The 106,630-nt window shown below is 37.4% G+C and overlaps 3 protein-coding genes across 8 annotated transcripts; 1 reads left to right on the top strand and 2 right to left on the bottom strand.

The window, feature by feature from the left end:
- Positions 1 to 1,532: 1,532 nt before the first annotated feature.
- On the bottom strand, positions 1,533 to 88,684 carry ralgps1 (Ral GEF with PH domain and SH3 binding motif 1). 5 transcript variants are annotated; one of them, XR_011979833.1, is made up of 22 exons: positions 88,343 to 88,684; positions 81,598 to 81,690; positions 78,615 to 78,741; positions 74,208 to 74,312; positions 72,455 to 72,505; positions 66,760 to 66,843; positions 64,130 to 64,219; positions 60,926 to 61,018; positions 56,917 to 57,043; positions 16,340 to 16,477; positions 15,917 to 16,010; positions 13,926 to 13,993; positions 9,909 to 10,035; positions 9,286 to 9,440; positions 6,712 to 6,760; positions 6,118 to 6,198; positions 5,746 to 5,851; positions 5,405 to 5,497; positions 4,298 to 4,403; positions 3,988 to 4,079; positions 3,798 to 3,900; positions 1,533 to 3,693 (listed from the first exon to the last, which is right to left on the bottom strand). XR_011979833.1 is itself a non-coding variant. In XM_072682083.1 (21 exons), the coding sequence occupies exons 3-21, from the start codon at positions 78,669 to 78,671 to the stop codon at positions 3,871 to 3,873; spliced, it is 1,746 nt and encodes a 581-aa protein (XP_072538184.1). In that variant the 5' UTR covers positions 78,672 to 78,741; positions 81,598 to 81,690; positions 88,343 to 88,684; the 3' UTR covers positions 1,534 to 3,870. The 5 variants fall into 5 exon arrangements, 4 of the variants coding, with proteins under 4 accessions (XP_072538184.1, XP_072538185.1, XP_072538186.1 ...); XM_072682083.1 differs by having other exon boundaries at positions 1,534 to 3,900; XM_072682084.1 differs by having other exon boundaries at positions 1,534 to 3,900; positions 88,350 to 88,684.
- Positions 38,181 to 54,761, top strand: angptl2b (angiopoietin-like 2b). Of its 2 annotated transcripts, XM_072682082.1 has the most exons (6): positions 38,181 to 38,871; positions 47,670 to 48,559; positions 51,882 to 52,075; positions 52,210 to 52,480; positions 53,222 to 53,426; positions 54,583 to 54,761. In XM_072682082.1, the coding sequence occupies exons 2-5, from the start codon at positions 47,704 to 47,706 to the stop codon at positions 53,419 to 53,421; spliced, it is 1,521 nt and encodes a 506-aa protein (XP_072538183.1). In that variant the 5' UTR covers positions 38,181 to 38,871; positions 47,670 to 47,703; the 3' UTR covers positions 53,422 to 53,426; positions 54,583 to 54,761. The 2 variants fall into 2 exon arrangements, with proteins under 2 accessions (XP_072538183.1, XP_072538182.1); XM_072682081.1 differs by having other exon boundaries at positions 53,222 to 54,761.
- Positions 88,685 to 89,312: 628 nt separating the features above from the next.
- On the bottom strand, positions 89,313 to 105,512 carry zbtb34 (zinc finger and BTB domain containing 34). Its single transcript, XM_072682080.1, has 2 exons — positions 105,414 to 105,512; positions 89,313 to 97,550 (listed from the first exon to the last, which is right to left on the bottom strand). The coding sequence occupies exon 2, from the start codon at positions 97,514 to 97,516 to the stop codon at positions 95,993 to 95,995; it is 1,524 nt and encodes a 507-aa protein (XP_072538181.1). The 5' UTR covers positions 97,517 to 97,550; positions 105,414 to 105,512; the 3' UTR covers positions 89,313 to 95,992.
- Between the last annotated feature and the right edge of the window lie 1,118 nt (positions 105,513 to 106,630).

The following is a 106,630-nucleotide window of genomic DNA, read 5'->3' as shown; positions in this document are numbered from 1 at the left end:
TGGAAAAGGGGCTTTAGTTTAGTTTCTCTACCAAGTTATCTTAGAGTGCATATGTGGAAATTCACATGGAGCCGTCTAATCCATGGTAGTCTTGTGTGGAATGATGCTTTACTATTGTGCTTGGTGTTGGTGATGTCATTGGGCAGTACATTTTATCCCAAACTGCAACAGGCTGCACAGTGCTAAAAGTTAGGCAACACAATTTACTTTCCTACGCAAGTGAATCAGTGGAACTAATAGCATTTCCTGGGTATAGGCAAACTAGTTAGGTTGCCCAGGGCCATGGATTGGCTGTGTCTGCTGTGGCCCATAGATGTGGAAGACGATAAAGCATTGCATTTTCACAAATGAAAAAAGAAAACAAAACAAAATGACAAAAGCAGGAATTGTGAGAGATTTTTTTGCTCCAGGAGCTGGTGTTTGAAAATGTTGGGCATGGCATTATTCCTCAAGTTGTGTAGATTTATTTCACATAATAATAAGTGCTGTTATTACAGGACCGCCAGAGCAGGTGATATACACTATATGTCCAATTTTTTGTGGACACCCCTAAAGATAATTTGGCACTGTGGAGCAGTGGAACTGTGTGTTCTGGAATGATGGAGCTCCATCCAATATTTTTGGGATGAGTTGGAGGGTTGGGGGTGAGGTAGGGTGGTCGGTCATCCAACATCCTGGCCTCACTAATGCTCTTGTTGCTGAATGCAATCAAATTCTCACAGCAAGTCTCCAAAATCCAGAATGCCTCCCTGGATAGTAGAGAGAGTTACCTCGAAAAAAGCAGGATAAACTGCATTGTAATACTCTTGATTTCGAAGAAATAATGAATGAGTAGGTGTCCCAATACTTTTGTCTATATAGTGTAAGTAGATCATTGCTAGCATCCAAGTTTCCAGTCTAACAAATGCTACGTTGAATCCAGCAGTAAACAACAAAACTGAACAGCAAGTGTTTCCAGCGTGTAGTGAATGAGATCTGCACTGCTTGCATTTGCAGTGGGATTTTATATTGTGATCTGCTTGAGAATATGCCAAAAGGCAATTCTGTATTTTTCCTCTGGTCTATTGATTATACGATAATGTATTGTTTATGCCACTGCACCGCCACAAAGCATCTGAACAAGCTGCTAATAATATCTCGGAAAGTAGAAGTTTCAGTTTTTAGATTTTTGCATTTTCACCCTTTGCTTAGAATCAACCAGCTTGACTTTTCAGCCTTTTAGGCTTCAGAGTGAAGTCTGCTTAAATGGCCGTATCATTTAAATTTACAAGACTTAAATTTTCAGATATAAAATGGGACATTATAAATGTACCATATAATGAAACCTTAAGTGTTCAAACACAAGCATACACATATGTACATACATAATAACATGCAATATTTAGTATACAGTGGTATGCAAAAATTTAAGCACCCTGGACCAAATTATTACTGTAAGCAAACTATAAGCAAGTAAAAGATGTCTTTCCAAAAAGCATGAAGTTCAAAGATGACATTTCCTTAATATTTTAAGCAGATATTTTTATCTTTTACAGATTCAAAGCAATTGCACAGCATCATTCCACACTAGACAACCAGGGACAAGGTGGGGCCATTTGAATTCCCACAGATGCACTCTAAGATAACTTGAGAAACTAAACTTGAAAAGAACCTCCTCTTTTTGGCATGTATTGAAGCTTCTAAATGCTTTTTGTAGCCAGTTAGGAGTCAATGTATTTTTTGCACATTTATCCTTGCAGTTCTGTGAGATTCCTGGGTCAAGTTTGCATGACCTTCTTACCAATGTCTGCGAACAAGTCATGTCTCTAACATGGCTCTAATAATGATCTGAGACATCAGGGGTGCATGTTTGCATGCCACCGTATTTAAAGATATGAAATCAAAAACACAAGGCTGATGCAGAAGAAGTTAGTATTTACAACAAAAATATTTACATCGTCCACATACGAAGAAGAACAAGAAGTGGAAGAAGAAGAAAAAGAGGAGCCAATTAGTGATGGTGCAAATATATGATATTAAATAGGCTGTAAAGAAAGGATATCTGCTGTTACAGTATTTGCAAACATTAAGGAAAACATCCTTTCATCCATCACTGGCCACATTTATGATGACGACAACATAAAAACAAAAATAAACAACATAACCCACACAGATAATAGGAGGTAGCAAACACTTACGGTTGCTTCTTTAGCACATCAGTGCAGGGGTGTAATACAGACACTCATAATGGAAAAGAGGGTTTACCTGCTAAATTGATTTAGAGTACAAAATCAAATTACAAAAGCTCGCATAGTGAAACTGGCACTACTTAATAGACTGCTGTTGAGCGGTGTAGAGATGTGCAGCACACAACGACAAAAGTTCTCTATTTAGCTTTGAAATGAGTGTATATTCTAGATAACAGAAAAGCCATGCCTCAATACAGTGTCGAATTTGATACTGATAGTCATAAGCACGTATCAAAATATGCTAATGTACACGGACATGACTTAATGAGATCATCCAGATCTTTAGAACTGGACAATTTTGTGTCACAGAAAGTGATTACATTTTGCAACTGTTCTCTGAATGATAAATTTAAAGCAGATCAATTAAGCAATTAAGTCTCTTTTTTTTCCCTCTTTTTTTTTTATTCCATACTGTATTTTGCAAATGCATTGAAATAAGAGGGGGTGATTTGAGAATGGTATTATTTGTTTCACCACATTGACTGTGTTATTACAACATAGTGAAAATAAAACACTTTGCAATATACAGTAATTTACACAAGAATGTCATTTTCACCCAAATAGTTCACAGATTGCACTACCACCAACAGAGAGAATATGATAAATTAAAGGCATTCAAAATAAAATCGCTTATTATTGAAGCTGTATCATTTTCTGTGTTTTAGGCTGTTCATAAATAATCAGGGCTTGCCAGTTAAATGCATGGTTCATATGAAAACATGGTTTAACACGGTCCTTTAGTAGGATTTCACTGTTGCAGAATGCTTTCTAATGCTTTCTACACTTTCTAAGTGCTTTTTTTTAATTCACAAGAACTCGCATGGAGTCAAATAATAATCTTTAGCATCTTTAGTAAATAATAATAAGCATAACATTGAGAATAATACAAATATTTCTAATTTTGGCACTTGTTCACATGAAACCATAGAAATAAGACACCACAGAATTTTGACACCTTTCACATAGAGCAGTATGCTTGTATAATATTTAACAACATTGATATTATTCAGAAGGCAGCCCCACTATATTGTGGCCTAATAGTTCACAGATTCACTGCAAATGGCATCAGTACACTCCTTTGTGGGAGACAAGAAGCTATTTAAAATAAAAGAATGTCAATCCCTTTTGTGAAATCTGGACAGGTATGAACTGAAAGTGTCTAAATCTACTTTAAATAAAACGTGTATTTTTTGAGACAGCTTCATAGTATGAGTATAGAGTACAGTCTGAAGTTGTCTGATTTCAGAATCCAGCACAGTTGTTCCCCCCAAATTACTTTCTCACATATGTCCCATGGCCAGACTCCTGTGGCAGAAACAAGGAAAGGATTTCCTTTTCCTTTCCATGAGCTGCAGTGCACTTGATGTTGGAGTAATGAATGTCCTTGTTATACATCACCTGTTCTTCTTCGGCACGTTTTCAGAAAGACTCCCCCAAATTGCACAGAACCCTCACTTGATTAACACTAAGCAAAAATCAAAATCAATCAATAAATACTGGATCCTGATCAACAGGATTGTTTGTGTAGTCACAATGTAACACTACAGAGCAATGTTTTAAACTTCATACACTGTTCATTTGTTCTTTTTCTCTTCCTCTTCCTGGGACTGGTCCCTTTTGTGTGTCCTTCTGTAGCTGACGGCTATTCAAAAGACATTAAGTTGGCTGGTATCTGTAAAACAGAAAAAAGGTTATGGAGATTTATGTTTCTAAATCATTTTAACATATACATGTAGTGTTATTAGCATGCTTTGCTCACTTGTGGTCTTATACACCTGCAGGCCTCAGCCAAATGCTTGTGCCAGATGATTGCAGAGAAGCGAGATCCAGTCTGAAACTTGTAAACATTACCTGCACCCATGAACAAACAAGGCATATATTTGTTAATTTGTGGTAGCAGGTAGCCCGCATGCAATTAGAAAGAAAAAACACACAAACTAGCTCAATCTCCTGGGCGTTTGGGATACAACCTTAACACATAAGTGAATTTCATAAACCATTGAAGTAAAATATAAGTGAGATGCATTACATGTGTAGGTCACCTTATATGCATACATCAACCTGATTACCTTTATCAGGGTCATTGAGTTGGAAAATGTTTGGATGCTCGGGATCATCCGGCAGCACCACTATCCAGCCTGTTAATGAGATCTTCTTACATGGCCTGGATTTGTACTAGAAGACATGAGGATTAAGATATGTATGTAGGTGTCAAGATCATATATATTATGCTTATGCAAAAGTTTAAGCACACTAAAATATGTTGTTGATTTTCTAAGTAAATAGTAAATTAGTAAATACATTCTTTACCGAAACAAAATGGTATTCTCACGCAATATTTAAAGCATCATATCATTTATTTGCTAAATTTGACATTCTTTGTATAAATACAAATACACCATAAGAAAGTGATTAGACAAACTATCAATTATAAACATAAGGATTATTTTTAATACTTGGCTATAATTGACTGGCTGAAGTCTGGAACCCATGGGCATTACTAAATACTATGTAGACGTTGAAAAAAAAAGAATTCTGCTATCCACTTTAGTTGTCATCTGTGGTCTTCCAGGCTTTTTGGTGTTGCTGAGCTTGCCAATGTATTGCTTCTTTTAAAAACGAACCAGATTGTTGAGTGGAACACTCCTAAAGTTTCTACTATCCATCTGATTTTTCTGATATCGGTTTGTTTAGCTTTATGCATAATGATGGCTTAATTGGTCAATTACTTTTGAGCTTGTGAAAATGGAGACAATGCAAAATGGCTGTAATTTCTAAACGATTAAAATAATATTTTTGTTAAAACCCTTGAATTAAAGCTGAAAGTCTCTTTAACTGCAATCTTGATGGCCTCCTGTCAAATATATTGTGTATATCGCGAAAAGAGGCAAAAATAATAAAATTTTTGCCATTATATAAATAAATATATGGGGACTTGGCTAATATGATTATGGGAAGTGAACCATGCATAACAATTTTCAAAGAGGTGTGAACACTGTTAGATGTTTACAATAATTTAAATGAATTTAAATGAATATTGAATGAGAACAGTACAAAAAGTAACTTTTTGTACTGTTTTTTTAGTAACTGTAACATTTCACATAAATGCAATGTCAAACAGCAGCAATACACAAATGAACATGCAATTTGGTGAAAGTACAGGTATGGATACCCACATGTCTTCTTTCATTTGCTCTTAAAGCTTTGGAGCCAAAGTAGATAAGAGTGGAACCAGAAAGCACAATCCAGTATCGTTTCCATGATGAGAGCTGGGGTAAAAAGAGAATAATGATAAACAACCTGGAGCACAAATCTTGCTGAGATCTAGGACAAAATCTGATCTATGGCATGTTGTTTCACTACTTAATCCACATTCAATGCCTCCGATTCCTGCTGCAATGAGGTGTGGTTTGTGTATATTAAAGTTCAGCCCCATTTGAATGACTAAACTTTACAGTGATGATATTTTATTTATCCCTGTTGTTTTGTGAATAAATAAATATCAGACCACACTCACTGTAGGTTTCTTGCCTTCTTTCATCACAGTCTTTCTGCGTAAGGGTCCTTCAATAGTGATGCTGCTTAGTGAGCTGCATTCATAACTGGACATCGCCCCTGAGGCACTAGACCAAGGAAACAAACTAAAAAGGTTTTTGCACTACAAAACACAATTGTTATATGTTTGTTCTAAGCTTAGAACATTTTTCAAAATTCAGGGCAGGAGAAACTTAAATGGTACTACTTTAATTTTAAAGGTTTTATTACACTACAAATTAAATAATAATAATAATAATTATGAACCACATTAACCTAGCAAAGTACATGTTGGATTATGTGACTGTGTGGATTAATGCATCTTTAGTATCAGGATTATAGTGCAAGTGCATACCTGTAAACATAGCTTCTGCTTCTGGGAGAGTTATGTACAGGAACCCTCCAGTTTGGGCCCAGTGTAGCATACATACGGCCCCTGAAATTGATTACAAGTCTTCATGTATTTCTCAGTGACAATTACATATTATTTAGCTTATTTTACAGTAGCGTAAAGGTGTCAGTCAACATGGTTTTTCATGTTCACTTGACAAAAAAATGCACATGTACAGCCACCCATGACTGGAGGCTCAAAGCACCATTTGTATTTACAGCAGTGGGGTGAAAATGGATTACAATTATCAGCACTCTGGGAAGCCCAGTAGAAAAAAATATATTTTTTTGGCAAAATGCTGCTTTGTCATGTTGACTTTCCTCTGTTTTTAAACTTTAAATAGTAGTCTTAAACATATTTATTTCAGTCACCACTTAATGAATGTAACTAACAATTTTTTGTCCTTATCTTGGGTTAAGAAAATAATATTGTTGATAAACAACAAAAGTGTGAAGAAATTGTATGAAATGAAAAATGATATTTTAAGTGAGACATTTTGAATGACTAAACATTACATTATAAATAAATCTGAAAAACGCAAAGCGAAGCACTTTTCACCTCTCAACAGTTGTTGACAACTCGTCACTAAAGGAGCTTTCTCGACTGCCTACAAAAGACAAAGAGTAAAACATGATGTCAAAAATGTCAGGTGATGGAAACTGCATGACATGACATACACCAAACTTATACACTAAAAACCTGTTTAGGTAAACAGGTTAAAAAAGAAAAAAAATGTGCAAACCAAAACACATTTTCTTTTCCTTTTCCAATTCTGCTATTTTTTTACATTCTGTATATAATTGTAAACAATTGTTCAGCTGAATTATTGAATGAATTAATGGCTCAAAATGCTACTTTACATACTATTATATGAAATGGTTATGAATGCTACTGTAACATTGTTCTACAAAACTAAAAACAAAAAGGTTTTGGCCTATAACGTGTTATTTTACATAAATACATTTGTTGGTGCAAAGGTATGTACTGGGGGGCGGGGAGTGGGGGGGAGTGTAAGGCAAGTGTAAGACAAAACAGTTTTTTCTTTTTCAAATTATGCCGAAATTTTGAAAAGTCCTTTAGATTTCCTTTAAAGGTCATTCCACACCATGTCAGTTTTTTTTAAAGGAATAACATTCACACAGCTATACAAAATGCCAATGTTTTTTGACGTTTTATAGTTTGCACATTTTTTATGGCGGCATGATTTAAAATATACTAAAGATCTGACCAGACCAGTCCTTGGGCATTTGCTGTTAAATGAAAATCTAAGACACTTTAAGCTTATGAAATATGTATATTTTAAATTAAACATCCACTCCTGTATACACATATGTTGTAAACAGTGGCATAGATTCCCATTTTGGCTAATAATTGTGCAAAAAGATTTTTTTTTTAAATATGCCTATTACATTGTGCAATCATGTGAGAGGATATTATTTAGAATAATTGCTTTGAGTATTGCTGCCCTCTAGTGGCAGTTAAATAACAACATCCTTTACATCAAGCCTGAAGTGATATTCTCTTAAGGGCCTTAGAAACAGCCATTTAAATCAGGAACCCAGAACAATGGGTAAGGAAACTCAAAAACAAAAAGCTAAATATATCAAAGCAAAAAATAAAGTCAGGTCCATAAGTATTTGGCACAATTTTTGTAGTTTAGCCTCTGTATGCTACTGCAATGGATTTGCAATCAAGATGTGACTGAGGAGTAAACTTTCAGCTTTCAACATTGCGATAACTGTGTACTTTATTACAGACATTTTCCTTTACATGCAATGTCTATAAAAAGTATTCACTCCCTTGGATGTTTTCCCCTTTTATTGCTTTTAGAAATGGAATCATGGTCAATATAAATTAATTATCAATCAAGTTTTTTTCACACAAGAATTTACAAAAAAAACAAGTCTTTAATGTTAAAGTGAAAACAGATTTCTACAAAGTAACGTCAAAAAATGTAAAATAAGTGATTGCATAAATATAAAGTGAATTACCTAATTAAACAGAAGTCCAGTATAATCAGTATTCCTAGTTTAAAATACACCACAAATACAAAAGGAACACTCCATGCAAATCTGAGAAAAGGGGAAACAAAGCAAGGAATACCGATTAACCAGTGACTGGAGTTAATATTTTTTACAGGCACTGTATTCCCTTCATTTTCATAGGCTCAAAAGTAATAAATGATAAGCAGTTTCACTGTACACTGTACACTGTACAGTGACAAATACGTGCACCTTTCACCTTTTCACCTTTCATTGCTTGGTGTGGTCTGAATGGTGGCTGTTCATGATAATTTTCAATGTGTGGTCCAATGAAGTGTTGATACAAGTGAAGGTTGCGATCATAAGGCTGAAAATACAAATCATCGCTAAAGTCTACAACCAAAACTACTTAATGGATGTTAATACAGAAGGTTTACAATGCAAACCACTGGTAACACCCAAGGACAGAAAATCCAGATTTAACTAATAGGAAACATTTTTTTAAAAAGCATATCCAGCTCTGGAACAAGATTATTTGGACAGATGAAACCAAGTGATGGGAGGAGCAGAGTATGTAGAAGGAAAGAAAGGGCTTGTGATGTGAAGCATGCCACATCATCTGTCGAACACAGCTGCAGTAAGGGTCTGGCAAAGCATCCCAATTGAGGAGACTCAGCATTTGGTCCATGGATTTCAGACTTCAGGCAGTCTCTGACAGCAAAGGATTTGCATCCAAATATTAAAAGTAATGCTTATATTTACAGTTTTGAGTCTGCACAAATGGAGGGACTATGTAAAAACAGCTTGAAAGTCTGTCACAGGTTGACTGAGTAATTTCAAATCCAATTTGATTGGATATATATACAAATATATATATATATATATATATATATATATATATATATATATATATATATATATATATATATATATATATTATATTCTGGCTCTCACAAAACCAAGTATTTGGACAGTGACAATTTCTGTAATTTTGTCTCTGTATACATACAGAGACAAAATTACAGAAATTGTCACTGTCCAAATACTTGGTTTTGTGAGAGCCAGAATATAATATATATATTTGTTTGTGTGGGCATATCTAAACCATGCGTCAAATAATGTGTGTGTGTAAAGGAATAAACTAGAGCACCTAATGAGACGCCATTGGTGAAGACAGAGTCATGAGTGTGGTTCCTCACAGGGCTGTGGGACTCTAAGAAGCTGTCGTCCAGAAGGTGACGTGCCTTCTCCTTCGCAGAGAAAGTGGCACTCTTACTTTCTACCACACCAAACTGGCACATCATACTGGGTGAGGCAGGGAAGAGAATGAAGCACAAATATGAAGACAAGCAATAGTGCAATAGCAAGTGTGCGATAGTAATTAAAATCAATATGTGTTAGATGTGTGAGAGTGTGTTATAACTAAAATATGATAGAAAATATTTTACATTAATAAAGCGAACCCATTCCTATTATTTACTGTTTCTATAACGACACATCTGTGCTAGGTACAAAATGTGGCATTACTGTAGGATATTACATTACCCAAGAGGCTAGACTAGTTCATACGCTTAATTTAGGAAATTTACCATTACCATGGTACCATATTACCATGGTAATGGTTAGACCTAGACCTAGTACCAGTATACTCAGTGATCTAATGTTTTCTCCCTAAATTAGCCATTGTGAAAAATTACGATAGAAGTACAGAACTCAATTGGAAAAACATGAGTTTAAGGTTTTTAGCTCATAATAAATATATACAATACTAACTTATTGCCCAGACTGTGGCTCTTCCTGTGCCGGGCTGGAGGTGGGGTTGGCAGATGGGCAACAACTGATGTATCGGGACATGTTGGCCTCCGATTATACCTTGCTGAAACTGACTCTTCTGAAGGACCTGACGCGCGCACACGCACACGCACATGCACACACACACACACACACACACACACACACATGAATATAAACATACATGCACAAATATTTGTTTTTTTCTTTTGGAAGTGTCAATCTGCTTACCCTATTTTCAGAAAATCCAGGTTTTAAAACGCAGAACGATTTAAAACAGAGCTACTGTTCATCTCCCTCCTTCCAAACAGGTTTTCTTCCCTCTTATCATGTGGCTATTGGCCTTATTCTTGGAGCCACTCCTCATTTACTTGTTTAAAACAAACAACACTATAATGCACACTTGCTTCCATTAATGTCATATGTGTCCAATTTAGTTCCAACTCTTTAACAGATGACAATTAAGAGATCTTCAAATACGTACTGCTGCAAATAATCTAGCACACAAGTCACAGAAGGTAGGAAAGCCCTACAATCTAGCCTTAGAATTTACAATCCAGCAAACAAAGACTAACACAAGAAAAATAAACATGGAGCATCAATGTCTGACAAAGCCTACATGTTCCCTGCAGTCGTGTCTGGGGCCTTTTTCCATTGCACAGTAAAACCAGGGACGTATTTGCGGCACAGCAGCCATTACGCATTTGCTGATAATTATCCAGAATTTCCGAACCCCCCCCTGTCTTTAATAGGTGGGATGTCAGAGCCCATGGGGGATGCAGTGTGCCCCGTACTAAATGGAAACAGATATTTCTGTCCAATTAGCACATGGAAGCTTGCGCCACTTCTGACCATAACCACCAACAACTCTATCATTACAGCGTCTTCAAAGACCCCGGGCACATGGGCCAGGAAAAAAAGATGCTACTGACTTTTATGCTAATCTGTGACTTGAATAAAGTGGGGAAATACTCATGTATCTGTTGAACAGAGGCATTTAACAACTTTGGTATGATTAAGAATGTAAGCGCTTAACAGTTGTGTTCAATCAATGACGTCTTGCACTCAAAACTTTAACATTAGCTAGATTGTTAGCTTACTTTCTAGCAGTAAATAAAATATGAATTATTTAAGACTTTGTGCCAGAATGAGACAAGAACGTTGTGGTATAACTAAAATAGCTTATCTCCTAATTTGCAGTCAGTTTAGTAACACGATAGATAACACAATCCAAATGTCAAGCCTATATAAAAGGAAACGAGCAGTGAGGCACCAGCACTAGTATTAGCTTAGCTGACTATAGCTAATTTAAAACAATATTAATTTGAAGTAACTTCAAACTAATCACCTAAAGTACCTTTAATTACATGACAAGCCATGTCAGTTACACCAAAAACATTATTTCAGAAATAATTAACATTTTATTCACTGCTAGAAAGTAAGCTAGTAATCTAGCTAATGTTAAAAAGGTTACAAGCACACTCAATAACATGGCGGTGAACACACCATATAATAAACCATGTAATTATTGGTGAAGTGAGAGAAACTGCCCCTAAAGATCTCTTTTCTGAATCTTAAGAGAGGTTTGAGGAATTGAGAGTAAAAATAGCTTAAGAGCACATATGAGTGTCAACTGTGGAGAGTGATGTTGTGGAAGACTTAAATGAAAATTGCGTGTGCTAGCATGTATGCATGAGGTTAAAAATGACACAGTTGAGCAGATTTTTAAGTTTTGTATGAAAGTGCTGGAACATGCAAAACATGGCAAAAAGGAACTGCTTCTCCGTCTTAAAAACCGGATCATTTTAAATTTATTTTATGAAGACAACACCTTACCAACTGTTAAGCATGGGGGTGGATTTATCATGCTTTGGGGTTGTCATGCTGCCAGTGAAATTGGAAACGCTGCACGGGTGGAGGGAAGAATGGATTGCAAAAAATAACCACAGACTACCTGAGGAGACACAAATGTTTGGAATGGCCCTCACAGTTCCCCAACAATAGAAACTTTTTACATCATAGAAAATGTGTGGCTTTATCTTAAATATGCTGTGCAAGCAAGATGACCAAAGAATATCTCAGAACTAGAGACCTTGTGCAAAAAAGATGACTGGCTACAAAACGTATACACTATGTTATTTCTGCCAAAAGGTGTTGTTGGTGTCTCCGTTTTGTATGCATTATTCTTAGCCACCTGTATTTTGTGGTCCTATAAACACAGGGCCTGTCACATTGACACCTAGTGTTGTCTCACATGTGCATAATAATAGAATATATTAGAGTACTACGTTGTACCTTGCTGTTAATATCCAAGTGTTTAATGAAGATTTCTAAGCACCAAATGCCATACCATGGCAAGACAACAAGTGAATATCTTTAATGACTCTGAAAGACATCATGAAATGTTTAATCCAAGGCTGCCCAAAAAGGAGTCCATGGGTATGTTAAACTTGGCTAGAAATTTCCTCCAGCCTCCTACACTTTTTTAAATAACAAAGACACAACAAAGTTATGAAAACATTATACAATTTACTGTAATAACCACTACAGATTTTGGCTATGTTAATGTTTATATTTTTGGGCCAATTATTTGCATGACACTATACTGGTTAATTGTGTACTTATTATTACGTAATTACAGTCATGTTCATAAGTATTTGGACAGGACTGAAGTATAACAGCTCATTCATTTTCACATGGGAATTTACCAGTGGCTCTTTATCTCCTATAATACCAACATTGGAATGATAATAAAGCATTTTTAAACACATTTTTCCACAGTTTTCCATTTATTAGTGATTAATAAACTGGCTGCTGATATAATGCACATGGTAAGTAACAACCTAGATCAACCTCTATTCACCATTTGAGTCAAGTTGTCACCCTCTCCAAATTTCTAATGATATACAACCAAAAACTATTTTTAGAAAATAAATGAACACATCATAAATTTAGAAACCAAATCAATGATTTTATTACACTGCTTAAATGTTGATTAAGTGTTTCTTACTTCAGAGACTATTTTTAGGTGCTGCATAAATGTTGAAAAAGGCAATGGCAATAGTGTGCTCTTGTCTTCAACAAACTGACATTTTTATTTTATTTAATTATCTCTACAGCCAGTTCATTATCTTCAAAAGTACTAAAACCACTAAATGTTATAAAGTGCCATTTTCAAGTGTAATAACATTTTACAAAACATAATTTGTCTCTTCCTATTGAGAAAATTACAGGCCCTGTTAGTTTAGAGACTGGAAAAATGGCCTTCACACATATCATAGCTGATTAAGCTTGACAACCATAAATTAAACATGTACAGCAACAATGTTTCCTGATTGCATGTAACCAGTGATGTCACTGTGAAGCTCAAGAAAAACACAGAAATCCTGAAAAACCCAAGGTATGAGCCCAGCTTCCTTAAACACCATCATCCAAGCAGACCACCCCATAAGTATTGCCATATAGTGTAACCACAGCTGTTATTACCATAAAGCCCTCAACATGACTTAAATTCAATCATTTGAACAAAACAGAGGAAGTATGGTTAATTACTTTACCTCTCCAGGGATTTATATAACAGTTATAATTGTAGATTTAAAATAAAATGCGGCTTAGTCTTTCACATCTGGCACAAATTTAGCAAGTTGTCCCCCAGAGACCAGGGCCACACAGTCTTTTTATAAATTAATTCATCCTGGATCTCTGTAAAGTTACTCTGTGTAAAGGCAAACTGTAAAAGCGCTATGCATATAAATTTAAATTCAATGTAAATTTGTATCAATAATTTGATGCACACTGGAGGTCACGAGTCTTCCATTATCCTTTCACTAAATATCTGCAAAAGACTTCAACCCATAATCACATTGTAAGTCCCAGAGAAGACACTCCGTGCAGGTAGGGTAGAACTACTTATGTGATTGGTGCTCAACACATCATTCAGAAGGGGAATATAAACCGGCTATGGAGTGTTAAGCTAATGCCTTTAGACAAAAACTGTACCTCCAAGGTCTTCTTTGGAAGACACCAGGCGAGGTGAGCTGTTCCCTGGTTCAATCCTTAAAGACAGCCTGAGAGAAAGTGAGTAAACACAGAATAATACAGAAAACAGAGTTTAACAAATACAATGTAAGAAAACAGGACTTAAAAACATGACCTTTGTAAAGTAAATCTTTTGCCTATGAGCTAAAAACCCAAAAGGAAGGCAACACTTGGCACAGGTGTATTGTGTTGTGACTCACTGAAATGAGATAGCTTTATTTCAGCTTTACTAAAAATAATTGTGAGTATAATAAAAGACAGCTGGAAGTAAAGTGCTGCTTAGCCTTTTAACCACAGGGGAGGCTAGACGATGATGTCATTCTCTCAACCCACACCAACTTCATACACACCAGCCTCTCTGTTCTTCCTCTTTGAGAATTCTGCTTTCTCTGCAACACGCTAATACAGTCCACCCCTAGACTACCTTGAAGTCTTGTTCAGAAATCCCACAAAGAAGAGGCTTTTGTTAACAATGGATAAAACTTTTTTTGGGTGCTTGTAAATACAACAGGAGGAAGTTAAGTCAGATAAAGGCTACAGATAGGTATTTGGAGAGTGACACCATTTTTTGTCATTTTGGCTCTGTACACCATCTGTGTGGATTTGAATGAAAGAAGCAAGATGTGATTCAAGCTTTAACTTAAGTGGTAAATTACAGTAACTTATTTTTACCATGTTAGACAAACTATCAATTATGAATATAGGAATTAGGTTTAATACTTGGATGCAAATCATTTGCAGTCAGTGACTGCCTGATGCCATGAACATAATCAAATGCAGAGTGTCCTCCATTCAGAACCTGTACCAGGTCTTTACTGCACAATCAGATTGTAATTCCTAATATTAATTGAATATTTTTTTTAAATAGTATGATTTTATCACAGACACGGGATATTCCTTAATACAAGCTTTGTGTGACTTATTGGCTCCTTCAACATTTTTTTTTTAACAAACTGTACAGTTCAGAGACTGCAAGGATATCCATCTCGGTTTCACATGCAATACTGCACCAGCAACCTAACCACATTGCTGTTTACAAAAGAAATTCAGGTCCCCCCTTCCTTCACCAAACCAACAGCTTAAATTCATTTGCAATTCTCTCTGTTGGCTTGATGAACCTGGAAACACAAGGTAGTATGTGAGTCTATAATAATCTCACTTTCTTTGGGAGAAAAAAAAACAAGACAAATAAATAAAATATAAGGACATCTAATATATACATGCAAAAACATTTTTTGACAAAAAAAAAATGGACAAGTAACATAACGGAAAGCTATTTCTTCGTTTTTTAAGTGTCTAGGGCATTGCTAAAACAGTCTGTAACTACTGCAACTAAAGACCAGTTCAGACAGACAGGACCACACAGTGTGGCTGGAAGGAGCACTGAATGTTGGACTGGAAACAGGAAGTGGGGAGACCCTCTACTGCAGATTACATCATCCTATGAAAACACAATGTAATGTTTGTGTTTTTTTCAATGGTGACAAACTATTTTTATAATATCATACCTGGGTTAATTGATCCAAGAAAAAGGTCACTTAAACAATGACACAGTAAAGGATAAGCAGATCAATAGAGAAAAAGAATGAATTGAAAATTACCCATTTATTGCTAAACGAGGCTTTAATGTAAAAGAGAAAACTCCAAGGAAATGCCTCTGTGACCACAAAATGAGCAGTTTGGGGAAACTGTACCAAGTGGCCAAACCAAATAAACCTAAAACCCACATACACCACATGGTTTAGTAATATTGCTGGTTAAAAAGTAAATAGCTCTTTAATCAAGGATCATGCTGATGACTAATGGTTCCATACAGAGTATTCACATTCAGTTACAGTTTTGTTGTTTTACTTTTATAAGTGCAGTTCTTTTTTTTATTGGTCAACTTTGTAAAATGTACAGTTCCTAATAATTAAATCATTACCAACATTCTGTACCACAGTCATACTTACGTGTAATTGTCATCCTCCACAAACTTCTGCAGTTCTTCAATATAGCGCACTGACATCAGGTACTTCTGCACATGTGGTAATGTCAGGAGGTGATCTGTGGTTGGAGTGTGGGAAAGCACAACATAAATTTGGTGTTTATGTGCTGATTGCCATGGTAAAATGTTTACATTTAGTGGTAGATAAAAGGGTAAATTAATAAATACATCCATTATGTCAATTATTAATATAATACATATAATGTATCATGTAATGTAAAAGACAAATCAAAGGCAACAACTGTAAAACTCAATGGCTCCCTCTCGTGGACACAGTATACTATTTCTTATACAAATAATATACTGGCAAAATGAAAAAAGGTGTAGAAGAACTTTACTCAGTCATAATGTACTGTTACTGGCAGTATATGGTATGTATGACACTGACCATAATTGCAGGACACCTGAAGATCAGAAATGATACGGAGAAGATTGTTCATTTGATTGGTCCTCTGCTCGGTCTCTATAATGCTGTCAGTGGCCGGGTAGGCAGAGTCAATGTAGGTCATATCAAACAGGTAAATTCCTGAAAGACAGTTAAAAAAATAAAAAACAAATGTGACTGCTGAATTTATTAATTTTACTGTCAGTTTATTATGCATTTTGACTGTCACAACAAACTTTGGTATACTTTATAGAAGACGTCCTTAGGTTTACTGTACAAAGATATAGGACATTTTAAAGCATTATAAAAGAAAGAGGGAAGAAAAATCGAGCTATAAGGTTTCAATGACAGCAATGATATGAAGTAGGTATAGTAGTAGGTATATACATATATATTCATTTATATATATTAATCTAAGGACAGAATATTTTTTCCCTCATCAGGTAATTTACTCAAAAGTCAAATAGTCAGTAATACCAATAGCCAATTGGTATGAACACAGCTGCAAAAACACTGTAAACAACATCTGAACTCATTTAAGGTCAAATCTCTGTTCCTAACTTTCCTTCACCCACCTTAAACATCTCTAATGACTGGTTATGGGACAACTCCCACCATGATTCTCATGCTAACTACTAATTGAAAGGCGACAGTACAAGGAAAAGGAAGTCCAGCATGCAGGGTGAGGTGGGAGTATGTAGTTGCAGAAACAGACATGTCCCTAAAGGTGTGTAGTTTTGGAAAGCAGAAGTGAGGAACAAAGGAGTTTTAGGATGTGTCCATCTGCTTTCTCAAAGGGCATTCATAAGTAAAGCTGAGGAGGTTTTCTAATTAGAAAACAAAACAGCACTGCCAACAATAACACCAACACAAGTATGTATAATTTTCCATACAGTAAATACAGCACAGAAATACAATTTTAAAGAAAATGAGTCAAATGAAAACTATTAAATGGGTAAAATCTTACAACCATTCAGTACATACAATTCTGTGAAACATTAGGATACCCCAAGGAACCTTTGTCATATTGAGATATTTAATCTTGGACATTTGATCTTCATTTGAGCAACATTGAGAGATGGAGGTAACATAACTAAACAAACAAAACTGGAAAGTTTATATAATGTAATGAAATGTAATTAATAAAATTGCAATTTCTCAAAAGGAAGACACCCTCACCACATTTAATATTTATTGTATTTAAAGTGCATAAAATTAGAATCAGGTGTGCCACATTAGCTGCAAATGATTAGAAATACTACAATACAAAGGACACAGACCAGAATATATTTGTATATTATCACTTTATGCCTCATAGTTGACTGAAACCTCTAAAACCTCGAAAGCTCTGCCATCCCACTCACCTATATTTGTTTAACTAAGCACAACTGATTTTGAGATGATCAACAATTGGAAAAAAAATAGTTCATAGATGGAACTCCTGTCAATTGGAAAAACAAACAAGTCCTGACTACAAGTCATTGCCAAGTAAACCTTGTGCCTCTGGATAAACATGCCAGTGGAAATACTTGAGCTGAGGAAGTATCAAGAACATGTTCAAAATGATGTTTTTTTTACTCTGTAACCAAACTAATGTCTGGCCAAATGTTGGAGAATCACTCAGACCAAGTATGTGTGCAAGGGAACATGAATAGAGCTATAAATTAATGAATGACACTCAATCTGCCCTTCAGACTTACAAAAAGATAAATGTGTGTCACAGTTGTTGGGTTCAGAGGTCGGTGGGTGTCTGTATGGTAGAGCCTAGCAGTTTCTAGTGAGCAGTAGCATGTGCATCAGTAGGTTTTTACACCGTTCAATTAACCCTTTTTTTAGTGAGAAAAATTGAAAGATGAATGTAAATGTAAGTAAAAGCCAATGGTTGTGTCCTCAGAAAGACTGAACAAAAGCTAGAACAACGGTGCAAGAGGTCAGTGGCCCAAGCTTGCAATTATGGAAAAAGTGAAAGTGTAGAGAACAACACAAGACAGAATAAGTCTAAACCAGTTTTACTCATTAGAAAAGTATTTCAGTTCAATTTGATTTACTAAAGTGGCTAACCAGCAAATGAGTCACAAAGTATTAGGGCTAAAACCATTGCAAAAGCACAGGAAAGGCTAAGAGACATTATATGAAATTAAATGGTTTGGCACTCCAAAAAGAAATTCCAAATAATTACACGTGATCTACACAGATCTATTCTAGGATGTTGGGACTTTACAGCACTCTGATATGTTGTAAATTAATAGACCTTACTGAAAATGAATGTATCTTTAAGAAAAAAAGGCAAACAGAGAGTATTTTTTTGGCTTAAAATAAAGACCGTTATGAATGTTATTTGCTTACACGAATTTAGCAAAGAGTTTAAAATGAATGCATAACCATAAAGATAATAAACTCAAAAAAATTAAATTGCAAAAATAAAGGTTATAGGAGATACATTATGGGTAATCGCTGATATCCAATATATTTAATTTACTTCATGAACTCACAAGCACTCATCTCCTGGATGAGACTGATCCCTGCATAGACTCTTACAAAAAACAATTACTACAGAAATTACTAACCATACAGAGTTGAAAATGTTTTGGACAACCCTACACACACGCAGTTAAGTCGTAGCTTACCTTCAATACTCTCTGCAAAATGAACAAACTGTATTGTCCACATCTTTCCAGCCACTTGCTGGGGCTATGTACTTTTTCTCATTTTTCCATGAAATTTCAGCACACAGCATTTCACAAGTTAGCACAGCTATACATATTTTTGATATACAGGGCACCATAGTCTGCTGAACGGAGTGCCTGAACTCTGCCTAAGGAACTAATGTTGCAACGTGCCAGTCAGGCCAACTTTGAAAAGAACAAGATTTCCAAAAAGTGTATGCCTGGCTTTAGTTATTTCTGTATTTATTTCTGTTATTTGTTTTGCAATCCTGCACTGACCAGAGGGCTCCCCTCTATCTTCGCTCCTTTCAAGGTCTGGTCTGAGGGAGTTTTCCTTGCCCCTGTTGCCATTGGCTTGCTCATTTGGGGCACAGACACAGATCTCTGGAAAGCTACTTTGTGACAATGCCTGTTGTTAAAAGTGCTATATCAATACATTTACATTTGAATACTTCTCTACCAATGTTGAGGCACATAACAAAAATATTTTGACCAATTTAGAACTAAAGCAAAACTTAATTGCTCAAGTGTACAATAAATGTACACTTATGAAATATCAGTCTGAAAGTCCGATCTAAGCATCTACCCCATGGTCATTTTTGGTAACTATTGGTCAATACCAATATGACTCTGAACATCATACATCAGATATATGAATATACAGTTGTGGTCAGACATTTAATGGACATAAATGTCATGGCAAAAGCAGACTTCCAATGATTTCTTTGAACTGTTCTTCTCAACATTAATGTTTGGCCTAATAATGCCATGACTTCCATGTCCATTGTGGTTGTATGTAAACTTGACTGCAATGGGTACCTTCATTAAGTTGATGCTATTCTTGTTTCAAACTGTACTAAGAAAAGAGCTGAGGTGGTGATCACCTGAGACAACTCTGAGGAGGGCTGGTAATATATCTTCACAGTCATATCAAATCTCCATTTTTCACAGTTTTTGTGTATTTGTTAATGACATTACCTCACATGAGTGTAACGGTCAAGTTTCCAAAGAAAAAAAATAGGTCAGCTCTCACTTTACTATGATAGGGGTTAGGGTTAAGACCATGGTAAGAATTATGGGTTTGGGTTGAGGTGATACTTAAGGTAAAGGGAAATAATTTTTTTTTTTATATAGATATTTAGTTATTATTTACTATGTTAAAACTAAGTTAATCTTCAAAATATCTGAAGTGTAATATCCACACAAAGTAATCCCATAGTCATGTTGCTTTTTTACCCACCATATTGATGGTAATTTATTTAAAAACACACATACTGGTATGTTCTGTACATTTTGTTTATATAGCACAGCTAATGACTGAATGGATAAAGACCTGAAGAGAAGTAAAAAAACAAAATGGCCTGAACTCAGCCATCAGCTCAAATAAATAAATAAATCATTACTGATCTGACGTTTAAGGAAAAACAGTTTGGAGCTTAAATCAAATTCATTTATGATTGACTCTGCTATTGTGATGCTAAACTACAGTTAAAAACTTTAAAACTAAGCACTTTAAAAAGGCTGAAACAAAACTGAATGAAAAAAAAAATATTTCAAGCACTACAGTACTTTGCCATAATAAATCTTAGAAAGAACAGTGATTGATATTCATCAGCTATGATATATTAATATCAATCAAGGAAATCTGATCACTTGTTACAGAGGACATAGAGAGATGTATAGCATTTGGCCTATAAATACCAAAAACAATCTGGATGGAGTCAGAGCTTGGAAAAGGGGTTCTGAAGCCAAATTTAGAAACTGTATTTTAGAAGGGGATTCTTCACACCTACCCACTCCCCACAACAAATACACCCTCCAATAAACTGAGACCTCTCGAAATTTGAGTCAACAAATTCTTATTTGGTAGCAATAGATTTAGTGTTTCCTGTTCTGAAGCATCTGGGAACTGTAATAGTTCATTTAAAACATTGAGAACCAAAACTTAAATTTGCTTTTAAACAACAACAACAACAAAAAATTAAGTTTGATAAGAGCAAAATAATACACTTTTAACTCAGCAATGGTGTGAATAGCAGTTTTAGCAGTTGAACAGTGCAGAAATCCTAGATCACCAGCAGTACAACTGGGTTAAGAGTGGGGAAAATGCTCTTTAAATCTTTGTAATGGCATGCAGTTATTTTAAATTGATCCCTAACTCAGCAAGGAACAAAGTTGTTTCTTCCAAGTGTTTTTATTCATTGCAGCACACAAGCTTGGGATGCCATTGTCTGCTCTAGAATGGGAAGAATATTTAGAGCATGCAGTAGTGCACAGCAGCACTTAGCTACTATTCGCTTCAAATGAATTTTACTGCCCCATCCATACATTCTTCTGTATCTATGATTACAAGAGACAAAATGTTGACAATATCACATTCAATTATAAACTGTAGTTCAAAACCTTTTTTAATTAATTGGACTGACTGACATTCACCAATTCATTTAGCATGCATGTGGCTAATGTAGACGGAAAAGAAAACATGAAAGATATTAAATGTATTTCATAAGCTAGCGGACAACCATTTAGCAGGTGCTTTGAAAAAAAAGCAAAAATTAAATGTGGGTTATTTGTTTGATAAGTGACTGAATTATGTTGGATAATTTCTAAATAGAGGAATGATTTATATTTTTTATATATATTTTTTCAACATTCTAAACCTTTACCAACTTTGCAACAGTACTATAAAAGAATACATTTTATAGAGAATACACAGATAATCATGCAAACTTGTATCAGGTATTGAGAATGGACATATCTTGAGTTGTTCCTCTAAGCAAGTGCCTGGGCTGCTTTGTGACTGGGCTGCTTTGTGACTGTTTATAACCACAGAATTAAATCAAGTAGTTAGGAGATGTCAATTTTATTGTGTACTTATACTCCATAGTCTACAATCTGTGGTCATATGTTTTGATGGAATTTTATCTCTCACCACATTGTATATGGGGGTCTTGAAGGTTTGACCTAGGAAGAGGCTGAAGAGCATTCCAGCAGTGGGAGTTCTGTATATGCCTTTTCAGTGGGGCATTTCTACCCTGCAGGGAACACCTGGGACAACTCTGAGGAGGGCTGGTAATATATCTTCGCAGTCATATCAAATCTCCATTTTTCACAGTTTTTGTGTATTTGTTAATGACATTACCTCACATGAGTGTAATGGTCAAGTTTCCAAAGAAAAAAAATAGGTCAGCTCTCACTTTACTATGATAGGGGTTAGGGTTAAGACCATGGTAAGAATTATGGGTTTGGGTTGAGGTGATACTTAAGGTAAAGGGAAATTAAAATTATTTTTTTTATATTTAGTTATTATTTATTATGTTAAAGTAAGTTAATCTTCAAAATATCTGAAGTGTGATATCCACACAAAGTAATCCCATAGTCATGTTGCTTTTTTACCCACCATATTGATGGTAATTTATTTAAAAACACACACACAAACACTGGTATGTTCTGTATATTTTGTTTATATAGCACAGCTAATGACTGAATGGATAAAGACCTGAAGAGAAGTAAAAAAACAAAATGGCCTGAACTCAGCCATCAGCTCAACCCCAGTATGTCCATGTTACGGAACTTCATGACTCAACCAAGTGGGAATAACTCTGAGAAGCCAAATCACATTAAAAAACAAACAAACAAAAACACAAGCTAAACTGACTGAAGTGACTCTATTGTACACAATACGATTTTATGCTTTATGTTTGGAGATACTTATCCAAGCATAAAAACTAATTTAAAAATTCAACATTTTCTCCTATTCATGATTTTATATTTAGAGAAAAGTGTACAGGCCTTTCTATTAGCAATCTAAAGAAGTGCATGACTTCTGCCCTGGACAGAGTGCTTGAATGTACTTATTTCTGGAAAACAGTATTGCATAATAAGGTAAGAACAAATAAGTGTCTGACTGTCCAGTGCTCAAGGAGGTTTAAGGACATGAACAGAAAGACTGGAATAAGCTTCTCTCTCTCTCTCTCTCTCTCTCTCTCTCTCTCTCTCTCTCTCATGCAGTCCATGGAAGTTATGACAGACAGGCTTATGTAACTGCCCTTCTTGCTCCTTCATGTGGTATAGTGAGCAAGAGAAATGTTGCAGTGATTCCAAATGGAAGCAACAAACTAATTTAATGCATTATAGCGCTTCAACAAGACAAAGCGGTTGTAATAATTCCCCTTGCCTTATTATTGGTTATGGCACTGATACACATAATATTAAAACATAGCAGATTCTGGAATGTTGCTGGCCCAGACGGGAATAGCTTCGTAATGTGTGTGCTTAAATACTGCACAGTAATGCTTTTGACTATAATTGCAGTTAATATCCTCATTAGGGGTTTTATAAGTGTATAATGATGGAAAATACTGCTGGTTTGTTCATTGGCTAGTGCACAGATCTATATAACTGTGGTCCACCTATTTCTGCATTTAAATCAACAGGAGGACTGTTGTTTAAGATAGAAGCATGTCATCTGCGTAAAATGCAAGTTAATGAGAAGCCTTGCTACGTCTGGAGGCTTAAAGAGATGTTCTCAGCTTTCATCAGGTTTTAAAGGTTGCATTTCAAGTTGTCAAAGATAAAACGTGACATTTAGGAGTAGATCATCACTCAGACGGTAATAAATGACTGCATGAGTACTGCTTCATTCACAGCATCATTCAGGGGAGTGTGGTTTCCTCCCTAACACATTAGCAAGGCTGTTAGCTCACATGCTTTGACATTACACAAGTCTAAATCAGACGACCACTACAATGAATTACGGTCATGGGACGTACCACAACCACAGTAACTTACAGCTTTGGGACAGCTTTGTGTGAAGTAAAATACAAATATGTTTATAGTTACCTTATCAGTACCTGGGTGGATGACCATTTTAACCCTTTAGATTGCACAGGCTACCTAAGGTTACCCAAGGGCTCCTGAGTAGTGCAAGTGCTGGCCTTATAGTAGTGATCCCCAGCAATGCCACAGCCATCTGTGTAAATGGCCTTACTCTATGTGGGTGAGTAGGTCAACCCTCCCTTTTCATCGCTCTCACGGTCACCTAGAAAGATGCTAGTAGGTGAAGTAGGTAAAATAGTAAAACTGGCAGTTTGAATTCTCCTTCAAGCACAATATACTGCCCCATGATATTATGTTTGCAGCAGTTTGATGAGGAGATTTCTCTTTTGTTTTTGGCTCACGCTACCTTACAGAAAAAACAAGCATATAGAAACAATGTTGCTGAATGCAGAAATGCTAGGAAAAAAATTGTTCTCACCCCATTCAAATCTTTGTCACATAGAAGGCGTTATTACTCATTACATCATTGGGAGTGCTTGCTTTGCTCTTTAGGCTCCAGAGTGGAGATGAACATGGTAAAATGTGGGTTTTAAGTAACAGGCAAATATTTTCCCAAGCTTAAGCAAATAGGATAAGAGAGATCAAAGTAATTTAACAGTTTAAACAGTATAAACAAGTGCGTAGTGTAGTCTGCTAATCCTTCTATCTTTGCTCTCTTTTCTTTTTTTAAGCAGAGGCTGACTTTATATTACAGTGCACAACCCCATCAGACATGATCCAATCACAATTATATTAAACTGTATAATTACAAACTGTTAAATTACTTTGATCTCTCTTATCCTATTTGCTTAAGCTTGGGAAAATATTTGCCTGTTACTTACTTACTACTCACTTAATGAGATCGATTTACCCTATATATGCATAAAAGGCTTAGACCTCACAAGATAAGCCATCATTGGAGTTGTAACTAAAGAAACTTCACAATGCAAGATGTGTGTGTTACAGCACATTTTTGCCTTGCAATTCAAGGCAAGTTGCCACCCTAGGCGATTAGTTTCAAGTTGCTTATGTCAGGAACCATACTAGAAGCTGGTATAGAATGTTTCAAGCACACAGACAAAAAGAACAAGAAGAACTGATTACAGATGAAGAGCTAGGAAACTGCCAACACAGACTGTCTCTGTATACTGTGTACTAGCTTTACTGTGAACTTTAACTTTGGTACCTGTCTGTATAAAAAATGCAGACCGAAATCACAGATGTGATGTATTAGTCTATTAATCATAGATCTGCACTAATAAATCTGAAGGGCAATTTAGTGGCACCATGTCACTCATTCCTAAATCTCTAATCCTAGTACTTTGATACACTGTGTCACTTATCCTGCCAAAAATGAAAAGCTTTCTGAAACTAGCTTCCCTGAAGAAATTCCACTGCCTATTCCCAAGGACGGATCAATGATGACAACTGATTCACAACTCTCATAAAAAAGTAGCAGGCCAGGGTCATAAAGGGAGTAGTTTACACCATGTGGACCCAGAGAATCAGAGCAAAAAGAGTAAAAAAACAGCAACTTTTGAACACAGCCCAGAGGTGCAGTACCTACAGCATTAAGTTTAACATGGAAATAAAACCAAGAAGCAGAGGTGACAAGGTCAAAATGGCTTCCTTTTCCAATCCTTTCTACAGATCTGCTTTCCTCATTCCCAAAAGCAGCCTTTCAACTTACTTTGATTAACTACTGTTTGTGTAGCAAATATAATCATAACTGATTTGTCAGCTTGCAATTTAGAAAGTACTGATGGGAAACGTATGGAACAAAGTGAAAACACAGCAAGCAAAATCAAGGCTATGGGAGATATTTTACTTTAAAAAGGAAAACAAATAAGGACTGTTTTAGCCATTAACGCTTCTGCAATAGCAGAATGAACAGTTTTCTCTTTTCTGAAAGCATATCAGCCATGAATAAATGAAAATAACAAAAAAAGCAAATTTTTTTAAAGTTCATTTCCAACAATTTTTTTTATGGCTCATTTTATAGAAGGTAAAAGGTGCCGGAACCTTTACTGATGCAGTCAAACTAATACAAGCCAATCCATGGGATATTGGAGCATGAAAAATTCAAAAAAGAAATACATAAAAAATCCACATAATTTAAATATTTTAATACTGATTTTTTTTTTGTTTACTGAAGTTTTCCCTAGAAACTATTAGGGAAGCTTTTATTTTAGAGTGCAGCTTTGATCAAACAAAGGTCAAATCAGATTAAAAGAAGCATATGAACTAAGCAGAAAGTCAAGATCTGAAAAGACCTAAGGCTTTCACAGTGTGGATTGATGTTGAGTGCTTCTGTAGTCTCCCTCCAACCACATGGGCTACGCTGGGCCAGCACAAACAAGGAGTCTCTTTCAAGTGCAATGAGCACATACTGTGCACCTCCTCCTCAGGGAGGTGGTCTTGTTCCTATCGCCTCCTTTTCCTTCATGCCTTCAATGTCACTGTCTTAACTTAAATAATGGGTAGCTACACACATACTACTACACAACAACAATGTCCTACCAAAACACACTCAAGCTCTTCTGGTCAGGGATCATCACAGCCTTGACAACAGTATGCAATGAGAATAGATGCATTAATCAGACAAAACTACTCAAACAGCAGCACTGTACACAGTGCATGTTAATGTTAAAGCAGCAAAAAAAGCAAGGCCAAGCACTGTGGCAAATAACTGAGCGATTCACTTAGGTTGTAAGGGTGTGTTTGTAGCAGAATGTCTTGGCCCTGTCCCTTTCCCATGCACCGCTCCTGCAGACAGGATATGACTTCATACTGGACTGATCTTTGACCTGGCTTTAAACTCTGTTAAAAGCTACAGCTTTCACTGATATTTTCAAGCTGCAGCTCTCAATAACAAAAGGACAGATGAGAATAAATTCAACAGTCACAACATGTTGGATCAACTTACAGCCCACTGTATACTTTAGTCCAGTCAAATCTAGCAGACTGTCAGATGGCATTTGGAAAAAAAAACATTTCAGACAAAGAGAAATGTAACTTGTGAGGTCCGATGGTGCATTGAAATGTGTGTTGTCTTACAGGAGTGCATGTGTGTCCTGCTGTGACTTTGATTTGCTCATTCTATAGGGCAGTAGAAAAAAAAATATTTCAGGAAAAAACAAATAAGTCATCTTCTCCACAGGAGAATGACATACACCATGCTGGTGCTCGGTGCACACATGGTGCTCACATTTCACACGTGTCAGTTCTTCTTCTCCTGAGAGGTGTTCTTACTGGTAGAAGCTTTGTTTTGCAGAACAGACAGACAGCTTTAAAACCTCCTGTCATGATCTGAAAGCAGACATCTGCTGTTCAAGCAACACTTTACATAAGTGAAGCTTTTATGAAAGCTGGTAGCATTTGAAATCAGCTTTTAAAAATGTTAATGCAGGTTGTGTGTTATTAAGGGCTTATGCAATGTACGTAGTGTAACCTATTCTTCCTTACATGATCTTCAAATAACATAGTAGTAAGAGGTCTATGGTAAGTAGGCTGATTGATGATCAACTAGGAATGGTATAGATGGGTTAAGACTGAACCAGAACAGAGTAGAATTCAGTTTTACTGCCATGATTACTTCCAACAGCAAATTCATTAGAGTAATTCCCTCATCTTGACTAAGCAACTGTCTGTCATGGAAACAGTGCGTGTAGATAAAATCATGTACAGCGTGAGATTAGAGTGCTCTTAGCGTCATGTGCGGGAGTCTCATATGGACATAGGCTGTGTAAAAAAAGAAAATCTTTGCTGGTTGAAATACGAACAGGAATTCTCGTAACGCTCAATATGGTGTTTGTTTAGTCCCGCCTTTTACCAAAAGTAGCAGCAATACAAAATAATTTCAAACTTAAACCTAAAGCTGTCTCACATTTGTCTTCCTTTTGTATTTTTTGCTTAACCTGAACAATCATGGTAAACAGATTATGGGAAAACTTTTATATTTCTTTTGCTCCTGCTTTGCACATCCTTAGTTCTTTTATCCTTGGTTATTCTTCTTCATCAACTTCATTTTTAGTTAGCAAATACAGGTGTGATGTAGTACCATGTTTGAATGCTTGCTTACAGTTGATCTCTTATAAATACGCTTGGTATTCCTGCATATACATATACAAACCTTGAGAGTTGCTTTTCCCAAAAGTCTTCAGCACTTTGTTTAGGGAAGGAAAACTGTTGGTCTGATAGTCTTCCAGTACCATAAACAAACTTGAGTGGCATGTTATGCATGATGTTCAGGGTAATATCGCCCCAGCGGTGCTTCTCACACTGATCCCAGCAGCATCCTCCAGCCCTGCACATTAAAGTTAGCAGACCTGAACCCAAACACAGTCTAACAGAGCAAACCCTGTTCTTTGCAGCTATGCAGCAGGAGACAAAGAATAATGCTGCTCAAAGTAAATGTCAGTCCCTGTTATGATTTACTCATGGCTTTGAGACTGCTCCTTTACATGTTGCTTTCGGTGAGACTTTAAAATTCAGGAGTGCAAAAGGGGAGTAAAAGAACATATGAAATGAACAAAACAGTCTGCAGTAAGCAGAACAGCACTGCATGCATTCTAATTTTGTATTAATTGATATCCTATACCATGTACAGGGTTCAAAGTAAAGGAGAACTAGTCTCATATGCCCATCACTCAGTGGTGAATGACATAACAGAAAAATGAAATGGACAAGGGGGCTTAGGCAGAGTGGAAAACGAGTATGAATGGTTCCAACCTCAAAATTTGACAGCGATCAAGGGAATGTATTTAATGGTAAAAGGAAAATCTAATTTCTTGAGAATGTCACGCACAGCTGACATGCTCATTTTTCCTCTTAAACACTGAAGCAGAATCGATTCAGTTGTCACTGGCAGTTGAAAGGCAGTCATTTTTTTGGGAAAAGGAAAGTATGTGAAGTACTCTGGCAGTGCATCCTGTCCAATATTTGCTGGCAGATCAAATCTGGCAGAAAGAATAAATCAAAGGTCTAGTTGCAAAATTGTTAATCTAAAGCTCTTTGTATTAAGTACTAGAACTGTATTAAGTACTAGAACTAACCCTAACTCAGCCAAATAAAGTACTCAGAGCTGATGTCTAGAAAGAGCAATCAAACTCTCTTTTAATTTTCTCTAAAACTGCGTTGACTGTTCCTATGTAGTAAACTTTTGTAGTTCAGCTAAAAGAAAAAACAAATGCTTATGGAAACTTTTGACCAAGCACTTAGCTCTCAAAAATACCTGTTTCCATTGGAGACTGTCTGCTTGAGAGTTAAATAATAAAAAAAAAAATTAACAAAGGACAGGGAATAGCTAATTTACATGTAATTAGATACTTTACACTGGTTGGTTTCAGGATCAAAGGTTTTCAAAAAAAAAATTTTTTTTTAATTATTTTGTGAAGTGGAATCTGCAGTGTAGTAAAACAACAACTGTAAAAGGCAACGGACATGTGGCTGGAAAAAGTACCACAAGGCACAGCAGGAAAACAGAACTTGACTAGATGTAAAACAAACCTCCAAAACATACATTCTTAAATCCAACCCTATTGGTGACTAACTGTTAAATCATAAAGGAACTGAATAAGCATGGATTTGTGTTACTCTGCCAAACTTAATAAAGCCAGGTTCTTCATTTATAACTTAAACTCTAAAGATATACAGAGAAATAACAGAACAACGTAAATCCCTGCTTCTTATACAACCCATACCAATGATTGGAAAACTGCATTGGTGCCAAGTTTTCTACATTTTCCTAATGAAGGAAAAGGAGCTATAAAGTATCTTTAAAAATACCAGATGACAGAGCTCATTCTTTCAGTGGATGTCATCGTGAATTCGTTAAATCTGTGACCAATGCAATTTTGGAAACCACAGTTCTCTTTGGAGAAAAACAACAATCAAACATTTTGCACAACTCATTCAAAAACACTGATTAATCCTCAATTCTCTGAAGCTTTTCCGAATCTTCTTAAACCTAAAAAAGTATGAAGATGAAGAATCCACAGCTGCTTCCTTTTTATACAAATATGAACACACGTGTACACGAACCCCTTCACACCCTGACTTCCCATGCCACATGCAGAAACAATCCCACCCCTTTATATTGCCCAGAACTGCAGGCCTGCAGGTGCGCAGTCAATAGACATTTCCCATTATTCAACAGGAGCAATCACACGCTCCAAACCATCCCCATGAGAGCATGGAAAATGATTTCAGCTGCAGTGGTAGGGAACAGACGAACGTGCATCAACGTGTTGAGGAAAAAGAGAGACTGTTTCTATAGTTATTCACAGGTGAGCCCAACAGATCAATCTTATATATCTCTTAGTCCTTATCGTCTTAGTCCACCCACAAAGACACTTATATGCAATACGGTTATTTTTTGTTAAGCAGCAGCTTGATACTGGAGCTGTGAGCATTTTGAGCATTATTTCTTTTTTCATACATTGCAAGCCATACGCAATATGAAATAAATAGATGAACTATGTGCATGGGCTTTATTTTCTTCATATTGTACAGCCTGCTGGTGCCTCAGGTGTAAAGTGGGGGTGATAACTAGGAAAGCAGAGCTGCTGTTATGCCCTTTTATATTGATTAATCAATTATTATGAAACAAGGGAAGGTTTGTGTGGGGAAAGTGGATTCATTTTTTCCCATTTTCCTCTAAATGTGGAAAGCTAGCACATGCTTCCACAAAGTCACTTTTTTGTATATTTTTTTTCAAACTGCCACTAACTCTCAACATGCTTGGAGAAAAAGAAATGTCAATGTCCTTTTCAGGAGCCCTAAAGTTTGAAAAAAGAAACAAAAGATTGGAATTATTAGAATTGATTAGGGATTAATTAATTAGAAGTCTTTATTTACAAAGCATAATTGTCATTTAAAATCATTTCTTATATATATATATCATATTATAATGAAAACACCCTCTTTGTTTCAGAGTGTGATCTTTAGTCTCTGCTTGGTGTCCTATTCAGGGGCCTTTGGCTAGTGTCATAAAATGCAGGGGAGGGAGGAGGGTAATGGCAGGGAGAAATCCAGCTGCCTGCTGGATGCAAGTTTCCTTAAGCATCAGAAATTAAACACTATTAGCCTGCTGGTCAGTAATGAATAGATGAAACAACTTATTAAAACTATGTGTATAATAAATTAAGTTTGTCATGAGTAACTGATTATTCATACACAATTAAAAAAAAAAAATAAAACATTACAAGCCATTTGTAGTCTCTCTGATTTTAACTAGCACTATCTATAACTGCTAACCTAATGCTATATAAAACACGTTTTAATCCAGGCTCCTCTGGCTGTGTGGGGAAAGTGAGGGAAGTAAGGCTGTGAAGTTGCCAACCATTTCAAGCTGAAGTGGGTGACTAATATGACAGCTTAAAGAGGAAGGGTCACCAGGGGTCAACAAAGACACATCAATCATCTCTACAGAGACAGGGAGACACAGTAACCCTGTTCTGATTAATGTTTATCCAACAGAACCTGTGCTTGGCCCCACTAAAACATTCAAACAGGACTGGACTCTTCTACTGATGAACCACACATGCACAGAATATGTATTTGACATTAAAAAGCAAAGATCCGTTTTACTGGTACTGATGTTGTAGATTTTTTTCTTTCTTTCTTCATTAGTGCATTTGTCAGTGAGGAATTGCAAGTACTACTTACCAAGAACAAGGGTCTTAGAGTGTCATTAACACCACTCAAGCAACATTCATACAAGCGGCTCATACAAGCCCACACTTAGGAACATTTGGCCTCCCAGCTGGAATGATGTCACTGCTCAATCTTTGTTTTGCTTGACTATAATCAGACTCTTCTATCTGCCAGCCTTTAAAATACCACTAAAAGTCATGAAAGCTCCAAACCAATGATCTGTGTTAAAAACAAACAAACAAAAAACAAAACAAAAAAACAAACGAACAAGCAAAAATCCCAACTGCCGCATAACTATCTGTCTAACTATAACTTAAAGCTCAGAGCCAACAGACAGGGAGACAAGAATGCAAACTGTGCTGTAAATGGAAGAAGATTACTAGATTTGAAGAAAACCTAAAACAGGGGCCTCCCTCATGTTGCCATGACACACAACACTGCACACAACAGCATGACAACATGCAAAGCATTAAGTTTATCTAAAGTACTTTTCAAAGGGGATTATTTTAAAATAAGCAGGTGTGCTTGCTTTAAAGGTGACCTGCACTCAAGCTGGCACAGTCTCACACCCATCACATGTGCAAAGATTTTTCCTATAAAAGCATGATCATGTTCACAAATTTACTTAAAATCATGATGGAAAATGCTCTCTGCTTAAAAGTTTTAAATGATAATTAGTGACCCGGTGTTGATCTGTCTGGAAAATCGCATCCAAAAACTACCTAAACACAGATCCGCACACTGTGCAAACACAGAATCCCAGAGAGCAATCTAACCCTAAATGACGTGACCCTGCATTTTACATTGCAAGTGATTTGCAAGTCCATGACCTTGTATGCTCACTCTTTCCATAGATGGAAAACCTGAGGCAAGTGCCTGTAGCCTTTTGCATGATCAGACAATCACAAAATATCAGCACTAAGGGAAAAGAATACTCTCGTCATCTGAGGTCAGCACATGTGCTTATGGAATTATGTACTGCCACATATTTCACATTTCTGATGTCATTTATTAATGTAGACCTATGAAATTCCATTTTGTAGAATACCTATGTCAGTCTGAAACTTACCCCTCCAAAGTTAGCAGTTACTTTAAGTGTAAGTTATTCAGGGAAACTGAACAACAATCCCCTTAATTTTGTAAGAAAGAAATTAAATTAATGTGTTTAAGTTGGTAAAGAAAATTATGAAATAAAAAATGGAAGATAACAACTGTCTTCTTGAGAAAAGAGGACGGTTCTGAGTTAAAAATATAAAATATTACATACTAAAATATGTATGGAATATGAAAATGAACAGTATAATTTTTTTATATTCTTTTTATAATTCTTAATCATGCCAAGTCTTTCTACAGAAGTGCAATTTTGCAAGTATTCATTTTGACTCCCACAACCCCGCTTGTTTAAATTTCCACTCCTCGAACACGATTCATGGAAAAGCCTGTGTCATTTTGAAATGTCAGGGGGAAAAAAAAAAATCCATTCAAGCATTTGTTTTCCAAAAATGCCACCAGACATTTTTTTAAATATCTAAATTAAAACTGTAACTTAAGTATTCTTAAGGAAGTACATTTGCTGTAGAATAAAAAACTTGATAAAATCTGAAGCATGCAATTTGAACAAAACTTTTCAAATTCATCACCCATCACATTTTTGTCATTTTCATATGAGTGCTTGGATGTTTTCCCTCCTTTCACTGGGCCAGCTCCTTAGACACAGGCATTTAGTCTGTAATCAATTCCAGTCTTTCTAAATACACTGTTATCATTTCTCCTTCCTCAGAGTGGTCCGTATCTACCCTATGATAACCAGATTGTAGTGTGCACTGTTTTTTCCAGTCTAAAAAGCTTAAAGGTAGATATCAGTGTCTGCACTGCCTTGCTCTGCTAAACAGAAAACTAGTTCAAGTCTCCAAAGAAACTTGAATTAGTCTTTTTATTCAAAAAGCATTCAAGTAACACAGTATATAACACACAATAGTAAAGATGGAATAAAATCAAAGAATAAAAAGAAGTGTGGGTGACCTAAACAAGAAAGTGAATTCATTTATAGCATGTTTTAAGATGATTGTGCACTGTTTTCTCAGCTAAGACAGCAATCTGAAGTGTAGCAGCTCACTGAATGTCAGCCAACTGCAGTCAATTAACACTTGTTTTTATTAGTTGTTTGATTTTGCTACCTCTACCTCTTTGTGGCATTATTGTTTTGCTGGTGCTCCAACTAGTACTGCTTTGTTTGCAAACAAAATATCATGACATATTGTATATTGTAAAAGTGGTGTCAAGTATTGTGATATATTGACATACTGATTGCCCTCATGACTCAGTTTGACTCAGCAGAAACACTGGAACAAACACTCTCTGACTAAGGCACAGCCACAGAGGCCACATCTCCTAGAGTGATGATTTAAGTCCTCAGTTATTCCCTCATTTTTTGTCTGCTTCTGGATTACAGCCTTTCATTGAAATAGTGGTGTGTGGGTTAGCAGCTAAAACAAAGTGGCCAGCCACGTCATCAGCTCCTTACCTACAAGACAGAACTATACTGTATATAAGTGTCTCTCTAGTAGGATTAGATTATCACAAGTATTAACACCATCATTGCAAGAGATCTCAAACTTTTGCTCAAAATCCATCCTACTGCTTTTGGGCAAGTTTAACACATTAAGACATTTAACTAAGACATTAATATTGTTATTAATTAAAATTATAGCTTTTAACGGTTGGTCAATATACTACTACAAATAAATAAACATACTTTCCAACACTGGGAGGGTGAAGACAGACACATGCCTCCCGACACATGCACAGCCAGCCATCATTTCTTTTGTATAATAGTGCCGATGCAACTTCACTTAAAAAAATGTAGCATCACCTACGTAAAATTACACCAGTGTCTTACAAACATATACCATAAAGATTTACAAAAGATTTTCCACCAACACAAAGAATATCAGGCAAAGAACCAATGAAGAACCAATGAAGCATTAAAAGGTTCTTTGATTTGTCATGGTACATGGTAGGTCCAAGTTTTAAAGATGAAATATAGGGACTTTTATTCATGCAGTTTCCATGAACATTTTCACATTCAGAGCCACAAAACCACTAATAATCAATCTAAGTGTCCTGCTATGCACCAGAGCCCTTACTAACACTTTTGACAGAAGCATATGTGAAACATTTCCCAAGCAAGAACCCAGTTTTCCTCATGATTCAACCCATGTGAACCAATTCAGATTTGAGAAAGCTCTGACTGGTTGCCTTTCAATATAGTGGCAGAACTAACTTTAACTTTTTTCCCCCTCTTATTATTCACTAGCACCCCTGCACCTGTTTTGGATTAGCAATGGAAAGAGAAGCAAGCCGCGCTGTAACACACTGGTTTTGGATGTGGGCCAGGGACACAGTCGACAGTAAAGCATTCAGTGTAATTCACCCAGTCTGAGATGCAGATTAGACAGCTTCATTCACAAACCACATGGCTGTCTGGTGCAGTAAAAGAGACAAAGGGGGAAAAAGAAAGGAACACAGGCTTTTCCAGCTACCACTTACACATGGAGAACTTATGTCATTTAATGAAACTGGCTTTGAAACTGGTTACTTTCAAGAGGTTGCCTTATAACATACTTCCTCTAGTCTGGCAAAGGTGTGGCCTTGTCACATGATATGCAGCATTTTCACTTCCATCACTTGGTTAGTCATTTCAATTTGTTCTGTTTCTATATATATTTATTCAGGTTCCATGCCATAATTTGGGTTTGCAGTAATCGCAAAGATCGTATTAGATCAGTGTTGCATGATGTATTGAAAGGTAAGCACTTTTCCAATACCACTAAAATGCTAAATAATTCAAAACTTGATCTTTGCTCATCACCATTTCACCAACTATAAAAAAAAAACAGCTTAAGAGAAACTACAATTATACCCTTTTGCCTTGTCTTCTATGTAGCTACCATGTACTAGAGCAAAATTGGGGCATTAAAAATGTAGTAAAATGTAAAAATGTTGTTTTGGTGTTGCAGAAGTTAATACTACTGGAAAACCACTTAAAATGCACTGTAATATCCGCAAACAGTGTTGACTGTAGTTGTTTTGTGAAAATCTGAGAATATATATGATCTTGGAGAAAGTCTTGCTCCTGTTCAGATGCTTCAATCAAGTCCTCCAGTGCCTATTTCAGGATATACTTGCTTTCCGGCTTAAGACTAAAGCAACAGGAAAGGGAAGTCTGTTTCTAGTCAAAACTGTGACTGATTAGATTCAATAGATTAGATGCCTAAAAATATAGAATTCTGTCTAAACAAAACAAAACAAAACTTCAGAGATTCAAGTGATGGTACACACAACGGTCAATCACAATCGAGCAGTCAAGCAACGCTATTGATGAAGCTTAAGAACAGCTGAGCTTTGACCTACAGTGAAACAACTGTTTCCATTAAGCATCTGCTTGGGGAACACCTAGGGAGGCAACATCTTTTTCATGAGTGTGCCTGCTTCGGGTGAATTGTACGATATCCAGCAGCTTGTAAATACCCCCAAGCCCACTTCCTGTTCTGGGGAATTAAGGATTTTAAAAGCACCAGCATGGCTATGTTGTTGAATTTATGAGCTCTGCTACTTCCAGTGCCTAAACTCCTTAACTGCCTTAACTCTAAACACTTTTGGAGTTCTGAAGACAGTTTGAGCAGAATATTCTAAAATTCACAGAGGTCAACATAAACAGAATATACCACGCCTTCATACATTCTTTGTGCGCACTGGCATGTTCCAACCATTCTGTGAATTTGGGAAATCAGAGAAACAGGAGAGAGTTTAGAAATTAAGTGTTCAGAGCATCTGGTAAATTGCTAAACACAAGTGCGTCACTGAAGCTAGAAAATGACAGATTTTTTTTTCAGTAATAAACTATAGTCAATAAACTATTTGAGGTCCAACAAGAAGAGAACACAAAAACAGCAACATCAGAAACCAGGTGGTCAAATTCAACCAGGTGGTCAATCAACCAGCATAATAACAAAAAACACAGAACCTAGATCTGTTTTAAGAGCAGGAGGCCACAATCATGTTAACGGAGCAGTCCAGCAGAAAATAATTTACTCTACCCTACATGGTTTCCGCATGCATGAATGTCACCCAGGCACATTGACTTCATAGATTACATTTGCGATTACAGTATTATCATGTTAATTTCAAATTAAAGATACAGGTTTATTACAGCAGCCTTATGTGCGAATCAGTATTCCCTGCTCCTGGGTTCTCCCTACAGTCAGGAAGTGCAATAATGCTTTGCACCACTCCTAAAAGATACATTAATTTCTGGTCAATCTGTGAACTGAGGCAGTAGAGTAATATTACAGGACTTTATATGAATATGACTTGAGTTTTGCAGCGTTATGTAGTTCTTGTGAACACTGCACTTACAGCTCCACCACAGTAACATAGTGCAGTTAGCAGCGTGCAGAGCCTGGAGTAGCAATGACAGAGGTGCTATTCTCCCTGATACAGGTCAGTTAAATTCTGGAATTAAACACCTGGTGTCTAATATTGCTATCCTCTGTGTTCTGCTACATTGTGAGATTTTCTTTTAATGTTTAGATCATTCTGTGCCCTAAACAACACTGATTAGTATGTGACCTAAATTGCCTGGATGTAGTTTCAGCATAGTGACAGTAGTGTTTAGGCATGTATTCGAATTTGGAAAAGATCTTGGGTGATTAATGTACTCAGTGTTTCTTAGCAACACTGGTCTTGATTTGCAAAGCAAATTCATTACATGGACAAATGTAGTCACATCTCAATCATTGAATTCAATTGTTTCATTCAGTCCCATTGCCACAGGTGTCTAAAAGAATGGGTCAGTCTTAAGAGCTCTCAAATTCCAGCATGGTACTGTAACAGGATGAGGTCATTGCAACAAGCCAGTTCATGAAATGTCTTCCCTTCCAGATATTCCACCATTAATTGTGGTATTACTGAAAAGTGGAAGTGTTTAGGAAGCGGCAGACCATGTTAAGTTATAGAGCCTGCTGGTGGAGATGCAATTAATGCCTATGGATTTAGAATGGATTTATGTATAAAAAAAACTGTCCTAGTCAATCTGAGTAGATCTGGGGTAACAACTGTTGGTTACACACATCTAAGAGGCTACTGTTAAAACACAAGCAATTGTAAAATGCTACTGACAAGTATGTATGGAACACATGACGACATGCAATTTATTTCACATTCTGGAAGATATGCATGACTGTCAATTAGGCTGCCTTACCTCGAGTACTCAGTACCTAAAAGTTGACTTCTGTGACATCACTTTGTTCTAGATGACAGCCAAAAGTACAAAAATAGCCCCACAGAGAGAGAGAGAGAGAGAGAGAGAGAGAGAGAAAAAGGCACGCACACACACACACACACACACACACACACACTGAAGGGGAGAGTGTCTGTCTGGAGGGGGGGGGGGGGAGAGGGGGGTTGTACCTCATGCTTGTAGATGTCTTTGTGCCAAGGGGTGGAGAAAGGAATAGAGGGGGTGGGTCTATCCCACATTTACTGCTTGTTGAGACAATGTGCCAGAACACTTTTTATCATTTTAGAGAGAGAGAGAGAGAGTGAGAGAGAGTGAGTATGTGTGAGTGTGTTGAAGGTTGACTAGTATGGCAGAAGAAATGGACATCTCAGAGAGAGTGACAGAACACACATACAAACAAGCGCACACACACACACACACACACACACACCTTGTTGAGGCTTGAGAAAGGCAGACTGACCCTGCTGGGCTCACTCACTCCTACTGAGAGCACCGAGGAACCTCCACCTCCCACGTCTACTCCACAATTCTGAAACAGTCTCAGCTACTTTACTTCACTCAAGGAACACCTGGAGCACTTTCAATTTCCTCCTTGGAAGCTTTTCTTATGACAACTTTCTGTTCTGCCAACCACATTAGGGGACCAATTTACAATACAAAGGACTTATCTCTTGTGGACTAATATTTAAGTTTTTTTTTTATCAAAGGCTATCGTTTCACCTTTTCACTTTCAATTTATGGGACTGTGCAGCACATCTCTTGGCCTATTTGTTTTACCTAATCAGTTTTAGCCTATTTCAGACTGTCTGGTTCTCCTGTTTTTTTTTTTGTTTTTTTTTTTCTTTTTTACAGCCTCAGTGTCTCCAGACAGACAAAGGTACTTATTTGGAAGCTTGGGAGAAGTGTCTCCATTGACATAGAGGACACACACCAACAAAGAGTAACAGCAGGAGATTAACACTCAGAACGGGAAGACTAAACTCAAGAGAACAGAGGGTGCGGGGCACCACAGAGCTTTCTACAAGCTGTGATGACTTCTCCAGGACATTGAAGGGAGCCTGAAAAGCTATTGTTGGAGAGTGTGTAATTGTCTGGTAAGAATTGTCTTTGCTTTCTCTGAATGACTTGAGTGGCTTTTAAGTCAATGCATCACAGTATTATATATAAAAGGTCATTAAAATGGTCCTGAACCTCTAGTTCTAGATAACATTCTTCAATTAGAGATGGACTAAGGTTCTTCACATTTACAGATCAATTTACAAAATAAAAGCAGTTGACTTTAAAAACCAAAGACACCAAAGGATTTTGAGCCACTCTGTGATTTGCTAATTGTTTTAGCTTTGTTTTCCAAAACAACTATTAGGAGCTGTATGCATTACCCAAGGCAATTACATATTCACACAGAAGCATTGAAGCAATGGTGTTTCAGTTCAATTTCAGGAAAAACACCAAACATAACAAAAATAAATAAAAGAAGATTAAAGCAGATTAAAAAAGGATTCCTAAATGGTCATGACATTTCTAGGTAAAAACTTGTTTAAATAACCCTCCACTGTAAAGTCCCTTTAGGGACCCTGAAGTAGTTCTTGTGTGGCATCACACCAAAGAATTCTTTTAGGCACCTTTATTTTTTAAGTGTAATGTATGAGCTTTAGAAGGGATGTGCATTCCTTTCAGAGGCAAGCGTCCATTAACTGCCAGTAAACACATTTGGCTTCTTATCAGATTGTTCTGGACACCCACACACAATCCAGCACAACAACGTAGCAATGGCCAAGTGCTGACGTCAACAGCACACAGGCTGGGGGTCTTAACTTGTGTGTGTGTGTGCAGTTTTCTTGACAGCATCGCTAACTAGGACAACAGCAAACTTGTGGGAGCAGGGGGAAGAGATGGAAGGTGAACAAGCGATAAAAGGATAGAAACAGGGAGGAGAAAACACAGATTGCCAGTAACAATTTCCAGCATTTGTCAGTGTAGGAGTTGCTGTTGTGCAGTGCAGCTGAAAATATTAATAATAAAAAAAGCCTTAATCTATCTACCATATATTTAATTTGTAACCTCAGAAAATGGATATCTATAGTATGTATAGTATATATCAGAAATTCTTTTAAAGCTTATTATGAGAAGCCAGTGGGCAGGTGCTGAAGCAACATATCTAATCGATCTAACTTAAATGTATTTTGAATGTGCTTCTGCATTACCACTCAACTAAACCCATGAATGGAGCAGGATGAAAGTGCTGTGAGGGACCATTTCATCCCTCAGGAAGCTCTTTCCAGCTGCAGTGTTGCAGGGGGTGGGGAAGAGGCAGCTCTGAATCAGGCTTTGTGCACTCTGCCAGGGCTCTATTTGGATAAGGGGGCTTTAGGACAATCACTGGGGCATATCAGAACCAGTCCCCTCTGTGCTTGCAGAGTAAGTGTGGCAGAGGTATGCTGCTAGTGATAGGGAGAGCAATTAGGGGCAGTCACTCAGGACTGTCATCACACATTCAGTTTTGCAAATAAATGATCAAAATTAAAAACAACTCCAGAAAAAAGGTTCTCATGAAGCCGAGCCACTGTGAAAGGAACAATCAGACAATATAGGCAGTGATGACCTTTCTGTTGCCCCTCTGCAAGATAATGGTTTAACCAAGGATTAACAGGAGGCAAGGATGTAAATCTTCCACCTCAATCACTCAATACAATTCGTCCAATACAATTTGTATGAAATTAAGTAGTTTATTTTTAAATGTTTGCAGCCCCAAATGTTTGTTTTTGTGAGGACAAATGTAGATACCCTGAATATTATTATGGTTAATTATAATCAGTTCTTGCATTCCTTCTGATTTATGCAATATTACACCCAAATAAGAATATTAGGCCACACCCACAGGTATCTGGATATTTGTTAAAAAAAAAAAAAAAAAAAAGCAAACGTTTATTCTTCCTGGTTTTTTTTGTTTGTTTTTTTTTGCTCTCTACGTTGGAATTTTTCTAAAACTCTGTTTTCAGTGTTTTGGTGTGGACAGGCAAAATGCTTTACAATATTGCTGACTTCACACTTACATTTAGAAGAAACAATCTACACTTTCTTGTCTGATCAGGAGTATATGGGTGATCCAGATATGATGGTGACACCACGGCAACTTAAACACAAAAAAACAAAATGATTTTTGTTGTTGTTAGGAAATGTACTTCAGCTTGGCACAATATTTGGGTTTGCATTGGGAGCTAAGGTATTAGCTCTTTAGGCTGGAGACTTTATGGTTTATGTTTTTTGATATCTTATATCTTATATTATATACTGAATTCTTGGAAAGCTGCTTTGTGACGTCCGTTGTAAAAAACGCTCTACAAATTTGATTTAACACTCCTGGCTGGGTTTGCATGACCGCATAAGCACTTTTTTTTTTTTTTAGCAAATTTCTTTCCCCTTTTCTCCCAATTTGGTACGGTCAGCTAATGCACCCATATGTAACTAGCAATGCTACAGACACCAGCAGGGTAAGGACACATCTCCTCCGATACATGCAAAGGAAGCCCCTGGCTCTTTTCAAAGACGCCTGTGCTGGCCATCATTACTTAAGAGTGATAGGGGAGAGAACGCTATCTGCCCACCTAGAAAGAGTACTGATAATTTTGTATTTTTCTTCTAATGAGGCTCAATACAGAACACCAAATCAAGAGATTATTCATATATACTCAGTCTTAAAGGCACAGTAACAAAAACAGCCTGTATAATGGCCAGCATGAACCCGCAAAAAGCATTGTAGGAGAACCTTAAAGAAAGCATTTAAATACAAGACATGTATAATATGGGCTTTCAGTAAATGTAATAATGTTCTGCTTGTAAATTGTAATTGTTCTGCTTGTAAAGCTAAGAACAAGAGTGTAAGGGCAGATTACACTGAAATTAAGTCAGACTTAAACTGGGCAATCCGAGCTAATCTGTGTGCAGACAACAGCATGAGGGCACAGAGGAAAGAGTGTTAAGCTCGAGCTTCATCAACTGCCACTGGTGTGTGTGTATGTGTGTGGGGGGGGCAGTTCAGTTCAGCTTGCTCTAATGAGGGAGGGAAGAATTTATGGAATGCCATGCTCAGGTTGAAATGAGAAAGACAAGTAAAGAGGGGGAGAGTGAGGGGTGAGAGAGAGAGAGCAAACACCTACCAGTTGTGCCCACTCACCCTTTAATTACTCACTGAAACACAGCTGCGCTGACACGGGACAACTGACAGCATTTTTTCTATCCCTCACCTGTTCTGTTGATAAGCTAAAGCTATACCAATGCTTAACATCTAAATTGCAGTTAGATTTTTTTTGTTTGAATATCATATTTTCATAACAGTTTCATATCATCATAAATGTTCCCCCCCTCCCCTCCACAAAAAAACAGGCACCTTTAACACTGAGGAAACATTTAATATTCAATTTATGGTCTGTTTGGTATACATCAAGAATTTGTTGCTCACAGCAGTTTTTTTTTATTTATTTTCTTTACACAAACTAAAACATACAGAACACAAAATTGTTTAACCCCTTATACTCAGAGTAGCCTTTGTAGTTTCAAACCTTTCTGGTGCATGGAATGCACAGATAACCCACAGTTTCTGAACATTATTTTCGTATTTATGTAATTACATAATAGTGTTTTTATTTACAGATGTATTTAATATAAGTAGTAATTTAGGGTTTAATGATTTATCACACTGACCTTATCACAAGGTATGCAAGTGTGGAACTGCTGATGCCCCTTCTCCTTTTAAAGATACCATTATGTAGATACGTAGGGCTTTCTCACTAAATGAATTCAAGTTCTAGGGCCGAACTAAGCATACGGGCTACTCATCAGAACTAATACTGTATTGATGATTCACTAATACTGTGTTTATTACTAGCCAATACTGTGTTGTTGATTCAGTTTTGTGGTGTATTCTCCATCCTGCTTGCATATGAAAGAGCTATAAAGGAGAGAGTAAGAGAGTAATGACAGTGTTTTGTATTGGGGCAGATGTGCTTTCTTTACCTACTGGATAACCCTATAATCTACAGGAAACGACATACACACACACACGCACCTTGTGCAGTTTACATGTCTCTGGTACGTCTGGCACTAAGACTTCGGGGTTTCCACTCCGCCTTTAAAATCCTTTTTACCCACAAAGTTCATGTTCCACAAGGCTAACCACAAGCGTCTGCACACTACACACACACTCCAAGTGTAAAGGGAACCACAGCTCATCCACAGTTAAACACAGGCATGAGCTCATGGCTGACAGTAACTGCTTTGAAAGCCCTGACTGGCCAAGGCCCTGTCAGAATTTCTCCACCAGTTGCTAGCTCACCCTATCATTATAGGACTGTTACAACAGCACTCGGGGGCTGCCTTTATGCTCCCCATGAGAAACACACTTCATGCAAAGGAATTCATTATTATTATTATTTTTTCCCCTCTAAGCTAAGAAGCAGGAAAAACTGTGATGAGGTCAGTGTTGGTCACTGTTTGCGTGAGAGAGAAAGAAATAGAACGAAAGAGAGAGAGAGAGAGAGAGAGAGAGAGAGAGAGAGATTACCATGATGCTATGAATTTTCTATAAAGTTTAATAATACAATCTGTGCATTCAAGTGAATCTCACCTTACACCAAATCAAACAGGAGATGAACTGAATGAATGATGAACTGAATGAATCAATCCCACCTGTCAGTCAGCACCTACAAAAATAAATGTGCTTCTCTGAAAATTGATCTAACAATGAGGACATAAATATATGTGTGCACAAACATGAGAGATACTTTAGCACAGTTATAACAAATAGTAGGCATCTAATAATAAAACTAGTAAAATGTGACAACTGGCATTAGGGCTACATGATTAATCATATTATGTCATCACAATAAGATTTTCTGCGATAAACACATGTCCTGGATAACATTACAACATAACATCATAAGGCTGGATAACATTACAGGCCAATGTCTTCCTCAGTCTAATCTGACCTTTCTGTTTGAGTGTTACTCATGGTTTGCATCTTGAAGTAAACTCTCTGTAATTACTTTAATGGCGTCATCTCTTGACTGTAGACTTTACCGTCCTTTACCAAAGAATGAATGCCTTTCCAGCCTAATATGGCCTCCTTCATTTTGTATTAACACTTTTTTGGACCACATATCAAGAACTCCCACAAATGGCCAGCAAATACAAATTTAACACTTAAAACTCCAGACCCATTATCTCTTTTAGTCATAAAATAATGAGGGAGCAGGTCACATCTGGCCATTAAACTGCTCATCTGTTAATTGTCCAATCATATAAAGCCTATGAAATGGAAAGGACCATGCTAAAATTGCAGTTACTTTAGTAAATAGGCAATATTTTTGTTAAAAACCTTCAATTAAAGCTGATGTCTACATGTTAATCACATCTTTTGGCTTAGTTTCAATTCCTTTAAAAGGTGTGTGTGTAGAGAAAAAATTGCTAAATGTTTGTACTCATGTACTTATTTGTTCCCCAATATGTTAATGTCAAACAAATGTTCTCTAAATGCAATATTTAAATGTCCTCTATAGCTGATTTTTTAATGAATCAATAAAAAAAAATGTGTAAGAAAGGTGTGGTCAAACATTTGCATTTGTTTAGAAAGCCTTTCAATTTAAAGATCACTTACGTTTAAAGAAACTACTTTTAGATTTCTTTTACATTAGTTAAGTGTTCTTTATTACTGAATAATGATGTATTTAGCAATAACTAATTGTGTACAAACTGCTACGTCTGTGATTAGTGCTACTAATCAACCATTGCTTACTAACAATCAATTAATAGGAAAAAGGCAATTTTGGTGATATCATTCACAATAATTAAGCCATCTAACCACTTTGCTTGAACACACAGTCACACTCAACTTGGCCCACACCAGCATATTCAGTGTTACATGACCGCCTCACAGCTAAACATTTGAGAATGAATCCAATGGCATAGTTGAAGGGTGCATATTTAATTCTCATATTTAATCTCCAGCAACAGTATAGTAGAACAGTGTCAGTGACCGGAAATATGGAAATACTTTGGCAGCATAAATAATACTGCCATTACATTAACCACTTTGTGATTTTTCTCCTCAGAAGCCTTCTGATCATAAACTTTGAAGACATGAGAAGGAGCTCTGTGAGAGCAAGAGAAAGATTATATAAACTGACAGCTAGATGAATATTTTTAAACTGACCTGGTTGTGAACTGATGTTGAGGGCAGCTGGGCTGTGGGTAGTTTCCTGGACATTTGCAGACTTCATTAAAGCCTCAAAATGCCTGTTGGACTGAGATAACCAACAGAGACAAGAATAAATTGTCTAGACCGTCTCTGTGGTCCTACCAGATCATGTATGGGACTAGCAAAATGTGCTGTCTTCCACATCATTCTGTTTACCTTTACATATCTATCGTTCTCTGTCCCTCCAACTTTTTTCTCTGGTTCAGGAATGAGCATTTTCCAAATCTTTGACCATCTGTAGTAATATTCTTTTTGTTTTCAACACTGACTGGACAGACCCTTAATGCATCCATGCTGGCTATACTCCCAGGATAACAGAGATGTTGAAAAGCAAAGGTATTTCTCTATGGAGCATTTTAAACACAGCCTGGGGTTGACTTAAGTACACTGAGAACAACAAATTTTGTTAAAGAATGATTCCTGCCTGGTTAAAAGCTAACAAACCATTTAAGACAAGATATTTTTATGGAATATGTGAATATAAAAATAATAAGAACTAATTATCCATTTCTGCCCATGCTGGCAAAACCATGTGGAGAAATATAATCCACCTTGTCTTTCAATCACGAGTTATGTCTGCTTAGAAATTAAACTATTGCAGAAATACCCCCTCTCCCTCATGAGCCTTTCATTCCATTCATGTTCTGTTAAAAAAAAAAAAAAAACTCTGCAAGTTCCTTAAAGTTTGGGGAACAATTCAGAGTTGATGTATTGGTATTTGTGTGTAAAGGGCTTGAGCTAGGTCAATATGACCGTGCATAATATATTATTATTGGGAATTTCCCCACTGCGGGACTAATAAAGGACTATCTTATCTTATCTTATTTTGCAACCTTGCAATATTTGCACAGCATTAAATGTTTTGCTAGTACAAGTTAGACTGTAGATTTTGAATGTCGACTTTGACATTTACAGCAATTGTTAGATGTATACTTAGATTTTATAGCCATCAAATATCAGCAATACAGATTTTATCAATCACAGGCTCTTTTGCTGAAGGATTGAGTTACAAATAATTGGTATTGACATCTGCACTTCTCGTTGCACAATGCCACAGTCAGCCTCAACTGACAGTTGCATCAGACTTTCCGTTCTTGCTCTCTGTGATATTAAGGCCCGAAGCCGAAGATAGGAGGTGCCATCTGCAAACACTCACTGACATGGCAGACACCCAGATAAGGACCACGCCAGGACATCCGTACAAACAATGCGCAACATCATTAAAAACAGTCCTCATCACCTAGCAACTAGGCTCTGCTGCATTCTTGGCCGCATAGTGTGAGCTGTTCAAGATCTTAAGAAAACTGTACTACTCATAGCATAGTAGTAGTTCAATAATGGAATTAGACTAATTTAAAGTTTATAACTTGCACTGCTTGCATTGATGAGTAAAGTCAAAGTCACTGAAATGAACAGCACAGTGGAGAACTCACCATCTGAATCAAATTATCTGAACGCAAAGTGTGCGACAAACATTTTTATTAAGATGGTAAAGACAACTTACAAATGACCCTATAAGGCTAGCTCTGGCTCATGTACAGTAACTATTCTGTAATGGATAGGGTATCGTGTATTTTAGCCTCATGACCATGTTTTGAGTCTGTGTTAGTAGCACCATCTAGTGGCCTCAAGACTTTAACATACATTACTGTCTAGCTGGCAGCACTGGGGAGTATTATCAGAAGGTAAATAAAAGAGTTGAGTCTGCAGTGTGGAACTATTTTACAGTGGAACAAGAACACAACATGATATCTGAAACGTTGTTAAACTATCACGGAAACACTTTGTTTCAATGGAGGGAGTACTGTGCCACTTTCTTTGCTTTTAAACCAGCACTAAAGAGTGCACCTAGAACAGAGTAGAGGCTAATGAACTTACATTAAATCAAGCAGAATCATTCTCTGTTTCTAATCTAGTCTCAGTCAAGCCATGGGCTCACAAAACTACAGGCGATAAGGACATATAATCCCATCCAACTAAATAATCCTTCACCACCAGCTACATTCCCCATGCCATCCCAGTAGGTAACAAAGGAACATGGTTGCATGCCAGATTGAATTTGCCAGTTAAAACCTAATTGGTCTCTGGAGAGAAGGAACTGCAATGATTGGATTTCAATCAGGAGCAGCCTTGCACAGGTGCTAATGGGCTCATTTGCCCGTTAGCACTTTGTGGTTCAATGCACAGATCACGGTGACACATATAGAGCCTGTGTCAACACAAAGTGGGTTAGTTTGATTAAGCAAGGCTTGTGCAGGCAAGCAATGGAGGGAAACAACCCTATGCGTCCGGAAAAGTATTGGAAAACTTATTTTTAATAACTACAAGGAATGTCAAGTACTGTGTCAGGTAGAGGTATCCCTATTGTGCTTGAAATGATGCAGATTTCAGATGGCGACACAATTGTGTCCAACAAGCTCATTTCCCTGTCCTTTTATTAATGGACAATAGCATGAAAAGAGATACACAGATGGCAATTTTCCCATCTTTCTAATTTTGAATCCTTTGCCTTGAGGTGTGTGTACTGGTATTTCACAGCAAATCTACTTAAATTTCACTTAAATATTCTCTTTTTCTCAATGTTTCTCCCTCCCTTACCACTCCTGAATCCCCTCCTCTCCATGCTATCTGTAAAAGCAGCTCACAGTCCAGTCAGACGTGTGTTGGTGTTACCATGGAGCTCCCTGTACTGGGCATTGTGGGTCTACTCCTGGTGTGTGGACTCTTCCCCTCAATGGAAGGCAGAGGTGGTGTGCAGCAGTTTGACAGCAGTGATGAAGGCCCAGAGTCTGGATTCCTCTCGACCTCACGTACCCGCCGGTCCCCTGAAGACCCTTCTCAGGACAAGTGCTCCTACACCTTTATTGTTCCCCAGCAGAAAGTCACAGGGGCCATCTGTGTCAACTCCAAGGAGCCAGAGGCCGTGCTGGAGAACCGGGTGAACAAGCAAGAGCTAGAAGTTCTCAATGCTGAGCTCCATAAGCAAAAGAGGCAGATTGAGACTTTGCAGCAGCTTGTAGAAGTTGACGGCGGCATCGTCAACGAGGTGAAACTCTTGCGCAAAGAGTCGCGCAACATGAACTCTCGTGTGACCCAACTCTACATGCAGCTGCTGCACGAGATCATCCGCAAACGTGACAATGCATTGGAGCTGTCCCAGCTGGAGAACAAGATTCTTAACCAGACCTCAGAGATGCTGCAGCTCACAAACCGCTACAAAGATTTAGAGCATAAGTACCAGTATTTGGCCTCATTGGCCAACAACCAGTCAGCCCTCATCACTCTCCTTGAGGCACATTGTCAGAGGGCACCCCCTGTGGCTGCACCTAGACTGCTCCCTCAGCCCCAGCCACAACCTCAGCCTAGACCCTCTCCACCCATCAGCAAGCCATATCAGCCACCTACTTATAATCGCAACAACCAGATAACCAATGAGATTCAGAGTGATCAAAATCTCAAAGTGCCACCACCTCCTCTACCCACAATGCCAAGTGGCACTCATAGTCCTTACACTACCAACAAACCCTCAGGTGAGTTTCTGTTCATACTCTGAGTTTTTATATTACTAATCTTTACTAACGTTCATCGCTAAAGTAACTAAATATCCAAAGATTTGGATTTGCAGTCTAGTACATATGAATTTAAGTAATAATTATGTTAAAGTGCAAAATTTTAATTCAAGTGCTTATGTGTCACAAAAGTATACGGCCTCTACATTTGTTAAATGTGCCCTCTTCTAACTTCTAAAATCCCTTCTCTGAATATGCATTTGAATGTGCACAGTGCACTATCCATACAATTGCCGTCATTAATCACTACTGTTCTGCCACTGCCTATTCATTCATTCCAACACTGTTGGTCTGTCTCCCACAGACTCAATGAAAGAAGAACTTTGGCTTCAGCTTTACAATGAAATGACTGTTGAAGTATTTGCTTTGACATGGGCATCATGTGCTCTGGTCAGGGGATGGATATCCCCCAAACAAAGCTTATTCAGAAGCAAAACACTAGTTTGTGAGGACTCCATGCTTGATAAAAATATAGCTCCAGGTCACCTGACGCTTAAGCACGTAGAAGAGCCCTATAGGTATGTAAATTAGCCATATGTCCTCATGTAGAATGCATGGTTATGTAAGTGAGGGCGTCCCAATTGAATGAGAATAGAGTTCTTTAAATACCAGTACTCATAATACATCACAGTAATAAAGATGGTGCAATTTCTCTTGATCTAGCATGTCTAAGAAGAGTAGTTTATTGGCCACTCCCCTTTAGGCTGTTTTTCATATTTTATTAATGACACAGTCACAGAAGCACTGACACCTTAAGCAATGGCCATACTCTCTTCAACAAATGTCATTATAAGGGCACGTTCAAATGGATAGTGTTAGTTTAACCACTAACTGGAAAATGTGATTATTATGCTTTTTATTGGCTTTCTAATGACTTGTTTTTGGCAAGAATCTGTGTTAAGGCAGCTAGAGCCCTCACTGTAAAACATACTATAACCAGTTAAACACAGGGAAAAAGCAAAAAGAGAGTTTAAAAATGCTGACCCTTAAGTGGGAAACTAAGCAGAACCTCCAAGATAAGCCAACAAACTCAGAATAGTCTGTTCCTATTTAAGTTAATGAATATGCATGCTTAACAGTGGAAACCAACACATTAAGTGAGGGGGGAGAAAAACCAAAAACCAAAACACAGCCAGTTAACAGAATATGCTTCCTAAGAGACTTTAAATTAATAATAATAATGATCATACCACACACACCGCTGAAATGACTGTTTCAAACTAAGCAAAAACAACAGCTTAGATACACACACACACACACACACACACACACACACACACACACACACACACACGTTGTTGGCATGTTGGCAATTCAGAGGAAACAACAGTAATATGAAGCAAAGTTTTGTCTTTGGTATTTCTTTAAGACAAGGAGTAGGAATGTTGGAATATATCCAGATTTGCTTGAGGAGAGAAGTTAATGAGCCAAGTTACTTGAGACCACCAAAGCATTATGAATGGAAAAACCAGACAGACAGATACTGTGATGAGACCAACATTACCAAGCTATTAGGTAGTCTAGGGCTAAGGACACACCACTCAAACAACAATATCTATGACACGTTTGGCTCGAGTATATGCATGCAACCACACACACACACACACACACACACACACACACACACACACACACACACACACACACAAAATGCTAGGATGACCATATTTTGGACACTGGAGACACAGGTATCCACTGTAGTTAGGATGTCATGGCTGGGGGATTTAACATATTTAATTTTTTAGGACTGCAGCAATGCATACGAGTAAGGGTGGAAATACCTTTTAAGCCATGCAACATTTCATTTTAGCGTACAACTTACACACATCTCCAAAACATCAGACAGGGGTGTTTCAGCGTGGTCCAAGGAAGGACAACTGGTAAACCAGCAACAAGGTGCCCATGGCTCACTGATGATCATGGAGGCCCCTTCTCACAACAGACAGATGAGGGCAACCTAGACTATATTAAGCTTTTAAATGTTATGGCTAATTGGTGTATATAGTAGAATTTGTATTTGTATTTTAGAGAATGTGACATGTCTGGTGCCAAGTTAATGGTAAATATCAGAGAATAGAAAGACAGTTTGAAGGAATCTTCTCCAAATCCTTTTCAGGTTGAAGACGCATGCTTACATATAGATCAGCAATCGCTTACAAAGTGATGAGCATGGTTGGCAGGGGACAGCTGCTGCATGGCTCAGTAAAGACTCTCTACTCTGAGGGCAGTAGGTCCCAACAACCTGGCAGCAGGCCCACTTTTTAAAAGCCCTGTGTAAGTAAACACTCAGGACTTTCCAGCACACTACAAAATAGGCAAAGCATAAGGCCTCTGCAGCACTTCAGAAGCAAAGATTAGAAGCAGGACTGCCTTCCAGGCACCACAGCATGGAAAGCCCGCTCTAGCAGAACAGGAGCCTAGAGGAATGATTCATGTCAACATGGAGAAAAGCCAGCCGTGTGTAGTCACAATCTAGACGTGTAAATGGGGCCTGTTCTTGGAGGCATTCAGTACAATTTCTTTATATCATAATAAAGTTACTTTTATAAGTCATCAGGATTTTCAGTGTTTTGGTCTTCAAATATACCTTATGGGTTGAGGGAGAGTTTCATGGTGTCCAGAGATCTGCATGTCAAATTTGAGTTATAACACTACATTAAGTTTGGTTTTGTACATTTATAAAGAATGACAAGAGCAACTGAAATGTACTTAAATGCCATAGAGTACAATCTGTACTAGACAAACACCACTGGTGACAACAGCTATGCTAAAGCAGTGCACATAAAATATGTTGATTGCTTTAGGGAACCACTCTTAAGAGCTAGGATGAAATAATGGCCCTTCCTACCTGTGCTTCTGCTTGAGAAAAATATAGATGTTGGAGCCATATTTGACACATTCACATAAATACTCAATACTGAGTCCAGGGAGCGTTGGAAGTATTTGCTAATCTAGTCACTACTGTTGCATTATTTAGCAATCAGGGCTCCCTTTGGCTTTCATGCCAGTGTTGTGCTTGGACTGCAAACCACAGGCAATTTCTAAAGCCAGAAATGGCAGCCAAAGTCAATGCAGAGTTTTTCCAACTGAAAAAAGGAACATGGGCTCAAGTGACAGTAGATCATAGTGGGCAGCTTACTGGAATTGGACAGCACATTTTACCTCCCAGAAATACAACGATCCCACCACAGAAAAATAGGCCTGAGAGGATTACACAGCAAGAGACTAAGATGAGAACAGGTAGGCCCCCCTCATTTTATTAGCTTGCTGTCTAAATTTTCAGGTCCATGGAAGGATTGTCTGGAGGCACTGGATGGTGGCCATACCAATAGTGGCATGTTCTTGGTAAAGCCTGAGAGTACCAACAAGTTGATGCAGGTGTGGTGTGACCAGAGACAAGACCCTGGTGGCTGGACAGTCATTCAAAGACGCATGGACGGCTCAGTCAATTTCTTCAGGAACTGGGAGACTTACAAAGTAAGAGCAAAGATAGATGAGTCTATTATGTGTTACACTTATTGGTCAATTGGTAAGCACCTGTGCATTTCCCTTTGATCAATAATGATTATGATAATGTTTTTTTTTTTTTTTTTTTAACCCATTTGCTACAGCAAGGCTTTGGGAATATAGATGGAGAGTACTGGCTAGGGCTGGAGAACATTTACTGGTTGACCAACCAGGGCAACTACAAGCTGCTGGTGACCCTAGAAGACTGGTCTGGTCGCAAAACATTTGCTGAGTATGCCAGCTTTAGGCTGGAACCTGAGGCTGACTTCTACAAGTTAAGGGTGGGTCGTTACCATGGTAATGCAGGGGATTCGCTCACCTGGCACAATGGCAAGCAGTTCACCACACTGGACAGAGATCATGATGCATACACAGGTAAGGGCACAAACAAATACATTAGCAGTACAATAGCATTACAATAATAAAGGCTCTATGAAAGACTATGAAAGCGAAACAACAGCTGAAACTCATACAGTGTGGTGTAAAGAAGTGAAAGAATTAGTAAATTAAATTAGTTAAATCAAATACTTCCAATTTACCTAGTTTAGCCACAGCTTTGAAAGAGGTCATGGTCACAACAGTTTAAAGAAACAGCAAGACCGCACAGTAACCACTAGTTAGCATGGTGTCATTTGCAGAAAGTTAAATGTTGTTGGTGTGGCGCAACAGATAACACCACTACCTACCACTGAGTTACAACACCATGTGGGAGACCAGGGTTCGATTCCCAGTCTGGGTGACTATGCTGCGCTACACCAATAAGAGTCCTTGGGCCAGACTCCTAACACTACATTGGCCCACCTCTGTGATATGAATAACCTTGTATGTCGCTCTGGATAAGATATATTTTGATATTTCATATCAACATTTGTATGTTGGACTAACTAATTCATTACTATCATTATATCACTATTCTATCTTTTTTATTTATTTATTTTTTTTTACAATATTTAGTTATTTTTGTTCCACAGAACAGAATGGACAAAAATAAGCTCTTGAAGTACTAATCTGTACACACTATTTGTGTGTCTATTTGTATTCAGCATTTAACACAATTTGATAATGATAAATGTTTTTTTACCCAATATTACAGAAATTATCTTTATTTTCTGCCAGGTAACTGTGCCCACTATCAGAAAGGAGGCTGGTGGTATAACGCTTGCGCCCATTCAAATCTGAATGGTGTGTGGTACCGGGGAGGACACTATCGCAGTCGCTATCAGGATGGAGTATACTGGGCGGAATTCAGAGGAGGAGCCTATTCCCTAAAGAAGGTTGTTATGATGATCCGGCCCAACCCAAACACCTTTCATTAAGTGAGGTATAAATAAAGGGGTGGGGGGTAGACTAAAAGTGCAATTCTGATTTGTGTCATTAATATGTAGTGAGCCAAACTGGAGAGGTTAGGAAGATAAAGATATCTACATTGATGGCAAAAGCAACTTTGATATAAGAAAAGGGACACAATGACTGTAAAGGAATTTCATTTAATTCCTTGACATTCAAAAAACATGTACCTGCTGGCCTCTCTACTTTACTTGTCATAATAGTTTCCATTCTGTAGTCATTTAAAGGAGTGTTTTCATATAATGCTGGCTTTTGTCCACCCAAAGAACAAAAGCTAATCTTCATCCAGCCTGTTCAACTGTGCTCTTCTTTTGGACTAGATTAATCCAATTTGAGTTACTAAACATGTAATGTTAAAGAAAGAATTTAGTGCTTTCACAGAAATATACCATGTGACAAGACACAGGACACTTAATCCAGTGATAAATACAGATTATGGTGAAAATGAGGTGAACAGATCATTATTTATTTCAGGGATTGCAATCTATTGTGTACTTTCTTGAAATGGTGTGTTTCAGTCATGTGTAGATATAGATAGACATTAAACATTCAATGAAGCCTAAATTGCTTGTTAGCAAAGCAAGATTGTCTGAAAAGTCATGCTATAATAAAGATGTTTTTTTTATATCATGACCTGCCAGCAAACATGCTGCAGTATAACAAATCAGGTACATGGATGATGGTACACAGAAAGTGCAAGCTATGAGATCAGGCAGAGAACTACAGGCACTTCTGTGGCAACTGATCAGAAAACTGAAGAACTCAGCTTCAAAAAGATGCTGTTGTTACTACAAAAACAAAAGCTTGCAGCTAAACCAAACACATAAAGAAGTACCACTGTAACCTAATCGAAGATGAAACCTCTTGTTTTCATTTTACTGCTGTCTAAAGATAGTCTTATATCTGATATTTAACAAAATCAGTATGTACACCGTAATGGCTGAATGAAAATTACATTTAATAGTTAAATAGCAGGTTACAGCATGTTCAAAGCCTGATTCAAAGCACAGGTTTTTTCCTGATTAAATCAGTTCCAGTTTATAGGCATGCCTTTATATGAAATGCAACCCCTGTATTAAAATCAGGTATTCTGCAGTGTGTGTTTCTGATAGATTTCACCATACTTCCAGGTTTGCTTCTGAAGAATCAGAAACTGTAAGTACTGTATAAATGAAAATGTTGGAACCAAAGGAAGACCCAACACATTTCTGTATATAGAATAATTTTGTCCGAAATATTCGTAACAAATGCATCCTGTAACATTAAACATTTGCAATAAAAAGAAAATGTACAGTTACATGTGCAGCTACATTCTGGTCTTTGGTGATATTTCAGGGTTTTGTGCATTAAACTCAGCATTCCACAAAATGAAAATATACCACTTTTATGAATCACCTTTTTAGAGGGCGCTTTCTGTCTTTTGATTTTCAAGGTATGTGTATAATCAACTAAAAGTAAAATATTTATTAATATAGGTCTTGTAATGTTACATATTGACCATTGCATTTTATCATATTTCAAGACCAATTCAATGTAAGCTTAAATAACTTAATAATTACAGTGCTAGCAGCCCTTGTTTGCAAAGCATCTATTTATACATTCAGGCTTATTTATCAACATGGTAGAACATGAGCAAAGCGGCAGTGCAGTTGCAATAGTTCTTCAATGTAATGGCTAAAAGTAGAACTGCAGTAGATTCAGTCCCTTAATGACAAATGAAAAGTGACAGGGTGTTAAACCTCAGGCATGCCAGAGCCCCTTCCTGTCCCAGCAGCAGAAACACACCCTCGTCTGCCTGCAGCTGAAAGACTTTCTACAAGTGACACTGGAAAATAAAATGAAATAACAGTATACAGAAAAAAAGGAAACAGAAAACTCTGTAAAACTGAGTAAAAAGAAATAAATACATTAACATTTTTCTTAGAGAAAAGTTTTCTTTCTCTAAGAGAGCTCATTCACATATTGCATATTTCTGTGATATCAATAAAAGCAGATGCATCCGTGTGTGTGTGTGTGTGTGTGTAAAAAGCTACCGCATGAGCAATACAGAGGGCAATTAATCACTCTCCATCTAACTTAACACAAAAAAGCCAAGACAAACTTTCCAGCAGAGGCAAGAATGTTCAACAAGATGCCTTTTGATCCAGTTTGAATGGGAGGAGAGCAGCTGGAGAAATCATAATAATCCTGATGTTCCTCACTAAGATGAGTAAGCATGAGTAAGTGAGCCAGCCAGGCTGGCTTCCCCCAGCAGAGTGATGGTTTCTGAATGAGCTCAATGGAGGCATCCGTCTCGTCTGCTGCCATTACTGTCTACAGGATCTTCAGAGGAGACTAATGTGTCTGTAAATCATTGCTTACTGTGCTCCATCCAACATCCTTGTTTGTCTGTCACAAGTCTTCAACAGAAACACATTGAGAATACCATAAACAGGTGTTATTGGTAGTTGTGTAGTACTCACTGTCTGCGGAATAGAGGAGATGGGGCATGACTGGCGTAATTTATTTAACAGCAGAAGAGCGATAAGGAGGTGCTTAGTGCTTCAGATGGTCTACCGATCATTGCTCAAAATAAATTCCACACGCGTAAGCAAAAAACAAATCATGTTACATACGTAAACGTCTAGAGGCCTTCTGCATTATGTGGACAAGATTACTCAAAGCATTATGCCAGGTGTCCTTGCTATTCTCAAGTTATATGTTATTAAAGCACTGAAACCAGGCTTCAGCTAAACCTCATGGTCTCCAAGCACTCAGGTTTATGATCCATAGTCTTCAGCTTAGTCATAACATGTGTTGTGCCATCTCTGCATCTGTCTGCCCAGAAGGGAATTTAATTAACACTTTCAACACTGCATGTGAAATGCATGCGTTTCATTTAAACAAAGCCACACCATCCAAAACTGCATTGATAAATACAGCACCGTGCAAGTGTTTTTCTAATTGCAATAAATAATTACAGTAAATAAAAACAGAAATTATTTAAAGAACAGTAGCTGTTTTCAGTCAACATATCCATATGTTAGAACAGTGGTCTGACCACTCTGTGCACTCCAGTCAACATATATAATTTTGTTCAATGTGTGTGTGTGTGTGTGTGTGTGTGTGTGTGTATTGATATGCCCTCTACTGGAAAAGGGATAAAAGTGTAAAATGATGTCAAATACACAGGCCATTTAATTTTTCTAGCATTAAAAGATAAGCCTATGGCTGAATTGAGAGTTATTGGACAGTGCACCTTTGCTCTTTGGAAAAAGAAAATGCAAAAACGCCCAGGACATTTACAAGAGCTTTGCTGACTTAAAGTGGATGATGGTAGACAACAAAAACAAAATGCTGAAAATCATTTATTATAAGACTATGCATCTGCCATAAAAGAAACTTCAACCCAGTGAAACACTAGCATATATTGCAGATAAAACACTAACATCACTAAAAAGCATTTATACATTTTTAAGACTCACCCAAGTAAGGGATGCAAGGAGCCATTTTGAGGGATCGGATGTATTCCCTCATTCGGGTGCAGTTCTCCTCTTTTGATGTCAGGAAGTCCAGCTTCTCAAAAGTGGCCTTATCCTTTCGGCTAATCAGCTGTTTAGAAGTAAGCCAAGTAAAAGTCCAGTAATTAGCAATATAAAGTAGAACTGCACAACATGGGCATTATATGTATACTGTTGTTGTGTTACCACTTGCCATTTATTAAAATATACACTCAACCAGTAATGGGACATGATAAATGCTGATTCATCAAAGCAATTTCAGAAACACTCCTCTTGAATTTGTCAAGCTGCTCACAGCATGCAGTAAAAGCACCACAATGGGCTAGAGAGTTCTATAGGATAAATTCGCATATTGCAGCCTTCTCTAATTTTGACATTCTCAAGGCCAATATCATGATCATTAAAAACAATATACTTCTAGGCACATTCCCAGTCCAAAAAGTGTCTTTTAGTAGACTTTACCCCTTTTCTACACATATTAACATAAATGAACACATAAACATAAATGAATACACACACATAATAAAGACTTTATATTATACTTTAATAATGAAGAATGTCTGAAAAAAATTCACTTATAAAAAAGCATGTGCTACTTATTAACAGGTCATGTAAAACATTTTGTCTTGTTGGCTTAGCAAAAGGTCATTAACTGAGGCATTCCAACACAGTTTGCTTCATCACCTTAGGCATGGCAGTAAATTTTCAGTTTATGAGTTAATTACATCCTTTTGGCTTTCAACAGAAACACATGGAATTATCATTTCACCTCATCCTCTCTCTAGTGAAAGAATGATGGACTTTGTGGTTTTGGAAATGTTGTCTAAATGCTAGCAGCGGTGTGTGTTGTTGAGTTATTGTTTAGTTTAAGAAAAATGTGCTACTGTGTGATTCACTTCTGTGCTTTGCGCTACCTAGAAAACCCTTCCCACAACAGATGACATGAATATGAGAAGAATTTTAGATTTTTATCTAAAAATCTAAAATTCTTCTCATATTCATGTCATAAATCTTATTATGAATGTGTCCGTTTATTAATATGGCCTGATATTTTCAAATTCCCAGTTAACACAACAAAAGCACTTGGCAGCAGCATTAATGCCAGTACTAATGCCTGTCTGTTCTTTGGACACCACCTTACATAACAGCTTATTTTTTTAATTACAGACCTGAGCAATTTCATACTTAGCACTCCCTAATCAGACTTGACAGTGACCTGGCTCTCCTTAGAGAATTCAGTTAATCACAGTATCAGTATGCTCACATCTGACAGCTAGAACTCTGAAATGTACCTGAAGCTTTTTAAAGAAACCATAATTCTTTCCTTTGCCAGTGGTTGTTCACTTTAATGGCATATGGAAAAATGATTCAAGATATTGTGCATGTCCAAGGATGTGGTAGAGAGCTGTGTCTACTTAAAAGTCACGGAAAGACAGTGGGAAGAACTATGGCAGGAAAGTTATTAGCAAAGAGCGATCAATCAGAATGTGCACATTAGGTATGGAAATAACAATATTATGACAACTTTGTGAAATATTTACATTATAGTTACTGTGATTTTTTGTGGTTAGAATTTATTTTGAACAATTAATGGACAAATGAATGAGGTAAATACAGAGGTCTTTAAAAAGAGCTTTGTTACTTATGGTAAGAGAAATTAAAATGACTTAAATATGCATTACCATTAAACACGCAACAAACTAATCGTAGATTCATGCAGTATTCTTATTTTGGTAATTTTCTGTTTAATAGTTATTCCAATTTAGCTTAGTCAATTAACTCATCCAGCCACCAGGATCCCCCTTATATATTCACATAGTGTGTGCAATACATGTAATACAAACAAAGATAATAGGGGCTGCGTTTCAGGACATCAACACAAATTGAACTAAGCATACATAAATCAAATTAAATCTAATAAAATTACATAAATCCTTCATGAAATAAAAATGTAGTATAGCAGATATATCCAGAATCCAGAATCCCAAATTCCACAGCAGCCCTTAGCAAGACTAATCCACAAACACTGTTAAGGATTGCTTTTAACAGAGTGGAAAGAAACCAGACCTGAAACCTTTCAGTCTTTTAACAAATCTTCCCTTTCTGGAAAGAGAAAGTAAAAGCTACCGTTTTCACAGGATCTCATCTACCTCATCTATCTAACACCTCTGGATAATAAAAGCCTTATTAAAGTCGACCCGATATATAAAGTTAGGGTGAAAATGATGAATGCGTATGTACTGTAATAGGAAAGAAATATGAATGTTACCGTTAACTGTGAATGAGGTTTCACATGAAGGATGTATTCAGCTTGCGGCTATAGATTAGTGTTTGGCAAGTCAAAGTATACACAGTTTTCAGTCCTAGGTACAATGTTATTACATGTGGTGAGCTATTATATACAGTCAGGTCCATAAGTATTTGCGCAGCAAACAATTCTCAATTTTGCCTCTCCATCAAAATAGATTTTAACTTAAGTTTAATGACTTGAACTCAAGATGTATGGGGTTTAGCGGAAATACTGCACATAAATATGAAATCAGACATTCTTACATTGGCCCTCCATTTTTAAGTGTTTTAACTTAACTCATTTTCAAAGAACAATTATGAGCACTCTTGTTACGCCATTGTTAAGTATGCACTGTACAGACAAAATAAAGCTTTTTGAGTTCTCTTTACAATAACGCTTACAATAACTAAAATGTTAATTTTTCAAAATAAACACGGTCAAACTCATAAAGGGCAGAAAAGCAGGGGGAAAGAAAGAGGATTTCCTTGCAAGCACAGCAAAGGAATACATATTAGCTCATTTCTTTTCCTTTTAGTGGCCAGAGTATTATACCCTAAAACCGTGGTGATGGGGAATGACAGAAAAAGATTTTGTGACATTTCTTTCAAAACTTTCCAAGCCACTTGAACGCTCTGAAAAGGAATAAATGACTATTTTTTCTCTAACTACCACAGCACATTCAGAGCGTCAGATTGCCTGCTCAACTTGAGCCCTCTCTAGAAGAAAAAAACATAAGCATTGGCAATTAGATTATACATCAGTTCTGGTATTTGAGATGAATCAATTCAAGGAAGTGAAACATCCTCTTGAGGTATATCTACTGAAAGTAACCGTACATCCCCATCCTACGGTTTGTGGCATTTCGATAAACTCATACCAGCATTTCATTGCTGTGCATCATTCATCATTTCTCTTTTATTACTCTAAAGCAGTTCATTCAATGTACCAGGTAATCTCCTACAGACTTGCAGAGGTGATATGTAACACAGAGGACACTTCTTACATGCTTGGCCATAGATTGTGGTCTTATACTATTAAGTCGCACAATAACACAAGGTACTTGCGTACAGCCTGGTAAAATCTTCAGAGCTTCATGTCTTCCATGGCAGTGCCATTGTTATTCTAACTGAAATGACTAGTTCGGTCTGCTAGAGCTTGTTTTCCCAGAGAGACACACTTGCTCATGTGCAGGCTGTAAAATTAGCCTGCTGCCCAAGAGCACCTGCTGAAGCCATATGGATATATAACGGCCATGAGGCCCTTGATTTTGCTATTCTTGCCTGTGATGACCATATGAGGGAGGGTACTAATGCCTATGAAGACTTTTTGCACACATCACATGCATGCATCACACATAACTAAGCCCTTTTAATGAAACACAGTGACAACATCGCTAAACATCAACATCATTTAGTAAGGTATCAGGGAATTACTTCTTTACAAACTTACTGTTCCCCACCGAAAACATATAAGGTGCTTTTATTTATTTACCCTGCCTACTGAACAAGTGACGTCACCATGGTCTGAATGTTTAGAAGAACAATCACCACACAGATGTGACAAATTTCTTCTCAGACCTCAAATGGAAGACAGCATTGATTATGTTAATGCTCGTAAATGCAACAAATGATCCCTAGCCTCTTACGTGGTAAAAGAAAGTTGGAAAAAGCGTTTCACTCTTACCGCCCAGGTCTTGCTGAGTCTGAAGATGGGCGCGCTCTGTAAGGCAGACACCACTGACACCAGAGAGTGCAGGTTATTTAGTTCGAGCAGCTTCTGCAGAAACATTGACCAGGCAAAAGGTTTAACAAAGTAAATTTTTGCTCTCACAAACCTATTCAGAATGTTTTTACATTTAACATAAATAAAGAATTACATCAGTGTGTTAGAGCAAGTTGGCTGCCACTTGTTTGTTTTGTACTGTTGCTCTGAAATTCGCAGTTTGGATGTTTTCCCAGGCCCATCGCTGGAGTGACTCTACTTCTCTGCTTGGATGTTCATCAAGGTCTGCCATCGGAGTAACTCTACATGTTGGCTCGGATATTTACATGTAGCTACATGTAGCTAGGATTTTCCATTCCAGCCACCAGAGTGACTCTCAGTGTTCTAAGGCCTTTCAGGCTAAAAATGACTTTTTCCCTATTTATAAGGACTCTATTTGGGATAGCCAAGTGACTTTTTACACCTTTGATCCTCGTTTGCTGGGGAACTGTGTGTGTGTGTGTGTGTGTGCGCGCGCGCATGTATGTGTGTGTATGTTTGTTTGAGAAAGGTGATATATAAATTAAAATTCAATTTATTATTAATGACACACACACACACACACACACACACACACACACACACACAAAATTGTTGTTACCGCTCGGTTAATGAAAGAAAACCCCACAATGGTCACAGAAATAACTTAAATCCGCCAAACATAATATTAAATTAAAATTCTAAGAAAATGAACAAATGAAAATCCGACACTGATTTTGAACCATGCTTTAACAGAATTATTTTAAAAACTCATTTGACAAAAATGATGGTACCCCTGAAAATAATGTGACCAAAGGGACGTTAAATCAAGGTGTGTCCACTAATTAGCATCACAGGTGTCTACAATCTTGTAATCGGTCAGTGGGCCTATATATTGGGCTACAGGTAGTCATAGTGATGACATTGATGATGACATGGTGTGTATCACACTCAACATGGACCAGAGGAAGCAAAGGAAAGAGTTGTCTCAAGAGATAAGAAAGAAAATCATAGACAAGCATGTTAAAGGTAAAGGTTATAAGACCATCTCCAAGAACTTTTTGCCCAGGCACATCAGCTCTATGTTCACAGACGGAAAAATGAAGCACATCAAGAAAAGAACACTGTCCCTACTGAGGCTCTGTTATGTTCTGGGGCTGCTTTGCTGCATCTGGCACAGGGTGTCTTGAATCTTTGCAGGGTACAATGAAATCTCAAGACTATCAAGGGATTTTAGAGAGAAATCTGCTGCCCAGTGTCAGAAAGCTTAGTCTCAGTCACAGGTCATGCGTCTTGCAACAGGATAAGGACCCAAAACACACAGCTAAAAACACCCAAGAATGGCTAAGAGGAAAACATTCTATTCACTTCAGACTATTTTGAAGTGGCCTTCTATGAGCCCTGACCTAAACCCTATTGAGCATCTTTGGAAGGAACTGAAAAGGCACCCTTCAAACCTGAGACAACTGGAGCAGTTTGCTCATGAGGAGTAGGCCAAAATAGCTGCTGAGAGGTGCAGAAATCTCACTGACAGTTACAGGAATTGTTTGATTGCCGTGATCCCCTGAAAATAATGTGACCAAAAGGACATGTGTCCACCAATTAGCATCACAGGTGTCTACAATTTTGTAATTGGTATATATATATATATATATTATATTATATATTATCACATTATTATATATTATTACACACACACACTGCTTAAAAAAATAAAGGGAACACTTAAACAACTATATATATATATATATATATATATATATATATATATATATATATATATATATATATATATATATATATACACATACACACAGATAGATTGATTATTCTCCTTCTTATTTGTTTGTTTGGATGATGCTTTTGGCCTGCTTTCCTTCGGGTGGGGTGACCTCTCTACATTTACGAGGAAAAGCCAGGAGAATCCTCAGCAGTACTTTGGTTTTGTCTTCTGTCTGTCTGTTTTGGCTATTAGCATAGTTGTCAGCATGGCCCACTCAGACTCACTAAAGCATGCCTGAGGGTGGCAGGGAAAAGAGATTAAGCTAACAAATGCACGTGATCACTTAGGCTTGCGAGGTGGGGGGAGGGAGGACCCACTGAGCAAGCACTCCTGTATTCCACATCAGGAGAGCAAGCTAGTTGATTGAATTCACAGGTGAATGTTGACCTGCTGTGAGCATGTGTGTGGCGCCACTATAAAGTGCTTTTCTAGCTCTTCCAAACCGCTCCCAAACAACAGACCAAAACAACCAAACAGCCACAAAAAATGTATTGTGTTTATTCATGTATTATACTTATTTTCCAAATCCTTTTGTTGATGTAATGCATTTCTCTCAAATTTAGGTCTTTACAAACATTAGTGAAAGAATAAGCCATTCTAAAAAGCTCATTGAATTGGGCATGGTATTGTAGTAGATGTCACCCTTGCAACAGTCAGTTTGTGAAATTTCTTCCCTAGACTATGAGTGGTGGTATGAAAACAATGGAAGCGTTTAGGAGCCACAGCAACTGGGAGAGCATAAATGGGCAGCCCACCTGAAGTTACAGAGCATAATATAATAACTGCAGCGTTCCAAACCAGTAGATCAATAAAGGGGGGGCAACTCCATAATGATGGCTATAAATTTAAAATGGGATATCATAAAAGCTCTTGTAGGTGTAATGTGTAAATGTCCCTATATTTTTGTCCATGGAGCTTATATTCAAAGTGTATAAGACGTTAAAATATAGGACGTTCACATAAGTACAGAGCATTAATTGTATGTCATTTTATATTTCAGCAAATATATAATACTTACAACAGTGGCAGTATTCAAACCCATTAGGTCAATATATTGTTTTCCAAATGTAAAGATGCATGTAAGATTTAATGAATAGGTTTTTTGCAAGTAACCTCGGGCCTGTATCTTTATCGGCCTGCTCAAACTGCTGCCTAGCAAGCGTTAAATGTTTCTGCAGTAATCCTACACATGGCTGAACCAACACAGAATCATAAATTCTGTCAAACGTACTGTATTGTATGACTGCTGCACTAGGTTAGGCCACCAAACAGGATATGGACACAAAGTGAACTGACAAAAACAGCTAATTACAGGCTGTATTCCAGAGTGAAAGAAATAAGACAAACAGAAGACAACGTCTCACCTTTGCAATTTTGATGAAGTGACCCAAGATTTCAGCTCGGATCTTCAGTGTCTGTGCAGTCAATATCTCCCTCACTGCCCAAAAACTGACCTGGAAACAGGCCCAAAAAGGTTAGAAAATACAATTGTGCCCAAGTTTCAATTGCTGATGGTTGAAGCTTATGGGGTAGTCCTCATTCTTCATTATTACATCCACTTTGTGCACCAATTTTGCTGGCAACAGTCCCAGATCATGTTACTACTGACATCACACATTTCTGGGGTTCCTGCCTCAACCTAACTCATCCAAACATCACTGCCTATTCTGATAAAAAAACAACAACAACAAAAGTCAATTAACATACCACATTTGAGTGATTGAGTGTGGGTTAGTGTGCAGTTCTGAAATTAGTCATGCTTCTTTTCTGAGTTTACAAGCAACAGAAACAATCTCAGCACACAATGTTCCAAAAGTTTCAACTTTAGACACCTATTTGGAATGACTTTGTATCTGGCTACATTGTGAGGTTACTTATCTAAATAGGCATTTGAGGGGTTGCCATAGATCACTGAAGTTGAGTCATTAGGTAGTTGGCATTATGCCTATATTTTGCACTCAGGGTCTAAGCTTGATTAGTGCAAATTTGTTCTTTTTATGAAATCACATCCAGTGGTTAATAAATAACTTTTGAACTAATTAATAAATCATTCTGTTTTATAAAGTATTATGTTTGTAGCTATAAGTGCTCATGAGTAATTACACAGGTTGATGTGATACTGTAAGGGATTATGTATGCCACATACCACATTATAAATGCATTATGAATACAGGATTTTACCCAAATAAGCTACTGAAATATAACGTGCAATATAGATAAACAGATGGCATAGAATGCATTTCATTTTAGATTTGGATAGAAAATTTAACAGAACAAGTTAAATCTTATATAAGGAAGCAGCCTAAGGATCTATTCCAAACTATTCCAAAGCAATGAGGAAGAGCTGTAGTTGTAGCCCCTGGGTCTCTGTTTTTACTAGCCTTTTCACCTTTCACTTACGTAATGCTAATGCCAACATTTTTAAAAACGGTATGCCGAGATGTCTTCTCACAAATTCCTGAATAGGAACTGCAGAAGTGCTCCAAGTGAAACATACTGTAAATCTAGTTTACAACCTAAAGGATGAAATATATAGTGTTCTCTGCCATGAAAGCAAACTTTCATGCACAAGTCTGCAAAAATAATGAACAGTGTGGAGGAAATGTTAACAGCCGAAAAGGAAACACCACAGATCCCCAAGACTGAAAGAAGGTATTGATGGTGATTTCAGCAGCTGTGTTACTCATACAGTGAGTACAGCTACATTTTCTCCACAAACCATTCTATTATTAATGAGCTTGTAAATAATTGTGGCCTTCCAAGTGAGAACTGTCAAATGGAACATGCACTAAATATACAACACTAACCACTGCTGACTTTTTATGCTCCTGCAACACTTATTTTAGTCAAAACTAAATCATTAAGATACATTCAATCATCTTTTATCAAAATGTCATGGGATGTTAGTATGAGCTTAACAGTCTTAGTGCAGCTGAAATGAGATGCACCACTTCACTGCAAACAAACAAAGTAATTTGTTTTTTGATTTCATGTGGAAACAATCCTAAAACATACCAGGTCAGGGTTATTAATTATATTCAAGTTTCTTCTGTTGGGGAGTTTCTGTTAAGTATTTCTAGTGCAATACAAACATTCGCTGCTGATGATTTCTGCTTCATACGTTTCTGACATAAAACACTGATCATTCCATATAGCACAAAAGATCATTTCAAGATCAACTGTTTTTCACTTATTTTCCTAATTGTCTAAAAAGGAATGGCTACAGCTATAAAAATACACTGAAATCATACCCAAATCCACAGCCATAAAACACACTCTCAAACTGAACAAAATTGCCCTTGATTGGGCCAGAGAACTAGCAAATGAGAGAGAACTTGCTGGATGTTAAAATAAAGACAAATGTCAGTGGAAAAACACAATATAAAAGATAATATTCCAAACTGCTTATAACGTTTTTCCCCCTGATGTGATCCATAGTTTTGGATGAGGCATCTACTAACAAAACTGGTCTGGAGATAGCACCTAGGTTAATTAAGACTTCTTCATTGCTTCTTCCAAAATTAAGGGCATTAATAAATAAATAAAATCAATAGTTTTTGCTGTACTGTCTAGGGAAGGTATTATACTACATTTTGGAGCATCAGCAACAAGAACACTAGTGAGGTCCATATATTGAATGATTACCACCCCATTTCATCTCAAAAGTATTGGCTGCATCTTTTCAGAGAACACAGTTCCACTGCTACACAGCTCAATGATTTTTTTACCCATATACAGGGACTAAACAAGCTGCGTGTGTGCTTACAGTAGAGAAAGAAATAACAATATAAACTTATTGACTCGACTTGGGGAGCCCTTAGGGACTCTATACAGTGCAGATTTGGGTTTCAAACCATCTTTGACAGAGATTAATCAATTTAAATCTACAAAATTGTGGTTTAAAATCCAATGTTCTAAAGTCAATGCGTTTAACTAAGAAACAGGTTGATTAATTAGCATGTTAATATCAGAGTGAAGCTTCAGCTGTTCTTACCTGATTGAACCTCCGAGTGAAGGCCACTACATTAGGTGCAAGGCTATGCTTCTCCTTCTTGTTCCATCCACAGCTGGCCAGCTCCTAGAAAAAACATGTCCAAATTTAAAAAGAAAGGAATGTTTCTAAGAAAGATATTTAAAAGAAAATAATCTTCATATCAGTTACTCTACATTGTTAACTTTAGTTACTACTAATAAAATATATAATATATAAATAAATAAGTATAAATATAAGTCATAGGAAAAATGGGAGACCCACATAGTACACTGCCTAAATTTCACGTGCCAAGAATGTGAAAAGCAGTAATCAGAGCAAAGGGTGGCTATTTTGAAGAAACTAGAATATAAAACATGTTTTCAGTTATTTCACCTTTTTTTGTTAAGTACATAACTCCACATGTGTTCATTCATAGTTTTGATGCCTTCAGTGAGAATCTACAATGTAAATAGTCATGAAAATACAGAAATAGCACTGAATGAGAAGGTGTGTCCTAACTTTTGGCCTGTACTGTATACAACAGCCTTACATACTTTCCCCCCCCCCAATATCCTGTTATAGAGAGAACAAAAAAATAAATTATGTACATCAGGCACCATGGTTCTAAATCTCTGTGGCAGAGGACATATCTAAATGGATATTATTAAAAGACTCATAAAGTTAATATGACCTACTTTACAAAAAAAATAATAATAATCACCTATGGAATTCCTACACATAAACCTATTAAGACCCCAGCTAAGGGTACACTGTCCAATAAAGCATTTTCAATTTACTGTGAAATGGCCTATTTAACATGCTATGATGTCCCAACTTCATGGCAAATGTTATGCCTCATTATAGTCTTTCAGGTTCATATAAGGTATGGTAATGCTGTATGTTATAGTTTTACAGCAGGCTCACAGACTGTGCAGTGAAAAGGCAGCTGGAAATATTTAGAAGTGTTTAAGTTGTGGGTTTGGAAGCTAAAGTTTCCACGTGTGTAAGCAGCAGACCCTTTTGGATATTGTCCCTCATTACCAAAATATTCCTGTCTTTTTGCAAAGTCACCATTTTAGCCCACACAAGTTGATTCAGGACTGGCTGCGCACACACATTTACACAGACCTGAAGAAAGGGAGACATGTCTAATTAAGTCTAGTTTACCTGATTGCCTTTAGGCTAATTCAATAATACATCATGTCTGTCATGGTGAGAAATGGTGGCTTTGTTCTTTTGTAAAGGCAATGCATTTTTATCTTTAACACAATGTTGCTATGATGTGGAACTAAATAGAACCTAATGACAACAGGTAAAGTCTCTTACCTGCTGGTTTTAAAAAAAATATCAGATGCTGAATTTGTGTCAGAAGCAATGTTAAAATTCAGTGTCATAAGAGTATGTTAAAGTGTTATAACATTGAATAGGAGCTAAAATACAAATCCAGAAAAATGTCAATGCACTGTATTTTTTTTAGCCTGCTTTATTCTCAAAATGGCAAACTTAGGGTTAAGTAAACATAAGAACTGGTCTGATGCAAGGTTGGGCTACAAGAAACTGATTCATCAGATAAACATCAACGGTCCCAGTGTTCATTAAAAACACTAACTAGGCACATGCACATCTGATACATCTTCAGAACTTTAGCGTAGCGTATAGTGTGACAGATATCCCAAATGTTTATAAAGTACAGTAAATTTGTACTAATTTCCTTATTTGAAGACACAATACAAGGTAATCAATTTGGATTAAGCAGTGGGGCCCCACCTAAAAACCAAATCAACAGAACAAGGTAAGTCAAAATGTCTCTTCTAATTGTTAAGCTTTATATTTAAGCAGCGAATTAAAGCCACAGTGAGAACAAAATACTGTTGAGCTCCACCGTTTAATACAGAAACAACAGGAGGCCTTACCTCCATGTTGTCCACATGGGCTGATATTTAACAATCATTCCCAACAATGTCTCATTTAGTTCTTTTGAAAATCCACCAAACGGCTCAGAATTGAATGTTTTTTCCATCTATATTGTCCATGGTTGACATGCCAGGATAAAAGGTTTATCAAACTTTTCTTTCTTTTTTTATATAAGGCAGGGTCACTTACACAAGCCAAGCTGTTGAGGCTCTGCTCCAAATTGAAGAAAAGAAAAGAAAGAAAGAAAAAAAAAATGGTAACAGAAAGTTTATTATATGCTTAAAAAGATGCCTCTCTGCTTCGCAATCTGTCTATTTTTATCAAGGCAAGTCGTGCCTGTTAGACCCACTCTATGAAACATTCAGTTAAAGCAATTTAGAGGGAGCAAGCATGCTGAAGACAACACAAGCAAATACCATGTTAATGTGTGGCCTCTGGGGTAGAATAAAACCACTTCCACTGTCAAAAATGTCAGATTTGGAAGGCCTTGATGTAATGAATGGTAGTAAAGTATCCAGAATTAATATTCAAGGAAGTCAAAGTCAGCACTTTTAATATTAACTCTTTTTCCAGAGGGAGCTACTATTGTAGGTTAATGAATTCAGCATGCCTGACGGTGCATTTCTATTACAGGGCAATCTAATTAGCTCAAGCAAATAGCACAAATAAGATGGATGTTAGCACCTCTTTATAAGTTGTATGTTTGCTGCAAATCTACAAGGTCCCCTGGACATGGTTTTAGAACTTCTTTTTTGGCCATAAAGCCACAGGCAATATACTGACTACAAGCAGATAAACACCACAGCTCAGCATCTGAAAATGCAATGGAAAATCATATTCACTCATGACTAATAAAGCTCTAGGGAAGAAGAATGGTGGAGATATTTTATACCATTTCCTGAGCCCCACACAGACCTCTATTAACAATACAAAATGGTGTGAACGCCAGGGCAGTTAATGCAGCCACAACTGCGCTGCGGTGAGGCTTGATGGATATATCCTTCCCTGCAGATGCATTTTCTAACACGGAGCAGTAATGGAGCTCAGCATTAAACAGAGAATCAAGTAAGAGAGGAAAGTGTGTGGAAACAGAGCAGCAGACTGCTGAAATGAAAGCTATGGGTCTCTACCTTATAACTGTAAAGCTCAGATATCACACCAAAACATAATTACTGTTACAACTAAAAGAGGGAAAAAAATGTTGCTAGTGTGCACATTTGAAAATTAACCAAGGCAGCCATTTGTAATACAAACTTATTCATGTTCTGCTCTACGCTTTTGTCCACAGCAAAATAATCCATGCCCAACATTTTCTGCAAATGCATGCTTTATTAAGTTTTAGGATTAAGTTGCTATGGACAGGAGCATAGAGCAGGAACAGCATCGACAGAGGTCCTTGTCTTAGGCTTTATTTGGGCGACCTGTATCACCCACAATAATATAACAAGAAAGACTGAGTAAACATTTACATGCATTATTTCTGCTGTTATGTCACCAATGCTTTTAACAGTGATTAACAGGACTGTGTGTGCTTTGTTCTCAGTCGTTGTTTGAAGTTTTAAAAGTAGTTTCCAGCTAGAAGATGCTTCTTCTTGTGACTCGCTTGTTAAACATGGACACACCACCCCTAAAAAAAATTAAACAGAAGGTCGGTGTGTTGTATTCTTTCTGGGTTCTGTATAATGCCATATTGGCAGAGTATAATGATTCACTTTGTCAGGGCTGCATGTTGGCACAGTGTAGCTTTGTAAAATGTTTTCAATGGGGTGTTCTTCTTTCAAATATCTTGTTTCCTGAACTGCACAAACTCTGCCCCTGCTCCAACCAGGTATATACCTTCCAGACAAACAAGGTCTGCACACTTATGCGTCTACCGCGTCCAAAGTTTGCAACCAGATAGACTTTTATTCTCATCAGAGTTTAGATGCTGAGAATCATTATATGTAAAAGATTTACATAGTCCCCTGCGTCCTCCCTCCAAAACAAAAACACAAGACAATACATAAAGCCAATACAGAGTTAACATCACAATTTATCAGTTGGGTTTCCAGGTTCTTGTAATGAGCACATTCTAAATCACTTACAGTTTATGTTCTGTATTTTCATTTTTTTGCATGACAGTGACTGTATGTTGACACTATGCTAGTTATATGTATGCGTGTTTCATACGTGGTTCATTTTTAAGAGGAAGGTGCTCAACGTTGTTATAAAAAAGAAAAAAGAAAGAAATCGTGACAACTGCATGCTTTTCAAATGGCAAAAACAATAAAACCATCTACCCACTGAGACACATGGCAGTTTATGGGTGTTTCTATTCAGAGAAATTGAATTTTTAAATTGAGGTAAACTGGAAAGTAGGTCAGCCACTTAGTGGTCATCCTTCTGTAATGACACTAATGTTACTTAGACTAACAGTTATTCAAACACTGGAATAAGATAAAACCATCCAGACCCACTCACACCAAACATAAGAGCACATTCTGTCCGCTTCTGAGAGTGAGAAAGTTAAAGAGCATGAGTGCGAGTGTGAGAGAGGGAGAGACTGATTTAATAGCTGCCAGACTATTCCAAACACAGCCAGCCATATAAAAGAGAAGGAAAAAAATTACCAAGTGCCAAGAAGATAACACATAGCATGACATCATCCAGCCAAAAAAAACTGTCTGGAAACCCCTGGACAGATGTGCAGGTCATTCATTTTGATCTTGTACAACAGAAAAAAGGAATGGTTATCTGTACTCTAAACGGTTTGCTTGCCAACAGCAGCCGGAGTCTGAAAGAGCACAATTGGTCTTGCTCTCTCAGGGGTGGGTTGATGGCTTTTTGTTCCCACATCACCACTAGTGTAATGTAGGTAAGCACAGGCGTCTGTTAGCTGTTGTGACTTCACATGCATCAGAGAAGACTAGTAGTTTCACCCTCCTAGTTTTGTGGGCATAGGTTAGGTAGAAAATGGGGTAAAATTTGAAATAAAAATGTATATTAAAAACATAAAATAAATGCAACTTTAAAATACTGCAAAGAAATCACTTCATAGTTAACTGAAATAACCAATATACAGTGTAGTGTAGTAGTGCGACTCAGACAACACAGTAAACATTGTGGCTGAATCTCAAATGGCTCCCTACCCACTATATAGTGCACAACATGAGAAACAAAACAGTTTACACCAACACTATGCACAGCACAAACATTGTGAATGCATCGCATAGAAACCTTTATGTCATGAAGTAGTGCACCACCATATGGCGCAAGGAGGCATTTGAGTGTTAGTCTCTGGTCTCATAATGCTAGTAGGTTAAAACAGGTGATACTCGATTCATCAACAGGTGTATGCATCATCCCTAAACCTATTTCACTGAATCAAATCAGGAAATCCCTAGTGCTTTTCATGACAAATAGACCTATAACAATTGCAAAATTACTTTCCTTGCCTTGTGAAGTGACTGCATTGACATACATAAAGATATGGACAGTTTTGCTTTCTTTTTTGTAAAAGTTTCCTTTTTAGAGATTGTCCTTTTTGAGGCACCATGTAAGGCCAGTTCCTGGCCAGTGCACGATTGTAATGATGTAAGTGCTCTGGAGTCGAACGGCTGAGACACTGTGTTCTGTAGAGGTTGGCTCTGTGGGAGCCTTAGTGAGTGTCGGGAACACACAGCTGTACAGAGAGCTGCCACGTCAGTAGAATCTCAAACATCACAGAATGCAAAGCACCCGGAGGACCCAGCTGTGGGATACACAGCCCTACTACTCTTGTGCTCTTATGCTATGCAGTTGCCACCCACATCTGAAACCTTACCTCAGGCTGTATTGCTTTAAATACAGGAGCATCCATCAAAGTGATCTGGCCCTTTGAGGAAGAAAAAAAAAAAGATCAAAGTTCTCCAACATTAAAAGTCTCCCTGGTTAAGCAGCAGAAAACTTAACTTAAACTTCTGTTTTGGATATGATTAAACATGCACTATGTGGACACTAAATAATCTCATTTCAAAACCATGACAATGATGGTCTCTTTTCTTATTAGCTTAGAATTGCACTGGATGGATCTATACCTAGAAATGCATATGAATAAAATTTTATGTACATAAAACGATCAGCCTAACAACATTAGCACCATGCCTAATATTGAAAAGAACCCCCCCTTGTGCACAACAGATCTGACCATTCAAGGCATGAACTCCTCAAGACCTCTGAAGGAGTCCTGTGGTAACTGGCAACCAATATCTTAGCAGCAAATCCTTTTAGTACTGCAAGTTCTGAGGTGGGGCCTCTATGGATCAATCTTGGACCACTTTGAGTAGGTACAGACCCCTGCCATACCAGAAAATCCTCACAAGACCTGCCTGGTGTTTTAAAGATGCTCTGACCCAGAACGACTGGCCATCACAATTTGCCCCTTGTTAATGTGGCTCAGATCCTTACCCTTGTCAATTCTTACTTTTAACACATGGCCTTTACGAACTGACTGTTCACTTGCTGCTTAATATAGCCCACTTCTTGACAGATGCAACTGTAGATGGAAACGTTTTTCACTTTCATTTATCACCTGGCAGTGATACTAATGTCATGGCTGATTTTTTCCCCATCTTTTTCACAGATCATCAAGCATGGTAATAGGTCTACAATGTTGTGGAGCTCTGAGGAACCATGCTCATCCATTGCTTCTTCTCAAATTTAGGTATTTAATTTTTTTTCCTGCATTGCTGTTAAGATGTCATTGCATTCAACAACAAGAGCGTTACTGAGGTCAGGACGTTGGTTGATCACCACCCCACCTCATCCCAACTCCCTCAACTCATTCCAAAAGTCTCAGACGGAGCACATTCTGCAGTTTCACTGCTCCACAGCTCAATGCTAGGAGGCTTAATACCTCTCTAGTCCACACCTGGCATTAGGCATGGTGCCAATGCCAGGTGTGGCATTGAATAGCTGCTAATGGGGATCCAAATAAAACAACAATAGGTATTGTTGTTTTATTTGGATCCCCATTAGCAGCTATTCTTCCTGGGGTCTGACAAACAAATATAACAATTTAAAAACAAAGCAACACACACATACATACACACAAGTCATATAACGAAAAATACACATAATAGTAAGGTATAATAATATTTCATTTCAATCACCTTATACCCTCCATTTAGCATGTACGCCGGCAGTAAGGATCAATCGTCTCTCCAGTTCTGTGAGATAGTGTCTTTTTATTAATTTTTTAAAGCTCATTTTACCACCAGTTTTGAGCAGTGTAACAGGCACTAGGTTCATGTTTATCCCCTCCAGACAGTTCTATTCTATTGGTAGAACCTGTCTACAGGCACTAGATAAGCTGTGTGCGCACATTTACACATCTGTGTCAGCAATTGGTGCAACTTAACATAGCTAAATGCATTTATTAGAAGCAGTGTCCACAAGTCCACAAACATTTAGACAGTGTATTGTCACTGCAATATCAAGCAAAATTTATTAGCCCATATTTTTACAAGATGTCAATATTTCTAAAGCATTTTACTCTGATGTTTACTGAGTGCGTGTCCATAAACTGAAACACTCACAGCAAACTCCTCAGGTGTCACTTTGAGCACGTCAAACACCACCGCATCATAGCTCTTAGCAGAGTCCAAACTCCGCCCATCCAGAGACTCAGAACTACTGCTGTCCTACAAGGAAAGAACATATAAACAATATAAAATAAGCACATTCTCTAAATTGTCTTAAAGCTAGCCCAGCTGGGCATTCGACAGTATGCCTAACTGCATCAAGAACAAATATGCATCAACTTCAACTTCCTTTTTTTCTAAGTTACTAGAAAGAGATTCAAAAATATTATATGAGTAGATTTTAAAAATTAGGACACAATATGAATCCATGATTTATGCTGCATTCTAACTGTCCTTGTTCCAAAAAGTTCAGAATTCTACTGTGAACGTTTAATCAATTTAACTACCATTGTCCAGTTGAATTACTGTTACGTCTGATCATTTAGCACCGAATATAAATACATAGCTACATAAGCACAGTGTTTCTATGATTTTATTGACCGTCATAACGTGCCAACTGATTTAGTGAAGTCCTTCCAGTAATATAATTGAATCCATTTTTGGATCTCATATCAAAGTGTAAAAATAGACTTCACAATAGACACATAAGGAGAAAAGATATAGACACCATGAAATAATTCTCTCGTCAGCACATTATCCTGATGCAGAACCTTTGAAGTGCCAGGCTTTATATGTGCGCACATTTAAAGCTATTAATCTTTTTACATGCACTCTTCATTAAGGGGATTCTTTTAGTTCATTCACTTTTTAGGCATTCATGTCAGTTCAGTAGCAATCATTAAATAGTCCATCAACGATGACTGCACTCTCCATCATCTAGACATACTGATGCCTCCTGGTCCTTTGGGCAATTTTGTTAATGAACTGGATGTTCTCTTGAGTGGACTCCCTGTTGACACCCCACTTGTTGACTTCAACCTTCCATCAGAGAAACTCCAGTCATCTTGCCTTCTCCCATTCCTATCCTCTTTTGATCGCGCGTTCAACCAGTCTGCACCAACACACAGAGCAGGGAACACTCTGGACCTGATCTTCAGCAGACCTGTATGCTCTGGATGTGGCTGTGACTCCTTTGGACTTCTCTGATCACCACTTTCTCTCCTTCTCACTCCCCCTCTCTGCTCCTTCAACCACCACTTCTGCAAGCTCTTCCACTCTTCACCGCAATCTTCGCTCTGTTTCCCCCTCAGCTCTTGCCTCAACTGTCCTGACCACTCTTCCCCATCTTGAATCTTTCTCCTCTCTCCCACTTGAAACTGCTACAGACACTCTCCTCTCATATATCTCCACCTCTGTCGACCTTCTCTACCCTTTCTCCCCTAGGTCAACACATTCTTCTCCACCTTCCCCGTGGCTGTCAGATGTTCTCCGCAACAACCGTAGAGAGCTAAGACTGGCTGAAAGGAAGTGGCGGAAGTCACAACACGACTTCGACCTCCACTCCTATCAGTCTCTTCTCTCCAGGTTTAGAACGGAAGTTGCTGCCGCTAAAGCATCTTGATACAGGGGGAAATTGGAATCATCTGCATCTGACCCATGCAAACTCATCACCATCTTCTCCTCTCTCCTCAACCCTCCTACTCCCACACCTCCCACTACCCTGTCTGCAGAAGATTTTGTCTCCTTCTTTGAAGAAAAGGTTGACAAGATCCGCCGATCTTTCCCACCTACCTCTACCCCCCTCTCTAGGCACTGCCCTCCTCCTCCCTCTTCTCTGACCTGCTTCTCTCCTCTTTCCACAGATGACCTGCTACATCTTCTCACCTCCAATAATCCTACCACCTGTCCACTAGACCCTGTTCCATCCCCTCTGTTCCAAACAATCGCTCCAAACCTCCTTCCTTTCATCTCCTTTGTCATAAACAGCTCTTTGTTATCAGGTCATGTACCATCGGCCTATAAGTCTGCCAGAGTTGTGCCTATCCTAAAGAAACCAACTCTGGACAACTTGGACATCGGCAACTACAGACCTACCTCTCTTCTCTCTTTCCTCTCAAAGATTCTCGAACGTTCTGTCTACAACCAACTGTCTCTCTTTCTCACTCAGAACAATCTTCAGGACCCTCACCAGTCTGGCTTCAAAGCTGCACACTTTACTGAAACTGCTCTCATTGCAGTTACAGAGAAGCTCCATGCAGCTAAAGCTGCCAGACTGTCCTCAGTTCTGATCCTTCTTGACCTCTCCGCAGCTTTTGACACAGTGGACCACAAGATCCTCCTGTCTATCCTTGCCGGCCTTGGAATTACCGGCTCTGCATGGCGATGGTTTGCATCGTACCTGCAGGGACGCTCATACCAGGTAACATGGCAGGGCGACACGTCCTCTCCTTGTAGTCTCTCCACTGGTGTTCCACAAGGCTCGGTTCTTGGTCCTTTTCTTTTCTCACTCTACACTAGCTCTCTTGGTAAAGTGATATCCTCTAATAGATTATCTTACCACTGTTACGCCGATGACACTCAACTCATGCTCTCTTTCCCATCGTCTGACACACAGGTTTCTGCCCGCATCTCAGCATGCCTCGCCGACGTCTCTTCTTTGACCACCTCAAACTCAACCCCAGCAAGACAGAGCTGCTGTACATCCTGGGAACTGCTGGACCAAAAAACGATCTTGCCATCACCTTTGAGAACTCACTGGTCACTCCTTCTACAGAAGCTCAAAGCCTTGGTGTAGTCATGGATGATCAGTTATCGTTCTCAAGTCATGTTGCAAACGTAACTCGGTCCTGCAGATTTCTCCTGTACAACATCCAGAGAATTCGACCCTTCCTCTCTAGAGAGGCCACCCAGGTGCTTGTTCAGTCTCTCGTCACTTCCAGACTTGACTACTGCAACTCTCTTCTGGCTGGTCTTCCTCTGCGCACCATCAGGCCCCTGCAACTCATCCAGAATGCAGCGGCACGGGTCGTCTTCAATGTCCCTAAATTCAGCCATGTCACTCCACTGCTGCATTCTCTTCACTGGCTTCCTGTTGCTGCCCGAATCAGATTCAAAACCCTGACGCTGGCCTACAAAGCAAAGAACGGACCAGCCCCTCCGTACTTGATGGCAATGGTCAAAAGCCGATCCGCACCTAGAGCCCTTCGAGCTTCAAGTACGGCTCGGCTCGACCCGCCATCCCTCAAAACCCGCGGAAGACAAGCGTCCAGGCTTTTTTCTGTCCTGGCACCAAAGTGGTGGAACGAGCTTCCCCTGGGTGTCCGAACAGCAGAGTCGCTCGCTGTCTTCAAACGCAAGACTGAAGACCCACCTCTTCCGAGAGTACTTGGACGATTAGAGTACTATGGTCACCTTATTGTCTTGTGTTTAGTAATGTCTAAGCTTAGAGGTATCCTTTGAATTATTGGTCTAATCTAACTAGCTAAGGCTTTTCTTGGGTAAATAGCAAAGCACTTTGTAAGTCGCTCTGGATAAAAGCATCTGCTAAATGCCATAAATGTAAATGTAATGCCTAAATAGTGTAAACGAAACGAGTTAAAGCATTCCTGTATCACTTCAATATTTGCACTTTAAGTATGTATGTTCACGTATGTTACGAAAAAAACTTCTCCAAAACAGCAACTTTACAGGAGAAAGAAAGCCCCTTCTTAACCTTCAATTGAAAGGCAATGTAAAAAAGATTTTATCATAAGTCATTCTGGAACATTTCTAGTGGTCCATTCTTCAAGAAATTCTGACACAACAACAGACAGAACGAAGAGTGTTGTGAGATTGCATCAATTTAAGTTTGTTCTTTTGACTTTAGAATTTAGGACTGCTCTATAGTCATAACTGTTCTAGCTATAGCCTTAGAATCAAGTTGCAAGCTGCATGTGTGTATACTTAACTGATAAGATGTGAAATGAAATGTGAAAGTTGTAATGAAAATACTTCTCCAGCTGTCAAGAGCGATAAGCTTCTACCCATGAGAGCTGCCATCTTAGTCATACTAATGCAGCACACTCTGGGAGCAAAGTAAACAGCTGCCCAAACGCCTTAAAGGAGTAATAAACAGCCATCTATGGAAAGCTTCCATAACACATTTTTTGTTGAGGTCACTGAAAATAAAGAGAAGGAACATGCAGTTCCAGTTTTTGTGATCTACAGCTAATCAGCTAGGAAATGTTATTAGAAAGTAGTAGAAAGTGTGGCACCTCCTTTGAAGTTTGGGATGTGCAGATTATAGGATTTTACGATTTTAAAAGGACACATTAAATGAATCCCTGACTAACTGCCTATGCCCCAAAAACGCCCATGACTGATCTTTGACACTATGAACGTTTAAAACAGTTAATGTTCTGAATGTACTGCATGTTTAAATCACACTGTCCAAACATATAGAGGACACTAATCAATACTTTGTGTTGAGAAGTCAAGCAGCCTATATACTGTATGCATGTGTGTGTAGGGGTTGTTTAGCACCTGGGTGGTGGCAGAGGTGATGCTGATGTTGGCAGGGAGCCCATTCCTCCTGTACATGCTCTCAGCCAAATGAGGAGACCCAGCAGACCTCAGCTGCTCACTGTAACACACGACCTTTCAGCCATCCCTGCAAAACACAGATTTTTGCTTAATTCATTTGTAATGGGTGTATTCACTTAAATAATGATTTGTTAAGGATGTTTCTGTAGAAATCAATTTTACATCATTAAAAATAAATACTATACAAATAACATAACCATAAGTGATTCAATTTAAATGGCTTCTATTAATTATTTTATGTATTATTCAGATTAGTTTATAAAACGACATGTTTACACAGTAATGGCCTTTTTACACAATAATTAAGTTTAATATTTTAACATTTAAAAAATAAAAATAATATATTTTGAGCAAACATTGAGTACACATTTTATTGACTAATAATATACACAAAATCAAAAAATAGTCACAGTTTCATTTTGATTTCAGCTCAACAAAAATCTGTTACAAAATTTATACACACACACACACTATACAGGCCTACACCAAAAACTTATTATTAAAATATATAATAAGCCATCCTAACAATGAAATATTGACTGTGAAAATAAGACATACAGTTTTAGAAATTAACCAGATCACACAGTATCTGAACACTTGGTGAAATCCTGAAATCTGTAGAATTCTGGAATACATGTAACGCTCAGTTTGTCCAGCAGAGGGAAGGCTTCTCCAGCAGTAAAGGCTCCTTTGTCTCTCCTCCCGACTCCTGCATCCCAGTCTGCCCTACATTTAGCAAATCAGCCATTTCTCAGTCCAATAAGCCACATCTCATCTCCAGCATTCACATCTGACCTATTGCACAGTTTTTTCTCAACCATTCTCTTGTTTTGCTACATGGTGGGGATGAAACCCTAACCTAAAGAGTTAATAGTAGTGCCAATTAACTCAAAAAACAACAAACAGAAAACCGCCAGATTTTGACATGGCAGGAAGCAGTTCAGCACACAATCATACTAGACACGGATTTCTGCTGCGTTTGTCCTCTAAATTTCCCCTCGTTACTCGTAGCACTACTTGTTACCAGAGGAATAGCAAAAAAAGGTCAGAAGATAATCACACTCCAGACCTGAAAGAGCTGTATCAGCACTGCAAAACTCTGTTCCCACAGCAGTAATAAGGGAGAGTCCTTGTACTACAGACCCAGAAACCTAGCAAGAGATCAGTCTGTGTGCTAAGACTACTCCTATTCATATCACTGGGTTCTTCATTCACTGATTCCCTTTAGTAAATTAAAATGACATCCCTCTTTGGAAAACAGCAACAAACAGACACTCTCCCTAAATAACTAGCAAACAATGAATTTAATATACCAAATAATGGTTGATTAATAATTAAAATTAATTAACAGTTAATTAAGCACACCTTAAATATAGTTTTATACATACAGTGTCCAAATGACACATTTTGTTGCCCTTTTTTGCTCCTTTGCAAATGTTCATGCTTTAAACATTTCAGGCTCCTAAAAAGCTTGTATTAAACAGGGACTGCTCTAAGCAACTGTTTAAAAGTTTTAAAATGAAAGTAATTGATGAAGTATTTTTAAGCTAGCAGTTTCTACAGTGTGGGCACAAGCATCACTGACAACACTGCATGAGAGGATGGAAGAACTGATTCTTCAAAATACCAGCATGTTTGCATTCAAATTTTAAAATTAGAAAAAGACAAAAATATGTAATTTGACCAAGATACCCAAGAATACAATTGTTTAGTGTGACCCATTTCTTGCCTATATTATTGTCGGTCATCCTCTACCCTGTCCATCAGTTTTAAGGGACCACACTACTGGTCATTGGCTTTAAAAGCATCTATGGCACAGGATATTAAAAACCCTGTCGGGAGACTCTGAGTGAGTAGGACTGCCCATTCCCCAATCACTCAGCATGAAACTAGGCTTGGCAGGCGTAAGCTGACACAAGAGAATTGGCAGTAAGATGCAATGACTGGCTTCATGTGACTAAAAAGTTGATGATGTAAAATCAATCAAATATTTAATGGTTTATTTTTAAACCAAATAATACAAATGTTGCCAACAATAAATAGAAGCAAGTACCAACCAGTTTGCATGAAGTAATTTCAATAATGCTGCTTCAAAGTATACAGAAAAAGAATTACAGTATTTTTTACATAGTCCGAAAGTAACTAAACAAAATCATGTTATCCCTCTGATAGGTTTGTTTTGCTTTTCCAGCCTAATGGTGGCATACCAAGTTTGCATGAATGGTTTAACCAATTTAACAGTTGGAACACTTTATTTAATTAATTTGTCATGGAATTATGAGGAAACATCTCCAGCCACATCTAGCCATGATGCTGCTTACTGGGTAAGTGTCAAATTACTTTTAAAGGTAAGAAAATAGAGGAAGTATGCAAGCTAACTATGCAATCGAATGGGAAAAAAATCTACACATTAATCACATCTTGATTGTTTCAAATAAATTTATTTGTCCAGGAAACATTACAACATCCTAGTAACCATAGCAATAAAAGCTGAACTCTGAAAGAAGAAGGGAGCCACAACACTAAAACTGGCAAGGCTGCAATACCAATCATGCATCTGTTGGAACATTTAACAGAACACAGCATTCTACAGTGTTCATATGTGCAATGAAGTGCTCCAAAGAGCTTTTTCTCAGCTTGGAAATATGTAGAAGAGCTGCAACCTGTGCCCCAACCACTTTCATATTTACACTAACTATATATACACTGCTCATTCAGTTGCAGTATTGCTGGCAATGGAGTCACTGCACACTTTCTGTCTGTGTTTTTCTTTTTTTAACAAATATGTAATATGTACTTATAATTTTTTTTTTAAAAAGACAGTGAATCTATTGTCATAAACAATGATCAACAAATCATGTGCAGCCCTACAATAAATTTAATTTTTAAGTTTATGTACCATACTTTGCTCAATTACACTTACCCATTTCGGACTGCTGATCTTTACATGTTTCAAATCCTATGCTGCCTGGGCCATCAGGCCACTCTTTGTACTTCAAAAGCGTCTGAAGCAGCACTGTGAAAAGAAAACAAAAACAAAACAGTGGCATGTGATCTCTGAATGCTCAAGACATTTCACTGATTTAAACAATTCATTCAATATTTAGATCATGAGTTCTCCTTCTTTAACGTACATTGTACAGGATGTAAACAATACCACAGAAAGGTAACTGCACATAAATAAACAGACATGTATAAAGTACTAGAGACCCAGACTTGAGTAAGAGTACAAGTGCTCTATCAAAAACGTGACTTGAGTAAAAGTGTTCTTTAAGCATCATACTTAAGTAAAAGTAATAAAGTATTCAACATTTTTTGTACTTAAGTACTGCAAGTAATTTATTCTAAAATTGACCAAGTAAAAGTACAAGTACTGCGTTATGTAGTTCAAAAGCAGTCAAAAGTCTGAATATCACTGTTTATATTATTTCAAATGCTTGGACTTGAGGACTGTCACAATTCCTTTGGCTGCAGTACAAGGACAGGAATGTACAAGACCAAGTACATGTACATGAAATTCATTAACTCTCTAAATAAACGTGCCCAAAAGATAGGCTAAACAGAATTCACAGCAGGTTTCATCAAACACAGTGACTGTGCCATCTACCGCTCTGGCAGTGATAATGTGGGTTTGAGTGGAAAGTGGAAGTAGGAACAAAAACACCAGTAGAGTACAGATACACCATTTTAGTACTTTGATTCTATACATCTCTGCAAATAAACCATCACAAAGCATATTAGAACCTACACCTACCTTGTTTGATCAGGGCCTTCTGGCTTTTCAGTTTGAACCAAAATAGCAGGTGTGATAGGTGGACCAAAGGATCAAAACAGTTATCAGTTATCATTCCTATTGCAGATACGATTATGAATTATTTTGTAACTATGTAGTTTAGCATGGTCTTGGGAGTTCCACTTGGTTCTATTTTAGGACAAATGGTTCTATGAATTATAACTAATTTAGTTAGAACTGTGAAGTGTGTGTGCTTATGTACAAGGTGAAAGGGGTTCAACAACAAAAGAAAAAGAATGTAAAATGAAGTAAAAATGAGACGTAGCAGGACATGAGGACTATCAAATCTGTTGGAAATATACTTGGTCAAAGACAAGCATGTTCATTTAGCAAATTCAAACTAGTCTTGAGTACAGCACTTGAAATATGTTCTGCTGGCAGTAATGCCATAATATTAGCAGTACAGAGGCAACCAAATAAATGCTTGTTTTTTGTTTGTTTTTCCCCCAGGAATGGCTACTTGCCAAAATGAACACACACATTCCTCTATAAACCAAACTGTGATAACGACAGGGCAAAGACAGATCACGTCAAGTTCTTTAGTGTACTCGCTAAAATGCAATGTGAAACCAAAACTAAACCAATCAAAATGTACACTATGTAACAAAACATGAACCTTGGTCTGGACTTTCAGGTATTTAAATTCCCCAAATCACTACGCATTTGGTTCCTTCATGGTTGTTGCATACAGAAAACAATGCGTAAAACATAGATACAAAGCCATATTTGTGGGGGATGTTAAAATTGTCATAGTAATTACTTACTTAATTCAAACAATATATAGACCTCAATATTGCCCATTGTGTTTATTTCTGTGTATTATAAAAGAGACATTGCTTTTATCCAGGAGCGCTGTTCTGCTCTCATGGCTGCTCTCTGTCAGAGGAGAGGACGTGTCTGTGAGCAGACAACATTTATTGGGTAGAAAAAGAGTGCAGTGCACTCAATATTGGTCATCTAAAGCTTGAATTCCAATGCAAAGGTAAATTTTTTATCAGGATACAAGTCACATGAAGTAACTAAAAAACTGAAATGATTCATTGTAAATGTTCTCTGTATTTGGCAAAAATACAGACACAAAACTATAGAAAAAAAGTTTCAATAGTTGTCATGCATAGATAGTGCTTTTATGATGCGCAAGTTCACTGTGTACAAAACAGAGGATACAATAGGACTACCTTTATTTTTTCATATAATATGTAACATTTAGTACACTTACTGTGAGAAGAAACACTGAGGAATACATTTGGAGTATCATTTGAATAAATAGCTTTTTTCTTTCCTTTATTGTTTTTATTCTTTCTAACAGTTTAACAACAAATTCTATATTATGTAACTGAAAAACGCATACCCATCAAAAGGCTTTTCCACCTAGGTTAGGACAGGTAATGGACCACTCTTAGCCAATCAGCTTGACAATGCCATATGTAGAAATACATGATACACTCATGTATGAGAAACATCCATCATCATGATTAAAAAAGGGGTAGAGCAAGGATTTCAAAGCCCAATACAGGGGACCCCACACCATGCCAGTTTTTTTTTATTTCCCTCAAACTATGCAGGCTACATTCTGTAATGGACCACTGTGATCAACCATAATCGGTCAATCTTTTTTTTTTTCGTGGGTGTATGCTGAGACTGACTTATTTTCAAATGTAGCCAAGCATTTACAGACAGACAGGAATTAAACACTTAATATAGTATTTAAAATCTACTAGTAAAACAAAAAAGAAAATAAACAGAAATGGAAATGAATACACCAAAATTAAAAGAAATAAAACCAGAGTTTGACGATAAAAGGGTAAAATCTGAAATCAAGTCAACTTTTAAATAAATTAATCAAAATGAGATTTTAAGCAACCAAACAAAATTTTGTTTAAACAAACAAAAAATAAATAAAGCTCAACTGAGACAAACACTAATATAATGATATGATGATATAATGAGAAAAGGTAAAATAATCAAGTAGAACAGTTACAGAAAAAGTGGAGGTGGTTAGAAATGAACAGTTAAACATTAAATCAGAAATCGCCATAATGGCAGGTCTTCTAGGGCGTTACCGGTATGCAGCAGTCAGTAAATAATAAAAGTTTCCTAGGAAGGGCAACCGGTGAACCAGAGACAAGAGTATGGGTGTCCAAGGCCATTGATCCATGGAGGCCATATCTAACAATTTACAGAACTTACAACTTACTGCTGCTAACCTCTTCGTTCCGGATCTTGCAGAGTCCATGTCTTGACAAGTCAAGGCTGTTATGGTGGCATAACACAAGCTAAACAATATTAGTTAGGTGGTTTATTGTTATGGCTTTTCAATGTATAGTGGATCTTTAATACAGGTGGAACTCATAGTGCTGAGTGCAAATAAGGCAGATAGTTATATTAAAGTGGACGATGAGTGTATAAACTACTCAAACCAACAAAACTATTCATTTTCTTCCTCCTTATTCTGGGAGCAGAAAATACTGAAAGACATTTTGACACAGTAAGCATAAATGAATTCTCTCTATCCCTGGTTCAATAAAATAAATCCAGATAAATCCAGAAAATCATAACTGTGAAATGTGTCTGAGTTTCAGTACTATATCTTTCCATAAATAGTCCCTGAGTGCTGGTACTATACATTTAATCTTTAATTTAATTTCATCAAAATGTTCTATAAATGTGTTAAATAAAAAGGGCATTCTGAATGTTTTGAAGTGTTTTACATGTTAACCAAGTGTTAAAACTAGGAAGTGTAGAATTTCTCCACCACAAACACAAAACTACACAAATTTCAGTGTTTTTAGAGATATAATCTACCTACAGGAGACATATTTTCAGTTACAAGCTACACTCCTGATATTACATAAACAAGTGTGCTTTTTGGTCTCTGCTCCTGTGCATCCCCCACACAGTCTGAAACACAATATTTCTTAGCATCCCTTTGAGAAACTACAGAAAGATTTATTTAAGCTTTCTTCAGAATATACATTCTCTGCCATTTGGGAAAAATTAGGAAACTGTCGCAAAGCAATTTTAGTTTTTTTTTTTTAGCCTTAAGCATGTCCTTAACATTTGGCTGCCAAGTGATTACAATAAAACGCCTCATTTGATGGCTGCGACTTGTTCACAATAACTGTTAGGTTTATTATCTGAATGATTCCAATTTAAAACCTTAATAAATACTGTACCCATCAAACCATTTAGAACATTACTCTTAAATGTTCAAACCAGCAACGAAGAAAAGTGCAACTTTTGCTTTTCCAGAATGAAGCCCCATTTTACATCCCAGTCCTGACTTCACTTCCTTCCGTTTTTGGTTCCGATATTCACAACGTTATTGGATGAATCTAACATATGGTAGTTCTGGGTGATATGATTTGATGAGAGGAGTTGCCTTGTGACTACACACATGGTAGTAGGTTTTTACGGGGGTGGGACATGAACACACAGAGTGGGGAGGTACTAGGACACTTTTAAAAAGTATTTGAATAATTACCCATACACCCCTACTGTATGAACAAAAGAATTACTGCACCTGCTCATGCCTTACATTAGGCAAGGTGCCACAACGTTAATGTTAATTTGCTCATATGAGTCCTATTCTATTGGTAGTACTTCTAAGGTTAATTTGCATAACATATATTGCATTGTTATCCCAACTTACAGTGAGAACTTGCCAGGCTACAGAATAGCCTCCCAAGACAATCAATGGGATAAGTCAATATCCTCCCAGATACACTTAGAAAAGTTCATTTTTGCAATATTGCACCCACATATTCTTCAGAAACACTTTAGAGGCCATTCAAATAAAATATACACTATATGTTCAACTGTTTATGAACACCCCTTCAAATGGATGCATTTAGTTTGCTGAAATAGATGTCATTTACCTTGATGAATGCAGATGAATCCCTGTAGAAAAGTCCTGCCAAAACAATTAGGACTCTCTGGAGCAAATAAACATGAACCTTTTGACATCATGCCCAATGCCAGGCATGGGTGGGCTAGGGGGTATAAAATCTCCCAGCACTTGAGTCATGTTCTCTGTAATGATGGTGCTCCATCCAACAATTTTGGGATGAGGTAGGGTGGAGAATCATCCAAGATCCAACTCTTGTTCTTGTGGCTAACTGTAACCAAATACTCACAACAAGGCTCTAAAATATAGTAGAAACAATAGCGGCAATAAAAGCAGGATAAACTTTTTTTTTTTTTTTTTTTTTTTTTTTTTAAAATACCCTTCAGAATGAAACAATGAATAAGCAGGCGTCCCAATACCAGTATTTGTCCATACTGTATTTGTATTCCACCATGCTGACATTGGCTGTTTGCTACTTTATGGTGAAAAAAACACTTATCATGTCTGACACAGCCTCCTTTCATTGCATTTATTTACATCTTTTTGGTGTATGCTAAATAGGTTTGGCTCAACAAATTGTAAGAAATCAATTATTCTTGTATTCACTAATACTAGTAATTTTGCAGAAAAATTGCATACAAACATTACATTATACATTATTAAAAACCTACAGTCCACAGTTACGCACTAAAGTGCCCTTCTGGTTTCAGAAATAACAGCAAGTGGATGTTGGACGTTGTAATTACTGTGGTGGTTTTTCTTTGTAGCATGCAAGACAGCATCTATCAGCCTTTTAATTTATATAAACACAGCCCTCAAGCAAATAACTGCTGCTGTTTTTTTTTGTTTGTTTGTTTGTGTTTTTTTTGTTTGTTTTTTTTAGAGGAAGAGATCAATTGAACGAAAATAATGCATTATCACATAATATACAGTTTACAGTGCCGGCATGGAAAAGGAATATATATATATAATCTTTCAGATATATTAATTTAAGTCTTTTGAATCTTATCATTTCATTTTCGTTTGACCCTCAAGGGAGCACTGGCCCATTTACGGAAATATGAGCCAATAATCGAACATTGCAGGTTAGTTGATTGAAATTGAAAGGCCTGCTTCTTATAAGCCTTGCTAAGCATTTGGCGTATAAAAGTGACATGCTGCGTTTTTAATAATTCACTTTACAATAAGCTATACATGCATATTTAACCACGAGTCTAACAAGAGATGCTTTCAGAAAGTACAGAATCCATGTCTGCGGTGTGTGCGGTCATGCTCATGGTCAGCATGACCAGATGAAGATTTAAATAAAACAGTGTCATAGTTTATAACATTCCAATACACACTAGCCTATGTTTACTGTGGCATGTCAGAGCTGAATATGAAAGCACAATCCACTTGTAAAGACAGGTACTTTCCCACGTGCTCCAGTCTACTCGCCTGCTATAACCAAGATTTATTCCAGATTCCGAATCTAAACGGAAATTCATATGTACCATTTTAAGAAGTCCTGTGTTAAACTGTAAAACGTCGAAGGGAACCACTTGATCTAGCGTAGAAAAACAAGCCCGATGGCAACCACTGGGCTACATTTGCTCTGCAGTGCTTACAACACACATTCGTGCGTTTATTTACAGCAAGCAGCCGCTTTCAAGCGCTCACAAGGGAGCACCCATGCAGGTAGCGGTATAATCATAATAACAGACAAGGTAGCCTACATTCGAGATACAGATGCATGCAGATTCCCATTTAAAATGAAGAACATGTTTGGCTATTCCGTGACAGGTCTTAGGCCATCACGAAAAAACTCCAGCCCCGGCATAACCAGAAGCATCCTCTAACTGGTATTTTCAACGCAATGGCGCTGGCATGATATTAAGCGTGGTAGCTGCTCCGTCTTTAGGAGGCACATCAGGATAGCTGCCATGACGCAAGTCTCTAAGAGCCGTGTGTTTTTTCATGTGTCAAACGTGATGCTGAAGCTAAACCGTGACAGACGCGACCAAGCAAAGATTGCTAGCTAACACTCACCCGTTACCTAAATGAAAGCGTCGCCGCCGTCTTCAGCCTGTCTCCACAGATTCAGTTGCATGCACCGGACTGGGTGAAGCTGGCGTCCGGTCGTCTGTTCAAAAATAATTCCAATCTCGATGCGGCTCCATATCTGAAGAACATTCGCCGTCTCTGAATGAGGTCTAGACTTTTACATGAGGTTTTTCCATTTACATTTTCCCATCTTCCCAAATGAACATCATCTCAGCTACGGTGTTTTGGGTGTGTGATAGAAACGCTAGCGTGGGGTCGTGTACGATACTACCGGATGGCGGAGAGGAGGGCAGATATTAGGAACAGCTGGGCATCGACACCAGGAAGCGTCAGGTACGAGCTGTCTTTGACGGAAAGCGGAGTTGACCAATCCTTAGCGCCCATTGCACGGCTAAATCCCGCCTGCACACGAGGCAACCAATCATGAATTAGGTCAGGATTGTCGCGCGCAGGTGCCCCTCTCTTCGTCTTTATTTCATGCTGATACTGGACGTATAGGGCCAAAGATAACCGGGAAAATGGCTGGAGATTGCAAACTATTAGGACTTTAATAACATCTTAAGTCATTTATTGTCGCCGCCATCTGTAGGTTGTAGCTGTGGATTTTTAAAAACGTATTTTTTCCTTTTAAAAAGAGCTGCTGTGAAGATTTTGAATAAACATTTCAGACTAATGTACTTATACTAGCTACTGTTTTGACTGTTTTTATACCAATGAAGAAGCTCTTCTTTCCGCAGGCAGGATTTTAAACGTATTGAAGAGCCAACGAGGCATTTTCGAAAAGTGTACATAGCGACACCTGGCGACGAATATGAGAGGTACGCTTAGCAAAAAATTCACGGCCTTAAAACTAATATAAGGAGGAGAAAAAAACAAAACAAAAAAAAAAAAACACGAGACAATGTGCCAAATCAGCAACTTTATTTTACAAACAAATGCAATTTTAGTATCTATTGACATTTCTCCATCATAGAAAAGCAATTTACAGGCTCTTTAAAACAAAATAAAAAAGCAGCACAGACTGATTATGAGCAAAATATATCATTTTGAATAAATATAATCTTATATTTCATGCTATAAAATAAAATTCATAAATGGCGAGTTAATTGTTACAGCATCGGCACCAGCTAGCTTCATGTACTTCATAGTTGTATAAAACAGTAGAGTTCTGAGGTTCACAGTAGGGTTGTTTGTGAGGTTGTAAGTATAGTGGACTACAGAGAGTTGAGTGATACTTCTACAGCTAAAGCTAAAAGATCTCCAGTATTCCTCAGTGCTGAAGCTCTGTGCTCTTCCCATGCAAACGGAAAGCAAAAACGGAAAAGAAAAGAAAATAAAGGCGGGTGCACCCAAGACACCCATGAGGCAGACTGTTTTTTTGTTTTTTTTGTTGTTGTTTTTTTTTTTTGGGAACCAACGACTGAGGATTTGCTTCCCCAACCTGAAGTAAAAGTGCACAATTAAGTTGACTTGAACATACAAAATGCAGTGCATGTCCAAAGTGGCCATTTCTGAATACTAGTAAACCCTGAGTTCTACTTTTTTTTTTTTTGCCATATCACCGAATACATGAGAAATATTAGCTAACAGAATTTTATAGACTGCTCAACATCAGATATCCAGACAAAAGTATTTTAGTTAGCCTGTTCAGTTTCTGATTGTCCAATTCATTTTGCAGTCTCAGTACAAGAGGAAGTGGAGGAGATCTTTGTGGCTCTCACAGAAGCAGGGTATCCCTCCCAAGATCCCTTTCATATTTGACACAGATAAAAGGTGCAACATTTAACCGACTTGCATTGAGGTGGCAGATGGATGGAGTACAAAACACAGACACACAAACAAAACAAAAAGGCTCCACATGCACAAGGCTCTGAAACTCATTGCCTTCACTCTACATGAGCTGCGGACAGCGGTGACCGCAAGAAAGCCACACCTTAGAAGCATTTTCACTCAACATGTCCAAATGTTCACAAAATGTCTTTTAAAAGAAAAACAAAACTAAACAAAATCCTCTCCTCATCTTGAGTTAACTTGACTCCCTGACAACCTGAAACCACTCATTGAGACATGACACATCTGTATTTCGAGAGGCTACCGGATAGCAGTAGAAAACTGCTTTAAAAAGGTTATTGCTTTTGCATATTACACAGTGGAGAAATGTTGGAAGCAGAGAAGCAATGGAAGACTTCAAGATTTTCTTTTCTTTATAATATCAGTGTTCATAAACTACCTGAAGTAAGTCAGCTTTAATAAAAGGATAAGCTGCAAATTCAAAAAGTAGTCCCACAACCTTCCATGTAAACTCTTCTTTTTGATTACTGTACACGGCCCATACTGAACTCCTGTTTTTCTGTGAAGACTTGAACAAAAAGAGTGAACATGTATCTTATAGTTGTCAATTGGTTGGTTGAGCACAATGTAATTTCATATCACTCTTGAAATCACTTACAAATATGTAATAAACCTTACTTTTAATCGCCCCATTAACCTATATGTATGCATTGTCTTGTATATAAAAATCAATAAATACACCTGACCAGTCTAACAGCACCATTTAACTCGTTACACCTCATTAGAAGTAAAATAGTTGAGGCCTTCTATTTGAGTCCCATTAAAGAGCGGTAATATATGATTAGCTAAACCCTTTTAAAAGGAATATGGAATATACGTACTTTTAGACTATTTTTAAAAACGTATCTTAAGTGCATGCCAGACTAAAAAAAGAAAAAAAAATCCCCCCCAAAAAAGAAAAACAAATCTGCATTTCATTATATACGCAGTGACCACCATGCAGTACATCTTACATCACAAATGGTCTAGCATGCATTCCACTCCACCACCACCACCCCCCCTCCCAACACACACAAAAAAATAAAAATAAAAATAAATAAATAATAAAAAAAAAGATTGGCTGGCACACAAGAATCACTGTGGCAAAATGATCAAAACCTAAATGAATAGTCCAAGTTTTTTTCATAGTCTTCTTTTATCCAAGAGGTAGCTTCCAGTGTTTGAAGCTGTCTGATTGTCCCATTTTATGACTTGCTACAATCTCTTCCTGTCAAAACTGCATATTACATTTAATGTAAAATTTCTGCTACTGCATGTTATCTAGATCAATCAAGCAGGTAATTTTTTTATATAAAAAAACCAAAGCAGATTTAAAAAGAAAATCTTACAGATGATGAACATAAAAGCAAAAGAAAAATGCTTAGAAACCATCATCAAGGTGAGACCCCTATAACAAGAAGTTGATTAATAAACAAATAGTTGCTGTTGCAACTTTACAGGAGAAAGAAAAAAAAATCCAACATTTCAATTGAAATCAATGCAAATTAATTTGTATTTTTATCCATCAATTATTAGATAAAGAAAAGACAATGTATAGGACAACCGGCAGATTTAAATGGTCAAAAAAAAGTGAAAAATATAGGCAAAACTGTAGATCCAAATACAGACTGACAGTGACGATATGCATCAATATGCATATACTCATTAGCTGAATCTTGATGCATATGGCCAGGCTGAATTGATACATGCAGAATAGACTATACCTCTGTCTTCTGAAGATCACTTGGGCAAGGGATATTTCAGGGAACTTTACATTATTGGTGGCAAGGCACAAATTCAATTGTAATTGTTGCCTCGTGACAGTAAGTATTGACTTTAGTTAATCATTCTCCACATTTTGTCCCCCCAAAATAACCATCACGTTTATGGCTTAATTCATGTTTACCTCAAACTTTCTGTATGGATGGAGCACCACCATTCTAGAGAACACAGTTCGACTGCTGTAGCTTAATGCTGAGGAGCTTTATACCCCTCTAGCCCTCACCTGGCATTAGACATTGTGTCAATAGGTTCAGAGTTATCTGCTCCAGAATCCTATTCTATTCTATTGAAATATAAGATTAGCTGTGTGTGCGCATTTGCACATCTATGTCAGCAATGGGTGCAACCTAAAGTAGCTAATTGCATTCATTAAAAGTGGTGTCCAAAAACATTTGGACATAGTGTATTTTCATTAGTTCACCATTTAAAAAATAAATGAGACATTTAAAAGAAGGCCAAATTTAAATCTCAGTAATATTTCTTACTGATCCTGAAACTCTTGACAGTTGCTGAATACAGAGAAAGTCTGGTTTTAAAAAGGAAACAGTTTGAAAAGCAGTGTTGTACTCTGCACAGACTCTATTGTTCTAGTGCTTGGTTTGCGCTTACATATTTGGTTTTCTCTTTGGTTAGTGGCCCAAATTGCATTAAGTACTAAGTGGAGTTAATAAACTAATGGTGTGGTCATATGATTTGTGTATATATGTTTGTTAAAAAAATAAAAATAAAATAATAATAATCATTTACTTTCTTTTTTTATAATAATTTGGCTCAGTGCCACAGGCATCGTCATGGTAGAATTATCTAAAAAGATCCTCTAATTTTCAAAATGGCAAGAGAAACATCAGATTTTTGCAAACAGGAGAAAAAAAAAAAGAATAGCAGAAACTCTGCTGCTATCTTTTCTTACTATGGAACATGCAACTCAACACATTTGTAAGACAAACGGTTTAAACAATTTCGTAAATGTAACATGAAAAACTGACAAATGTAAGAACAAACCGGTTTACATCAACTGGGATCAGAGGTATTTATAAAGTAAATATAAAATAACAAAAAGCACCACTGAGTAACAATTATAAGGAACCCCAACCGTTACAGTATGATAAAATGAACAAAGAAAAGCCACATTATAGGGAATGATGTGTAAGTGCTATAGTTGCTGGATGAATATTGTAATATTCTAGATTATTCAACAGAGCTTGACCATGAAAACACACATCTACTCAAAGTGGTATCAATTTAGCACGGGCACAGAGCCCTTGAGCAATGTGCAAACAAGCATGTTTCAGTCTGCTATAGCATCAAGAACTACAAATTACATTGTGAAAGAATAATGAACATGGCAGAGGAATTTTAATGACTACACATCGAGATCAATGTAAATCACTTACTTTAAAACGGTTAAAAAAAAAAAAAGTCTGAGATTGTCACTTCTGTATAATGAGATACTGAGAGAAAATTATTTTATGTCTACATCCCTGCTAGAGATGTGTGATATGTCAGGAAAATTGAAAACATTACTGAACTCTCTTAGAAGACCAGAGGATTCTAGTAACCTTTATAAAATGTTGGTCAATAATGATCAAGGTTGACTGACACCTAGAGGTTATGCCAGACTCTGCCTAAATTAACTCTCTATGGTGTCCCATAGACCACTGATGGAGATGGTAAGTTTTGATGCCTTTAAAAGTCTACACACATTAATTGTAAAAGGTTTAGCTTGAAGGCACTAGAACAACTAATAGTCTCCTGTACACTTCTTGTGTGAACATAAACTTTTAGCACTGCAAGAATGCATTCTTCTTTAAGCCTATATAGGTCAGAGCTTTTTCAGTAACAAGTGTTAAAAATTTCAGATAAACATATGGGACAATGACATCCACATTCGTTTTCGTATTATCTGCCAAACATACTTATAACTGTTTAACCACAGATTTGTTGCTACATTACTGATTAAAGAATTTTAAACTTAAAGAGGACTGAGGATGCATACAAATACAAAGAGCTGTAATAAAGACTGCTGGCAAAAAGCTATTCAACTCCAGTGTTTCTCACACAAACACTAGCTTTTTGTGCAAAGCCTGATTAGCATTCAAATTTGTCCTGTTTTTTTTTTTTTTTAAAGCAATGCTAGCTGTATTTCATACACAGCAGAAAAATGGACGGAAGCCTGTTTTGTATCGAAATTGCCAAAATTTCTAAATCACAATTTATATGCCAGTAAACAGTCAGACTTGCATTTCCTGCCCGGGAGAAAAAAAAAAAGAATAAAAAAAAGAATAAAATAAAACAAACAAATCTACAAACTAGGAATACTAATCAAATCAATCACCTGAAGCATTTAAAGGCAGCAAAAGGTATTAATCCACAGAAACATCTATGAGGCACAGCAGAACTGTTGCAGAGATCTAAACAAGACTCAAACTGCTGACTTCCAAATAAATTCTTTATCCCAGCCAGAATGAGCAGACTGAAGTATCTAATGAACTGTGCAGATTTTGATACACAGTAACAGATGCATTCAGAATGTTAAGTTATAATCCTAAAGTGGTGTGCAGGAAATTTCACTTATGAACAATTTGGGAAGGGGGAGGGAATACTGTATGGTGTTAATGCACTGAAATAAAAACCGTGGCTCTCTTCTTCTGATTTAAATAATATTGTTTTGCCTGTAATACAACAATACACTAAACTAAAATGGAACATTAGACACATAACATTTTTATTTTAAAGTTGTTTTTTAAGAGATAATTTCTTACTTGCACAATAAGTGGAGATTTTGGTCCAGAGCTAGAATTATTCTGCAACTGGAAAACTGACCATTATATGTTTTCAAAGTGTAATAAAAAGTGAATAACAAAGAAAGGAGAAAATTGTAAAACTATGGTATAAGCTGATTATAATTTTAAATCAAGCTGATATAGATCTTTCATATAAAATGGTATTGAGTTTCCTTTTTTTTTTTTTTTTAATTGCTGATATATAATAAGAGCCATTTTTCTTAGCCTTATACTCACTTTACTATATTTGATATTTACTTCCCTCAGTAAGCATAAACTCTAAATACAAAGAAAAGTTCAATCAAATTGACAGAAAGGAACAATGATATAAGTCATGCCATTTTAGGAATAATTCCCCAATCTATGATGTGCCAAATGGCATAAATATAATTTAGGCTATACCTTAACCATCCCACCCCCTTAAGCACCCTTTTCAAAAACATACATAATCTCGCTACAAGAACAATGAGATAAATTTAAATTTCATACAATCTCTAAGGAATATTTCACTGAAGTACCCAGGCTTCGTGTAGTGATGATGTTTTGTGCCAGGATTTTGCCATGTAAAGCATTTAAACCCTTTGAAACAAAACAAAATGTGTCTTTTTTAAGAGGCTTCTTTGCTTCCTTTCAGGTTCTTGGCTATGAGGTAGAACCCGGTTGGAGTTGAGGAAAAGCTTACAATACTGTCTGTTATGAGTATGTTACGTTGTATGATGAGGTATTAAACGGATGTTTCACACAAAGCTTTTGCACTGGCAGCTAAAACCAATCCTTGTGAGTAATGGGCCAATTTAGGCCACATGTGCAAAAACAGGTTAGGTAAAAGCATGATATGACAAGCATCTTATCTGAGCTTTCACATTATTAATTATTGCAACATGCCTATATTTCTCTACGCTTAAAAACATGGAAATATATATGTATATATATATATATATATATATATAAAAAAACTTGATAAACTCTCGAAGGCCTTGATTATTGAGACCTTCTACCCAATTTTCTTCCCCAGCTACTTGACTTTTTCCCTTTTGAAAAACTTGTTTCTTAAAAACACCTCTTTTTAAGTCCTGTGTTACACAAAACATAACTTCCACAAAAACAGAAGAGTAGAAAATGCTCAAGGCAGGTTCATCATCCATTCAGCTAATTCTTTTAAAAACAGGTGACCATGAAAAGAGAAACCTTTAAAGCTTCCTGTCACAGGATAAACAACCCATTCAAATTTAGATTTTTTTTAATAATCACATCTGGACACAGGGGCTTCTGCAGGACTGCACTTGGCATTTTCATCGCAGACGTCATTTGCTGGCCCATCATCAGCATACGGAGCTCTGCAAATGACCTCTGAGGCATCCTCTGGAGCCCCCCGCTGGCCATCTGCTGCTTCCACCAGAGAGTCTGTGAGGTTGTTTGCCTCAGTGCCTGAGCCCATGTGCTTCTTACGCAAGTGCTGGTTGAGAGTGCCTTGGAAGGGAAAGCACTTGCCACAGATCTGGCAGTGGAAGGGTTTGTTGTCAGTGTGGCCACGGATGTGATACTCAAGTTGATCTTTGCGGGTGTATTTCTTGCCACAGTACTTGCAGACAAAAGGTGTGATGCCCATGTGCAAACGCATGTGGCGGTCAAGGCTTCCTTTCTGGTTGAAGGACTTGCCACAGTAAATACAGATGAGGCGCTCGTTGAAGGGGTACCACTGGCCGCGCAGACTGCGCTCTCTCATGTCATTCTCAAATGCTGCTCCTGTAGCTGATCCCTCCCCATCCTCAGTCCCTGGCTTAAGCTGAGAGATTACCTCGGCTGGGACTGGAACAGGACGTTTAGGCCTGGCACGACCACCTCGGAAACCACTGAGAATTGAACGAGAGGGGCTGGATGGACTAATGCTGACAAAGCAGGATGAGGGGAGTGTCGAATAGGTGTAACTTGCAGGAGGTAACACAGGCCCATATGAACCCACGCTAACAGCTAGCACCTGCTCTCCATCCACCAGTTCGGTGTGGTAGCCATCATCACCTGCTGATGAGCTGTCCGAATAGGTGGGCCGGTCTGTTTTCTCTAGCTTGACATGGACATCTGTTACTTGTCCATCCTTTCCAATCAGATCTACTTGTTCTGGCTCAGCCTCCATGGACACCTCCTGCTCTGACACACCGTCACTGCTGCCGCGGTCCGACTGCCCCTCTTCGGCCGAATGTGGAGGCCCCCTGCCTGATCCCCTCACCTCTCCACAGTGGCTCTTTCGTGGGTAGTAGGGTGGGGAAATCTGGGTTGGGTTTACAAAAATACCCCCTTCTATCATGCCATTGCGTCCAGCCCTGGAGGTGATGCAATCTTCATCAGCGTCTGCTTCACTAGAGACAGGTAGGCTGATTTTGGAGTGAAGACCTTCCAGGATCTGTGTGCACTTGTCTATGACAGCCTGCATTTGCAAGAAGCTGGCAGCAGTCAGGAAGCTGATGACATCGCGCAGGCGCAGCTCCATGTGGCCTGTGTAACAGAAGGCCAGCAGCTGCTCAAAAACCTCAGGGCTCTTGATCACGGAGATAGAGAGACCACTCATGGTGCCCAGAGCAGAGTGGTCACGGAAGTAGGGTGAGCTGGCGGCCAGAACAGCCTTGTGCGCCCTGAACGGCTGGCCCTGGATGTGGACAATGATGTCGCAAAGCTTACCCTGGAGCCTGAGCTCGTTGAGTTGGTTCAAGACAGTGTTGCTGAACTCAGGCACATCAAATTCTATGAAGCCGCCACCGTCCTCCATGACTCATTGATGTCTCTTCTGGATTGTAGAAAACCTGAAATGAGAAGATAAAATCCAGTTTTAATAATACATCCAAATGTCACAATACGGTGTCATACCCATAGTGCTGCTAAAAAGTTTGTCAAGTCTTTGCAATTTTATGTTTTTTTTTTCTTTCATAAATTTGACCCAGTATAATATATATTTTTTACGTTTATTTACATTTTAACATTAAATATCTCTGTCAGAAAAAGTACTTTGCAGGTATGACCTCTTTGAGCACCAATAACTTCCAATAACAGGTTTTAGAAATCTCTGCCTATTCCGCCTTCCAAAATTACTTCATGTAAGGTACATTGCATCTTTGAATTAACTGTTCTTTTTCCATCCCGCCACAACATTTCTATTGGGTCTGGATTTTGATTTGGCCATTCCAAAAGGTTACATTTCTCCTGCTTTAACAATTTTCTTGTAGACTTACTTGTATGCGTAGGGCTGTCTTTCTATAGTTCACAGACATCCTCCTAATGAATTTGCTGGTACAATGCAGAATTCATAGGTACATCAATACATGATATACAATATTGTCAACTATATGCTTAACAGTTGGGATACGGTTCTCATGTTGGAATGTTACATTTGGTTTATGCCAAACATAATGCTTCTCATTGAAACGTTATAAAAAAAGTTCTATTTTAGGTCTTTTGGTCAACAGGACATTCTTCCAATAGGCTTCTGGCTTATCCATGTGGCCTTGAGCAAACTTCAGAAAGGCAGCAGTGTTCTTTTTGGAAAGTAGTGGCTTTCCCTGTACTATCTTGCCATGCATACAGTTCTTGTTGAGTGTTTGCCTAATGCGATACTCATAAATACTGAGTGAAAGAGAGGACTGTAGGTCCGTAGATGCTACCCAGGGGTTCTTTGTAACTTTCCGTAATAAGGATAAAGGAGACTTTGTCATTCACATCACACAGTACAAGGGGTGGAATGAAATTGTGATCTCAAGGTCCCAGTTACACCCAAAGAGCAATTACTGAATAAAAAAAATAGAATCTAAAAAGCCCCAATCACCAAGCCCTCAATTTTGCTATTTTGTAAAAATGTAGTATACATAGTTTTTTTTGCATTTAATGTTAATTTAAAGTGTTCTTTTTTTAAGCTGTGCTGCTATTTTGATACATTTACTATATTTTGTATTTAAGGTAGTGCTATTTAAAGTGTTAACAGCGCTGCTATTTTATTGGCACAATGTGTGCTATTTTGTTACATTTATTATACTCAGTGTTTTGTATTTAAAGTTTTTCTTTTTTGTGTTTTGCGATTCTATATTAAATGGCGGTGGTGTGCCATTTTGTTACATTTATTACAATGTTATTCAAGGCATTCATTTTTTATTATTATTCAAAGTGTAATTTGTTGTGTGCGGTTATCTATTTTAGCGGCAATAGTCTTATTAAATTTGTATATAAATAATTACATTTCGTATTACATATTTAAAGTACTACTTTTTATTTGAAGTGTTCAAGGAGTTTGCATTATTGTGTTTGAGGTAATTAATTTATTTGAACTTAAGATTCTTTTTTAATGTGTGCTCCGCTGCTATGATAGGTGCTCCTCCTGTTCCATGGTTACATTTCTTACAGTTGGCATTTCTTTCATGTGTTTGGCATTTGTTTAAGCTTCTCTGTAATCCATAATAATTTAATAGTGAATTCTTTGTAAAGCTATTTAAAGTTTGTTGCCTACAGAATGTATTTAGCAATTTTTTAAATAGTTAAATAGTTAACAGTTTTTCTACATAAAGGTTTTGCTTTTCTTTTTCTTGTTTAAATTTTGTCACTACAAAACTCTGAAGTTTATTTTTTTTTGTACTTTAATTCGCTTTTTGTTTGTTGTTTTTTAAACAAACAAAAAAAGAAGATTCAAATATTTGCTACCAATCAGTGATGAATATCCAGACTTTAAAAAATGGTTTTGGACCCGCCCTAGTAATGAGCAGTGTAATATACAGTGGGTCCCCAGTGTTCACTTGTAATGTATATTGTGTTGTAGCTGCCTTAGTGTTGAAGGCTGTAAGAGCAAGCTAGCACTTTCTCTGCTGCTGAGTGTAGCTGCATGTTTGCTGAATGCTGCAGTAATCACTGATGCACTAAAGCTTGAGTTATGCTATCAGCATTTGGAAGTGGTAATTGTTAAGGTCATGCCACTTCTAGTGAGAACAAAAACAGGACTACAAACTGGTTTGAGTGTCTTAATGAAAACATATTTTATGTATATTTTAGTACATTTCTAATACACTCCGTGTATAATAGTAATGCAGTTGTGTTTTGAATGTGTTTTAATTTTACTTAAAGAAAACTTATGTACAATATAATTTAAATGCATAGGAAAAAACTTTTAAAGTCCACTTAAGTACACGTAACAATTAAACTTTTGTACTATTCCTGTAAAATTAACACATAAATATAGTTGTTCCATTTTAGTACCCAAGGTGCATTAATCATGCACAAGTACACTTTAGTGCACTGTAGAATAAGAGATTAGTATACTTGAGTCTACTTTTTACATTAGGATAGCTAGCTGACTACAAGTCTAAACCCGACTCAACGTCTCAATTTGCCTTTCTGTTACTCCTAAAACTAGTAGCTCGACTTTTCTTTTAGACACAGTTTTTATGCTCAACACTTGTGTCGGTAGCTCAGCAGTTAGTCAGCAGCAGTTGAACTTAGCTGTCTAATACTCAGTGGAGCTGTAGCTAAGCTAGTTTAGCGAACGGGCTACAGATCCAAAACCGATCTCGTCACCTCGTGTAATCATTTATAAGTTTGTTTTCCATCAGCCAGACATAAATTTGTTTTGTAGTAAGCAGACCTGTTAGCAGATCCTGCTACCAAGGCTAATGCTAAGCAGCTCCCCTTTCCTGCTTCATGAATAAAGAAATGATGTTTTCTATTTATATTCTTTCTTTTATCTAGTTTTTAAAAATAGATGAATATCTGACAATCACATTAATGGAAAAACACATAAAAAAAGAAAAACTGTTCAGGGTTCCTATTTATATTTTATGCAATATAATCAGTAATAAACAAAACCCATTATCTGTATTGTATTTAACAACTGATAATACAATCCAATATTCTGAAAAAGTACAAAAAATAGCCTTATATACCTTGATCAGCCAAATTTACATTTATGCCCTCTGGCAGATGCTCTTATCCAAAGCACATTTTTGTTATTGAGGTAGGCAAATGTGGAGTCTTGCCAAAGAATTCCCATTAGTATAGTATGTTGTTACACACGGGTAAGGAATCAAATGTGAAGTCAAGATATCTTTCCCTGTATGCTTTACACCACAATGTTACTATAGCTTTTCTAACTTCATTAAAGGTCCACCCCGTATTCCTTTTTGGGGCTTTAAACAAGATACCAGTAAACCAATAAACTCTGCAACACTCATATCTTTGTATTCACCTCACCAAACCTGCTGCACTTGTGTCATCTCAGTGGCTGCTGTTAACCACGTGACTTTTTGGAATTTATAAACTGACAGAAAGGAACATTTGCATTGAGTATCTTCACCTTATCAAACCTTTAGATGGTTATGTTTACATTTGTACTTTGGACAGCATCACTAACTAAGCTCAACTGTGCCCGTGTGAGCATCTCAAAAACAAATCTAAGTTTCTGCTAGCAATATGATGTGAACAACTTAATGACAGTAATAGACAACACCGTCCATCTACAGAAACTACAATAACCTAATCAATACGCAGCCATGATCAGGCATTAAACCACTGGGATTAACACTACAGACAACCTGCCAAAAGGAAGGGAGACTGCACAAAACAGGGTGGTGGAGAAATAATTTGATACAAGATTACAAAAAGATAAAGAAAAGCCTTTTACTCTCTGCTGTTTACTGTCCCATAGCTCCTTTATGTCTAGCTCTCTTAGCCTTCCTTATTTGCCTAATTCTAGCCGTAGAGCTCTCTGGCAATTCAGCATGATTATCTGCAGTAAGCAATCTGGGAACATAAACACTTTCTCCAATTGCCAGAGCTTGCCAGGACACCTGTCCCACTGCCCATATGTTTACATCTGGGCATATTAAAAAGAAAGAGGGGCAGTGTAGAGACATTTGTAGGGCAAAGACAATGGGAGATAAATGAAAATGAAACAAATGACTAAGAAGGGGACGCTCATTTTGTTTCCTCCTGTACATTCTCCTGTCTTTATGTGGGTTGTAAGTTGAGACAGTGAGAGAAAGGCGTAATGGAGGCTGCCTGCCCACGCTATGTGTACCGAACTGAACCCAGATTTGACAAGCTGCCAGAGAATGTATGCTGAGTTGATCTGGTGGACTCAAGGGGCGAGTGCCATTGGCCACGTTCCAGAAAGCTGGAGTCACAGGTTTACAGTTTAGGTTCTTAAGCAAGATAGTCTGAACAGTGTCAAAACTATATATTACACGTTAAAAGACTTCCTCAACCCAGCAAACTAAGGGTTTATAACAGGCAAGCTAACTTGACTTGCACAATCTAGCATGTGTGCTGTGTAATAAGTGCACAACAACAGAGATATAAAGGATTGGTTGCTAATGTATTGCAAGTGAAAGATTAACCCATTGATAATCATGCAAGATGTTCTTATTTTTACAGATTACGTTAGGTTAAATCAGTGAAAATACATTACAAATAAAAATAAATTCTATATAATAATTCAAATTAATGTCCCTTTCAAATAATGTGTTCTTGTACAAACAGAATTAAAAAAAAAAAATTATATATATATATATATATATATGATTTGACACGGGCAAGAACACTTATTAAAAGGTTGTAAATTTCAGTTCAGTTTAGATTTATTCTCAATTAATTGCCTATCTCTAATTGACATAAAAAGGGATCACTCACCTAAAAGAAAGGTGCTTCAAAAGACTACAGTGCAAGAACACAATAATTAAAAAGTAAGAAATTAAACACAAAGCAACTGAAGGAAAGAAGGAATAGGAAGCTAATAGAGAATACATCAACAGCAGACAGAGGAGGATATAAACATGGCCGAAAACTGCTTCAAGATAAGCAGCTTTTAGCCTATTCTGCAAAACTGCTAGCTTGGCCACTAATGGCAAAAAAAGCTTAACAAGCAGGGTCTGGCAGGAGGTACTTTGATAGGCCATAAAGAGGAAAGAAATGTGAAAAACAAGCAGGACTGGCAGTTCTCTGGGAAACTCTTTACTTTTCCACAAGCAAAGGTTGCATGGTTGAAGCAGATAAGATGACCTTACGTGAGTTACTTAACAATTAGAGCTACAGCATTGAACATTTTTTTCTAAATTAGAACACCTATTGGCTACAATTAACCTACTTAATTTACAGACAATATCAAAGTGATGGCTTATTTACTCAAAAACACAGAACAAGTAATGAAAATAAGCTACGTTTTTAGCACAAAAACAAACAAAATAAAAAAACAATATACAGCCAGGCAAATACACTTTCCAATCAGTGCTTTTTTCAGTTCAAAAACTAATCTGCTTCTTCGGCAGACACCATTAGCAGGCATTCACAGCATCTAGCTATTTTGATGGCAAGAAAAGCTGATAGCTGAGCTAGATCAAAGGAAATTGCTGCACAAATTCAAAAGGATAATTAAGAATGGCTATAACAGTACTGGCTGGGGAAATCAGGCTTTGCATATCTAACAGGCATAATGGAGGATAAAAATATCACCAATTCACTCTCTTCTGCACTGTGTCCATGGGTCAAAGACATTCTTTTTATCCCCTGTTGTTCAGGACTGAAGCTGGCCAAGACACAAGAATCCAAAGCTCATTGGGCTGAAATGTAGATCCAGAAAATTCATAATCTTTTCAGCAGCCTATCCTTCACTTCAAATAGACAGTCAACAATCCAAAGACATTCAGATTTACTAACAAAGCCAATGTCAGCATACACATGCATAACATCTTCAGTGGCCGAGTACAAACAGATAACACTGGAGAAGTATTTTGTATTTCAATATCCAAGCTGCCACTGATTTGCTTGCGTGATGCCCACAATTTCAAATAAGATAGAAGAACTTGCAACCAAAACTACCTTTTACAGCTTATCTTAAGGAGAACCCTAGCCATACAATATCAGGGTTTACCAGGTGCAAAGCAATAATGCCTACTCATGCACAAGGCCTAATTGGTTTGGCTCCATCTGTTCTGACAAGCCCTGCAGAGAAAATGTTCACAGACTGGGTGGGACATGAATGTCTCCCACAATACCATAATGTAACTACCTATAGGAGCCCATGTGGCAGGAAACAATAATCATCAAGACGTTCGGTAAAACACTAAAGTTAGATACAACCTGTTCAAGTAAGGCCTAAATTAAGACTAAACTATGAAACTTTTTAAAGACATTTTAGTCAATTACTTAGACAAACATGATGACTGACGATTGTTTTTTTCTCAATTTAAACAAAAGGGATCAAGGTGTTTGCGATGTACCCATCCATACTACATTACATCTGTGAAAAGAAAGATCTCTTAAAAAAAAAAAAAAAAAGGTAACCACAGTGAACCTTGAGAGAAGTCAGGTGCACCGAATGACCCCATTTACCTCAATGCCACCACACTGTACTTTGCACACTATTTTATACCTGTAAGCAAGAAAAAAAACAACACGGAGTTCACTCCTGTTGAGCTCAGATTATAATGTGACACCGATACATACAATTTTGGCTTGATTTACTATCTTGTTAGTTGTGATCTCTAAAAAAAATGGAGAATGGAGTCCAACATTGTTTTCATCCTCTACCCATAAACAGTATGATATATTAAACTATCACATTCAATATTCTACACTTAATGTATTTCTACAGGATGGAATGCAGTGCACTAAACCGGTAGCTAATGTTCAAAACACATTACTGTGAAAAAAAGCCCAGAACAGTGAACCAGATCGTGACATAAGGAAGTCCACAAAAAGTGAAACTGACGTTAAGAAGTTTCAACCACGAAAACCACGTTAAAACAAGTCAGCTGACTTAATGTAATACTATTACTAGGTATGTAGCTAGATAGCTTGCTTACTAGCTAACAATAAATACGTTCACATCCTTAAAACCCACCTAACTAACTAACTAACTAACTAACTAGCACTAGCTAGCCAATTAGCGCTAACTAACCACAACCCACCTTATTTACACGGCACAACCCAGATCACCACTTCATGGATTAGTTATGGAAGAGTGAAGCTAAGATTTCCACCACTAAGTAAGAGCATTTTACGTTAATTCGATATGTCTGCGGCCAATGGTTAGTATACAGCTAGCTACTTTTTACTATTAAAAGACATTCGCGATTAAGGTTTCGTTGCCACTCCTGAACCATGTATCCAGCACTGCGGTCGCCGACTGCCTAGCTATCTAAACCGCAAACATGGGAAACTGGTCCACTTACAGTGTTGTTCTCTACACACACTTATGAAAATTAAAAGCTAAAGGTAACGAGAAAGCGGGCAAGATTTATATTATACGTAAACATTTAGCTAGCTAGCTAGCTACTTAGTAAACACTTAACGTTAGCTAGTCAGATCGGTATAAGGTCGCCTTCTCGTAAACTAAATTAGCCAGCCAGCGGTTAGGGTGTCGTTAGTCGACAGCCTACTTGTGTTGTTAGCCACTTAGCTAAACCTCCGACAGGCTAACAAGTACCAAGCATTACATGAAATTTATTTTAGCAAAGTTAGCGCTAGCTAGCTAGCTCGCTCGTTAGCTCCGACCAAACTGTCATGGAATGCTAACAAGAAAGCTAGCTAGCTAGCTAGCTAACTATTTGAAGTTACATAGGCCAAAATTAGTCTCGTTCTCAGCAGTGGATTATTCTATTTAAAGCAAATAAATGTTTCCATAATTAACATGTTACCTTCTCCGGATCAAACGTTTTCCATTCCCCCACAGCGAGGCGTTTTGCTCCAGCCTGGCCTCCTCCTTTCCCCAGCTGTGCTCTGCCGCTGCTGCTGTAGCGACGTCCGATTCGTGAATGAATCAATCTGTTTAACCGGTTCTTTTAAACAAACTGAATCAGTATGTGTGCCATATTCGGAGCGTTATAGCCTAGCTACAGAATTTAAATAAACACCCCAATTAAACCTCATAAATATATTCATATATGAATCTGATGCGCTACCCTTCTATATACGGCTTCAAGTGATATTAGTACACGTTCCTATGTTATTTGCACTTTTGTGTAGTACTGTGTACATTACTCTGTTGTGTGCACCGTGCTCTACTACGACCTGAACAATCATTTTTAGTAAACCGCCCAAACAACCTATGATAAATCAGTCGAATCATGTTTTCGACTCATTCAAACAGCTCTAATGAATCGGTTCTTCACCGGAAGGAAGCGAATGAAGGTGCTTTCAAAAGTGCTCACTGTGAGGCTGAACATGACAATATACAGATACCCTGCAAACGTCTTTCTGCTTGTTATGTTACTTGTTATTAAGAAGACGTCTTGCGTTAATGGGCTAAAATTGTATCACTATAAAAACATACAAAGGAGGTGGGCGTGGGTTATAATATCAGGCGATCTTTTGACTGATTAGTAGAAGATTAGAAGATTATTTAGTTGATACATATGATTAATTACATCAGACAGTCTTTACAGTAACATCGCAAATTTACAGTTGTTTATATAATGTAACCATGTCTGCAAAATACTTTTTGACTGCCATTAGTATAATCTTGTTCATTTCAATCCTGTAGCAATCTTCTGGGCAGAATGTGGAAGAAACAAATGTGTTGGGTTAGGTATTTAGGTGGCTTATTTTGGTGCATTACAGTAAAAAGAATTTAGCCTCAATTATATTTACTAATATGACTTATTGCTTGACCATTGCAGTACTGTGCCAAAACTGTTAGACATACGAGAAATTATATGCGCACCTAATTAACTGCAAATATATTGTGATTTTATGTTTGAGTGTGTTAACCATATACAAAACTCAGCATTTGTATTTGCCATCCAGTAGTTTCTCTAATAATGAATGCATTATTATAATGAATAAAGGTGCGCTACTGCTGGAATGAATGAACATCCACTTAAGACTTCTAACTGCATTCCAACATATCAGGTCT

This window comes from Salminus brasiliensis, chromosome 6 (genome assembly GCF_030463535.1).
Source record: "Salminus brasiliensis chromosome 6, fSalBra1.hap2, whole genome shotgun sequence".
NCBI classification, from domain to species: domain Eukaryota; kingdom Metazoa; phylum Chordata; class Actinopteri; order Characiformes; family Bryconidae; genus Salminus; species Salminus brasiliensis.
This window is presented reverse-complemented; position numbering and strand designations above follow the sequence as displayed.

Excerpts from the sequence above, each read along its gene's own strand:
- angptl2b (XM_072682082.1), top strand. The coding sequence starts at position 47,704 with ATGGAGCTCCCTGTACTGGGCATTGTGGGTCTACTCCTGGTGTGTGGA. Across the intron at positions 48,560-51,881 it reads CACTACCAACAAACCCTCAG|GTCCATGGAAGGATTGTCTG; the intron begins GTGAGTTTCTGT and ends CTAAATTTTCAG. Across the intron at positions 52,076-52,209 it reads GGAACTGGGAGACTTACAAA|CAAGGCTTTGGGAATATAGA; the intron begins GTAAGAGCAAAG and ends CATTTGCTACAG.
- ralgps1 (XM_072682083.1), bottom strand. The coding sequence starts at position 78,671 with ATGTACAGGAGGAATGGGCTCCCTGCCAACATCAGCATCACCTCTGCC. Across the intron at positions 16,011-16,339 it reads TCAGGTGTCCTGCAATTATG|ATCACCTCCTGACATTACCA; the intron begins GTCAGTGTCATA and ends CTCCAACCACAG. Across the intron at positions 5,852-6,117 it reads AGCAGAAGCTATGTTTACAG|TGCCTCAGGGGCGATGTCCA; the intron begins GTATGCACTTGC and ends TCCTTGGTCTAG.
- zbtb34 (XM_072682080.1), bottom strand. The coding sequence starts at position 97,516 with ATGGAGGACGGTGGCGGCTTCATAGAATTTGATGTGCCTGAGTTCAGC.